General features: G+C 44.9%; 2 protein-coding genes across 2 annotated transcripts; both read right to left on the bottom strand.

Annotated features, from left to right (window-relative positions):
* Window positions 1-8254: 8254 nt before the first annotated feature.
* Window positions 8255-16411, bottom strand: cavin4a (caveolae associated protein 4a). Its single transcript, XM_041841493.2, has 2 exons — window positions 14957-16411; window positions 8255-9875 (listed from the first exon to the last, which is right to left on the bottom strand). The coding sequence occupies exons 1-2, from the start codon at window positions 15362-15364 to the stop codon at window positions 9204-9206; spliced, it is 1080 nt and encodes a 359-aa protein (XP_041697427.1). The 5' UTR covers window positions 15365-16411; the 3' UTR covers window positions 8255-9203.
* A 45227-nt stretch (window positions 16412-61638) lies between these two features.
* Window positions 61639-142340, bottom strand: tmeff1a (transmembrane protein with EGF-like and two follistatin-like domains 1a). Its single transcript, XM_041841494.2, has 10 exons — window positions 141617-142340; window positions 89816-89925; window positions 77134-77263; window positions 74797-74823; window positions 70579-70675; window positions 70095-70243; window positions 65122-65181; window positions 64303-64420; window positions 63878-64039; window positions 61639-63355 (listed from the first exon to the last, which is right to left on the bottom strand). The coding sequence occupies exons 1-10, from the start codon at window positions 141768-141770 to the stop codon at window positions 63271-63273; spliced, it is 1092 nt and encodes a 363-aa protein (XP_041697428.1). The 5' UTR covers window positions 141771-142340; the 3' UTR covers window positions 61639-63270.
* Between the last annotated feature and the right edge of the window lie 1839 nt (window positions 142341-144179).

Raw genomic sequence — 144179 nt, 5'->3', positions numbered from 1 at the left:
GAAGAATCTAAAATCTAAAATATATTTTGATTTGTTTAACACTTTTTTGGTTACTACATGATTCCATATGTGTTATTTCATTGTTTATATGTCTTCACTATTATTCTACAATGTAGAAAATAGTAAAAATAAAGAAAAACCCTTGAATGAGTAGGTGTGTCCAAACTGTTGACTGGTACTGTATATTTACTGTCCCATTTGATTGAAGAACAGAAACAGGGTATCCTTCCTCAGTAATTGATTGTATTATTTGGCACACAAAAGTAAAATGCATTCCATGTTGAACATAACCCTTACAGTTTTGAAACTGCAGTAAAAGTGCAGTAACTGCAGTCGACTGTGGTATTTTGGGCTCAGTAATTGTAGTTAAACTGCAGTGTACTGCAGTGTACTGCAGTTATACTGCACTCTGACTGCAATCTTTTTTCGTAAGGGGAAAGACCTAACTTAAGCATATATGCCACATCACTAGAGATTTTATTTTTTTCAATACTTGAATCATCCAATAGCTCATTTATTTTCTGCAGGTTGCTTGAGGGCTCTGAATGTGGTAGGTTAATGCATAATAAACAGTTGGAACTGAATGCAATCACTCTAAGAGTGGATGCTCTCTCCTCTCTCATAACTATGTGGTAAATCAAAATTATAGCTTTGGTTTTTCACAGTGCCGTTCCGAAATAGAACAATAACTGTCTGGCAGGCCATCGGATTACGACTGACTCAAAACAACGCATGCTTCAATAAATGCAAATTAACGTCGCTTCATTTCACAGCTCTGACCTTTATCATTAAATTGATGTTCTCAGTTGCCTTGACAACCGAGGAGCTGTGCAGCACAGGTGCGCAAAGGCTTCTATAATCAGTTATAAAAGTGCAGGCGGTGTCACCTTTCAGAGTTTGCAGGAGCTATAAAAAGAGCCTACTGAAATAAGACCGAGCAGCTGACTGACAGCGCAGCAATCTGATGATGAATTAAAATCCCTCAACCCTCTTCGCTGTGTGCACCTCAGCAAAGCAGACACTGAGGGAAGATATAGCCCACGATGGGGCTGTAAGAAACACTTTTTGAACAGTTTGAAAGCCATGCCTGGACAAAAACAGGAAGCCTGCACAGTCAGTATAAGATACCTTTGGTGACAGTTTATACTGGATTATGCAGATTTGAGTTATATCGCCAATAGTCATGGATCAGCCGTTAAGCCACATTCACTACAGAGTTTTCTCAGGATATAGGTTGTCCATCTAGTTAGGATTGCATTGAGAATTGTGCCATTCATGTACCCCATGCACACTGTAGCCAGGAGTTTCTGTTTAGGGCAATATGTTTACACTGACTGCCACTTTGACCTCTCACCACACAGAGGACTTGCCCGGTATGATTGGCATTTCATTTACAGCTCAATGCAAGGGCAGAAGTGAATCTTCAGGACATTGCTGACTCAGTTGACTGATTGAGCTTTGCTCGAGTCTACATCAAGTTAGTGATTTAATTTGAATTGTAGATGAGATCGGCATGCTGTTATGGTTCTAGCAAGTTCTAGCAAGTGCCAAAGTCACTGAGGTACCAAAGTTCACCCTGTTTAGACGTTTGTGAAGATTGAACATTATGAACATCAGCCTAGTGTCCTTTCACGAAGATAGTGAAGTGATATTTTTTTGATTAATACAGGGGGCATTAGACCTTTATTTATACAAAAAGAAAACAATCATGAATATATATGATGCTGCTTGCACATGTCACATACCACAATGCATATAAATGACAATTATTGTTTTCCATCAATAAAGCATAAGCATTCGACTTTCATAAATCCTATTTTTATCTACAGTTGAAGTCGGAAGTTTACATACACCTTAGCCAAATACATTTAAACTCAGTTTTTCACAATTCCTGACATTTAATCCTAGTAAAAATTCCCTGTTTTAGGTCAGTTAGGATCACCACTTTATTTAAGAATGTGAAATGTCAGAATAATAGTAGAGAGAAGGATTTATTTCAGCTTTTATTTCTTTCATCACATTCCCAGTGGGTCCGAAGTTTACATACACTCAATTAGTATTTGGTAGCATTGCCTTTAAATTGTTTAACTTGGGTCAAACGTTTCGGGTAGCCTTCCACAAGCTTCCCACAATAAGTTGGGTGAATTTTGGCCCATTCCTACTGACAGAGCTGGTGTAACTGAGTCAGGTTTGTAGGCTTCCTTGCTCGCACAAGCTTTTTCAGTTCAGCCCACAAATGTTCTATAGGATTGAGGTCAGGGCTTTGTGATGGCCACTCCAATACAGTGACTTTGTTGTCCTTAAGCCATTTTGCCACAACTTTGGAAGTATGCTTGGGGTCATTGTCCATTTGGAAGACCCATTTGCGACCAAGCTTTAACTTCCTGACTGATGTCTTGAGATGTTGCTTCAATATATCCACATAATTTTCCTTCCTCATGATGCCATCTATTTTGTGAAGTGCACCAGTCCCTCCTGCAGCAAAGCACCCCCACAGCATGATGCTGCCACTCCCGTGCTTCACGGTTGGGATGGTGTTCTTCGACTTGCAAGAAACCCCCTTTTTCCTCCAAACATAATGATGGTCATTATGGCCAAACAGTTCTATTTTTGTTTCATCAGACCAGAGGACATTTCTCCAAAAAGTACGATCTTTGTCCCCATGTACAGTTGCAAACCGTAGTCAGTCTTTTTTATGGCGTTTTGGAGCATTGGCTTCTTCCTTGCTGAGCGGCCTTTCAGGTTATGTTGATATAGGACTCGTTTTACTGTGGATATAGATACTTTTGTACCTGTTTCTTCCAGCATCTTCACAAGGTCCTTTGCTGTTGTTCTGGGATTGATTTGAACTTTTCGCACCAAAGTACGTTCATCTCTAGGAAACAGAACGCCTCTCCTTCCTGAGCGGTATGACGGCTGCTTGGTCCCATGGTGTTTATAGTTTCGTACTACTGTTTGTAAAGATGAACGTGGTACCTTCAGGCGTTCGGAAATTGCTCCCAAGGATGAACCAGACTTGTGGAGGTCTACATTTATTTTTCTGAGGTCTTGGCTGATTTCTTTTGATTTTCCCATGATGTCAAGCAAAGAGGCACTGAGTTTGAAGGTAGGCCTTGAAATACATCCACAGGTACACCTCCAATTGACTCAAATTATATCAATTAGCCTATCAGAAGCTTCTAAAGCCATGACATCATTTTCTGGAATTTTCAAAGCTGTTTAAAGGCACAGTCAACTTAGTGTATGTAAACTTCTGACCCACTGGAATTGTGATACAGTGAATTATAAGTTAAATAATCTGTCTGTAAACAATTGTTGGAAAAATTACTTGTGTCATGCACAATGTAGATGTCCTAACCGACTTGGCAAAACTATAGTTTGTTAACAAGAAATGTGTGGAGTGGTTGAAAAACGAATTTTAATGACTCCTAACTAAGTGCATGTAAACTTCCGACTTCAACTGTAACAATAGCAGGCCACAGGAGAGATCTTTGGAGATCCAGTTGCCAGTTTTGATTCAATTGGTCTAACATTGGGCTACATTATCTAAATTAAATAAGAGGTTGATTTAGAACACAAACTTACGTCTTGTTCTTCATTTGCACAGTTACACATATTAATGAGAATTTCAATACAAAATATGCTAATGTCCTTTCATCTACAGTATATGTATCATTACACAGAAAACACACAAATAAACAAAATGATTGTGCCAACAAATAAAAGGCTGTGCCTTATTGCAGGCTACAATCCCAGCATCAATGTAGCTGGTAATTTGCTAAGAACAGCGACAATGCCTGGATGGTGTTCTCAAGAAAACATTGGCAATTTTAAGAAATATTTGGCAGGGGGTTTGGCAAAAGATAACAAAAAAGTGACTATACATTTTTGTCAATTATGTAGCGCACATACTTCATTGACAATCATTTCCTGTGAACTAGTAAGAAACAATTCAACTACCCACCACTACCTATTTAACCTCTCATTACTCATTGACATCAATACTTTGGGCTCAAATCAGTCGAATCCAGATTACTTAGGCCTAATGCAGTAGTATATTAACATACATGTTTCTTTGTGGTTGAATATTAATTAATGCAGGTCTACAGGGTAGACTCAGCCCACAGGTATGCGAGCACAATAGAATAAGACACGTACATTGCCCTTTGGATAGTTGATGCCATTATTAATATTACAAATGAAAGCAATGCATCTCTAGCTTACCAAAGAAAGGGCATAAACATGCTGTAAACTGTATTCAGAAAGAAATTACTTTGAAACTACTTTGAAATATTAGGTTGCTATGTAATCTTTATACACGTGTTACCTTTTCTGTCAACATTCTCAGATTATTGCACAGAATTGCATCAGTGCTCAAAACCTTCAAGTGCCATAAATGTTACAGGTACACCTAAACCATTTACATTACTTAATGCTTTCCTCAAATATATTTTTTTATTTTCTTAACACTAGTACACTACACAATCATACACACTACGATCTAGTCATCCTCAGACCACTGAAATTATATTCACAGCACATAGTACACTTGAAATATGACAATTAACTCTCAAGCTTTGCATAACCTCTTGTAATAAAAAAGGGTTTTATTCTAGGCTAAATACTTAGTGTGTGCTTTTCACTATATGGATATATTTTGATTCAACATAATCTTCAACTGTTATTATGATGCGTCTCCTTGTTAACGGCAAAATTATTTGCTTAAAATGTAACCTACTGTATTGCGTCTGTAACCTTGCCAAAGAACACATTGTAACCAAATGGTCAATCCTTGTTGGATTTTGAAACACACAGATCTGTCATATCTACACTACCAGTCAAAAGTTTGGACACACATTTTAGTCATTTAGCAGACACTCTTATCCAGAGCGACTTACAGTTAGTGAGTGCATAATTTGTTTTCTTCCATACTGGCCCCCCATGGGAATCAAACCCACAACCCTGGCATTGCAAGAACCATGCTCTACCAACTGAGCTACATGGGAGATCAAGGGTTTTCCTTCATTTGTAATATTTTTTACATTGTAGAATAATAGTGAAGACATCAAAACTATGAAATAACACATTTAGAATCATGTAGTAAAGAAAAAAGTGTTAAACAAATCAAAATATATTTTATATTTGAGATTCTGCAAATAGCCACCCTTTGCCTTGATCGGAGAGGTTGAGGGTAGAGGAAGTTCAGGAGTAAAAACAAACAAAATATAATTATTGTAAAATTGACTGTGTCCATAAAATGTATGTAGTATGTATAAGCTGGAAGTAGAGGCCTAAGCATTGTTGTTCACTAGTTTGCTCCAATTAGGGAAGGGGTGGTGGGGTTGGAAAGTAATAAAGGAAATGTATGTGTATATATGTATGTATATATGTATGTATGTGTATATATATGTCCCCTGTAGCTCAGTTGGTAGAGCATGGCACTTGCAACGCCAGGGTTGTGGGTTTGTTTCCCACGGGGGGCCAGTATGAAAATGTATGCACTCACTAACTGTAAGTTGCTCTGGATAAGAGTGTCTGCTAAATGACAAAAAATATATACACTGCTCAAAAAAATAAAGGGAACACTAAAATAACACATCCTAGATCTGAATGAATGAAATAATCTTATTAAATACTTTTTTCTTTACATAGTTGAATGTGCTGACAACAAAATCACACAAAAATTATCAATGGAAATCAAATGTATCAACCCATGGAGGTCTGGATTTGGAGTCACCCTCAAAATTAAAGTGGAAAACCACACTACAGGCTGATCCAACTTTGATGTAATGTCCTTAAAACAAGTCAAAATGAGGCTCAGTAGTGTGTGTGGCCTCCACGTGCCTGTATGACCTCCCTACAACGCCTGGGCATGCTCCTGTTGAGGTGGTGGATGGTCTCCTGAGGGATCTCCTCCCAGACCTGGACTAAAGCATCTGCCAACTCCTGGACAGTCTGTGGTGCAACATGGCGTTGGTGGATGGAGCGAGACATGATGTCCCAGATGTGCTCAATTGGATTCAGGTCTGGGGAATGGGCGGGCCAGTCCATAGCATCAATGCCTTCCTCTTGCAGGAACTGCTGACACCCTCCAGCCACATAAGGTCTAGCATTGTCTTGCATTAGGAGGAACCCAGGGCCAACCGCACCAGCATATGGTCTCACAAGGGGTCTGAGGATCTCATCTCGGTACCTAATGGCAGTCAGGCTACCTCTGGCGAGCACATGGAGGGCTGTGCGGCCCCCCAAAAAAATGCCACCCCACACCATGACTGACCCACCGCCAAACCGGTCATGCTGGAGGATGTTGCAGGCAGCAGAACGTTCTCCACGGCGTCTCCAGACTCTGTCACGTCTGTCACATGTGCTCAGTGTGAACCTGCTTTCATCTGTGAAGAGCACAGGGCGCCAGTGGCGAATTTGCCAATCTTGGTGTTCTCTGGCAAATGCCAAACGTCCTGCACGGTGTTGGGCTGTAAGCACAACCCCCACCTGTGGACGTCGGGCCCTCATACCACCCTCATGGAGTCTGTTTCTGACCGTTTGAGCAGACACATGCACATTTGTGGCCTGCTGGAGGTCATTTTGCAGGGCTCTGGCAGTGCTCCTCCTGCTCCTCCTTGCACAAAGGCGGAGGTAGCAGTCCTGCTGCTGGGTTGTTGCCCTCCTACGGCCTCCTCCACATCTCCTGACGTACTGGCCTGTCTCCTGGTAGCGCCTCCATGCTCTGGACACTACGCTGACAGACACAGCAAACATTCTTGCCACAGCTCGCATTGATGTGCCATCCTGGATGAGCTGCACTACCTGAGCCACTTGTGTGGGTTGTAGACTCCGTCTCATGCCACCACTAGAGTGAAAGCACCGCCAGCATTCAAAAGTGACCAAAACATCAGCCAGGAAGCATAGGAACTGAGAAGTGGTCTGTGGTCACCACATGCAAAACCAGTCCTTTATTGGGGGTGTCTTGCTAATTGCCTATAATTTCCACCTGTTGTCTATTCCATTTGCACAACAGCATGTGAAATGTATTGTCAATCAGTGTTGCTTCCTAAATGGACAGTTTGATTTCACAGAAGTGTGATTGACTTGGAGTTACATTGTGTTGTTTAAGTGTTCCCTTTATTTTTTTGAGCAGTGTATATATTTGCAAGAAAAAAAAGAACATTGGAAGTGATGCAGACAATTACATTGATGGAAGTTACAATCTATCTGCAATATTAAAGCTGATCTACCCCCTAAAAAATAAATAAAAAATAATGATAAGCCCAAACCAGATGGGATTGTATATTGCTGCAGAATGCTTTGGTAGCCATGCTGGTTAAGTGTGCCTTGAATTCTAAATAAATCACAGACAGTGTCACCAGCAAAGCACCATCACACCTCCTCCTCTATGCTTTACGGTGGGAAATATACATGCAGAGATCATCTGTTCACCCACACCGGGTCTCACAAAGACACGGCGGTTGATCAAAAAATCTTCAATTTGGACTCCAGACCAAAGGACAAATGTCCATTGCTTGTGTTTCTTGGCCCAAGCAGGTCTCTTTTTCTTATTGGTGTCCTTTAGTAGTGGTTTCTTTGCAGTAATTCGACCATGAAGGCCTGATTCACGCAGTCCCCTCTGAAACAGTTGATGTTGAGATGTGTCTGTTACTTGAACTCTGTGAAGCATTTATTTGGGCTGCAATCTTAAGTGCAGTTAACTCTAATGAACTTATCCTCTGCAGCAGAGGTAACTCTGGGTCTTCCTTTCCTGTGGCGGTCCGCATGAGAGCCAGTTTCATCATAGCGCTTGATGGTTTTTGCGACTGCATTTGAAGAAACTTGAAAAGTTCTTGAAATGTTCCGTATTGACTGACCTTAATGTCTTAAAGTAATGATGGACTGTCGTTTCTCTTTGCTTATTTGAGCTGTTCTTGCCATAATATGGACTTGGTCTTTTACCAAATAGGGCTATCTTCTGTATAACCCCCCTACCTTGTCACAACACAACTGATTGGCTCAAACGCATTAAGAAGGAAAGATACTCCACAAATTAACTTTTAAGAAGGCACACCTGTTAATTGAAATGCATTCATGAAGCTGGTTGAGAGAATGCCAAGAGTGTGCAAAGCTGTCATCAAGGCAAAGAGTGGCTATTTGAAGAATCTCAAATCTCAAATATATGTTTTTGATTTGTTTACACTGTTTTGGTTACTACATGATTCCATATGTGTTGTTTCATAGTTTTGATGTCTTAACTATTATTCTACAATGTAGAAAATAGTCAAATTAAAGAAAAACCCTTGAATGAGTAGGTGTCCAAACTTTTGACTGGTACTATATAAACAGTAGCTTTATATCTGTATAGCTTTACTTTTTCAAACTCTTCAGAGACCAGCTGAGATCTGTGTTGACCAATTTCATGATTACGGTTATGCTATGTACAACATTTTACATTCAGATTTAAGATCAATATCATACACAAACTTCCTCAACATTCAGAATCATCTCAAAGGTACTTTGCAATCTCTCTTTTCTCCCTTCAGTTAAACTATTTTCCCCTCCAAACACTTTGTGCAAATTAATTTCTAACTTGCGAGCGCTTTTTCTTGACTAGTCTTTCATCTCAAAGAAATCAGTTAGCAACCAAACATCTGGGAGCAATTTGTTTTTGTGTGTACTTAACTTTAACGCCTAAACCAACTGCAAACTCAACATAGCAGTTCATGTACATTAGTTCCCAATGTGTCCAATACTGACGTACTGTTGCCCCAAACACCCACTGACCTGAATTCATCCCAATACATATTTCCATAAACAGGTTCAATCTTACACCTTTCTCTGTGTTCGTGTGTGAATGTGTCCATGTACATTATCTCAATAAAGATAATTCCAAAGTTAAAAATAAAAGCAGCTAATTTCAATGACGTGATAGTGGGTCACTAACCTACCAACATCTGACACCCCAGAAACACAATCTTTATAGATTACCAGGTCAGTCACAGAACTCTTTCCACTCCTCTGTAGACTGGTCAGTATCCATATCCAATACAAGTATCTCTTTGATTTTTATACGGATTGATAATGTAAATTGTCTGTCGTCGATGTTGATTCGTCACAGACCATCTCTCTTGCAAGACACTGCAAGCTTTCTTCCTACCCGGCTTCACTTCCTGTTTTGGTGACTTGTCGTTGTGTTGCGGCAACATGCTGGAGATCTACTTCCTGTCGTATTCGTCCTCCTTGCCCTCTTCCACTGCCTCCACAGCGAATTTCCCTACCTCCCCTATCCTGATGACGGCCGGCTCCTCCACGGGACCCTCCCTCTTGGTTTCCACCTCCGTTACCACCTCTGTGTAGGTTACTACCGGGGTTTTACTGACTTCCGGGCTTTTCCTTCCCTTGACTGGGGTCACCGCCTCATCGACCTCCCCATCAGCCTCAGCTCCCTCCTGGCCCTCGGCCACGGTCCTCTCCTTCTTCAGCTTGATGCGGAAGGACTCCTTGGTGGGGGCTTTCTTCGCAATGTTCTCCTTCAGCCTCTCGCCAGAGTGCTTGATACGCTCGCCGGCCTGGTGCATCTTCTCCCGTCTTTCGGGGGGCACCATTTTCTCGCCCATGTTGTGGAACTTGGTGCCCAAGTTGTCCTTGGTCTTAGTCATGGTCTCCTTGGAGAAGGCGTGCTTAATGCTTTCAATGCCCTTCATGCCTGACGCCTTCAGGCGGGCGGTTTTGGAGCCTCCTTCAGTCTCGTCCACCGTCATGTATTCCTCGTCTGAGGAGATGTCCTCGGGGACATTGTAGGTGTCTGGCTCGATCACCAACCCCTCCATACCAACCGCTCCTTTTGGGGTCTTTGTCACGGCCACCGAAGGGATCTCATGTTCCCCCTAGAGAAAGGCAAATGAAGTGTTTTAAAGTACAATAATATGGGTTGGCTTCTTAAGTTATATAGCCAATGGTTGAGTGCAGACCTGGGTTCAAATAGTATTTGTATTTTTTCTTACTTGATTAAGTTTGCCTGGTGCAATGGAATAGTCCCAAAATTGCCAACCATCTGGCGTTCCAGAAACGCTCAATCAAATGCTCAAAGTCTTTGAAAGGAAAAACATACATTTTGAAACCGGGTCTGCTTGACTGTGCACTTTTTGGGCAATTATGGAGAAATTACACAAGCTTTCTCTTCTCTCCCTATCAGTTGTAGAGGGGATGTTTGGCTTTGTAACGGTTGCTATGTCTTTGAGTTTGCCCTTTGAGGTTGCAACAGTATATGTCCCGCTGGGCTTTATATTACATGCCAGTAACCACTCAATACCATGGGCCAATTTTTCTACAGGGATCACAGAGGTTGGTGGAAAGATCCGTTTCTCAAAGATATGCTAAACTGTATCATTGCAGTTCGCAACATATGGACATCTATGAGTGGGTGTTCTCAGCAAATAACTCAGACAACATAGCCCACAACATGAGAAGCGTATGAGAAACATGATAAATTATAAACCCAAGAATAGCATTGAAAGATGTGCCATTAACAAGCACTTCTAGTGTTACAACTGAACACTTAGCTTGCATTTCTAGCACTATGTGATACTAGGCCTAATTGCTGAATCTCCCTCTCTATTATGAATTCCTAAAAAGCGGTAGTGCCCCCCCTTCTGATGACTGGGCAACCTGCTGGGTTCTGCAGGTGACTTTTGAATCTGAGACCCAATTAATTATAATAAAGATTCAGCCACCTGCAACAATCACTCTCATTAATCAAGAGGGTAAGTCGTCTGAACATGCCCAGACTCTGTGAATGACACAACAATTACACCACAAGGGAATGTGGGCCAGCATATTTATTTATTTTCATACCTGATGTTGCCAGGCAATTAATAATAGATTATTGGCCGACCGACATGACAACCACCCATAAGATGACCGTCATTGGTCACAACCACATTGTGCTTCCGTCAACTGATGGTGTGCGTTCGATGGTGCTTTATTCATGTTGAACTCTGACCTTATTGGTGCCTCTGTTGTCATGGTTACATAACAGTACATGGACGGCTCAGGCTCGTGGTACAGAGTAGGAGTCTGCACAATAAGTTCTAAATTCTCTCTGTCAACCCTACAGTAGCTGGCTAATCAGTGTCTGTATAAGATATATGATGTCCATGTGATTGGCATAAAGCCAGTCATGCGTTAGAAAGTCCTATAATGTATAACCCCCCCAAAAAGGGATAACGTCAGCTTGACTGCTACAACAAAGAACTTGCTGCTATACAGAATATACATTACTTTGACAAAAATTTTGTTACCTTGTGTTGGTTAATTCTAGCTTCGAATGAAAGTTTGGCTTTATATGCCCAAAATCTATCCTCAAAACAATGCCACCCCCACAGAAACTACAGCCATTTATCTGCGTCTTATTACTGGCCCATGCTGAGCTGTTGTGTCCCATTTTTCAGTCTTGCCATGCTTTGCCACTGGCAATGACTGTCTCTATAACAAACAGTGCTTGCTTCCTAACTAAAGTTAAATGGCCATCGTTGCGTCAGAGGCAAAAACACTATATTAGGATATCCATGCCCTGCTAGCCAGGCCCTCAGAATAACCGACAGCAAATCAGTCATCTGGAAATCCTACACTCAGACTGTCCTATTCAGGCAAGAGGGAGAATAAGCCCCTCCTAGGGATCATCATAGAGGAAATATGAGATTCACTATACACTTAATGTAAAGTGTAGTATAACAATCATATTCAGAAGCCATCTTTTAATGTTGACTACAGAGACTGACACAATAACCCTCAAATATTTATATGAAAAGCTAGCCCCTAGGCCTTAAAAGTTCAGTCATATATAATGATTTGCCATTACCCATAAGAGTCTAAGTTTGTTCTGAAGTGTCTGTCCTATATCTGGGAGATAGAAGAAAGATCAGGGGGAAAAAGGTGTTATTTGTTTAGTACATGTATTTAACACCTTATTTTTGGCACTAAACAGTCTCCATATATACAGTACCAGTCAAACGTTTGGACACACCTACTCATTCCAGGTTTGTTCTTTATTTTTACTATTTTCTACATTGTAGAATAATAGTGCAGACATCAGAACTATTAAATAACACATATGGAATCATGTAGTAACCAAAAAAATTTTAAACAAATCAAAATATATTTTATGTTTGAGATTCTTCAAAGTAGCCACCCTTTGCCTTGATGACAGCTTTGCACACTCTTGGCATTCTCTCAACCAGCTTCACGAGGTAGTCACCTGGAATATATTTCAATTAACAGGTGTGCCATGTTAAAAGTTAATTTCTGGAATTTCTTTCCTTCTTAATGCTTTTGAGCCAATCAGTTGTGTTGTGACAAGGTAGGGGGGGGGGGGGTATACAGAAGATAGACCTATTTGGTAAAAGAACAAGTCCATATTATGGAAAGAACAGCTCAAATAAGCAAAGAGAAACGACATGAAGGTCAGTCAATACGGAACATTTCAAGTTTCTTCAAGTGCAGTCGCAGAAACCATCACAAGCTATGATGAAACTGGCTCTCATGAGGACCGCCACAGGAAAGGAAGACCCAGAGTTACCTCTGCTGCAGAGGATAAGTTCATTAGAGTTACCAGCCTCAGAAATTGCAGCACAAACAAATGCTTCACAGAGTTCAAGTAACAGACACATCTCAACATCAACTGTTCAGAGGAGACTGCGTGAATCATGCCTTCATGGTCAATTTGCTGCAAAGAAACCACAACTAAAGGACACCAATAAGAAGAAGAGACTTGCTTGGGCCAAGAAACACGAGCAATGGACATTAGACCGGTGGAAATTTGTCCTTTGGTCTGGAGTCCAAATGTGAGATTTTTGGTTCCAACCGCCATGTCTTTGTGAGACGCAGAGTAGGTGAACGGTGATCTCCGCATGTGTGGTTCCCACCGTGAAGCATGGAGGAGGAGGTGTGATGGTGTGGGGGTGCTTTGCTGGTGACACTGTCTGTGATTTATTTATAATTCAAGGCACACTTAACCAGCATGGCTACCACAGCATTCTGCAGCAATACACCATCCCATCTGGTTTGCGTTTAGTGGGACTATCATTTGTTTTTCAACAGGACAATGACCCAAAACACACCTCCAGGCTGTGTAAGGGCTATTTCACCAAGAAGGAGAGTGATGGAGTGCTGCATCAGATGACCTGACCTCCACAATCACCCGACCTCAACCCAATTAAGATGGTTTGGGAGTGAAGGAAAAGCAGCCAACAAGTGCTCAGCATATGTGGGAACTCCTTCAACATTCCTCATGAAGCTGGTTGAGAGAAGGCCAAGAGTGTGCAAAGCTGTCATCAAGGCAAAGGGTGACTACTTTGAAGAATCTCAAATATAAAATATATTTTGATTTGTTTAACACTGTTTTGGTTACTACATAATTCCACGTGTTATTTCATAGTTCTGATGTCTTCACTATTATTCTACAATGTAGAAAATAGTAAAAATAAAGAAAAAACCTGGAATGAGTAGGTGTGTCCAAACTTTTGACTGGTACTGTACTTCCATTCATTTTTTCAACTGGAACCGGGGGACCCTCAGACAAGTCTTTTGAGGCCTGTGGGCATCCTAGAGCAAAACAACCGACATGTATATGTATGTGAGAGTCTCACCTTTTTAAACCATTCGGACGCTACAGACAAAGGTTGGCTGATCGGCTGTACTGACTTCAGATGAGTCCCAAGATGCTTGTGGGGGTCGTATAGCAAAACGTATAACACCATCGTGTTTGTGAGAGTCTTATCTTTCCACAGAGGGGTATAATAGTTTGTAGGCCAAACTGTTCGGCCGCTACAGACAATTTTGTGAGAAGACCGATTTTTGGGATGTCTCTTGGTCTGACAAACACTGCTCTAGCTCTGTCACCTTTCACCACAGATGCGGAAGTGCGACATAGGTGGATGCAGTGGATTGAGATGTAAAAAGATATCTCTAGCTTAAACTGACTGATTTTTCTGGGGATTTTTTTATTATGCAAATTCAATTTCAGCGGGGGAGCGGACATCGAGCGTAGTTTTTTTTTTAAGCTATGGTGTTTCAAATGCCATGACTTATCTGAGAGCTAATGGCCCCATTAAAAATGTCATTAAAAATCGTCTTTCCAACATTGATCGCTACACAAGAAATCACTACCGTCTTCATTATTTTACAATAAATACATGTGACACCCACTGACTGCTGATATCGCTTTCTCGTTAGCCTAGTAAGAGGTTGCCCCAAAGCGGGGTCACCGTGATTGGCAGACCTTCATTCTTCAGATTGGCCCTAGCAGTCTGCTGCCACATAAGAAGTCAGTTTATCGTGTCCCCATTGGCAGCGGGGAGTATGCCATGCTCCCAGAATAGGACTCTCTGTCACGGCCACACAGCAGCTGCTTCTTTCAGGGGAAAGCACACAGAGCTCTCATTGCACCCGGAAGTCCCTTTAACGGGAGCTGTTTCTCCTATTAAAACAGAAGGCTTGAAGTCTCTTTTAGGCTACCTAGTATCTATTTTCATCTAAGACATAAACTGTAACTGTTTTTTTCATGACTTCTGTGAAGTCTTTTTCACCTTAGACCAAAGATAATTGTTTCTGTAAAATAAATTTACATCATTTAGCAGAAGCTCTTATCCAGAGCGACTTACAGGAGCAATTAGGGTTTAGCGCCTTGCTCAAGGGCACATCGACAGGTTTTTCATTTAGTTGTCTCAGGATTCGAGCCAACGACCTTTCGGTTTATGGCCCTACGCTCTTAACTGCTAACTAATTTTTTGAAGTGGCCGTCATGGCCCTTTGGCCTTTGTATCATTGGCCTCTTTATTTGTAGCTCTGCCCTGCCTCCTTTTGGAGCTTTTCAGTTACAGTTTCCTTATGTAACCTATTGGTGCATTCTACATCTGATTGTGAATGTTATCAGTTACTATTATTGCAGCTTATTATATTACTTAATTACCTGATAAATGATGACGCGGAACTTGTTACGGGTCAGCAGCTCCTCCTGTGTGGTCTCCACCTTCTTGACGCGCACGTTCTGCTTCTCTACGCGCATGCGCACCTCCTTGACATTGGAGCTGACCTTACGCGTCTTCTGGAGCAGCTTCTCCACGGTGCCACTGGTGGTGGTGTGGTCTTTGGCAAGCTTCAGGACATCACCCTGGATGGTGTTGATGTTGGTCTCCAGCTCCAGCTGCCGCTCCTCCATGCGCTGCTGGCCAGCCTGAACGTTGTCGATGATGCCTGCCACACGCTCCAGCAGCGACAGGATGGTCAGGGCACTGATGGGATTGCCTGCATCGTCCTCCACCCCCAGCACCTCCAGCTTGTCCTGCACGCCCGCCATGCGGTACTTCGACTGATCCATTGAAGCGTTTCTCGAAAGACGGAAGGGAAACTTGGATGTTGGGTGAAGAAGCCGAGTGAACAACGCTGAAGTGCTGAAACTTTGACGCAAGTACAGAGAACTTGAGGATATCTGGTTAGACTTGGGTTGATTTGGATTGTTCCAAGACCATTGAGGTACCACCAGCTAAGAGACCAGCAAGAGGTGACTCCCTACCACAGTGACCCAACTCAGGTCTGGTGCAAAAAAGGAAGCAGACTTCTCCTACCCTTTTAGAATAGGCTGCAGGATCAAGAGGGGACCTGCAAAACAAGCGCTCAGAGGGCAGGAAATAGACTGAAAGGGGTGTGGCGTAGCCAGCATGCACCACATAGATATAAATACTTTTTTGGTAAGGTGACACTGACATTTTGGGAAGATGCAAAGCAGGGGGATGGATGGAAATCCCCCTCTAGCCCACTCTGTTACTCCCCGATTAATTTATAATTTTCCAATCAACAAGTGGTGGTCATTATCTAGGCATCGCTTGACGATGCAGCTGTATGTCATGTATGTCAACGTCAACTTCTGACTCATTTGTAGCGACAGATGGAAAGAGAACACTTTGGTCATGGGCCTTGATTACCCATCCCAGGAATGTTGAGAGGATTAAACATTGTAGCGCTGCCCTTTTTGAGTTCCCCAGGGAAACAAAGTCCACATATTGAGTGGCAGTGACATCAGGAGCCATTTACATTGTCTACCAGCAACATTGTATTGCAGTGAGTGTCAAAGTGGCGCCATATCGGAATTGTGAGCATTGAGCAGCTGTTGAAGTGAAGTACTTGTGTGTTGCTTACTGTTCCCCTATTGATTTGTTAATGTGCTTAAATCCATATTGCGTTTTGTTGCAAATCACTTATTTAATCTATATTTTTAGTTTTCAATATTACAATGAACACAAATCACAATATACAACCTTATCCTATACATGGCAAATGACATAGCAAATGGGACAACTTGTCACGCCCTGGCTCTGGGACTCTGTTATGTTGAGCCAGGGTGGGTTGTTTCTATGTGTTTTGTGTGCTAGGGTGTTTATCTAGTTCATTTGTTTCTATGTTGGCCGGTGTGGTTCTCAATCAGAGGCAACGTGAATCAGCTGTTGCTTGTTGTCTCTGATTGGGAACCATACTTAGGTAGCCTGTTTTGCCACAGTGTTTGTGGGATCTTGTTCCGTGTTTGGTTAGTGTCTTTTGCCAAGGACGTCACGTATCGTTTTGTTGTTTTGTTCGTGTGATCATTTAAAATAAAAGTATGTTCGCATTCCACGCTGCGCCTTGGTCCACTTCCTCCAGCGATCGTGACAGAAGATCCCACCATAACTGGACCAAGCAGCGTGTCCAGGAGCCAACGCCAGAGAGGGCTCTAAAGGATATCAACCTCGACTGGGTCAAGCCGCGGGAGGAGGAGAGAGGCTGGACTTGGGAGCAGAGGAGCGAGAGTCTGGTGAGAGCCATGGAGGCCTGGCCCACGGGGAGGAGAGACGCCCAGAACATTTTTAGGGGGGGGCTCACGCCGTGGACGACGGGGCAGCAGGAGGCCGGGATAGAGTGGTTCAGCGGGTTGGCAAAGGAGGCCGCCAGGTTACGGGAGTCACTGGTCACCAGGGGGAAGGAGAATGTAGAGGCACGGCGAGAGGTACTGGGGTGTGTTGCCAGTCTGGTCCGGCCCGTTCCTGATCCACGCGTAGGGCCAGTGGTGTGTGTCCCCAGTACGGTCCGGCTTGTTCCTGTCCCTCGCACCGAGCCTGTGGTGCGCGTCGCCAGCCCGGTCCGGCATGTTCCTGCCCCTCGCACCAAGCCTGTGGTGCGCGTCGCCAGCCCGGTCCGGCCTGTTCCTGCCCCTCGCACCAAGCCAGTGGTGCGCGTCGCCAGCCCGGTCCGGTCTGTTCCTGCTTCCCGCACCAAGCCAGTGGTGCGCGTCGTCAGCCCGTTTTGGTCCGTTCCTGCTCCCCGCACCAAGCCTGTGGTGCGCGTCGTCAGCCCGGTCCGGCCTGTTCCTGCTCCCCGCACCAAGCCAGTGGTGCGCTTCGTCAGCCCGGTTCGGCCCGTCCCTGCTCCCCGCACCAAGCCAATGGTGCGCGTCGTCAGCCCGGTCCGGCCTGTTCCTGCTCCCCGCACCAAGCCTGTGGTGCGCGTCGTCAGTCCGGCACAGCCCGTGCCTGGGTCACCGGTGCCTGGTCAGGTACCGGTTAGCTGCTCCACATCGGAGCCTGAGCGATCCGCTCCACCGATGTCCAGTCCAGATCCAGCCAGCAGGGCCAGACCAGACCAGGGGCGCTATGGGGGGTTTGTTGGAGGGTGGGGGTCAAGCCCGGAGCCGGAATCGCCTCCGAGGAGGAATGCCCACCCGGCCCTCCCCTGTTCGGTTTATGTTTGGCGCGGTCGCAGTCCGCGCCTTTGGGCGGGGGTACTGTCACGCCCTGGCTCTGGGACTATGTTATGTTGAGCCAGGGTGGGTTGTTTCTATGTGTTTTGTGTGCTAGGGTGTTTATCTAGTTCATTTGTTTCTATGTTGGCCGGTGTGGTTCTCAATTAGAGGCAACGTGAATCAGCTGTTGCTTGTTGTCTCTGATTGGGAACCATACTTAGGTAGCCTGTTTTGCCACAGTGTTTGTGGGATCTTGTTCCGTGTTTGGTTAGTGTCTTTTGCCAAGGACGTCACGTATCGTTTTGTTGTTTTGTTCGTGTGATCATTTAAAATAAAAGTATGTTCGCATTCCACGCTGCGCCTTGGTCCACTTCCTCCAGCGATCGTGACACAACTTTGTGAATGGGGAATCTTTTAAGCATACAATACCACCAAATTAGAGTTTCTGTATATGACAACATTTCCTCAACTGTCTGTTGCATTGTTCTATAATTTCATCTAAATTCCTGTGGCAGCAAAGCCCTGATAATAATAAACTGTGAGGACAGACGCTGGGAGACAGGAAGCAAGTACAGGGAGTGAACATTTAATGGAAAAAACTGACAGGAACAAAACACGGACAGCGTCTGGACAGGGGAAACTAAATAACATCAATGCTGACACCGGGATCAAACAGAGGAACTGACAGATATAGGGGAGGTAATTAACAAAGGGAAGGAGTCCAGGTGAGTCCAATGAGCGCTGATGTGCGTAACGATGGTGACAGGTGTGCGTAATGATGGGTCCCTCGAGCGCCAGGGAGGGGGAGCGGGTGCAGGCGTGACAATAAACAGTATCACTCTTGTCCTGCCTCTGTACCACCTGATCTCCTTACTATTCCATCTCTTCCTATGCTTCATTATGTGTAGTCCCCATTTCCATGGAGGTCCAGTTTCCATTGATTTCTTCTCAGAATAGTAAGAGGTCCGAGAGCCACGGCCTAGCCACCTCGCGAAACCAGTGAGCTGAGACTGCCTTGAGGATCAACCTCCCTCTCCACCTCCCTTTCCCAATCAGGGCCTGGTCCCATTTCTCTCATCCCTTGGGGGGGGGGTTGAATTGCCTCAACTGAAGCCAGCAGCTGCTTCTGCTCTCAAAACCCCCCACCCCCACCTCAGCTCCTACACTGTCTATAATTACACAGCAGCATAGTGACTGAGCCAGTGAGCCTACTGCCCCCTCAATCCCCCCTTCCATATTTGACTCCCCCTCCACCACCCTTCTGAAATGTATGCCCACGCATTGGTTTATTTTCAGGAGGAGAGGCTCTGACCTCTGCTCTCATTCTGGGCTTCTGCAGACAAGCAGTTTTTAATTAGATTTGAGTGCCAATTAATGATCCAATCCCCCTCCCACTGTGGTCGGAACTGTGAATGAATGGTGAGGGGGCTTCTGATGACATCGCTGGAGGCCATGTTCATCCTTGTACACTGAACCCGGGTCGTGTTCAGTACGCACGAAATGGAAGGAAACAGTCCCAAACGGAGTGAAACTGGGATGTACTATCTGAACTTTTGTTTACCGTTGCAAAACTGAAAAAAAGTTATTTGTGTCTCTGTGGGGGTGGCACACTATAATGTGTAGCCTGTATCTGTACTGACCAGAACAACAGGAGATCAACCTAAGTATATTGTGTGTTTGTGCGAACAGGGAAGAAGAGTCTCTGGTGGGCAGTCACATGGGTAGAGAGAAGGTCATCTCATTCATCTCTGTCACTGCTACCATTCTACCATACACATGCACAAACACACACACACACACACACACACACACACACACACACACACACACATACACAAACAAACACGCATGCACAAACAAACACGCATGCACAAACTCCAGTGACACAGTAAGCGATACAAAGTAAAAGATCTAAATGCATCATAGCCCCCTTTATATGGCATCAAATCACCCTCTAAAGTCCACTGCGCGCGAAGATGGCGCTGTCGAGCAAGATGTGTGACAATAGCGCAGAGGATGGGTCCCACAAGCAGAGGATGAGTGCCGCTAGCAGCAGAGGATGTGTCCTGCGAGCGCACAAGCAGCAGGGGCTGCGCAAATTAAACCTGAGTTACAAGTGTGACTTTGAGAAAGCAGAACATCACTGCAAAAAATTCAAAATATTAATTTGAGAGCAGAGATTTTTGTTTTGTTTTGCAGAGATACTTATTACATGTCAAGACTCAGAAGTTACTGCGCTCTCACAAATACACCGCATCCCCACATAGATTTCTCCTCACATCAAATAATCTTGCTCTCGCAACTGCAATCTATAACTATAACTTTATTACAGGTGACAATTCTAGCCAATGAAGATGGTTGTCACTAGTTAACACAGCCACAAAGTCATAATTATTATGGCTAAACCCTGCCTATTTCTACAAGTTATCTTCTTAAAATCTGATTTTAAACCTCACCCTAACCACACTGCTAACCTTATGCCTAACCCTAACCTTAAATCATGTTTTCATTAATTTTTACAAAACAACCAATTTTGACTTTGTGGGTGTGTTATCTAGTGGAAACCAGATTTTGACGGTGGTAGTGAAGTAGGGACGATGAAAAGGGTAAGCTCTATAAGAACCTAACCAACCAACTAATCAACTATGATTTCAATACTGAAATTGAAGCAAGTAGTTATTTGGTCTTCTGTTATTAAAGCTGGCTATTGATTAGGCAAGCTAGGTTAGTGTCAGCTAGTAGCTAGCTAGGAAGCTAACTATGTTTAACCACATATAAAAGTTACCAGTATCTTTGGTTTAACCAAGAGCATTATAGCTAGTTAACGACCTACTGGGCACACTGGTTGAATCAACGTTGTTTCCAAACAATTTCAATGAAATTACATTAAACCAACGTGGAATAGACGTTGGAATGACGCCTGTGTCCAATGGGGAAGGGTTAGTAGAGAAGGAGATCTTGGAAAACCAGCATGACTGGGAGGGAGTGAAGGAGGAGGGAGAGGCAGAGTGAGAACAGACAGGGAAGGCCCTCACTGGGGAAGAGGCCCTTGATTGAGATTGGATGAGAGGGAGCCAAGAGATCAAACTCCAAACTAAATAGCCAATATTGTAAACCTCTAACTGCACACTTTCAGATAGTCTATTTGAAATACATATTTGATTACTTTTACTCTGGCCATTTTTGTGCAGTTACAATACAAGAGAATGACCTCTAACCATATTCTCACTCTCCATTCCTCTCTTCATGCAGGCCCACTTTCACTATGTGGTAGGGAAGTTGTTCTCTGCTTAGCTGACAGAGATAGGAGATACAGGAGTCTACTCTGTTCCAAGTACCTTGGTCCTCCTCTATGCACAGCACTCTGGGAACTTCCTACAGGTAACCATGACTTTTATCAAACACCCCCGTAACTTAATCATTAGTGGTACTGAGAGCTCCTCTAATTACTTTGACACTGTACAGTCGTGGTCAAAAGTTTTGAGAATGAGTATTGGTCTTCACAAAGTTCGCTGCTTCAGTGTTTTTAGATATTTTTGTTAGATGTTACTATGGTATACTGAAATATAATTCTAAGCATTCCATAAGTGTCAAAGGCTTTTATTGACAATTACATTAAGTTTATGCAAAGAGTCAATATTTGCAGTGTTGACCCTTTTTCAAGACCTCTGCAATCCGCCCTGGCATGCTGTCAATTAAATTCTGGGCCACATCTTGACTGATGGCAGCCCATTCTTGCATAATCAATGCTTGGAGTTTGTCAGAAATTGTGAGTTTTTGTTTGTCTACCCGCCTCTTGAGGATTGACCACAAGTTCTCAATGGGATTAAGGTCTGGGGAGTTTCCTGGCCATGTCAATATTTCGATGTACTTAGTTATCACTTAGTTATCACTTTTGCCTTATGGCAAGGTGCTCCATCATGCTGGAAAAGGCATTGGCCGTCACCAAACTGTTCTTGGATGGTTGGTAGAAGTTGCTCTCGGAGGATGTGTTGGTACCATTCTTTATTCATGGCTGTGTTCTTAGGCAAAATTGTGAGTGACCCCACTCCCTTGGCTGAGAAGCAACCCCACACATGAATGGTCTCAGGATGCTTTACTGTTGGCATGACACAGGACTGATGGTAGCGCTCACCTTGTCTTCTCCGGACAAGCTTTTTTCCGGATGCCCCAAACAATCGGAAAGGGGATTCATCAGAGAAAATGACTTTACCCCAATCCCTGTACCTTTTGCAGAATATCAGTCTGTCCCTGATGTTTTTCCTGGAGAAAAGTGGCTTCCTCGCTGCCCTTCTTCACACCAGGCCATCCTCCAAAAGTCTTCGCCTCACTGTGCGTGCAGATGCACTCACACCTGCCTGCTGCCATTCCTGAGCAAGCTCTGCACTGGTGGTGCCCCGATCCCGCAGCTGAGTCAACTTTAGGAGACGGTCCTGGCGCTTGCTGGACTTTCTTGGGCGCCCTGAAGCCTTCTTCACAACAATTGAACCTCTCTTCTTGAAGTTCTTGATGATCCGATAAATGGTTGATTTAGGTGCAATCTTACTAGCAGCAATATCCTTGCCTGTGAAGCCCTTTTTGTGCAAAGCAATGATGACGGCACGTTTTTCCTTGCAGGTAACCATGGTTGACAGAGGAAGAACAATGATTTCAAGCACCACCCACCTTTTAAAGCTTCCAGTCTGTTATTCTAACTCAATCAGCATGACATAGTGATCTCCAGCCTTGTCCTCGTCAACACTCTCACCTGTGTTAACGAGAGAATCACTGACATGATGGCAGCTGGTCCTTTTGTGTCAGGGCTGAAATGCAGTGGAAATGTTTTTTGGGGATTAAGTTCATTTTCATGGCAAAGAGGGACTTTACAATTAATTGCAATTCATCTGATCACTCTTCATAACATTCTGGAGTATATGCAAATTGCCATCATCAAAACTGAGGAAGCAGACTTTCTGAAAATTAATATTTGTGTCATTCTCAAAACTTTTGACCACAACTGTATGTTATTGTTATTAGGACATTTGTCACGTCGAGAGGATGACATGTTATTGACTTTGACAAACTGCTATTTATTTGGTTAGAAAGATGCTTCTATACGGAGGATTGTTCTATACAGAATGTGTACAATTAGGTTAGGTAAAGGATGAATTGAAGTTTACATACACCTTAGCCAAATACATTTAAACTCAGTTTTTCACAATTCCTGACATTTAATCCTAGTAAAAATTCATTGTCTTAGGTCAATTAGGATCACCACTTTATTTTAAGAATGTGAAATGTCAGAATAATAGTAGAGAGAATGATTTATTAATTTCATCACATTCCCAGTGGGTCAGAAGTTTACATACACTCAATTAGTATTTGGTAGCATTGCCTTTAAATTGTTTAACTTGGGTCAAACGTTTCGGGTAGCCTTCCACAAGCTTCCCACAATAAGTTGGGTGAATTTTGGCCCATTCCTCCTGACAGAGCTGGTGTAACTGAGGTCAGGTTTGTAGGCCTCCTTGCTCGCACACGCTTTTTCAGTTCTGCCCACAAATGTTCTATAGGATTGAGGTCAGGGCTTTGTGATGGCCACTCCAATACCTTGACTTTGTTGTCCTTAAGCCATTTTGCCACAACTTTGGAAGTATGCTTGGGGTTATTGTCCATTTGGAAGACCCATTTGCGACCAAGCTTTAACTTCCTGACTGATGTCTTGAGATGTTGCTTCAATATATCCACATCATTTTCCTTCCTCATGATGCCATCTATTTTGTGAAGTGCACCAGTCCCTCCTGCAGCAAAGCACCCCACAGCATGACGCTGCCACCCCCGTGCTTCACTTTTGGAATGGTGTTCTTCGGCTTGCAGGTTCCCCCTTTTTCCTCTAAACATAACGATGGTCATTATGGCCAAACAGTTCTATTTTTTTGTTTCATCAGACCAGAAGACATTTCTCCAAAAATTACGATCTTTGTCCCTATTTGTAATTGCAAACCGTAGTCTGGCTTTTTTTATGGCGGTTTTGGAGCAGTGGCTTCTTCCTTGCTGAGCTGCCTTTCAGGTTATGTCGATATAGGACTCATTTTACTGTGGATATAGATACTTTTGTACCTGTTTCCTCCACCATCTTCACAAGGTCTTTTGCTGTTGTTCTGGGATTGATTTGCACTTTTCGCACAAAAGTACGTTCATCTCTAGGAGACAGAACGTGTCTCCTTCCTGAGCAGTATGACGGCTGCGTGGTCCCATGGTGTTTATACTTGCGTACTATTGTTTGTACAGATGAACGTGGTACCTTCAGGCGTTTGGAAATTGCTCCCAAGGATGAACTAGACTTGTGGAGGTCTACCATTTTTTTTCTGAGGTCTTGGCTGATTTCTTTGGATTTTCCCATGATGTCAAGCAAAGAGGCACTGAGTTTGAAGGTAGGCCTTGAAATATATCCACAGGTACACCTCCAATTGACTCAAATGATGTCAATTAGCCTATCAGAAGCTTCTAAAGCCATGACATCATTTTCTGGAATTTTCCAAGCTGTTTAAAGGTACAGTCAATTTAGTGTATGTAAACATCTGACCCACTGGAATTGTGATACAGTGAATTATAAGTGAAATAATCTGTCTGTAAACAATTGTTGGAAAAATTACTTGTGTCATGCACAAAGTAGATGTCCTAACCGACTTGCCAAAACTATAGTTTGTTAACAAGAAATTTGTGGAGTGGTTGAAAAACGAGTTTTAATGACTCCAACCTAAGTGAATGTAAACTTCCGACTTCAACTGTATAAAGGATAGCTCTGCATGACGAGGGTTGGGCATGAAATGACAGCAGGCTGGTCAATACTGAGCATAATGATTGACGAGTGGCGTGGATTGGTACAACTCAGCTCAGTCCCACATGGTATGTTATCACTTATTTGGCTAAATGATTATCCATAGTTGAATGTGTTTCTGTATACACTAAGATGTTAAAACTATTCAACTCCAATTTCCTGACATTATATTTTTACTCTAACCTCACTGCAGTTGTTCTCAGGAGATGGGTCAGTGTGTGTGTAGAGAACATATGTCTGACAAAGTGGAGTCAGGCTTTTACCTCATCGCCCTGGACCACTACACCTACGAGGCTGAGGACGCCAAGTTTGGACCTGTGAGTCAAATCAAATCAAATCAAAATGTATTTGCCACATGCGCCGAATACAACAGGTGTAGACATTACAGTGAAATGCTTACTTACAAGCCCTTAACCAACAATGCCGTTTTTTAAAGAAAAAGGTAAAATAAAAAAAAGTGTTAAGTAAAATAAATAAAAGCGAATAACTAAAGAGCAGAAGTAAAATAAAATAACAGTAGGGAGGCTATATATACAGGGGGGTACCGGTACAGAGTCAATGTGTGGGGGCACCGGCTAGTCGAGGTAATTTAGGTAATATGTACATGTGGGTAGAGTTAAAGTGACTATGCATAAATAATAAACAGAGTAGCAGCAGCGTAAAAGAGGAGGATGGAGTGGGGTGCTAGCCCATGTTGACTCCAATGCGTCCCACAGTTGTGTCGAGTTGGCTGGATGTCCTTTGCATGGTGGATCATTCTTGATACACACGGGAAACTGTTGAGCGTGAAAAACACAGCAGCATTGTAGTTCTTGACACAAACCAGTGCGCCTGGAACCTACTACCATACCTAGTTCAAAGGCACTTAAATATTTTGTCTTGCCTATTCACCCTCTGAATGGCACACATACACAATCCATGTCTCAAGCCTTAAAACTCCTTCTTTAACCTGTCTCCTCCCGTTCATCTACACAGATTGAAGTGGATTTAACAAGGGACAACAATAAGGGAGCATAGCTTTCACCTGGATTCACCTGGTCAGTCTATGTCATGGAAAGAGCAGGTGTTCTTAATGTTTTGTACACTCAGTGTACGTATCCCTCCACCTTCCTCAGTGGAGTCCTGGCTATGGTATCAAACGCCAATGTCTATGTACCTGTTACTGGACCAGTGGGAGGAGGTGTTGATGACAGTGATGCGTCCCAGTGTGTACTTGGATGTGTAGTGTCAGCATTTGTTGCTGGAATGTCATGCCTAAATTAGCTAATCTTGCCATTGAAAAAATCATTAAAGTAGTTGGCAATATCAGTTGGTTTCGTGATGAATGAGCCATCTGATTCAATTAATGATGGAGCTGAGTGCTTTATTTCCCAAAATGTCATTTAAGGTGCTCCAAAGCATTTTACTATCATTGTTTATGTAATTTATCTTTGTTTCATAGTGTAGTTTCTTCTTCTTTTTATTCAGTTTAGTCACATGATTTCTCAATTTGTGTTTGCCAATCGGTTGTGCAGCTAGACTTATTTGCCATTTGCCTCATCCCTCTCAACCATACCATTTTTCAGTTCCTTATCAATCCACTGGGATTTAACAGTTTTTACAGTCATTGTCTTAATGGCTGCATGCTTATTAGTAACTGGAATAAGCAATTTCATAATTGTGTCAAGTGCAGTGTCTATTTGCTCCTCATTACACACCACGGACCAACAAATATTCTTTACATCAACAACATAGGAATCCCTGCAAAACTTATTGTATGACCTCTTATACACTTATATTCCCACGGGGGCCAGTATGAAAAATGTATGCACTCACTAATTGTAAGTTGCTCTGGATAAGAGCGTCTGCTAAATGCCTAAAATGTCAATTGGATCACAAAAAAAATATTAGGCCCAACCTTTGGAACTTTGGTTTTCCTAGATATGGCTACTATATTGTAATCACTACATCCGATGGATCTGGATACTGCTTTCAAGCAAATTTCTGCAGCATTAGTAAAGATGTGATCAATACATGTTGATGATTTCCTTCCAGTGCTGTACATGTATCCAATCTGGACCTCCGCAATCTCCCTGCTACCGTGTGAGTCCAGGGAGATATCTTGGGTGAGCTCGTACATCTTTTTTGAATATTCTAACTCTGGAAAGAGTATGTGTCAACATGCTAACATAAATGTATCATATCTATAGTCATTACCTGGTCATTCATGTATCCGTATTTCAAACAATTATAATCTTCCTCGTACGTCAGATAAAACATTTGATAAAGTTGACTCATGAAATGTCCAGCGGCCAAATTATTTTACCTGTTCAGGCGCTGAAAACCTTGTGCTTCTTCACATGTAGGTGACATATCTGAGCATACATTTGCACCATATTCAGTAGCAGGCTATACAAGGCACGGAAAGGCAAACATCGTCATATTTAATCCAAGTTGCTATTTCTAAAGAACATCTCTGCTATTTCTGTTTCGAAAATGCAACATAGCAAATCCAGAGCTCCAATCACGACACATGTTTTTCTGGAAAGATGCAAACGTAGGCCAATCTTTGCGAAACATTTATTTTATTGATTTAACAGTAAATAAAAGTTGCACCCTCAATACCAATGCATGCCCTGTTTGTTATTATGGACGATGGGTGCAGATTGGGTCGTCATTGGCAGTCCCTTGCAGTCCAGACTCCAGATAGGCTGGACAATAGAACGAGTCAAAATTCACCCAAGGCTGAAAAATGGCCAAAGAACGTTGGCTGAGCTGGAACACTAGCGCGAGGCCATAGCAAATGAATTTAAACGAACCTTCGCAGAGCCTCTTCTGACTGGAATTCCATTTCCCCTAAATGGCACAACATGTTTTTCCCTTTTTATTTACTTTCTAAAGAAACGAGTGTAGAAAGTAATCATCCGCACCTCGATGGTCGCACCTTTGTCTGCGCTAATGAGGAAGTAGGGAAAAAATGAAAACTTTGGACTATTTCTGGTCTATTGATCGACGACAACCGAGCTCGCTGCCCAGACTTACATAATTACAAAGACGAGATTCTCCTGATTAAAATAGTGTCCGACTTGAAAAAATCTAAATATACACATTGTGAGATATTTCGCGAAATAGACCGGCATGCCTCTCCATAGGAAACAATGGGCGGAGCTCAGGGTTCCAAGGGCAAAAAGTATTTTGGGGCTAGCATTTGATGACAACCGAGCTCGCTGCCCAGACTTACATCATTACAAAGAGGAGATTCTCCTGATTTAAAATGGTGTCCGACTTGAAAATATCTAAATATGCACATTGTGAGATATTTGGCGAAATAGACAGACATGTCCGTGTAGAATTTCCCATAGGGAAACAATGGGGCAGCCTCAGAGTTCCAACAGTAATGTGTAATTTCGGACATTTGAAAGGCTAGCGTTTGATGACAGCAGAGCTCGCTGCCCAACCTTACATCACTACAAAGAGGACATTCCCCTGATTAAAATGGTGTCAGACTTGATTTTTTTTTAAATATACACATTGTGAAATATTTGGCGAAATAGACAGTCATACTGTCACGACCTCCGCCGAGGCTGCCTCCGCTCCTTGTTCGGGCAGGCTTCGGTGTTCGTCGTCACCGGCTTACTAGCCACTGCCGCTCCATATCTCATCATTCCATTTGTCTTGTCTTGTCAATTACACACACCTGGTTCCTATCCCCTCATTAGTCTGTGTATAAGTGTTCCCTCTGCCCCCTTGTCCTTGTGGGTGATTGTTTTATGTGAGTTGAGTGTAGCTCGTACCTTGTATTGCCGGGGTAGATTATTCCCCTGTGCCTGTATTTTGTTGGAGCTATCCAGCGCAACTGTGTACGACGGAATAAACTCTGTATTCTGTGATTTACCCTCCTGCGCCTGACTCCTAATCACACTCATCACAGAATCACCCACCCGCTATGGAGTCAGCGGGAGAGGAGCGCATGCCTGGAGTCATGGGACGGGTCCAGGAGCATTCCACGATGCTGGCCAGCTTGGGGGAAGCGATGGATCAGGTTCTTCAGGTCGTCCAACGCCTGGAGAGGAGAGGAACCGATCTGTCGAGACCAGCAGGCCAACCGGATCCAGCCACCCACACCCCAGCACCCGGAGGGATCCAGATATCCCGACCACGGGAGTTCAACGGGACGGCGGCGCTCTGCCAAGGTATCCTCCTCCAACTGGAGCTCTACTTCTCTAGCATCAGGCCGGCCCCATCGGAACGTGAGAAGGTGTCCGTCCTCGTTTCCTGCCTCTCTTGGAGAACTACGGGGAGTTCGATCGCATCTTTCGGGCTGTCTTCGATCACTCGCCCGAAAGCCGAGAGGCGGGCGAGCGGCTGGTCCACCTGAGGCAGGGGACGAGGACCGCGCAGGACTTCGCTTTGGAGTTTCGGACTCTTGCAGCGGGGTCCGGGTGGAACGAGTGGGCCCTGATCGACCATTTCCGGTGCCATCTGCGGGAGGACGTCCGACGGGAGCTAGCCTGCTGGGACATCATGTTGTCCTTCACGCAACTGGTGGACATGGCCATCCATTTGGACAACCGGCTGGCAGCCAGAGGACGTCCTGGAAGGGGTCTGCCCGTTCCCACCCCGGCCAACTCGGATCCCGAGCTGATGGAGCTGGGTGGAGCCGCCGTCCGAGAGAGAGGAGGACGACAGCGACAGTGCCACTCTGGTGGCATGAAGGGACAGTACACCACACGTTGTCGTCAACGCTCTTTTGGGTCTGGAGGCGACAGGCAGGGCACTCTCACATCACCCCAGGTATCGAACACCCACACTTGTTCAGAGCCCTCTGCTGCGCACTGTACCCTACCCATCTACTTTCCCGATCACATGGTAGTTCCCCAGTGTAAGGCACTAGTCGATTCAGGCGCAGCTGGGAACTTTATGGACAGGGCATTCTCATGCCGTCTAGGCATTTCATTGGTTCCCCTCTCAATTCCACTCCCCATCAGAGCACTTGATAGTCGACCATTAGGGTCCGGGTTTGTTCAGGAAGTTACTGCACCAGTCACCATGATTACCCAGGAGACTCATTGTGAGCAGATCTCTTTTTTTATTATTGAGTCCACTGCTTTCCCTGTGGTATTAGGTATCCCTTGGTTAGCACTCCACAACCCCACCTTCTCATGGCCGCAGAAGGTTCTCATGGGGTGGTCGCGAGAGTGTCAGGGTAGGTGTCTAGGTGTTTCCGTTGGTGCAACCACGGTGGAAAGTCCAGACAGTACCTCTACCGTGCACATTCCCCCCAAATTCCTCGATTTGGCGCACGCGTTTTCTAAAACGCAGGCTACCAATTTACCACCTCATCATACTTCACCGAGTCCCTGCGCCAGGGGTATATACGTCCCTCCACTTCACCCGCCTCCTCGAGTTTCTTCTTTGTGAAGAAGAAAAACGGCGGTCTGCGCCCATGCATTGATTATCGACCACTGAACAAGGAGACGATCAGATTTAGTTATCATCTCCCCCTCATTCCGTCAGTGATCGAGTCAATGCATGGGGCGCGCTTCTTCACCAAATTAGATCTCAGGAGTGCGTAGAACCTGGTGCGTATCCGAGAGGGGGATGAGTGGAAGACATCATTCAGCACAACCACGGGGCATTATGAATACTTGGTGATGCCCTACGGTTTGATGAATGCTCCATCCGTGCTTGCCCGACTGTTGGAAATTGACATTTATGCCAAGGCAGAGAAGTGTATTTTTTTCCAGCAGTCCGTCTCCTTCCTCGGATACCGCATTACCACCTCAGGTGTGGAGATGGAGGGAGATCGCATTTCAGCCGTGCGTAATTGGCCGACTCCAACCACGGTTAAGGAGGTGCAGCGCTTCCTTGGCTTCACCAACTACTATCAGAGGTTTATCCGGGGCTTTGGCAAGGTCGCAGCTCTCATTACATCCCTTTTGAAGTGTGGACCGTCCCGGCTCCGCTGGTCTGCAGAGGCTGACCTGGCCTTCAGCAAACTGTGGGGTCTGTTCACCTCAGCCCCGGTACTGGCCCATCCCGATCCATCACTACCGTTCGTAGTGGAGGTGGATGCGTCTGAGGTAGGGATAGGCACTGTCCTCTCTCAACGCTCAAGCACGCCACCCAAGCTCCGCCCATTTACATTACATTTACATTTACATCATTTAGCAGACGCTCTTATCCAGAGCGACTTACAAATTGGTGCATTCACCTTATAGCCAGTGGGATAACCACTTTACAATATGTTTTTATTTTTTATTTTTTGAGGGGTGGGGTAAGGGGGGGTAGAAGGATTACTTTATCCTATCCCAGATATTCCTTAAAGAGGTGGGGTTTCAAGTGTCTCCGGAAGGTGGTGAGTGACTCCACTGTCCTGGCGTCATGAGGGAGCTTGTTCCACCATTGGGGTGCCAGAGCAGCGAACTGTTTTGACTGGGCTGAGCGGGAACTGTGCTTCCGCAGAGGTAGGGGGGCCAGCAAGCCAGAGGTGGATGAACGCAATGCCCTCGTTTGGGTGTAGGGACTGATCAGAGCCTGAAGGTACGGAGGTGCCGTTCCCCTCACAGCTCCGTAGGCAAGCACCATGGTCTTGTAGCAGATGTGAGCTTCAACTGGAAGCCAGTGGAGTGTGCGGAGGAGCGGGGTGATGTGAGAGAACTTGGGAAGGTTGAACACCAGACGGGCTGCGGCATTCTGGATGAGTTGTAGGGGTTTAATGGCACAGGCAGAGAGCCCAGCCAACAGCGAGTTGCAGTAATCCAGACGGGAGATGACAAGTGCCTGGATTAGGACCTGTGCCGCTTCCTGTGTAAGGCAGGGTCATACTCTCCGAATGTTGTAGAGCATGAACCTACAGGATCGGGTCACCGCCTTGATGTTAGCGGAGAACGACAGGGTGTTGTCCAGGGTCACGCCAAGGCTCTTTGCACTCTGGGAGGAGGACACAACAGAGTTGTCAACCGTGATGGCGAGATCATGGAACGGGCAGTCCTTCCCCGGGAGGAAGAGCAGCTCCGTCTTGCAGAGGTTCAGCTTGAGGTGGTGATCCGTCATCCACACTGATATGTCTGCCAGACATGCAGAGATGCGATTCGCCACCTGGTTATCAGAAGGGGGAAAGGAGAAGATTAGTTGTGTGTCGTCTGCGTAGCAATGATAGGAGAGGCCATGTGAGGATATGACAGAGCCAAGTGACTTGGTGTATAGCGAGAATAGGAGAGGGCCTAGAACTGAGCCCTGGGGGACACCAGTGGTGAGAGCATGTGGTGCGGAGACAGATTCTTGCCACACCACTTGGTAGGAGCGTCCTGTCAGGTAGGACCCAATCCAGGAGTGTGCCGCGCCGGAGATGCCCAACTTGGAGAGGGTGGAGAGGAGGATCTGATGGTTCACAGTATCAAAGGCAGCAGACAGGTCTAGAAGGACAAGAGCAGAGGAGAGAGAGTTAGCTTTAGCAGTGCGGAGAGCCTCCGTGACACAGAGAAGAGCAGTCTCAGTTGAATGACCAGTCTTGAAACCTGACTGGTTTGGATCAAGAAGGTCATTCTGAGAGAGATAGCAAGAGAGTTGGCTAAAGACGGCACACTCAAGAGTTTTGGAGAGAAAAGAAAGAAGGGATACTGGTCTGTAGTTGTTGACATCGGAGGGATCGAGTGTAGGTTTTTTGAGAAGGGGTGCAACTCTCGCTCTCTTGAAGACGGAAGGGACATAGCCAGCGGTCAAGGATGAGTTGATGAGCGAGGTGAGGTAAGGGAGAAGGTCACCGGAAATGGTCTGGAGAAGAGAGGAGGGGATAGGGTCAAGCGGGCAGGTTGTTGGGCGGCCGGCCATCACAAGTCGCAAGATTTCATCTGGAGAGAGAGGGGAGAAATTAGTCAAAGCATAGGGTAGGGCAGTGTGAGCAGGACCAGCAGTGTCATTTGACTTAACAAACGAGGATCGGATGTCGTCAACCTTCTTTTCAAAATGGTTGACGAAGTCATCCGCAGAGAGGGAGGAGGGGGGGGGGGATTCAGCAGGGAGGAGAAGGTGGCAAAGAGCTTCCTAGGGTTAGAGGCAGATGCTTGGAATTTAGAGTGGTAGAAAGGGACTTTAGCAGCAGAAACAGAGGAAGAAAATGTAGAGAGGAGGGAGTGAAAAGATGCCAGGTCCGCAGTGAGTCTAGTTTTCCTCCATTTCCGCTCGGCTGCCCGGAGCCCTGTTCTGTGAGCTCGCAATGAGTCGTCAAGCCACGGAGCAGGAGGGGAGGACCGAGCCGGCCGGGAGGATAGGCGACATAGAGAGTCAAAGGATGCAGAAAGGGAGGAGAGGAGGGTTGAGGAGGCAGAATCAGGAGATTGGAGGGAGAAGGATTGAGCAGAGGGAAGAGATGATAGGATGGAAGAGGAGAGAGTAGCGGGAGAGAGAGAGAGAAGGTTGTGACGGCGCATTACCATCTGAGTAGAGGCAGAGTGAGTAGTGTTGGAGGAGAGCGAGAGAGAAAAGGATACAAAGTAGTGGTCAGAGACATGGAGGGGAGTTGCAGTGAGATTAGTAGAAGAACAGCATCTAGTAAAGATGAGGTCAAGCGTATTGCCTGCCTTGTGAGTAGGGGGGGACGGTGAGAGGGTGAGGTCAAAAGAGGAGAGGAGTGGAAAGAAGGAGGCAGAGAGAAATGAGTCAAAGGTAGACGTGGGGAGGTTAAAGTCACCCAGAACTGTGAGGGGTGAGCCATCCTCAGGAAAGGAACTTATCAAGGCGTCAAGCTCATTGATGAACTCTCCAAGGGAACCTGGAGGGCGATAAATGATAAGGATGTTAAGCTTGAATGGGCTAGTGACTGTGACAGCATGGAATTCAAATGAGGAGATAGACAGATGGGTCAGGGGAAAAAGAGAGAATGTCAACTTGGGAGAGATGAGGATTCCTGTGCCACCACCCCGCTGACCAGATGCTCTCGGGGTATGCGAGAACACATGGTCAGACGAGGAGAGAGCAGTAGGAGTAGCAGTGTTTTCAGTGGTAATCCATGTTTCCGTCAGCGCCAAGAAGTCGAGGGACTGGAGGGTAGCATAGGCTGAGATGAACTCTGCCTTGTTGGCCGCAGAACGGCAGTTCCAGAGGCTGCCGGAGACCTGGAACTCCACGTGGGTCATGCGTGCAGGGACCACCATGTTAGAGAGGCAGCAGCCACGCGGTGTGAGGCGTTTGTATAGCCTGTGCGGAGAGGAGAGAACAGGGATAGACAGACGCTACAATAATGCAAAGGAGATCGGAATGAAATGAACTAAACATCTGGGAAAGCGAGAGAGCGGGGCCTCCCTCACTTACGTTTCACTGAAACACCCAAATATAACTCTCCCAACTTCCACCTCTATAATTACCTCTAAACTATAATTGTTGTAAACTACAGCGGTTCAATGTTTTCTAGGAATAGACTAACTTAGTTTATTCAGCTAGCTAACTTGGTACAGTATTCTTCCGTGAAAACCGTCCAGGGCCTAGTCCTATGACGCCATAGCCAACTAGCATGCCAGGCTCCAATAACACGGTTTAGCACCAATACTCGGCCACAACAAACCACCAGTGTGTCAACACGCCAAGCAGATCATTTGTGTCCGTGGCTAACGTTGTGGGTTAGTCCCGACAGCTTGAGCGAGTCCGTCGTCAACTTATTCAGCCAGTTAGTTAGCTAGAATAGTTAGCATACTAGCTAGCCATTGCTTTCTGCCAACGAAGAAACCCCTCCACCCATGGCACGAACACACAGAGATAGCCAAGCTAACGTTAACTAGTCACCCATGTCCCGAATTCCCTTGAACGACTCTGGTTACCAGTATGTAAAAACAAAACACAAATGTAGGTTATAACTTACCCCTAGCAGCTACTGTTAGCTAGCCAAGTGCAAAGCTAGCCACTGAATCGACTCAGCCAGTTCACGTCTGTTCGCTAGGTCGTTCCAGCTATTGTTTAGTAGCTATCCAGGTAGCAACAAGCTAGCTACATTTTGAGCACAGTAGCTACTTACTACCTAACGTTAACGCTTCAGACAATGAGGTTAGAAAAACAGCTGAATGGTAGGCAGCTAGCTGGCGTAATTACAGGTACTCTTAAGTGTGAAACAACTATCCACAGTTGCTAATAGTTACCAGTAGCTACCCGTTAGCTAGTCCAGGTAGTGGGTTAGCTAGCCTCGTGCTTCACCGGGCTCAGCCGAATACAATACTTGTGCCTTCTTCTGTAAGAAGCTCAGCCCGGCGGAGCAGAACTACGACGTTGGTGATCAGGAGCTGTTGGCTGTTGTCCGAGCCTTGACCGTGTGGAGGCATTGGATCGAAGGGGTGAAACACCCTTTCCTCGTCTGGACGGACCACCGTAACCTGGAGTACATCCGGGCAGAGAGGAGGCTGAATCCTCGCCAGGCCAGGTGGGCCCTATTCTTCACCTGGTTCGATTTTACACTGTCATACATCCCGGGTATGAAGAACGTGAAGGCAGACGCATTGTCACGGCTGTATGACACAGAGGAGAGGCCCAGAGACAACACCCCCATACTCCCGGCTTCCTGCATTGTGGCGCTGGTAGTATGGGCGATGGACGTGGACATAGAGCAGGCATTACGCACAGATCCATCTCCACCTCAGTGTCTAGCTGGGTTGCGGTACGTGCCTGCTCTTATCCGTGATCGGCTGATCTACTGGGCACACACATCACCCAGGTATCGGTCGTACAGTGCGCTGCCTGACCGGAAAGTACTGGTGGCCTACCTTGGCTAAGGACGTGAGGGTGTATGTCTCCTCCTGCTCGGTGTGCGCCCAGAGTAAGGCACCTAGGCACCTCCCAGCGGGAAAGTTACAACCTTTACCAGTTCCACAACGACCATGGTCTCACCTAAGTGTTGATTTCCTGACTGATCTTCCCCTCTCCCAAGGTAACACCACCATCCTGGTCGTTGTGGACCGCTTTTCCAAGGCCTGCCGCCTCCTTCCTCTGCCCGGTCTCCTCACGGCTCTACAAACTGCGGAGGCCCTGTTTACACACGTCTTCCGGCACTACGGGGTACCAGAGGATATAATGTCTGACCGAGGTCCCCAGTTCACATTCAAGGTCTGGAAGGCGTTCATGGAACGTCTGGGGGTCTCAGTCAGCCTGACCTCTGGGTTCCACCCCGAGAGTAATGGGCAGGTGGAACGGGTAAATCAAGACGTGGGTAGGTTCCTGCGGTCCTACTGCCAGGACCGGCCGGGGGAGTGGTCGGTGTTCTTGCCATGGGCAGAATATGCCCAGAACTCTCTCCGCCACTCCTCTACTAACCTAACACCATTCCAATGTGTCCAATGTGCCATTCCAAGGTTACCAACCGGTTCTGGCACCATGGCACCAGAGCCAGACCGAGGCTCCTGCGGTGGATGACTGGTTTCGGCGCATGGAGGAGACGTGGGACGCTGCCCACGTTCACCTCCAACGTGCCGTGCGTCATCAGAAAGCCAACACTGACCGCCACCGCAGTGAGGCCTCGGTCTTCGTAACGGGGGATCGGGTCTGGCTCTCAACACGGAATCTGCCCCTCCGCCTGCCCTGCCGGAAGCTGAGCCCGCGGTTTGTGGGGCCATTCAAAGTCCTGAGGAGAATCAACGAGGTCACCTATAGGTTATTACTTCCCACTGATTACCGTATTAACCCCTCGTTTCATGTGTCTCTCCTCAGGCTGGTGGTGGCTGGTCCGCTCCAGGAGTCTGAGGTGCGGGAGGTCCCTCCACCTCCTCTGGACATCGAGAGGGCCCCGGTGTACTCTGTCCATTCCATCCTGGATTTGAGGCGTTGGGTGGGGGGCCTTCAGTACCTCGTGGAGTGGGAGGGGTACGGTCCGGAGGAACAGTGCTGGGTCCCGGTGAGGGATATCCTCGATCCCTCCCTGTTGTGGGATTTCCACCGTCGCCATCAGGCCCGCCCTGCTCCGCGTCCTCCTGGCCGGGGTCGGCACGCTGCTGGAGCTGCGCGTCAAGGGGGGTACTGTCACGACTTCCGCCGAGGCTGCCTCCCCTCCTTGTTCAGGTGATTGTTTTTTGTGAGTTGAGTGTAGCTCAGTGGAGCTACTCGTACCTTGTATTGCCGGGGTAGATTGTTCCCCTGTGCCTGTATTTTGTGGTCGCTATCCAGTGCAACTGTGTACGACGGAATAAACTCTGTATTCTGTGATTTACCCTCCTGCGCCTGACTCCTTCTAATCACACTCATCACACACACCCCTATAGGAAATAATGGGACAACCTCAGAGTTCCATGAGCAAAAAATTTTTTTTAACTACAAGCAATTGATCACAGCAAACTAAGCTACCTACATCATTAGAAAGAATAGATTATCCTGAATGAAATGGTGTAGAATTTTTAAATATCAAAATACATCAATTTTTTGTTATTTGGCGAAATACAGACATTGCCAATATGTTGGGGAAATATGGATGTCTAAAAAGCACTGTCTTTTATTTAACCAGCTTACTATTTATCTGCTACCATTTGCCTTTTTTGTGTTCTACATTTTGTGGTTTGAACTAGCAATAACTTCACTTTTCATTATTCACAGGTCTAATTATCTGATAGCATGGCATGGCAGGCAGGCAGCACACTTCTTAAAACGAACTGCTCAGTAAAGCAAAGGCTCTTAAAGATCTACCAGATTTTATTTATTTATATATATAATTTCCACTGTTTGTGTCTAGTGTCTGTGTTTATGTTAAAGTTGAATCAACAGTTACTATATCCATTTCTGAACTTATAAATGAATGATATCTAACCATTGATTCAGAAAATAATATAACTTATAAATGCCTCATGAGCTTAGTTGAACTGTCATTCTCAATCAGAACCCAAAATACAAGCTTGTTTTACTCCAATGTTGCTACCTACCTAGCGGGAGGCAGGTAGCCTCGCGGTTAAGAGTGTTGGACCGGTAACTGAAAGGTCGCTGGTTTGAATCCCCGAGCCAACTAGGTGAAAAACAATCTGTTGCTGTGCCCTTGAGCAACCCTAGTTGCTCTGGTTAAGAACGTCTGCTAAATGACCCCAAAAAATAACTGTCTATAGATTTTGGTGGTTACATTTCTCCAGCCCAAACCCAGCTTTTTACCAAAACAGTGTCAGGAGACCAAGTCCATGTTATGGCAAGAACAGCTCAAATAAGCAAATTGAAACGACAGTCCATCATTACTTTAAGAAATGAAGGTCAGTCAATACAGAAAATGTCAAGACCATCAAGTGCTATGATGAAACTGGCTCTCATGAGGACCGCCACAGGAATGGAAGACCCAGAGTTACCTCTGCTGCAGAGGATAAGTTCATTAGAGTTACCAGCCTCAAAAATTGCAGCCCAAATAAATGCTTCACAGAGTTCAAGTCAGGCCTTCATCTCAACATCTCAACATCAACTGTTCAGAGGGGACTGGGTGAATCAGGCCTTCATGGTCAAATTGCTGCAAAGAAACCACTACTAAAGGACACCAATAAGAAGAAGAGACCTGCTTGGGCCAAGAAACAAGAGAAATGGACATTAGACCGGTGGAAATTTGTCCTTTGGTCTATTTTCATCAACACGGTATTGTAAACACATCGTTCGTGGCCGGTGTGTGCTTGTTTGCAGACTTTGTTTTGTACAGCTTTGACAGTGCTACTGATAGTAGTGGTGGCGCTTGGCTTGCACATGCAAATTCAAAACACACAACACATCTATAATAGAATTGTGTTATTTGACGTGTATCTTTTTTGACACGCAAAGACCCAAACGCCGTTCAATGTGCCACACCCTAATAATTTGGTCTATTTTCACCTCTTAATTTCGCCTACTGTTCTAATTTGGTGGTGCACATGTAGCCTATAACCTGTTTTAAAGAAATGTAATCATCGAATATTGTAAGAGCTTTCATTGTCTGCTTATTTATCCCACAGTTCTGACTTGGTGTACAGGGAGTACATTGTAAGAATGGCCCATGTTCTGAATTCTGTCGCTGTACATTTCAAAAGTGCTGAACAAATAGTTATTTTGACTACGTCCGTCGTAGCGTGCTCATTTATGTCTTAATCGAAATTACGGATTGCCTCTTATCCGCTTGTCGTCCCCTTATGCCATAGTTTGTACATCTCAATTGTCAGTAGAAACCACATTTGTTTAAGCAAGTCAGCCATATCAGCTATGTTTTTTTTAAAGGCAGTAAATGAGGCTGAATTAACTGTTTCGCTGCAAGACAAGACTCCGCTGATAGCCAGGTATAGCAGTGGTAAGGTGTTGGGACTGCTGTTGGCACTCTGCTGTTGGGACAGCTTTATGTAGGCCCTAACAGTTTATGGGCACCGTTTGTCACCGTTATAATGCAATTAATGTATTGTTTAGCGTTGTGTAGTGGCTTTGCTTTTGTTTGTTTGCCCCACCAAGATTTACATGCTAAAATCGCCACTGATTAATTGTCGTTTGTCGTTATCCGACTGGTCAGTGTTACCCGGAGCTCCCCCATCTGATAGCGGAGTCGAAGGAGCACAGCATGAGGAGAAAGGCAATCAACGATGGTCGCATGTCACGAGCCGTGGAAGCCGAAGACAGCGACCTCCCGCAAAGCAAAGCAGCGGATACAAACAACGAATAGTTTCGCCGTCCTGGAGCCTGATCTTCCTGCACCTTCGTCGCTGGGGGTGCCTGCTCTGGATCGTGTGGGGCTTCTCCATCTGTCGGAGGCCTGCACCAGGCGCCGGGAGCAACAGGCTCAAGTTATCCTGCCTCTCGACAGTCCATAAAGGGTTCTACGAATCCTGTGAAGCATGGGAGTGGGCAGATTTCCTCGTCCTTCTTGCCAGCCGTGATTTTGGGCAGCTCCATGGTAAGAAATGTGACCATTCCTGGAAAAACAATATCCTATCCCGGAGCTCGAGTAAATGACATTACTAAGCTGCTCCCGAATGTACTACGTCAGGACATGGAAATCGATTCTATCGTAGTCCATGTGGGTTTTAGTGACATTATGAAGGGCAGCTCTGAACAGTTTAAACTGGATTTTAAAGAGCTGATTGACTATCTGCTAGACTAGAAAAAAAAACATAATATCTGGCCCTGTGCCCTCTGAATCGTGGCATTGAACGCTTTAGCAGGATTCTTGCTCTTCACAACAGGCTACGTGATTATTGCAGCTCAATGGGCATAACTTTTGTTGACAATTTCGATAACTTTTGGAAACAAAACACGTTTTATAATTTGGGTTCCTGGATCCTTTCACAGCATTATGAGGCTGCATTAAGACAATGACTTATCAATGACCCAAGCCCAGCTCAGCTAATCCCTACCATTGTGACGCAGAGTTGTCATAATGCTTCAGCAAATGTACATTACACCAGGGGCATCTGTAGACAGAATATAAGTAACCTAATTTATGTCCCTCTAACTGCCCTGAATGCCTCTGCAGCTATTGTATGCAACCAGATTTATACTAGCACTGAGCCGGTGTGCCCTAGGAGGAAGTCCACTGTGTGCAGCTCACCCTGCACTAACATAAAGAACATGAGCACATCTACTACTGCTTAGCTTCCCAGTAAAGCAATAAAAGCAAGTAAGCATCCCAGAAAAAAAGTACTCAAAATACCCCACGTTAACATACAGTGAGGGAAAAAAGTATTTGATCCCCTGCTGATTTTGTACGTTTGCCACTGACAAAGAAATGATCAGTCTAAAATTTTTATGGTAGGTTTATTTGAACAGTGAGAGACAGAATAACAACAAAATAATCCAGAAAAACGCATGTCAAATATGTTATAAATTGATTTGCATTTTAATGAGGGAAATAAGTATTTGACCCCCTCTCAATCAGAAAGATTTCTGGCTCCCAGGTGTCTTTTATACAGGTAACGAGCTGTGATTAGGAGCACACTCTTAAAGGGAGTGCTCCTAATCTCAGTTTGTTACCTGTATAAAAGACACCTGTCCACAGAAGCAATCAATCAATCAGATTCCAAACTCTCCACAATGGCCAAGACCAAAGAGCTCTCCAAGGATGTCAGGGACAAGATTGTAGACCTACACAAGGCTGGAATGGGCTACAAGACCATCGCAAGCAGCTTGGTGAGAAGGTGATAACAGTTGGTGCGATTATTCGCAAATGGAAGAAACACAAAAGAACTGTCAATCTCCCTCGGCCTGGGGCTCCATGCAAGATCTCACCTCGTGGAGTTGCAATGATCATGAGAATGGTGAGGAATCAGCCCAGAACTACACGGGAGGATCTTGTCAATGATCTCAAGGCAGCTGGGACCATAGTCACCAAGAAAACAATTGGTAACACACTACGCCGTGAAGGACTGAAATCCTGCAGCGCCCGCAAGTGCCCCCTGCTCAAGAAAGCACATATACATTCCCGTCTGAAGTTTGCCAATGAACATCTGAATGATTCAGAGGAGAACTGGATGAAAGTGTTGTGGTCAGATGAGACCAAAATTGAGCTCTTTGGCATCAACTCAACTCGCCATGTTTGGAGGAGGAGGAATGCTGCCTATGACCCCAAGAACACCATCCCCACCGTCAAACATGGAGGTGGAAACATTATGCTTTGGGGGTGTTTTTCTGCTAAGGGGACAGGACAACTTCACTGCATCAAAGGGACGATGGACGGGGCCATGTACTGTCAAATCTTGGGTGAGAACCTCCTTCCCTCAGCCAGGGCATTGAAAATGGGTCGTGATGGGTATTCCAGCATGACAATGACCCAAAACACATGGCCAAAGCAACAAAGGAGTGGCTCAAGAAGAAGCACATTAAGGTCCTGGAGTGGCCTAGCCAGTCTCCAGACCTTAATCCCATAGAAAATCTGTGGAAGGAGCTGAAGGTTCGAGTTGCCAAACGTCAGCCTCGAAACCTTAATGACTTGGAGAAGATCTGCAAAGAGGAGTGGGACAAAATCCCTCCTGAGATGTGTGCAAACCTGGTGGCCAACTACAAGAAACGTCTGACCTCTGTGATTGCCAACAAGAGTTTTGCCACCAAGTACTAAGTCATGTTTTGCAGAGGGGTCAAATACTTATTTCTCTCATTAAAATGCAAATCAATTGATAACATTTTTGACATGCGTTTTTCTGGATTTTTTTGTTGTTATTCTGTCTCTCACTGTTCAAATAAACCTACCATTAAAATTATAGACTGATCATTTCTTTGTCAGTGGGCAAACGTACAAAATCAGCAGGGGATCAAATACTTTTTTCCCTCACTATATGTAGCTTAAGAAATAAGGTTCATGAAATCAATAATTTGGTAGTAACAGATAACATTCATATTCTGACTATCTCTGAAACTCACTTAGATAATACCTTTGATGATACAGTGGTAGCAATACAAGGTTATAACATTTACAGAAAATATAGAAATGCCAATGGTGGAGGTGTTGCTGTTTATATTCAGAACCACATTCCTGTGAAGATTAGAGAGGATTGTCACGGTTTCGGCCGAGGCTGCCTCTCCTCCTTGTTCTGTAACGATCCCGGCAGTCTGAGTCGGGTCCTGTCTGTGGACTAGTTTTTTCTGCTCGTGATCTCCAGTTTCCCGAGGGTTCTGGAACGCTCCGGGGAGCTCTCTTGATTTCCGCACCTGCATCCCATCAGCAATCTGCACACCTGGTCCTGATCATCACCCTTCTTAGGCTCTGGCCTAACATCCATTCCCTGCCGGATCGTTAGCCATGAACAGTAGGTTTACCAGAGTATCAGTCTTAGAGCCTAGCGTTAGTTTTGTTGTTTTTGCACCTTGTTGGTTTGTTGCTTACTTACCTCCGTTTTGTTCCATCTGCAGTCACCCGTCCGAACCTTCATCCAACCTCTGCCTGGTGGTCGGCGGCTGCCGACCCAGGATGGGATCAACCACTGCACCCCCAACAACTAATCAACGCCGCCCGCTCTGTTCCCTGGATTATTCAGCATCACTCTTGAATTTGTAAATAAACACTCACCTTCGTTTCAACTTACCTTGTCCTGGTCTGCTTCTGGGTTCTGGCTTGTAACTCGTGACAGAACGATCCGGCCAGTAATGAACCCAGCGGACCTGGACTCTGTTCGCCATGCCATTACCCATCAGGAGAAGATGTTGGGCCATCATAGCACGGAGCTACAGGAGATCGCGTTGGCAGTTCGGAACCTTTCTACCGGTCTGACGGAGGTCCAGAACCAGCGCAAGTTTCCGGTGGAGGATCCACTACCGGTTTCACCCATCTCGGCCTGCCGCGTCTGGAGCGGTGTCCTTTCGTGAGCCCAAGGTTCCGACGCCGGATAAATATGAGGGGGAGCTGGGAAGATGCCGTTCTTTCCTTATGCAGTGTGGGTTAGTGTTCGATCTACAGCCCTACTCTTATGCCACAGACAAGGCTAGGATAGCCTTTGTGATTGAGTTGCTGCGTGGTCGAGCGCTGGAGTGGGCTTCAGCCGTTTGGGAACGACAAGACCCCTGCATGGCTTCATACCAGGGGTTCACGGCCGAGATGAGGAAGCTTTTCGACCATTCCGTCCGAGGGAGGGACGCAGCTAGGCGCCTGTTTTCGCTTCACCAAGGAACTCGCAAGCGTGGCCGACTTCGTGATCGAGTTCAAGACGTTGGCTGTGGAGAGTGGGTGGAATGAGGAGTCTCTGCAAGCGGCCTTTTACCAGGGTCTGTCGGAGCAGCTCAAGGATGAGTTGATCTCCTATCCGGAGCCTAGTGACCTGGACAGCTTGGTAGCCTTGTCTATTCGGGTGGATAATCGAGTCCGAGAGCGGAAGGAGGGAGAAGCAATGGGGTCCGTCAAATCGATCAGCTTCTCAGGTTCCAGTCGGGTCGGGGATTGGACCAGAATACGTCGATCATCGTCCACCACACAGGATTAGTGGAGAGGTCCTGTCTCCCGATTCGGAACCAATGCAAGTAGGGGCGGCACGGGTTAACCAAGGAGGAACGCCAACTCAGACGTAGGACTAACTGTTGCCTCTACTGTGGTGGTTCGGGACATTACCTCGCCACCTGTTCCCGGCGGTCGTCAAACTGCGCGGCTCGCTAAAGTTGGGAGGACTTTTAGCGAGCCAGTTTCGACCTCTCAATACCTCTGTCAGACCCCGTTTCCCGGCTACCCTTGTGAACAGGAATCAGAGCTTAGCGATTAACGCTTTTATCGATTCAGGTGCCGATGGAAGCTTTCTTGATGCCGAGTTGGTGGAACAGCTGGGGCTTTCCAAGGAGCAATTGCCGGAAGCCATTGAAGCGACCACTCTGAACGGCAGTAGTCTGGCACGTATCACGATGAGGACTGAACCGGTTAAGATGCTGTTGTCGGGGAATCATTCGGAGATGATTTCATTCTTCATTCTGCCGTCTTCCCATGTTCCTCTGGTCCTTGGATACCCCTGGCTGAAGGAACACAATCCCACGTTCGATTGGGTGACGGGCAAGGTAACGAGTTGGAGCCTGGATTGTCATGCTAACTGTCTCAAGACTGCCTGTCCCCATTCGGTTCCCAGTCAGGTGATTGAGGCTAAACCCCCAGATTTGTCCCTGGTTCCCGAGACATATCACGATTTGGGGGAAGTGTTCAGTAAGCAGAAGGCTCTGTCACTCCCTCCCCACCGACCATATGATTGTGCCATCAACCTGTTCCCTGGAGCTGTCTACCCCAAGGGAAGGTTATACAGTATCTCCCGCCCTGAACGTGAGGCTTTGGAGACCTACATCAAGGAGTCCCTAGCTGCTGGTCTCGTTCGTCCCTCGTCATCACCCCTGGGGGCAGGATTCTTCTTTGTGGGTAAGAAGGATGGCTCTCTTCGACCGTGTATTGATTATCGGGGTTGAATGACATCACGGTCAAGAACAAGTATCCCCTGCCCTTGATGAGTTCTGCCTTCGACTCCTTACAGGGTGCTACGGTGTTCACCAAGCTAGACCTACGCAATGCGTATCACATGGTCCGGATCAGAGAGGGAGACGAGTGGTTGACGGGTTTCAATACACCGATGGGTCACTCGGTATCAGGTGATGCCGTTTGGACTGACCAATGCTCCAGCGGTATTCCAGAGTATGGTGAACGACGTCCTGAGAGATATGATCGGTCTCTTTGTGTTTGTTTACCTGGATGACATTCTGATCTTCTCGAAGGAACCTTCCGACCACGTCCAGCATGTCCGGCAGGTTCTGCAGCGATTGTTGGAGAATCGCCTGTTCGTGAAGGCCGAGAAGTGCGAGTTTCACGCCCACACGACATCCTTTCTCGGGTACATCATCTCCAGGGGAGAGATTAGGATGGACCAGGAGAAGGTTAGAGCGGTTCTGGAATGGGCCCAGCCCGGTACGAGATTGCAGCTCCAGAGATTTTTGGGGTTTGCGAATTTCTACCGCAGAATTCATCCGGGATTACAGCCGTGTGGCCGCTCCGTTAACTGCCTTGACTTCCAGTATCAGGAGCTTCAAGTGGAATCCGGAGGGCGGATCGAGCGTTTCTGGATTTGAAGAGGCGATTCACCAACGCACCGATTCTCTCTCAACCGGACACGGCCCGTCAGTTCGTCGTTGAAGTGGACGCGTCTGATGTGGGAGTTGGCGCCATCCTGTCGCAGCGATGCTCCACGGACAGTAAACTCCATCCCTGCGCCTACTACTCTCGTCGCCTTTCGCCTGCGGAGAGGAATTACGATGTGGGTAACCGGGAGCTTCTCGCGGTGAAACTTGCCTTGGAGGAGTGGCGCCACTGGTTGGAGGGGCGGAGCAACCGTTTATTGTCTGGACTGACCACAAGAATCTTCGCTTACGTGCAATCGGCTAGACGTCTCAACTCCCGTCAGGCCAGGTGGTCGTTGTTTTTTCGGACGATTCAATTTTTCCCTGACGTTCCGACCTGGATCTAAGAACGGCAAGGCGGGCGCCTTGTCTCGGATGTTCTCCAAGACGGAGGAGAGTGGGTCCAAGACCGAGACAATTCTCCCCCGGAACTGCGTCGTGGGAGCTGTTAGGTGGAAGATTGAGGAGGAGGTGATGGCGGCCCTTCGGACGCAGCCCGGTCCCGGTAACGGTCCACCCGGTCGGTTGTTTGTGCCTGAGTCGGTTCGTCCTGCGGTCCTCAAATGGTCCCACGCCAGCAAGATGGCTTGTCACCCTGGCGTGGCTCGGACGATGGCGTTTCTTCGCAGAGCGTTTTTGGTGGCCTGCCATGGCCGAGGATACTCGGGGTTATGTTGCTGCCTGTCCAGTGTGTGCGCAGAATAAGAGTACCAATCGGCCCAGCTCTGGACTACTTCACCCCCTTCCTATTCCCCGGCACCATGGTCGCATCTGGCCCTGGACTTTGTCACTGGGTTGCCCGCTTCTGAGGGGAACACGGTCGTTCTGACTATCGTGGACAGATTCAGCAAGTTCGCCCACTTTGTGCCAATTGCCAAGCTTCCCTCTGCCTCGGAGACGTCCGAGATCCTGGTTAGGGGAGGTTTTCAGGGTCCACGGTTTGCCCAGTGATATCGTTTCCGACCGTGGCCCTCAGTTTACCTCTGCTGTCTGGAAGTCCTTCTGTTTGGCCATTGGAGCTACAGTCAGTCTCACATCTGGTTTTCACCCCCAATCTAATGGTCAGGCGGAGAGAGCCAACCAGAAGATGGAATCCACGCTACGCTGCCTGGCCTCTTCCAACCCCCACCTCCTGGGTCTCTCAGTTGCCTTGGGTTGAGTATGCCCACAATACTCTCCCTACATCTGCCACTGGGATGTCTCCCTTCCAGTGCCTGTATGGCTACCAACCTCCCTTGTTCCCTTCTCAGGAGAAGGAGCTCTCAGTGCCTTCTGTTCAGGCCCATATTCGTCGTTGCCACCGGACCTGGCATCGGGCCAGAAAGGCACTCCTTAGAGTTTCGGACCGGTATCAGCTCCAGGCGAATCGTCGCCGGATCCCCGCTCCCACCTATACCATCGGAGATAGGGTCTGGTTGGCCACACGGGATCTTCCTTTACGGACTGAGTCTAGGAAGTTGTTACCGAAGTTCATTGGTCCGTTTGTGGTGGAGAAGGTGATCAATCCGGTGGCAGTTCGACTCAAACTCCCGAGGACGCTCAGAGTCCATCCCACCTTTCATGTCTCCTGCCTCAAGCCTGTTTTCCTCAGTCCTCTGTTGCCTCCTCCGCCTCCTCCTCCTCCTCCTCGGATGATCGGAGGTGGTCCTGCCTACACGGTGCGACGCATCATGGATTCCAGACGGCGGGGCCGGGGTTTCCAGTATCTCGTGGACTGGGAGGGGTATGGTCCTGAAGAGAGGAGTTGGATTCCGTAGTTTAGCTGTTTGGGCTTAGTTGTCCTGTTGCCTGTGTTGGGCCAGAAATACAGCATTTGGAACTTACAGTCGGCGTCCTGCATTTGATTTCCTACACTACACCTACACACGCCCTGACAGAATCATACACCAGTCATGGAATCAGCAGGAGCCGAAGCAGCCCAGACAAGACTGGAAGCCCAGGTTCGGGACCAGCAAGAGCAACTCCTGCAGATGGGGAACGCCCTGCAGGAGGTGATTACCACACTCCGAGGCTGGGGTTCGCCTCCACCACCGCCCGCCCTGCCAGCACCATCGGCCAGCCCGCCCATTCCAGCGCGAACCTCGAGGAGTCCGACTATCTCTCCCGAGGGCTTACGACGGGACAGCGGCTGGGTGTCAAGGATTCCTGCTCCAGGTAGAGCTATACCTGGCCACCGTGCACCCGGCACCTTCAGGGCATGAGAGCGTGTCCGCCCTGATCTCCTGCCTGGCCGGAAAAGCGTTGGAGTGGGCCAACGCGGAGTGGAGGAAGATCGACGCCACGACCATCACGTACCCCGAGTTCTCCCGCCGCTTCAGGGCGGTGTTTGACCATCCCCGGAGGAAGCGGCGGGGAGCGTCTGGTCTTCCTCCGACAGGGGAGGAGAAGTGCCCAGGAATTCGCGCTCGAATTCCGTACTCTGGCGGCAGATGCAGGGTGGAATGATCGGGCCCTCATCGATCTATACCGATGCAGCCTACGTGAGGACGTCCGTCGGGAGCTGGCGTGCAGGGACACCAGTCTCACTTTCGACCAGCTGGTGGATATGTCCATCAGGCTGGATAACCTGCTGGCTACCCGCGGACGTCTTGCGGAGGGTCCGTCCATTCCACCCTCCAGCGCCTCCGAGCCTTGTCCCATGGAGCTCGGGGCGCTGGCGCTAGAGAGAGGAGGGGTCGGCAGGCTAGGGGGTCCATCCACTGCACCAACTGTGGTCGGGGAGGACACACCGCTGGCTAGGTGCTGGGGATGGCCTCCTAGGGAAGATGACGACAGGCCCCGCACTGGGGATTCCTTCCAGGTGAGTAGGCGCCCCACTCACCCAGAGCTCTCTGTTGCCCATTTCTGTATGCCTGTATGTTTTCCACAGGTAGCACCTCATGCCCAGCATAAGGCGCTGGTAGATTCAGGCGCAGCTGGGAATTTTATTGATAAAAAGTTTTGTTTAGCGTTAGGGATTCCCCTCATTCCTGTTGATGTTCCTTTTCCCGTTCACGCCCTAGATAGTCGTCCGTTGGGTACGGGCTTGATCAGGAGGTCACGGCGCCACTTAGGATGTGTGCGCAGGGGGATCATCAGGAGATGATTCAGCTGTTCCTGATTGACTCTCCTGCGTATCCGGTGGTGCTGGGCATGCCCTGGTTGAGTACCCATAACCCAGTGATTTCGTGGCAGGAGAGGGCTCTGATGGAGTGGTCTGCTCAGTGTGTGGGTAGATGTTTGGGCGTTTCCGTAGGGGCTACCTCGGTGGAGAGTCCAAACCAGGTGCCCGCATTGCACATTCCACCTGAGTATGTGGATTTGGCTATCGCGTTTAGTAAGGCGAGGGCGACGCGGTTGCCACCCCATAGGCAGGGGGATTGTGCGATAAACCTTCAGGCAGCAGCTGCGCTCCCACGGAGTCATGTGTATCCTCTGTCTCAGGAGGAGAAGAAAGCTATGGAGATTTACATAGACGAATCGCTGAGACAAGGATACATACGGCCGTCCACTTCCCCCGCGTCCTCGAGTTTTTTTTTCGTGAAGAAGAAGGATGGTGGTTTGCGTCCGTGCATCGATTACCGTGGTCTCAATCAGATTACGGTGAAGTATAGTTATCCACTCCCGCTGATTGCGACCATGACGGAGTCGTTGCATGGGGCGCGTTTCTTCACGAAATTAGATCTCAGGAGCGCGTACAACTTGGTGCGCATCAAGAAGGATGATGAATGGAAAACAGCCTTTAGTACCACCTCGGGCCATTACGAGTATCTAGTCATGCCATACGGGTTGATGAATGCTCCGTCGGTTTTCCAATCATTTGTGGATGAGATCTTCAGGGACATGCAGGGACAGGGAGTCGTTGTGTACATAGATGACATTCTCGTGTACTCACCTACCCGTGTCGAGCATGTGGCCCTGGTGCGCAGAGTGTTGCGGAGGCTGGTGGAGCATGACCTGTATGTGAAGGCAGAGAAGTGTCTGTTTTTCCAGGAGTCGATCTCCTTTTTTGGGGTATCAGTTGTCAGCGTCAGGGGTGAAGATGGAGGTAGACCGAAGGGCGTCGGCCGTGCGTAATTGGCAAACACCAACCACTGTGAAAGAGGTGCAGCAGTTTTTGGGGTTTGCGAATTACTACCGGAGGTTTATCCGGGGTTTTGGGCAAGTGGCAGCTCCCATCACGTCTCTCTTGAAGGGGGGTCCGGTGCGTCTGCAGTGGTCAGTCGAGGCGGACAGGGCGTTTGGGAGGCTGAAGGACCTGTTTACCTCGGCTCCGGTGCTGGCGCATCCGGATCCCTCTTTACCATTTCAGGTAGAGGTGGACGCGTCTGAGGCCGGTATTGGCGCCGTGCTTTCACAACGGTCAGGCGCGCCACCTAAACTCCGCCCCTGTGCCTTCTATTCCAAGAAGCTCAGCCCGGCGGGAGCGAAATTATGACATAGGGGACAGGGAGCTGTTAGCTGTGGTACAGGCCCTTAAGGTGTGGAGGCACTGGCTTGAGGGGGCTCAACACCCTTTCCTCATTTTGACGGACCACCGTAACCTGGAGTACATCCGGGCAGCGAGGAGGCTGAACCCTCGGCAGGCTAGATGGAGTATGTTTTTGACCCGTTTCTCTTTTAAGATCACCTACATCCCTGGGTCACAAAACGGGAAGGCAGATGCGCTGTCTCGGCTGTATGACGGGGAGGAGAGGTTCGTGGAGCCCACTCCCATACTGCCGGAGTCGTGTCTAGTGGCACCGGTGGTGTGGGAGCTCGATTCTGAGCTCGAGCGGGCATTACGCACCGACCCTAGTCCACCACAATGCCCGGAGGGTCGGAAGTATGTTCCGCTCGAGTGTCGGGATCGATTGATCTATTGGGCTCACACGTCACCCTCCTCTGGACACCCGGGTATCGGCCGGACAGTGCACTGTCTTAGTGCCAAATATTGGTGGCCCACGTTGGCCAGGGATGTGAGGGTTTATGTTTCCTCCTGCTCGGTGTGCGCCCAGTGTAAGGCGCCTAGACATCTGCCTAGGGGTAAGTTACTGCCCCTGCCCGTTCCACAACGACCATGGTCCCACCTCTCGGTGGATTTTATAACTGACCTTCCCCTTTCCCAAGGGAATACTACCATCCTGGTCGTTGTGGACCGGTTCTCTAAGGCCTGTCGTTTGCTCCCCATGCCGGGTCTTCCTACGGCCCTGCAAACTGCCGAGGCACTGTTTACCCATGTGTTCCGGCACTACGGGGTGCCCGAGGACATTGTGGCTGATCGGGGTCCCCAATTCACCTCCAGGGTCTGGAGAGCGTTTATGGAGGCGGTTGGGGGTCTCGGTGAGCCTCACCTCGGGCTACCACCCGGAGAGCAATGGGCAGGTGGAGCAGCGTAAACCAGGATGTGGGTAGGTTTCTCAGAACATACTGCCGGGACCGGCCGGAGGAGTGGTCAAGGTACGTTCCCCTGGGCCGAGATGGCCCAGAATTCCCTACGCCACTCCTCCACGAACCTAACCCCATTTCAATGTGTGTTAGGTTACCAGCCGGTTCTGGCACCCTGGCAGCAGAGCCAGATCGAGGCTCCTGCGGTGGATGAGTGGGCGCGGCGCTCGGAGGAGACTTGGAACGCTGCACACGTCCACCTGCAGCGGGCCCTCCGACGTCAGAAGGCGAGCGCTGATCGCCACCGCAGTGAGGCACCGGTGTACGCACCTGGTGATCGAGTCTGGCTCTCTACCAGAAACCTGCCCCTCCGCCTGCCCTGTCGGAAACTGGGTCGGCGGTTTGTAGGGCCATTTAAAGTCCTAAGGAGGTTGAACGAGGTTTGTTATAGATTACAGCTTCCTGTGGAGTATAAGTGTATTAACCCCTCGTTCCATGTGTCCCCTTCTCAGGCCGGTGGTAGGGGCCCACTCCAAGAAGATGAGATCTTGGAGACTCCTCCGCCCCGTTGGACATCGAGGGGGCACCGGCGTACTCCGTGAGATCCATCTTGGATTCGAGACGTCGGATGGGGGGTCTCCAGTATCTAGTGGAGTGGGAGGGGTCACGGTCCGGGAGGAGCGGTGCTGGGTGCCGAGGAGAGACGTGTTGACCCGTCGCTCTGACGGAGTTCCATCGGAGGCATCCGACGCGCCCTGCGCCCGCGTCCCCCTGGCCGTCCCGAGGCCGAGTCGGCGCGCGTCTGGAGCCGCGCGTCAGGGGGGGGGTACTGTCACGGTTTCGGCCGAGGCTGCCTCTCCTCCTTGTTCGGGCAGGCTTCGGGCGCTCGTCGTCTCCCGAATTCTAGCTGCCACCGATAGATGTTTCATGTTCGTTTGCTTTTGTCTGTTTGTGTCACACCTGTTTCTGTTTTACGTAATTAGTGTCCTATAAGTTTCTCGTTGTGTTTGTCATGTGTTGTGTATGATTGTTTTTCGTCAGTGTTGTGTTTGCTCGGTTGAGCATAGTTTCTCCACTGCGCTGGAGCACAGTTGCACTTGTTCGTGCACCACTTCGTTTGTCGCACCTGTTTGTGCGCATTTGCCTTTTCGCCTTGTGCGTAGTTTAGCTGTTTGGGCTTAGTTGTCCTGTTGCCTGTGTTGGGCCAGAAATACAGCATTTGGAACTTACAGTCGGCGTCCTGCATTTGATTTCCTACACTACACCTACACACGCCCTGACAAGGATCTCATGTTAAATACTGTTTAAGTAATATGGCTACAGGTTCATCTGTCTCACCTAAAGCCCATTCTGGTGGGAAGCTGCTATAGACCACCAAGTGCTAACAGTCAGCATCTGGATAACATGTGTGAAATGCTTGATAATGTATGTGATATCAATAGAGAGGTATACTTTCTGGGTGAATTAAATATTGACTGGCTTTCATCAGACTGCCCACTCAAGAGAAAGCTTCAAACTGTAACCAGTGCCTGCAACCTGGTTCAGGTTATCAGTCAACCTACCAGGGTAGTTAAAAACAGCACAGATATGAAATCATCAACATGTATTGATCATATCTTTACTAAAGCTGCAGAGATTTGTTAGAAAGTAGTATCCAAATCCATCACAACATAGTAGCCATATCTAGGAAAACCAAAGTTCCAAAGGCTGGGCCTAATATTGTGTATAAGAGGTCATCCAATAAGTTTTGTAGTGATTCCTATGTTGTTGATGTAAAGAATATATGTTGGTCCGTGGTGTGTAATGAGGAGCAAACAGACACTGCACTTGACACATTTAAGAAATCGCTTATTCCAGTTACTAATAAGCATGCACCCATTAAGAAAATGATTGTAAACACTGTTAAATCCCTGTTGATTGATGAGGAATTGAAAAATGGTATGTTTGAGAGGGATGCACAACCGATTGGCAAACGTATTGCAAATTGAGAAATCATGTGACTAAACTGAATAAAAAGAAGAAGAAACTACAATATTTAACAAAGATGAATGACATAAAGAATGATAGTAAAAAGCTTTGGAGCACCTTAAATTAAATTTTTGGGGAAAAGGCAAACTCAGCTCCATCATTCATTGAATCAGATGGCTCATTCATCACAAAACCAACTGATATTGACAACTACTTTCATGATTTTTTCATTGACAAGATTAGCAAACTTAGGCATGACATGCCAGCAACAATTGCTGACACTACACATCCAAGTATATCTGACCAAATTATGAAAGACAAGCATTGTAATTTTGAATTCCGTAAAGTGAGCGTGGAAGAGGTCAAAAAAGTATTGTTGTCTATCAACAATGACATGCCACCGGGGTCTGACAACCTGGATGGAAAATTACTGAGGATAATAGCGACGATATTGCCGCTCCTATTTGCCATATTTTCAATTTAAGCCTACTAGAATGTGTGTTGCCCCAGGCTTGGAGGGAAGCAAAAGTCATTCCGCTACCTAACAATAGTAAAGGCCCCTTTACTGGCTCAAATAGCCGACCAATTAGCCTGTTACCAACCTTTAGTAAACTATTGGAAAAAATGCTACTTTACAGTAAACAAATCGACAACAAACTTTCAGCATGCTTATAGAGAAGGACATTCAACAAGCACAGCACTTACACAAATGACTGATGATTGGCTGAGAGGAATTGATGATAAAAAGACTGTGGGGGCTGTTTTGTTAGACTTCAGTGCGGCTTTTGACATTATCGATCAAAGTCTGCTGCTGGAAAAATATATGTGTTATGGCTTTACTCCCCCTGCTATATTGTGGACACAGAGTTACCTGTCTAACATAACACAGAGGGTGTTCTTTAATGGAAGCCTCTCCAACATAATCCAGATAGAATCAGGAATTCCCCAGGACAGCTGTCTAGGCCCATTACTTTCTTAACTAATGACATGCCACTGGCTTTGAGTAAAGCCAGAGTGTCTATGTATGCAGATGACTCAACACTATACATGTCAGCTACTACAGCGACTGAAATGACTGCAACACTTAACAAAGAGTTGCAGTTAGTTTCAGAGTAGGTGGCAAGGAATAAGTTAGTCCGAAATATTTCTAAAACTAAAAGCATTGTATTTGGGACAAATCATTCACTAAACCCTAAACCTCAACTAAATCTTGTAATAAATAATGTGGAAATTGAGCAAGTTGAGGTGACTAAACTGCTTGGGGTAACCCTGGATTGTAAACTGTCATGGTCAAAACATATTGATACAACAGTAGCTAAGATGGGGAGAAGTATGTCCATAATAAAGCGCTACTCTACCTTCTTAACAGCACTATCAACAAGGCAGGTCATACAGGCCCTAGTTTTGTCACACCTGGACTACTGTTCAGTCGTGTGGTCAGGTGCCACGAAAAAGGACTTAGGAAAATTGCAATTGGCTCAGAACGGGGCAGCACGGCTGGCCCTTGGATGTACACAGAGAGCTAATATTAATAATATGCATGTCAATCTCTCCTGGCTCAAAGTGGAGGAGAGATTGACTTCATCACTACTTGTATTTATGAGCGGTATTGACATGTTGAATGCTCCGAGCTGTCTGTTTGAACTACTGGCGCACAGCTCAGACACCCATGCATACCCCTACAAGACATGCCACCAGAGGTCTCTTCACAGTCCCCAAGTCCAGAACAGACTATGGGAGGCGCACAGTACTACATAGAGCCATGACTACATGGAACTCTATTCCACATTAAGTAACTGATGCAAGTAGTAAAATTAGAATTTAAAAACAGATTAAAAAAAACACCTTATGGAACAGTGGGGTCTGTGAAGCAACACAAACATAGGCACAGACACATGCGTACACACACGATAACAAACGCACTATACACACACGTACACATGGATTTTGTACTGTAGATATGTGGTAGTGGTGGAGTAGGGGCCTGAGGGCATGGGCGGTGTGTTCAATAGGGCGATATGGGCGACGCACTGCCAAACGGGAAAAGGAAGGGATTTTTTTTCTAATCAATTATATCATGGCAACAGTAGTTCAGTGTTCACGTCTGATCTGCCAGCCACTAAATGTCCAATCAGGCTAAAGTCGTGCTTCAAATGTCCCCGCCCGTTTTGGGGCGATTTCAGTCAGGTTGAAAATCGCCCAGAAGTCTCTCATAGCCTCTAATGTAAAATATTTTTTTTTCAAATTTCTGAGCTTTCAATACATTCTCTATGGGTGTCTGAGGGCTTGCACTTACGCGCTTTCGTCATACGTAGCATAACGTAACCATGAACGGCAGACAGCAACGCTTGGACAGCGACTGGTGTAGCCGACATGCACCATCTTTCAGAAAAGATTAAGAAAAATGAGCTGTCAAAGACCCACATTGATAGCTGTTTGAGATTGTCTGCTTTGGTGAGAGTGAATATTGCCACTAAACTGGATGAGGGATACAGGCTAGCTGTCCGCCGCCACAACGATGAGGTTAGCAACAGCAGAGTCGTGAACACTGTCTACGAGAATCGAGACGACCTCATAGAATGTTTTGAAGCCATCCGGACGGGTTCATTGGGTTCATTTGACCAGCCCCACCGTACCAGAAGCTACAGAATAAGGACATCGATGCTGTCTTTATCAAACGTGCCCTCGACAGCTCAAGCAGTGTGCAGGCCATAAGGTAAGATAAAGATTAAACAATATCATTCGATCTTTCTCAAAGCAGAGCTTTATTTGAAAATGTATGCATGAAAGGAGACTGCATTTGTGTTTGAAATTACATTATTGTCATTATATATGGCCAGTGGTGTAATCTATCTTATTTTATATACTATGTGTACTGTACAGTGGTGCTCATAAGTGTATGAACACATTCTAAAAGCTGACTAAAAAGAGGAATAAAAAAATCATCTTTTGGGAAATTGATCTTAATGACTTAATTAAAAAAGTTGGAAAATCCAACCTTTAAGGACACCAATTTTCTTTTCTTTTTTATTCCTCTTTTAGTCAACTTTAGCATGGGATCATAAGCTTATGAGCACCACTGTATACTGTGCTGAACATCCAGGCTATGTGAGACACAAAGGCTAACTTAAACACTAAAGACTTTATGCATCCCTGCCCATTTTAAGTGGAACTGAAGTATTTGTACTATACATGGATACATTGCATATACCTGTGCATCACATAGACAACAATACTGTACAAAGCCAACAAACACATTGGTCTGTTTGCCTTCAGGGACTCCTCTCAACAGCAGCTGCAAGAAGCAACAGGAGCCAAAAGACCCAGAACAGCTTTGAGAGAAGAGGAGAAGCAGAGGCTGTCTGAAGAGGTCTGCAACACCATCCTGGATCACACCAAAGAAAGGTTCTCTTTCTCTGGCCACCTTGTGAGTGCTACCTTACTGCAAGCAGACATGTTTGAAAAGGTACTGCCATTCAAAAAAATAAATAATCTGTTCATGTTCATTTTTACAAATCTATACAATTGGCCAGAATATGGTTGTTCATATTTACAAATCTATACAATTGGCCAGAATATGGTTGTTCATTTTTACAAAGCCATACATATTGTTTATGCAGTGTTGAGGAATGTGAAAGAACACCCTTGATTATTTTTACTGTGATAACTTATTTTGCTTTTGTAAGCCAACACTTTTGAGATCAGTCAATAAATGCTTCTGGTATTGACTTATATGCTGCCCCTGTCTTCATGTTGTTGCTGGACATATCTTTTTAAAAATGTGTGTAGGTCACCTAAATCATCAGAAAAATTGCCCCTCCTGAGAATTTTTTCAGGAGCCGCCACTGCCTGAGGGCACACAGTGTGTTGTGAAATCTGTGAATGTATTGTAATGTTTTAAAAATTGTATGAACTGCCTTAATTTTGCTTGACTCCAGGAAGAATCCATGTGTACGTGTCAGTATAGTGCGTATGTTATCGTGTGTGTATGAATGTGTCTGTGCCTATGTTTGTGTTGCTTCACAGACCCCACTGTTCCATAAGGTGTTTTTGTACCTGTTTTTTAAATCTGATTCTACTACTTGCATCAGTTACAGTGGGGAGAACAAGTATTTGATACACTGACGATTTTGCAGGTTTTCCTACTTACAAAGCATGTAGAGGTCTGTAATTTTTATCATAGGTACACTTCAACTGTGAGAGACGGAATCTAAAACAAAAATCCAGAAAATCACATTGTATGATTTTAAAGTAATTAATTTGCATTTTATTGCATGACATACGTTTTTGATACATCAGAAAAGCAGAACTTAATATTTGGTACAGAAATCTTTGTTTCCAATTACAGAGATCATAAGTTTCCTGTAGGTCTTTACCAGGTTTGCACACACTGCAACAGGGATTTTGGCCCACTCCTCCATACAGACCTTCTCCAGATCCTTCAGGTTTCGGGGCAGTCGCTGGGCAATACGGACTTTCAGCTCCCTCCAAAGATTTTCTATTGGGTTCAGGTCTGGAGACTGGCTAGGCCACTCCAGGACCTTGAGATGCTTCTTACGGAGCCACTCCTTAGTTGCCCTGGCTGTGTGTTTCGGGTCGTTGTCATGCTGGAAGACCCAGCCACGACCCATCTTCAATGCTCTTACTGAGGGAAGGAGGTTGTTGGCCAAGATCTCGCGATACATGGCCCCATCCATCCTCCCCTCAATACGGTGCAGTCGTTCTGTCCCCTTTGCAGAAAAGCATCCCCAAAGAATGATGTTTCCACCTCCATGCTTCACGGTTGGGATGGTGTTCTTGGGGTTGTACTCATCCTTCTTCTTCCTCCAAACACGGCGAGTGGAGTTTAGACCAAAAAGCTCTATTTTTGTCTCATCAGACCACATGACCTTCTCCCATTCCTCCTCTGGATCATCCAGATGGTCATTGGCAAACTGCAGACGGTACTGGACATGCACTGGCTTGAGCAGGGAGACCTTGCGTGCGCTGCAGGATTTTAATCCATGACGGCGTAGTGTGTTACTAATGGTTTTCTTTGAGACTGTGGTCCCAGCTCTCTTCAGGTCATTGACCAGGTCCTGCCATGTAGTTCTGGGCTGATCCCTCACCTTCCTCATGATCATTGATGCCCCACGAGGTGAGATTTTGCATGGAGCCCCAGACCGAGGGTGATTGACCGTCATCTTGAACTTCTTCAATTTTCTAATAATTGCGCCAACAGTTGTTGCCTTCTCACCAAGCTGCTTGCCTATTGTCCTGTAGCCCATCCCAGCCTTGTGCAGGTCTACAATTTTATCCCTGATGTCCTTACACAGCTCTCTGGTCTTGGCCATTGTGGAGAGGTTGGAGTCTGTTTGATTGAGTTTGTGGACAGGTGTCTTTTATACAGGTAACGAGTTCAAACAGGTGCAGTTAATACAGGTAATGAGTGGAGAACAGGAGGGCTTCTTAAAGAAAAACTAACAGGTCTGTGAGAGCCGGAATTCTTACTGGTTGGTAGGTGATCAAATACTTACAGTGGGGTAAAAAAGTATTTAGTCAGCCACCAATTGTGCAAGTTCTCCCACTTAAAAAGATGAGAGAGGCCTGTAATTTTCATCATAGGTACATGTCAACTATGACAGACAAATTGCGAAAATGTTTTCCAGAAAATCACATTGTAGGATTTTTAATGAATTTATTTGCAAATTATGGTGGAAAATAAGTATTTGGTCACCTACAAACAAGCAAGATTTCTGGCTCTCACAGACCTGTAACTTCTTCTTTAAGAGGCTCCTCTGTCCTCCACTCGTTACCTGTATTAATGGCAAATGTTTGAACTTGTTATCAGTATAAAAGACACCTGTCCACAACCTCAAACAGTCACACTCCAAACTCCACTATGGCCAAGACCAAAGAGCTGTCAAAGGACACCAGAAACAAAATTGTAGACCTGCACCAGGCTGGGAAGACTGAATTTGCAATAGGTAAGCAGCTTGGTTTGAAGAAATCAACTGTGGGAGCAATTATTAGGAAATGGAAGACATACAAGACCACTGATAATCTCCCTCGATCTGGGGCTCCACGCAAGATCTCACCCCGTGGGGTCAAAATGATCACAAGAGCGGTGAGCAAAAATCCCAGAACCACATGGGGGGACCTAGTGAATGACCTGCAGAGAGCTGGGACCAAAGTAACAAAGTCTACCATCAGTAACACACTACGCCGCCAGGGACTCAAATCCTGCAGTGCCAGACGTGTCCCCCTGCTTAAGCCAGTACATGTCCAGGCCCGTCTGAAGTTTGCTAGAGTGCATTTGGATGATCCAGAAGAGGATTGGGAGAATGTCATATGGTCAGATGAAACCAAATTATAACTTTTTGGTAAAATCTCAACTCGTCGTGTTTGGAGGACAAAGAATGCTGAGTTGCATCCAAAGAACACCATACCTACTGTGAAGCATGAGGGTGGAAACATCATGCTTTGGGGCTGTTTTTCTGCAAAGGGACCAGGACGACTGATCCGTGTAAAGGAAAGAATGAATGGGGCCATGTATCATGAGATTTTGAGTGAAAACCTCCTTCCATCAGCAAGGGCATTGAAGATGAAACGTGGCAGGGTCTTTCAGCATGACAATGATCCCAAACACACCGCCCGGGCAACGAAGGAGTGGCTTCGTAAGAAGCATTTCAAGGTCCTGGAGTGGCCTAGCCAGTCTCCAGATCTCAACCCCATAGAAAATCTTTGGAGGGAGTTGAAAGTCTGTGTTGCCCAGCGACAGCCCCAAAACATCACTGCTCTAGAGGAGATCTGCATGGAGGAATGGGACAAAATACCAGCAACAGTGTGTGAAAACCTTGTGAAGACTTACAGAAAACGTTTGACCTGTGTCATTGCCAACAAAGGGTATGTAACAAAGTATTGAGAAACTTTAGTTATTGACCAAATACTTATTTTCCACCATCATTTGCAAATAAATTCATTAAAAATCCTACAATGTGATTTTCTGGATTTTTTTCTTCTCATTTTGTCTGTCATAGTTGACGTGTACCTATGATGAAAATTACAGGCCTCTCTCATCTTTTTAAGTGGGAGAACTTGCACAATTGGTGGCTGACTAAATACTTTTTTCCCCCACTGTATATACTGCTCAAAAAAATAAAGGGAACACTTAAACAACACAATGTAACTCCAAGTCAATCACACTTCTGTGAAATCAAACTGTCCACTTAGGAAGCAACACTGATTGACAATACATTTCACATGCTGTTGTGCAAATGAAATAGACAACAGGTGGAAATTATAGGCAATTACCAAGACACCCCCAATAAAGAAGTGGTTCTTCAGGTGGTGACCACAGACCACTTCTCAGTTCCTATGCTTCCTGGCTGATGTTTTGGTCACTTTTGAATGCTGGCGGTGCTTTCACTCTAGTGGTAGCATGAGACGGAGTCTACAACCCACACAAGTGGCTCAGGTAGTGCAGCTCATCCAGGATGGCACATCAATGCGAGCTTTGGCAAGAAGGTTTGCTGTGTCTGTCAGCGTAGTGTCCAGAGCATGGAGGTGCTACCAGGAGACAGGCCAGTACATCAGGAGACGTGGAGGAGGCCGTAGGAGGGCAACAACCCAGCAGCAGGACCGCTACCTCCGCCTTTGTGCAAGGAGGAGCAGGAGGAGCACTGCCAGAGCCCTGCAAAATGACCTCCAGCAGGCCACAAATGTGCATGTGTCTGCTCAAACGGTCAGAAACAGACTCCATGAGGGTGGTATGAGGGCACGACGTCCACAGGTGATGGTTGTGCTTACAGCCCAACACCGTGCAGGACGTTTGGCATTTGCCAGAGAACACCAAGATTGGCAAATTCGCCACTGGCGCCCTGTGCTCTTCACAGATGAAAGCAGGTTCACACTGAGCACATGTGACAGACGTGACAGAGTCTGGAGACGCCGTGGAGAACGTTCTGCTGCCTGCAACATCCTCCAGCATGACCGGTTTGGCGGTGGGTCAGTCATGGTGTGGGGTGGCATTTCTTTGGGGGGCCGCACAGCCCTCCATGTGCTCGCCAGAGGTAGCCTGACTGCCATTAGGTACCGAGATGAGATCCTCAGACCCCTTGTGAGACCATATGCTGGTGCGGTTGGCCCTGTGTTCCTCCTAATGCAAGACAATGCTAGACCTCATGTGGCTGGAGTGTGTCAGCAGTTCCTGCAAGAGGAAGGCATTGATGCTATGGACTGGCCCGCCCGTTCACCAGACCTGAATCCAATTGAGCACATCTGGGACATCATGTCTCGCTCCATCCACCAACGCCATGTTGCACCACAGACTGTCCAGGAGTTGGCGGATGCTTTAGTCCAGGTCTGGGAGGAGATCCCCTCAGGAGACCATCCGCCACCTCATCAGGAGCATGCCCAGGCGTTGTAGGGAGGTCATACAGGCACGTGGAGGCCACACACACTACTGAGCCTCATTTTGACTTGTTTTAAGGACATTACATCAAAGTTGGATCAGCCTGTAGTGTGGTTTTCCACTTTAATTTTGAGGGTGACTCCAAATCCAGACCTCCATGGGTTGATAAATTTGATTTCCATTGATAATTTTTGTGTGATTTTGTTGTCAGCACATTCAACTATGTAAAGAAAAAAGTATTTAATAAGATTATTTCATTCATTCAGATCTAGGATGTGTTGTTTAAGTGTTCCCTTTATTTTTTTGAGCAGTGTATATATATATATATAAATAATTTTACCCCTTTTTCTCCCCAATTGGTAGTTACAGTCTTGTCCCATCGCTGCAACTCCCGTACAGACTCGGGAGAGGCGAAGGTCAAGAGCCATGGGTCCTCCGAAACACGATCCTGCCAAGGCGCACTGCTCGCTTAACCCGGAAGCCAGCCGCACCAATGGGTCAGAGGAAATACCGTACAACTGGCGACCAAAGTGCCTAAGACCGCTGCGCCACTTGGGAGGCCAACAGTTCTGTATTTATTTATTCATACATTTTTCTTTTTGAACTGCAGCAATGATGTTCTGCTCGACCCGTGGCCTGTCTGCTCGCGGGACACATCCTCTGTTCTCTTGATCCATCCTCTGCGCTCTCTACTCAGTGCTTGCTTGCTCAATTATGTCTCATCTTGCTCGACAGCGCTGTCTCGCACGCAATGGACTTTAGAAGCTGATTTGACGCCATACTTTTACCCATCCCTCTCTGTTGAGGGATGACAGTGTAGTAAAACAGGAACATTTAATTCCAAATGACGCATTCCAAACCATGACATGATACATAAAAAAACATTTCCATTTTATTTTTTGGGGACAAAAATTGCCTATAAAGTCCTACATGCAGAAGATCAACGACATGTCAAACACATTCTAGTCACATTTATAGAGTCACGGCTGAGATGGTAAACAACAAATTGAAACACTTTGCTCAAAGACCTACAACCAGATGAAGGCAGACTAAAGACATTTACATGAAGGCCCCAGTGATGAAAAAAATTACTACTTAAACTGGCGGTTAAGTATTACACTTTGGACCTCGGAAGTGTTCTATTTCCACCTATTCATTCGTCCATTCAACATTTTCTCTGTATTTGGAATGTCTTGCTGAGGAGCAAATGTAAGTAAAGTTTTGTGGAGGAACAACAACAGCATTACATCCTCACATTCAAAGAAAACCCTTGTTTGCCAATTTGTAAGTCGCTCTGGATAAGAGCGTCTGCTAAATGACGAAAATGTAAATGTACATCCATTTCGGCAACCAATACGTTTCTAATTACATGAAAGTATCGTAAAGGGATGATAGTAGTATCTCAATGTGTAGTCCTTCATTTTGTATCATTACATTAAATACCACTGCTCCCCCAAAGTCAACAGCTCTTTCATTACAATCCTGTGATTGTAAGACAGTAAAAAAAAAAATCTGCCTCAACGCATTACAATCCACTTTCATGTCTCCACCATCAAAGTAAAACTCCAGTCATAGGTACTTTGATGTAACCCAGTATGACTGGTTTGAGAAGACTGACAGGAGACTTATTTGAAACATTACACATTCCTTTTTTTTCACTGACAAATCTATCAATCTACCACCCGAATTCTATTTTACATGGATGCCTATCATCATGTGCTGGAATAATCGGACTGGTAGAGCTTCTGAGATGAAAGCTTGGAGACGTGTCATATTTTCTTTAAGTTAAAACTACACCAAAGAACACAGTTTCACAAGTCATGCGATATACAGTACAGTAACTAGAATTAGAAAAAGAATCCTCGTAATAATAATGTTAACGTAAAAAACGTAAGCATTGATCAAATTCAAAAAATAAATGATTAGCTAGTTAAAACAGTGTATTCTTTAAAATTGTAATTACATATCAAAGAATAAGTGTAAACATATTATCCACCTTGCTGGCTGACCCCTCACCCAATAAATAAAAACTGCATTTTGGTGATCAGCTGCACATCATTTGTAAAAAGAGATAGAGAGAGAGAGGGGCTTAGAAATAATTGTTTCCAATGCGTAGCACATTCCATATAGACAGACGTTGTTTATGTTTCCTTTGGATTCATTTTCCAGATCGCCGAAGGTACCGTATTATCGAAAAAATCAAAAAGAAATAAACAGGAATAAATAAATAAAAACTAAACAAAAATGCAGATAAAAAGGTCAAGCTACGAGCGGCTTGGTCGACGGTTTCCTCATACCAGTCTGTGGATGTTTGAAAAATGTAAAAATAGCGCTGCGAGATACGCTACATATCCACCAGAGAAACAGAAAAGTCCCTGAAATAAATATCCTCATTCTTCTATTTTTGTTTTTCAGGAAGAATAAAATAATAAAATGACACATCTTACATAAAAAAAATCGTATTCCACGTTGTAAGAAAAACCTATTCAAAAACACGAGCTATACCATCCTGGAGTTAGTGTCTGATGAGAAGTGTCCGAGGTTTTGCTTTTGTCGACGGCCCCTGTTGTTTTTCGGGCATTTCCTGTAAGTACAAAAAAGGAAATTCGTTTTGAGCCTCAGATTCTAAGTCAGTGCTTAAAACTAAGCTATGAGAGATTTATGTGGTTTCGTTTAATGATGGATGATTTGTTTAACTGTCTGCTAGGAAAGATTAACTTTCCCCACACACATTAATATTCTATTATCTTCTAAGCACTGAATAACTTCATAAAACTAGACAGTAAATTAATTGATTGCCTTTGATCCAAATGTTATTTCTTAGCATCCATACACCTATTCCACGGAATTACTCTCATGTGATGAGTAACCTTGCCTGAGACTTGAACACCTAGGCTTTAGCTCAGTGGACTAACAGTCCTGTGCCACGCTGGAGACCCAGGTTTAAACCCTGGTCAGTCACACATACGGTCGGCTTCCTTGGCTTTAAGCCATTCACACCTCAAGCCTTGCGTTATTTTCAATCCTCTCCTTCGCTGAACTTGTTGACAACGTGAAAGACAGAAACATCACACCTCTGTGAGAGGTGTGACACCTAGCCGCTTACCTCATGATGCACATCACCACGGCAACGATGATGGCGATCTGCACGGCGCCAATGATGGCGGCGATGAGGACGTAGTGGAGCTTCTGGCCGCTGGGCACCACATACAGGATGTTGAAGTCCTGGGGCTCCTCGCACTGCGCCCCCTTGTAGCCCGAGTCGCACCTGTTGGTGACATCACAAGGAGACAGAGCCATGATGAAAAAATTTACATTAAGACCAGGAATGCTGTACAATGCCCTATTACTATTATAAACAAAATGATCTGACCCTTCCATTTATGACAGCCACATGACATACAGATTATCAGACCATTTCATACTGTATCTAAACAGCTAGACGCCCGTCAGCGATCTGCCTACAGCGTGTGAATGTGAAAGAGGGAAAGAAGAAAGGAAAGGAGGTGCCATGACAGATATGAGACGGACCTGCAGGTGGCCATGTTGTACTTGATCTCGCATTTCCCGTGTACACAGAAGCCAGCGTAGCTCTCCGCACAGGGGATGGGCATCCCAGCGTAGAAGCCATCCCCTGGGTCTGCTGTGTCTGAGAAATAGGATTTTAGAAGAAAAAACATAACCCAAGTAACTTTGTAAAACTATTCCTAGGAATAGCTTAATTATTTGTAGACTTCTTTTGAACACTGTATTTCGGTTTAGGCCATGTAAACTACTGTGTGTACAGCAATTTAGCTTTCAGCTGCGAATGTGTACATCAAAATCAAATAAACGACTAAACCTTCAAATGAAAACAAACATTCCCAAGAAATAAGGAGAGAATGGCATTTGCGGTAATGATATGTGATGACATCACATGCTCGTTTTTTGTCGATTCCCTCTCGTTAAGAACCATTTTTTGCACAGCATTATGAATTGCATCAGCACTGAAGCCATTGATTCAAAATGCTCAAAGCTTTATGGGAATTGTTCCCAAGAGAGATTGAGTTTATTAAAATAGCAATGCACAAAATGAATAAATGGAAAATAGTCATGGGTGCTTTTTGAATTATGTTTTATCTTTGTTCTTGTTTTGATCTGCTTCTGTGCTACAGTAAGTTGAAGTGAAGTGGTGTAATTTGGTGTTTTGGTATACTGTATTACAGTATGTTTGCCGAATCATACAAGCTTCCAAGCGCTTATCTACTGTAGCTTTATAGTGGGATTACGACTTCAATGCTCCTACATGAATCAACAATTGAAACACAATGACAGGTAGATAAAAATAAAGTCAATTGAAAATATGCTTACCTAAAAGATCAGGCTTGTACGAACTGCCGTCATCTTTCTTCCCCATTTTGTCTTTATCTGCTGTTAGAAATAAGACAAGATAAATTGAAGCACTCTCTCACACACACACATTCACACATGCATATAATACACACACATACATATACAGTGGGGAGAACAAGTATTTGATACACTGCCGATTTTGCAGGTTTTCCTACTTACAAAGCATGTAGAGGTCTGTAATTTTTATCATAAGTATACTTCAACTGTGAGAGACGGAATCTAAAACAAAAATCCAGAAAATCACATTGTATGATTTTAAAGTAATTAATTTGCATTTTATTGCATGACATAAGTATTTGATCACCTACCAACCAGTAAGAATTCCGGCTCTCACAGACCTGTTAGTTTTTCATTAAGAAGCCCTCCTGTTCTCCACTCATTACCTGTATTAACTGCACCTGTTTGAACTCGTTACCTGTATAAAAGACACCTGTCCACACACTCAATCAAACAGACTCCAACCTCTCCACAATGGCCAAGACCAGAGAGCTCTGTAAGGACCTCAGGGATAAAATTGTAGACCTGCACAAGGCTGGGATGGGCTACAGGACAATAGGCAAGCAGCTTGGTGAGAAGGCAACAACTGTTGGCGCAATTGTTAGAAAATGGAAGAAGTTCAAGATGATGGTCAATCACCCTCGGTCTGGGGCTCCATGCAAGATCTCACCTCGTGGGGCATCAATGATCATGAGGAAGGTGAGGGATCAGCCCAGAACTACACGGCAGGACCTGGTCAATGACCTGAAGAGAGCTGGGACCACAGTCTCAAAGAAAACCATTAGTAACACACTACGCCGTCATGGATTAAAATCCTGCAGCGCACGCAATGTCCCCCTGCTCAAGCCAACGCATGTCCAGGCCCGTCTGAAGTTTGCCAATGACCATCTGGATGATCCAGAGGAGGAATGGGAGAAGGTCATGTGGTCTGATGAGACAAAAATAGAGCTTTTTGGTCTAAACTCCACTCGCCGTGTTTGGAGGAAGAAGAAGGATGAGTACAACACCAAGAACACCATCCCAACCGTGAAGCATGGAGGTGGAAACATCATTCTTTGGGGATGCTTTTCTGCAAAGGGGACAGGACGACTGCACCGTATTGAGGGGAGGATGGATGGGGCCATGTATCGCGAGATCTTGGCCAACAACCTCCTTCCCTCAGTAAGAGCATTGAAGATGGGTCGTGGCTGGGTCTTCCAGCATGACAACGACCCGAAACACACAGCCAGGGCAACTAAGGAGTGGCTCCGTAAGAAGCATCTCAAGGTCCTGGAGTGGCCTAGCCAATCTCCAGACCTGATCCCAATAGAAAATCTTTGGAGGGAGCTGAAAGTCCATATTGCCCAGCGACAGCCCCGAAACCTGAAGGATCTGGAGAAGGTCTGTATGGAGGAGTGGGCCAAAATCCCTGCTGCAGTGTGTGCAAACCTGGTCAAGACCTACAGGAAACGTATGATCTCTGTAATTGCAAACAAAGGTTTCTGTACCAAATATTAAGTTCTGCTTTTCTGATGTATCAAATACTTATGTCATGCAATAAAATGCAAATTAATTACTTAAAAATCATACAATGTGATTTTCTGCATTTTTGTTTTAGATTCCGTCTCTCACAGTTGAAGTGTACCTATGATAACAATTACAGACCTCTACATGCTTTGTAAGTTGGAAAACCTGCAAAATCGGGCAGTGTATCAAATACTTGTTCTCCCCACTGTATGTCTGCCTATCTGCCTGCCTGCCTGTTTGTCTGTCTGCCTGTCTGTCTGTGTCTGCTTGTCAGTCTCTGTCTTTCTACCTGTTTATCTGTCAATATGAGAGACAGCTGGAGGCAGGTCCTGTCCATCTGTCTGGCTACAGATTTGTCTCAAACAAACAAACTGGCTGAGACTGTTTCTCTTCGTGGATGTTTGGAGGATAATTATTTCCCAGGGTTTCGAAGGAAGTGGGGGATATTTGCTCTCTGTCTGAAGGGGGGTATCTATCTGTCAGAACGGAGGCGTAGAGAGGTCTATCTATGTGTTACGGGCCTTTTCGAAAGCGAGGTGAGTCCGGTCTGGGACAGCGAGTGCAGGGAGTTGTGCCTGTTACATTTACATTTACATTTTAGTCATTTAGCAGACGCTCTTATCCAGAGCGACTTACAGTTAGTGAATACATATTTTTTTTATACTGGCCCCCCGTGGGAATCGAACCCACAACCCTGGCGTTGCAAACGCCATGCTCTATCAACTGAGCTACATCCCTGCCGGCCATTCCCTCCCCTACCCTGGACGATGCTGGGCCAATTGTGCGCCGCCCATGAGTCTCCCGGTCGTGGCCGGCGGCGACAGAGCCTGGATTCGAACCAGGATCTCTAGTGGCACAGTTAGCACTGCGATGCAGTGCCTTAGACCACTGCGCCACTGTTGACAGTGTGTGTGATTGTGGTGTGTCTGTGTATGTGTCTGTGTGTCAATATTTGTCTCTGTGTTTTCCTATCATACAAAACAGTCGACAGCTAACGCTGGCTTGACACAACGCCGCTCTCGTCTTGTTGCAATGGCCCGCAGACGAGATCAGTTGGTGGGGTGCATGCTAAACAGGAAGATGAGAGGAAAAGAGCAATAGAGAGGTGTGGGGCTGTGAATAAGTAAACACAGTGGCACATACACTCATCCATTTTTTATATTCTATCCTTCCTCGGGAAATATTGATAGTGCTTCTTTCTTTCGTGTTTGTTTTTGATGTTGCACTGTGTAGTGGCTCACAATCTAGCCACAGTGGGAAGTCAGTGGTTGTAGAACATTCTAGAGGGATAATCCCTGTTGTTTTAACCTAAAAAAGTGTGGGCCTGATTATGAAAGAATTGCTGCGAGATGTAGGATTACTGAGATAGCTACAGATTTACCTTGCTGTTGCTTTGATGTGTAAAATCTAACATGCAACAGTGGTTAAATATGTAGTGCCACCTGCAAGCAAATGCTTGTGCTTTATTTTGAAGCTGTCGAGTTTACTAACCCTTGAGTTAGTGCACAACCTAAAGGAATTTAAATATGATCAAATATGTATCGACTCTAATCAATGACACTGTGGTTGAACAAATGAATCTGCTAAAATAAAATCATGGGGAAAATATTCATTGATACTGCGATGACATTTGGCATATGGGGTTTCGAGCGTCACAAAATATCTTAATCCCTGTTTGTGTGAAGGAACCCGGCGTGATCCTAGCAAATTGGTCTGTTGCTCCTCCTCCCAGGCCCTGCAGGGCACACTGTCGCTTAGACTTCTCTCCCACAGAGGCAATCAGTAGCTTTGTCATAGCTGTGCCTGACATTTGCAAACCAGGTTCCAAATAATATTATCTTTTCATTCAAATAATTGACCTGGGATTGATTGAGCATGCCTGGCACAATGGAACCAATGGAATAGTCCGCAAAATGCAAACCCCTCCCTCCTGGCAATACAGACAGCCTCAATCAGATGCTCAACACAGGACTACAAATGAGCCCTTCCCCCCAAAACGTCATCCAGCAGTGGCTTGATCAAAACTTCTCATACCGTGACCTGGGATAACTAATTTGAGCTTTCCCCCCCCCTAAAGATGCCTCTGAAGAAGCGAGCTTCAATCATGGCTGAGTAAATTGAATTCTGGGAAGGTTCGACGTGACAGGGGTTTGGAATGGCGGTGGGGGAGTATAAATAAATGTTATTCCTTTTGAGGCGCCGGTCAGGGCTTGTGTGTTTGTTTACTGACTTCGGAGGCTTTGATATGCTTGCCTAGTGCTCATTGATTTGCATGACTGATCGGCCGGCTCAGCGCTGACGACAGGTGTCTGCTTGGTAAGGCTTATCTGGCTGCGAGCTTCAGTCAGGCGGGCATGAAGGACTCTACGAGGGGAAACGGGGCCTAGCATTACCACAGCTTTGTGTCAAGTGTGACTTGTAACTTTGTGTAACTTGTGTGATGAGAATACAATGGGACTATGGTTTTTGGGGTAAACTAGCATAGGGTTAGCTAGCATTTGTACTAGCATATGGTTGGTGTAAGAAAGTCTCCAGGTGAGATGAGTGAAGCTAACAGTATTGTTCCTGGAGCTAGTGTAATTATACTTCCCAGAGAGACTTAAGTGGTTGCCTAAAATGCGAACATACTGTTTAAAGTGAGGGATTGGCCGAGCCCTAATATGGCTAGCTTCCTATGGTGTCTACCATAATAATGGAGGCTAGCTGTATACTGTAGGTTTGGCCCAAATAGACTGGGGCAGTTTGTTCCCAGTGTAAATAAAGACTTTGGGTAAGAGATTGACACTAGAATAATGCTAACATAAACAGCCATTTCAGTGTGAAACAAGGCAACAGTAAATGGGACAGGAGCTATGCTTGTTCAGAGTTTGGAACTTCAGTTGATTATGCATCATTCACCCACGTTTCGGCCAGTGGTGTCTGAGAATCGCGTTTGACTAACGTACAGACGGAGACAGATCCATAGTCCCCCCTCCGATTTCATCGTGGGGGACAACTAGCATCCGGCTAGCATCCGGCTAGCTAGCATGAACACAGTCTCTGAGACCACATTCCAAAGTTGTGAGGAACCTTCCCCCCTCAGGGAACGGGATGTTTCTTCTCCCTCTAGAAATGGTTTGATCTCTGACCCCAATACGAGCCAACATGGTAAAGATACTGAAGGTTCGTTGGCCTGTGTACCACAGATAAAACTGCCGGTTGATGGTATTTATCACTTTTTTATTGAATCAAAATGGGAAAATCCCCTCATCTGGTCTTGCTGGGCTTTGAAAAGCTGCGCCATAACCTTGGTGAGTTATAAAAGTACGCCATTTCAACCCAGTTGTGTACAGTAGGTTGTGAATTTGCCCCCCCCCACCCCCAAAAAATAATGTTTTACAAGCAGTAAACCAGTTTTACTAGTTGCACAGCATAGTGCTCAGTCTCACCTGGGCATCTCCCAAGGTGCTTGACGTCGATCTGCTCCTGCTTCATGCATGAGGCCTCTCGGACCAGACAGGGGTTGTTGTAGGAGTTTCCGTCCGTGGCGCACACAGGGTTCTCATTGTGTCCGCTGCAGTCAATGTTACATATGCACCTGACAGAAAAATATAAAATTTGTAACCCTAAACTACTAGTCTTCATCCATCAGCGTCGACTACAGTATATTAGGAAGATCTCTTGGACGTGTATGTTTACAGGGTGATTATGTATGATGGCACTGCATGATACTAATACTGTATGTTAATGCAGTATGATACAGTATTGAAATGTAAAATGTATTTTAGATTATAATGACAATGTGTTTAATATTGTTGGTCCTACAATGAGGCCAGAGACAACTCATCAATGCCTAAGTTCAATATTCTATGACCTATTGTATGATATGAAAAATATATTAGATGAGATAGTTACTATTTTACAGAAACTCACCAAACATCCTCAGAGTCCTCGTCGCATTCTGCTCCATACTTGCACGTGCCGCACTTTGTGAACTTCTTCCCCACGTCTGTGCCTGAGCCTTCGTATTCTGGAAGAGCAGAGTGGACATGCAAAACAGTGTTACCTGCTATTTGGGTTTCATTCATAGTTTTCTGTTTCACAGCATCCTGAACCATGGCTTACTTATTCCCATTCTACTCTCCCTTGCTCAGGCAATGGCTCAGTCTAGAAGCAACCCCTAGCCCCTTGTCACTTCATGTAGAGCCAAAATAATTAGGCATGGTAGTAGCTTCACCTTGCCCTCTGATAGGCAAGTAGGATGTTTGCCATATTCCTAATCAAATCTTTTCAGTGCCTAAGGTTTTTCATTACTGTATCATTCATGTCTGTATCATTAACTAGGTTTCCATCCAATTGGCGACACACACCATATCATTGCGTGACTCCAAGCTTAATTCGATATGATGGTGATTATATCAATATTTGCGCATAAAGGCATTTCCACCGCCATTTCTCGCATAATACATTTTACCGACACAAAAAGATCCCAACGTGTCGAACGAACAAGAACAAACAAATGATCTGTCCTCATTTATACAATTGTACCGAAACTTCCTGTTTCCATCACAGCTGTCATGATTTCTTTTCTCTCTGTTTAATGAATTTGGTTCCAAGACTTTCTGTCCCTTTCGTCTTCTCATTCTTCTATTTTATATTTTCAGTAACAAAGTTCCCTTTCATTTGTACCAGAAATTCTCCTTCAGTTGCATTTCTCCCCATTTCATCGTGTATCTCCATGTCCCTCTATACCAGGTCTGTTTCATTATCATTGCTTCATTCTGTTCCCCACTTTCACTTTCAGTTCAGTGCATTCTTTCCCAGGGATACATTCTTGATTCATTGAGATCAATTTCTTTCCCACTGAACATAATCATACCATTGCAATGGATACAAAGCACTTCACATCAACCGCTCTGCCTAAATTCACTATCATTACAGGAGACGGATATGGAAAATAAGACACCAGTGACTCACACGTTCTATTGCGTCAGCTTGAACGAGAAAGGGGATTTATTCAATGACAGTGAAAACAAACCATGATAATCAAGACAAAACAGGGCATTTTGGAATTATAGTGATGCGTTACTATTATCTGGCAGTGGAGTAGTGGTTTTCCAGTGGAGAGCAGAGGATTCACTACGGACAAGGCAATAACAATCAAATTCAGATATCAATGAGTTGAGGTATCATTAGCATCTGTGTGCAGATGATTGGGTCTGTATTCATCGAGGGCCGTTTAGGGATTCATCCGGTGTAATTTCCTAATATAAAAAAACGCCCACCACTATCAAAGCGGATTACAATTAACCCATATTTGATCAAATGCAATAAACCTGGGCGGTGGGGGGAATGTGGGTTATCGCTCTGTACTGACAGATTGGCCTGCTGTTTATGCTTGTATTGGCTGTGGTGCTTAGTCGGGAGGACACAGGATCAATAGAGAAAGATCTGCTAAGGCTTTGTTGTTGCTACTAGGCTAGGTTAACCTGTGTCACCGGATTTTGTCAGCATTACCCAAGAAACTATATGTACCACAATAAAAGCTCATGAGGCATTTATACGTTATATTCTTCAAGAATATATTGCGTTATATACAGTAGGCTATATCATTACTTTAACAGCCCTAAAAAGGATGTAGAAATCCCAGATTTCCCCTTAAATGTTAGCCCATTATTACAGATTCGATTCATATACATTACTTGTGTGATAAAACAGAGACGTGAATATTATTTGTATCCTTGGGTTTAACGGATGTAAGGCCACATCCAGCAGTCTTCCCAAACAAACAGCCATTCCCTATTCTCTAGATAGAATGTATTAGCTTTATCACAGTCAGTAAGCCAGTCCTTGTTTTGATTAGATTTTTGTGCTTTGCCAAAGCAGGATATTATACACCTAAAATGAACACAACCCTACCACCCCACAATAACCCTTTCACATTGTTGACAACCTTCCATTCCATGGAAACAGCTGTACAGTACCTCACTGTGCATCCCCACTCAATCAATGCCAGTGTACGTGTTATCTTCTATCCACCTTTATACATTATTACAACACGCCTACACTTGTGCGCAAACACACAGCAGCCATGAACCATCCACAGAGGCACACACAAAGGCTGAGTGTACCAAACATTCTGTTCTCAGTTCTCTCACTCGCTCGCTCGCTCTCTCTCTCTCTCGCTCACACACACATACACCCAGAAACACACACACACACAGAAACACACACACCACATGAGGCTGGTCAGGGGGAGCACAGCTCACAACAATGGCTGGAATGGAGTAAATGGAATGGTATCTAACACATGGTACCATTCCATTTATTCTGTTCCAGCCATTACTATGAGCCCGTCCTACACAATTAAGGTGCCACCAACCACCTCTGATACACACACGCACACACGCACGCACGCAGACACACACACACACACACACACACACACACACACACACACACACACACACACACAGCCATGACATACATATAGGTACAGACACCAGACAATCCTCATTCACAGCAATCACACATCCATTGCTATCCACACCCACACCCAAACACCCACACAGCAATCACACATCTATTGCTATACACACCCACACCCAAACACACACACAGCAATCACACATCTATTGCTATACACACCCACACCCAAACACACACACAGCAATCACACATCCATTGCTATACACACCCACACCCAAACACACACACACACAGCATCCACACAACAACATTAAAAACACGAACACACCCACGAACAGAATCACTATCCCCATAGAGAACCACTGTGAATACCCAACCGTGTTCAAAGGGGACAGCAAAACACAGCCAAAGCACACAGACAGATACACAAGCATCAGAGCTCGATTGCACTTTAATAATTGATATCATCAACAGCTCAGCCAATCGCCTGTAGGGGATTATGCACGTCTATTGAGTCCTGTGCAGATGGTAGAGATATTGGGTCCCCAGTCACTGCTTTCCAATTATAACCCCAGCAGTCACATTAAACAACAAACGCTGCGGTCGCCACATGCAGATGGTCACAAAATGTCTCGATGGGCTTGGCATTTGTGCAAGTGAAGGGATACACTGTTGAAATATTACTGACAGGCAGGCTACAGATATGCTGTTGAAATGCTGCTGATAGTCTACAGATGGTTTGATGAGCATCTATAGATGGACTATATACTACCTGGTTGAAAATGATGATATATACTGTTGAGATGCTACTGAGAGGCTAAAGACATGCAATTGAAATGTCAATGATAGTCTGTAAATAGTCTGTAGATGGAATATCCAAATAGTGAAATATCAATGCCTCCATGAGGAGAAGTTAATGGGAGGAACGAACAGCCATTTTCTCTCAGACCATTATTAGGGACTTAATATTCCAGCTCGCTTATAGACTGTGTACAAAGCCGGGAGGTTCACTGGCTTGCGTAACCCTCATTCATAAATCATCCAAAAATCAGATTGAGTATTCATTAAAGGAATTTGTTGTGTATTGTCTGAAATGTATTCCGAGACAAACTCTGAGAGTTGGAAGCTTTCAGAAGTAGGGAATAAACAGGGGGATTTAAAGTTCAACTGCAATCTAAATAGTCATTTCCTTGACCAATTGTCAAGGGACTGCATTAGCATTCAGCATGAACAGAATAGGAAATAAGTGCCTGGTGTATCAAGTCTGTGTACTTCCTAGGACTTGGTACACCCTTCGATGTTGTGTGAGGAAAAATCTTCAAAAAGGGCTAAAGTTAAAGAGGCAGTACGGACGTTTATTTGCTAATTGTTTACCTCACATTTTGCCTAAATGGTTCATGTACACATATGACCTTCATTCTTAACTTGTGAAACCGCACAATCCTTGGTTTTAGGCGGGCCCGTTTCTTGTCCAATGTGGTCATTTTGGGGCAATATTTCAGACCATTTGGGGGGGACCCCTTTTGACTCAAGACCCCTGGAGGAAAAAGTTCTGTACTGCCTCTTTAATGGATCTTTGTAAGCCTTTAAGGATGTTTCACTCATATATAAGTCACAGAACAAATTACTGTATGTCCAGATTATTTCAATGCTTTATTACATATTATAATGTATCTTATTTATATGCTTAACACAGGATTAACCATAGAGTATAACACATACCTCCATCTCCAGAGCCGGAGCCAGTATCTGTGAAGATAGGAAAGACGTTGTCACAATTCTAGTCCACATACGGTGTATGCCCTTCAAAAACACTGCTTCTGAAGTTCAATTGTATTAAGGACAGCTTCCCTATACTTCTTGGCATAGTGTTGTTGCATTGAGAAATGGACCCTGGCAACACAAATCTTGGCATAGCATGCGTGAATTAAGAAATGGACACTTGCTTCCAAGATTTTGGCATGGTATTGTTGCATTAGGAGATGGATATTGGCTGCATCGTTCAATTAAAGTTCACCACAGGTTTCTTTTACGGCACCTCTTTGCAAAGTCATAGTTCAAGAAAACTTTTAACCGAGGGACCAGACCTAAATTCTCTAAAAGCTACCATAGATCAGCTGCAAGGCTTACTCAACCCAAAACCACAGCCCAATCTCGACTGCAAAAACATTGACTGTAGTTCAATCAAATCCATACTGCAGAAAAAAATACTGTTCCACTGTAGGTTGCTAACATTTACTGAGTGAAAAACTTGATCCTAAGTAACATTGACATTGATACACTTCTTGGTGTGGGTTTGATTAATGTTTTTAAAAAATTACCTCAGGACATTTTAACAACTCCAATACTGAATGTTAATTATATTATGTAACCCAAACACTACTTTTTGTCCTATCCTAATTCTGACACATCTGACACACCCTTTCTTGACTCTGACCGATTTTGGTACCGATTTTGACCCCCTCATCCCAGCAAATGTTTATTGCTTATCATAAACTATGTATGATGTCCCCTCTATTCATGCCCCTTTTAATGTGTTCTTGGACAGTGGAGGGCATCCTATTCATCCTACACGGACACTACTGTAACCACTTCTACCACTACTGCAAAACGCCCTATAAAAAAACAAGTGCTTAGCCCCATGTCTGCATCCTAAATGGCACCCTTTTCCCTTTATAGAGCATTACTTTTGACCAGGTCCCATAGGGCTCTGGTCAAAAGTAGTGCACTAAATAGTGAATAGGGCCCTTAGTATTCATGGTGTTGCCTCGGCAGTCGGCTCATAGCCGCCAAACGCTTCAATGACAGGAAGCATAAATCTAGGCAAGAGGAAATTGGACTGAGCAAGGAGAGGGGAAGGAAGCAGAGGGCATATTGCGGAGCAAGAACCCTCGGTAGGTCGTAAAAGAGTGCACTACTGCGGTGCGTCACCAGGGAAATCAGGCCACCGCCCCGAGAGACTGGGTCCACGACGCGAGCTGGAAACTGTTGCTCAAAGTTTCTCGCAATTTTGCTATGTGTGATGACAATGTGTCTGTCTTAGGGGATGTCTGTGATACTCGATGAGAAAACCTGTCTTAGTGCAGGCACAGATGAACCAGTGTGCGTGTCTGTGTGTGAGTGTGTGTTTTTGTGTGTAGGCAATCCGTGCAGGGCTTTTGTTTCTGCCTCAGAATGGCTTCTGGTTTAGACCTGGTGAACCAGTCAGATATTTCCTATTCAAAGCCGTACCCTGATGAATGACAAGCACATAACTAGCACTTGTAAACACACCTATTCTGAAATTGTTATTTCGACAACAGGTGTCCCCAACCGAACCAGCTGCTTTCCATCTTTGTCTTTAATTGCTAATTGATCTAGACCTAAGAAACCAGGTAATAATAATAATAATATGCCATTTAGCAGACACTTTTATCCAAAGCGACTTACAGTCATGCGTGCATACATTTTTGTGTATGGGTGGTCCCGGGGATCGAACCCACTACCCTGGCGTTACAAGCGCCGTGCTCTACCAGCTGAGCTACAGAGGACCACAGGTGAGCGGATTCTCAAACCAATCAATGAAATCAATAAAGTATTGAGGAGAGCAGAAACCCTGTAGACACTGCTGCCCTTGAAGACTAGGATTGAGAACACCTGGGTTGCATTCTAATTCCCTACACTTATCCCTGAAGTATGCACTTGCTCACTCCCCCACATGAACAAAGCGAATTGGATTGGCGTCCGCTAGAACTAGCGCTGAAAGAGTTCCTACCATATTCCTTCCACCAGTCTGTTCCTTTTAAATCCATGAGATGAGTGAAGGAGTGCACACATCGGGGTGAAAGGTAGACAATCAGACTGCAGCACTGAACAAGTCTATCTCCATTGAACGTTATTGTAATAATATAAATATAATTACTAGAACAGACATTTCTATTCAAGTGAATGTTCTGTTCTGGGCTGTGATGGGTTGACCAGTGGACATGTGAGTCAAATTGCTGTGGTCTCGGGGAATTCTTATTTTTCCTTCAACAAATTATATTTCTCTGATTGTAAAGTAGAAGTGGAAACACTCACCTGCAGAGCATGGCCCATCAGATACCCTTGATATGAGCCTCTGCTGTTTGCAGGAGGCCTGTCTCCGGTAGCACTCATTCTGGTAGGTATCGCCATTGGAGCCACACACAGGGATGTAGTTTTTGTGACACTGAAATGAAAAACAGAAAACCAAACAAAAAAGTGAGTGTGTCTATATAATGCAAAGAGAGGCAATATAAAAGTGCAGGTACTTTCACAACAAGAACATGTGAAATAGGTAGTTGTAAAATAGTAGTAAGCTAGTTGGCTAATGCACAAGCTGTCATCGTGTTGCCATAGCCATAATAGAAATATACAGTGCATTCGGAAAGTATTCAGACCCCTTCCCTTTTTCCACATGTTGTTACATTACAGCCTTATTCTAAAATGGATTTTTTTTTTAAGATCCTCATCAATCTACACATAATACCCCATAATGTCAAAGTGCAAACAAGTTTTTAGAAATTGTTGCAAATTTATTTAAAATAAAAAACTGAAATACCTTATTTACATACGTATTCAGACCCTTTGCTATGAGACTCGAAATTGAGCTCAGGTGCATCCTGTTTCCATTGTTCATCCTTGAGATGTTTGTACAACTTGATTGGATTCCACCTGTGGTCAATTCAATTGATTGGACATTATTTGGAAAGGCACACACCTGTCTATATAAAGGTCCCGCAGTTGACAGTGCATGTCAGACCAAAAACCAAGCCATGAGGTCGAAGGAATTGTCTGTAGAGCACCGAGACAGGATTGTGTTGAGGCACAGATCTATTTTGCAGACAGATCATTTCTGCAGCATGGATCTGGGGAAGTGTGCCAAAATAAATCTGCAGCATTGAAGGTCCCCAAGAACACAGTGGCCTCCATCATTCTTAAGGGAAGAAGTTTGAAACTACCAAGAATCTTCCTAGACCTGGCCGCCTGGCCAAACTGAGCAATCGGGGGAGAAGGACCTTGGTCAGGGAGGTGACCAATAACCTGATGGTCACTGACAGAGCTCCAGAGTTCCTCTGTGGAGATAAGAGAACCTTCCAGAAGGACAACCATCTCTGCAGCACCCCACCAATCAGGCCTTTATGGTAGAGTGGCCAGACGGAAGCCACTCCTCAGTAAAACGCACATGACAGCCCGCTTGGAGTTTGCAAAAAGGCACCTAAAGAACTCTCAGACCATGAGAAACAAGATTCTCTGGTCTGATGAAACCAAGATTGAAATCTTCGTCACGTCTGGAGGAAACCTGGAACCATCCCTATGGTGAAGCATGGTGGTGGCAGGATCATATTGTGGGGATGTTTTCCAGTGGCAGGGACTGGGAGACTAGTCAGGATCGAGGGAAAGATGAACGGAGCAAAGTACAGAGAGATCCTTGATGAAAACCTGCTCCAAAGCGCTCAGGACCTCAGACTGGGGCAAAGGTTCAACTTCCAACAGGACAACGACCCTAAGCACACAGCCAAGACAACGCAGGAGTGGCTTCGGGACAAGTCTCTGAATGTCCTTGAGTGGTCCTGCCAGAGCCCGGACTTGAACCCGATCGAACATCTCTGGAGAGACCTGAAAATAGCTGTGCAGCGACATTCCCATCCAACCTGACAGAGCTTGAGAGAATCTGCAGAGAAGAAATGGGAGAAACTTCCCAAATACAGGTGTACCAAGCTTGTAGAGTCATACCCAAGAAGACTCGAGGCTGTAATCATTGCCAAAGGTGCTTCAACAAAGTAAAGGGTCTGAATACTTATGTAAATGTAATATTTAATTTTTAATACATTTGCAAACATTTCTAAAAACCTGTTTTTGCTTTGTCATTATGGGCTATTGTGTGTAGATTGATTAGGATTATTATTATTATTATTTTTATTTTTTCAGAATAAGGCTGTAACGTAACAAAATGTGGAAAAAGTCAAGGGGTCTGAATACTTTCCAAATGCCCTGTACATTCTAGTCATCTCTCATTCATTATGAGGGAACGTCATGAATGTTTATAACCTATGTCATGTCACATCTAGGAAGCTTCATAAAGGCTTTGCAGGCTAGGACCAATTGAAGACATACTGTAGGCTATTGCTCAGTCTCCCCATTAGACTATCTCCGTCTCTCTCTCGCTCTAAGGTATTCTGGTCTCTTCACACACACACACACCTGTCCTCCTTCTGTTGCAATTACAGTCACATTAGAGAGAAATATGGCGGCCTTCTCATTCCACCTCAGACTACAGAAAGCAACCTAGACTAGAGGGAAAAAACAACAGCACTCCTCTTCGAAGCTATACCAAGCAACAGGGGTGGGTAGTAACGCACAACAAGTAACGCTTTACATGTACTTAAGTCCGTTTTTGGAAGAACTAGAACTTTTCTAGTTACTCTCTGTGGGCTGTACTTGTACTCTTACTTAAGTATTTTCTGAAGGAAGTAACTTACTTTTTACTCTGTTACATTTGACCAAATCACTTCTGTTACATAGATTTATATTATTCTATCATCGCTGTCAAATGAAAACCTAGTGACTGTTGTGATTATACATTTGTTTTACATGAATTGATACTATTGGTTCTCCTTTACGTCTGTAAGAACGTTTCACGGAATGTATTCAAAATAACTTGTCATCAAAACTCTTAAGTCCATTGGCTCTCAAAGTTGTCCGTCAAACCCCGTATCTCCACCACAGCTCTTGAAGTGAAGCACACGTCTTCACTCCTAAGGAGATTTTTGTTCGTGGGTTCTTAGCCAAATGCGATCAGAGTTCAGTTGCACTTTAATTATCTTCTGCCTTTGTAATATTATATATTTCTGGATTAAGATAAGTATTTTTCGGATATCATTCTGCTGTTGAAATTGGGTTTTGAGGGCGAGTGCAAATTAAATGGCTAGGTAGCTAACTAGCTAGCTGGTTTGCTTTGGCTAACCCAGAATCTGACAGAATGTTTAATCTCCTGTTTTTAGTTCCCCATATGATCTGTTTGTTTGCTAAATTAACTAGCCACCTTGTCATTGGCATGTAGCGTGAACAGATTAATCAGATGTGTGGGCCAATAGCTAACTAGCTAGCTATCACATTAGGTTCCCACTAGATAAGCTGGCTGTAACGATCCCGGCAGTCTGAGTCGGGTCCTGTCTGTGGACTAGTTTTTCTGTTCGTGATCTCCAGTTTCCCGAGGGTTCGGGAACGCTCCGGGGAGCTCTCTTGATTTCCGCACCTGCATCCCATCAGCAATCTGCACACCTGGTCCTGATCATCACCCTTCTTAGGCTCTGGCCTAACATCCATTCCCTGCCGGATCGTTAGCCATGAACAGTAGGTTTACCAGAGTATCAGTCTTAGAGCCTAGCGTTAGTTTTGTTGTTTTTGCACCTTGTTGGTTTGTTGCTTACTTACCCCCGTTTTGTTCCATCTGCAGTCACCCGTCCGGAACCTTCATCCAACCTCTGCCTGGTGGTCGGCGGCTGCCGACCCAGGATGGGATCAACCACTGCACCCCCAACAACTAATCAACGCCGCCCGCTCTGTTCCCTGGATTATTCAGCATCACTCTTGAATTTGTAATAAACACTCACCTTCGTTTCAACTTACCTTGTCCTGGTCTGCTTCTGGGTTCTGGCTTAGCAACTCGTGACAGAACGATCCGGCCAGTAATGAACCCAGCGGACCTGGACTCTGTTCGCCATGCCATTACCCAGCAGGAGAAGATGTTGGGCCATCATAGCACGGTACTACAGGAGATCGCGTTGTCAGTTCGGAACCTTTCTACCGGTCTGACGGAGGTCCAGAACCAACGCAAGTGTCCGGTGGAGGATCCACTACCGGTTTCACCCATCTCGCCTGCCGCTTCTGAAGCTGTGTCCTTCCGTGAGCCCAAGGTTCCGACGCCGGATAAATATGAGGGGGAGCTGGGAAGATGCCGTTCCTTCCTGATGCAGTGTGGATTAGTGTTCGATCTACAGCCCTACTCTTATGCCACAGACAAGGCTAGGATAGCCTTTGTGATTGAGTTGCTGCGTGGTCGAGCGCTGGAGTGGGCTTCAGCCGTTTGGGAACGACAGGATCCCTGCATGGCTTCATACCAGGGGTTCACGGCCGAGATGAGGAAGCTCTTCGACCATTCCGTCCGAGGGAGGGACGCAGCTAGGCGCCTGTTTTCGCTTCGCCAAGGGACTCGCAGCGTGGCCGACTTCGTGATCGAGTTCAAGACGTTGGCTGTGGAGAGTGGGTGGAATGAGGAGGCTCTGCAAGCGGCCTTTTACCAGGGTCTGTCGGAGCAGCTCAAGGATGAGTTGATCTCCTATCCGGAGCCTGGTGACCTGGACAGCTTGGTAGCCTTGTCTATTCGGGTGGATAATCGAGTCCGAGAGCGAAGGAGGGAGAAGCAATGGGTTCCGTCCAACCGATCAGCTTCTCAGGTTCCAGTCGGGTCGTCAAACTGCGCGGCTCGCTAAAGTTGGGAGGACTTTTAGCGAGCCAGTTTCGACCTCTCAATACCTCTGTCAGACCCCGTTTCCCGGCTACCCTTATGAACAGGAATAAGAGCTTAGCGATTAACGCTTTATCGATTCAGGGGCCGATGGAAGCTTTCTAGATGCCGAGTTGGTGGAACAGCTGGGGCTTTCCAAGGAGCAATTGCCGGAAGCCATTGAAGCTACCACTCTGGACGGCAGTAGTCTGGCACGTATCACGATGAGGACTGAACCGGTTAAGATGCGGTTGTCGGGGAATCATTCTGAGATGATTTCATTCTTCATTCTGCCGTCTTCCCATGTTCCTCTGGTCCTTGGATACCCCTGGCTGAAGGAACACAATCCCACGTTCGATTGGGTGACGGGCAAGGTAACGAGTTGGAGCCTTGATTGTCATGCTAACTGTCTCAAGACTGCCTGCCCTCATTCGGTTCCCAGTCAGGTGATTGAGGCTAAACCCCCAGATTTGTCCCTGGTTCCCGAGACATATCACGATTTGGGGAAGTTTTCAGTAAGCAGAAGGCTCTGTCACTCCCTCCCCAACCGACCATATGATTGTGCCATCAACCTGTTCCCTGGAGCTGTCTACCCCAAGGGAAGGTTATACAGTATCTCCCGACCTGAACGTGAGGCTTTGGAGACCTACATCAAGGAGTCCCTAGCTGCTGGTCTCGTTCGTCCCTCGTCATCACCCCTGGGGGCAGGATTCTTCTTTGTGGGTAAGAAGGATGGCTCTCTTCGACCGTGTATTGATTATCGGGGGTTGAATGACATCACGGTCAAGAACAAGTATCCCCTGCCCTTGATGAGTTCTGCCTTCGACTCCTTACAGGGTGCTACGGTGTTCACCAAGCTAGACCCTACGCAATGCGTATCACATGGTCCGGATCAGAGAGGGGGACGAGTGGTTGACGGGTTTCAATACACCGATGGGTCACTTCGAGTATCAGGTGATGCCGTTTGGACTGACCAATGCTCCAGCGGTATTCCAGAGTATGGTGAACGACGTCCTGAGAGATATGATCGGTCTCTTTGTGTTTGTTTACCTGGATGACATTCTGATCTTCTCGAAGGAACCTTCCGACCACGTCCAGCATGTCCGGCAGGTTCTGCAGCGATTGTTGGAGAATCGCCTGTTCGTGAAGGCCGAGAAGTGCGAGTTTCACGCCCACACGACATCCTTTCTCGGGTACATCATCTCCAGGGGAGAGATTAGGATGGACCAGGAGAAGGTTAGAGCGGTTCTGGAATGGGCCCAGCCCGGTACGAGATTGCAGCTCCAGAGATTTTTGGGGTTTGCGAATTTCTACCGCAGATTCATCCGGGATTACAGCCGTGTGGCCGCTCCGTTAACTGCCTTGACTTCCAGTATCAGGACCTTCAAGTGGAATCCGGAGGCGGATCGAGCGTTTCTGGATTTGAAGAGGCGATTCACCAACGCACCGATTCTCTCTCAACCGGACACGGCCCGTCAGTTCGTCGTTGAAGTGGACGCGTCTGATGTGGGAGTTAGCGCCATCCTGTCGCAGCGATGCTCCACGGACAGTAAACTCCATCCCTGCGCCTACTACTCTCGTCGCCTTTCGCCTGCGGAGAGGAATTACGATGTGGGTAACCGGGAGCTTCTCGCGGTGAAACTTGCCTTGGAGGAGTGGCGCCACTGGTTGGAGGGGGCGGAGCAACCGTTTATTGTCTGGACTGACCACAAGAATCTTGCTTACGTGCAATCGGCTAAACGTCTCAACTCCCGTCCAGGCCAGGTGGGCGTTGTTTTTCGGACGATTCAAGTTTTCCCTGACGTTCCGACCTGGATCTAAGAACGGCAAGGCGGACGCCTTGTCCCGGATGTTCTCCAAGACGGAGGAGAGTGGGTCCAAGACCGAGACAATTCTCCCCCGGAACTGCGTCGTGGGAGCAGTTATGTGGAAGATTGAGGAGGAGGTGCTGGCGGCCCTTCGGACTCAGCCCGGTCCCGGTAACGGTCCACCCGGTCGGTTGTTTGTGCCTGAGTCGGTTCGTCTGCTGTCCTCAAATGGTCCCACGCCAGCAAGATGGCTTGTCACCCTGGCGTGGCTCGGACAATGGCGTTTCTTCGCAGACGCGTTTTTGGTGGCCTGCCATGGCCGAGGATACTCGGGGTTTTGTTGCTGCCTGTCCAGTGTGTGCGCAGAATAAGAGTACCAATCGGTCCAGCTCTGGACTACTTCACCCCCCTTCCTATTCCCCGCCGACCATGGTCGCATCTGGCCCTGGACTTCGTCACTGGGTTGCCCGCTTCTGAGGGGAACACGGTCGTTCTGACTATCGTGGACAGATTCAGCAAGTTCGCCCACTTTGTGCCAATTGCCAAGCTTCCCTCTGCCTCGGAGACGTCCGAGATCCTGGTTAGGGAGGTTTTCAGGGTCCACGGTTTGCCCAGTGATATCGTTTTCCGACCGTGGCCCTCAGTTTACCTCTGCTGTCTGGAAGTCCTTCTGTTTGGCCATTGGAGCTACAGTCAGTCTCACATCTGGTTTTCACCCCCCAATCCAATGGTCAGGCGGAGAGAGCCAACCAGAAGATGGAATCCACGCTACGCTGCCTGGTCTCTTCCAACCCCACCTCCTGGGTCTCTCAGTTGCCTTGGGTTGAGTATGCCCACAATACTCTCCCTACATCTGCCACTGGGATGTCTCCCTTCCAGTGCCTGTATGGCTACCAACCTCCCCTGTTCCCTTCTCAGGAGAAGGAGCTCTCAGTGCCTTCTGTTCAGGCCCATATTCGTCGTTGCCACCGGACCTGGCATCGGGCCAGAAAGGCACTCCTTAGAGTTCGGACCGGTATCAGCTCCAGGCGAATCGTCGCCGGATCCCCGCTCCCACCTATACCATCGGAGATAGGGTTTGGTTGGCCACACGGGATCTTCCGTTACGGACTGAGTCTAGGAAGTTGTTACCGAGTTCATTGGTCCGTTTGTGGTGGAGAAGGTGATCAATCCAGTGGCAGTTCGACTCAAACTACCGAGGACGCTCAGAGTCCATCCCACCTTTCATGTCTCCTGCCTCAAGCCTGTTTTCCTCAGTCCTCTGTTGCCTCCTCCGCCTCCCCCTCCTCCTCCTCGGATGATCGGAGGTGGTCCTGCCTACACGGTGCGACGCATCATGGATTCCAGACGGCGGGGCCGGGGTTTCCAGTATCTCGTGGACTGGGAGGGGTATGGTCCTGAAGAGAGGAGTTGGATTCCGCGGCGACAGATCCTAGATGCTGACCTCATCCGTGACTTCTACCGCCTCCATCCTGGCGCTCCGGGGAGTCCGCCCGGTGGCGTTCGTCGGAGGGGGGGTACTGTAACGATCCCGGCAGTCTGAGTCGGGTCCTGTCTGTGGACTAGTTTTCTGTTCGTGATCTCCAGTTTCCCGAGGGTTCGGGAACGCTCCGGGGAGCTCTCTTGATTTCCGCACCTGCATCCCATCAGCAATCTGCACACCTGGTCCTGATCATCACCCTTCTTAGGCTCTGGCCTAACATCCATTCCCTGCCGGATCGTTAGCCATGAACAGTAGGTTTACCAGAGTATCAGTCTTAGAGCCTAGCGTTAGTTTTGTTGTTTTTGCACCTTGTTGGTTTGTTGCTTACTTACCCCGTTTTGTTCCATCTGCAGTCACCCGTCCGGAACCTTCATCCAACCTCTGCCTGGTGGTCGGCGGCTGCCGACCCCAGGATGGGATCAACCACTGCACCCCCAACAACTAATCAACGCCGCCCGCTCTGTTCCCTGGATTATTCAGCATCACTCTTGAATTTGTAATAAACACTCACCTTCGTTTCAACTTACCTTGTCCTGGTCTGCTTCTGGGTTCTGGCTTAGCAACTCGTGACACTGGCTAAGATAGCTGCAATGTCAATCATGTAGCTAGCTAGCAAGCTAGCTAACTAATGTTAGCTAGATCAATCGGTCAGCCCAGTGCAGAATCCTCCTACTCCATTGCTCTCTTTCACTGTGGGTGTGGGGGGGGGGTGTAAAATGTCATTCTGTTTTTATGACTAGGCCTATAAGCCACATCTGTCATATAGTGAAACACTGCAGTACGCTTTTTGTGCCTTATAGCTACTAGCAATAAAATGTTTTGTGTTTCTTTTTATTTACAGCTTGTAGTGGCACAACTGAGGGGTAGGAAAATGGGCCAGCCAAGAAAAGAAAAGACTCTTCAAAGTGGAAAGGAGAGGTTTGTACCTTGGTAGGAAAAAGATGGAGCTCACTATGGCAATTGATATCTGCACTGTTTGATTATTTATTGCTTACATGATTGTTACCTGAATACCTACAGTACCAGTCAAAAGTTTGGACACACCTACTCATTCAAGGGTTTTTCTTTATTTTAAATATTTTCTACATTGTAGAATAATAGTGAAGACATTAAAACTATGAAATAACACATGTGGAAACATGTAGTAACCAAAAAAGACAAATCAAAATATATTTTATATTTGAGATTCTTCAAATAGCCACCCTTTGCCTTGATGACAGCTTTGCACACTCTTGGCAGTCTCTCAACCAGCTTCATGAGGTAGTCACCTGGAATGCATTTCAATTAACAGGTGTGCCTTCTTAAAGTTAATGCGTTTGAGCCAATCAGTTGTGTTGTGACAAGGTAGGGGTGGTATACAGAAGATAGCCCTATTTGGTAAAAGACCAAGTCCATATTATGGCAAGAACAGCTCAAATAAGCAAAGAGAAGTGACAGTCCATCATTACTTTAAGACATGAAGGTCAGTCAATCCGGAACATTTCAAGAACTTTGAAAGTTTCTTGAAGTGCAGTCACGAAAACCATCAAGCGCTATGATGAAACTGGCTCTCATGAGGACCGCCACAGGACAGGAAGACCCAGAGTTACCTCTGCTGCAGAGGATAAGTTCATTAGAGTTAACTGCACATAAGATTGCAGCCCAAATAAATGCTTCACAGAGTTCAAGTAACAGACACATCTCAACATCAACTGTTCAGAGGAGACTGTGTGAATCAGGCCTTCATGGTCGAATTGCTGCAAAGAAACCACTACTAAAGGACACCAATAAGAAGAAGAGACTTGCTTGGGCCAAGAAACACAAGCAATGTACGTACAGTGAGGGAAAAAAGTATTTGATCCCCTGCTGATTTTGTACGTTTGCCCACTGACAAATAAATTATCAGTTATAATTTTAATGGTAGGTTTATTTGAACAGTGAGAGACAGAATAACAACAAAAAAATCCAGAAAAACACATGTCAAAAATGTTATAAATTGATTTGCATTTTAGTGAGGGAAATAAGTATTTGACCCCCTCTCAATCAGAAAGATTTCTGGCTCCCAGGTGTCTTTTATACAGGCAACGAGCTGAGATTAGGAGCACACTCTTAAAGGGAGTGCTCCTAATCTCAGTTTGTTACCTGTATAAAAGACACCTGTCCACAGAAGCAATCAATCAATCAGATACCAAACTCTCCACCATGGCCAAGACCAAAGAGCTCACCAAGGATGTCAGGGACAAGATTGTAGACCTACACAAGGCTGGAATGGGCTACAAGACCATCGCCAAGCAGCTTGGTGAGAAGGTGACAACAGTTGGTGCGATTATTCGCAAATGGAAGAAACACAAAAGACCTGTCAATCTCCCTCGGCCTGGGGCTCCATGCAAGATCTCACCTCGTGGAGTTGCAATGATCATGAGAACGGTGAGGAATCAGCCCAGAACTACACGGGAGGATCTTGTCAATGATCTCAAGGCAGCTGGGACCATAGTCACCAAGAAAACAATTGGTAACACACTACGCCGTGAAGGACTGAAATCCTGCAGCGCCCGCAGGGTCCCCCTGCTCAAGAAAGCACATATACAGGCCCGTCTGAAGTTTGCCAATGCACATCTGAATGATTCAGAGGAGAACTGGGTGAAAGTGTTGTGGTCAGATGAGACCAAAATTGAGCTCTTTGGCATCAACTCAACTCACCGTGTTTGGAGGAGGAGGAATGCTGCCTATGACCCCAAGAACACCATCCCCACCGTCAAACATGGAGGTGGAAACATTATGCTTTGGGGGTGTTTTTCTGCTAAGGGGACAGGACAACTTCACCGCATCAAAGGGACGATGGACGGGGCCATGTACCGTCAAATCTTGGGTGAGAACCTCCTTCCCTCAGCCAGGGCATTGAAAATGGGTCGTGGATGGGTATTCCAGCATGACAATGACCCAAAACACACGGCCAAGGCAACAGAGTGGCTCAAGAAGAGCACATTAAGGTCCTGGAGTGGCCTAGCCAGTCTGCAGACCTTAATCCCATAGAAAATCTGTGGAGGGAGCTGAATGTCCGAGTTGCTAAACGTCAGCCTCAAAACCTTAATTACTTGGAGAAGATCTGCAAAGAGGAGTGGGACAAAATCCCTCCTGAGATGTGTGCAAACCTGGTGGCCAACTACAAGAAACGTCTGACCTCTGTGATTGCCAACAAGGGTTTTGCCACCAAGTACTAAGTCATGATTTGCAGAGGGGTCAAATACTTATTTCCCTCATTAAAATGCAAATCAATTTATAACATTTTCGACATGCGTTTTTCTGGATTTTTGTTGTTGTTATTCTGTCTCTCACTGTTCAAATAAACCTACCATTAAAATTATAGACTGATCATGTCTTTGTCAGTGGGCAAACATACAAAATCAGCAGGGGATCAAATACTTTTTTCCCTCACTGTATATTAGAACGGTGGAAATCTGTCCTTTGGTCTGATGAGTCCAAATTTGAGATTTTTGGTTCCAACCGCCGTGTCTTTGTAAGATGCAGAGTAGGTGAACGGATGATCTCTGCATGTGTGGTTCCCACCGTGAAGCATGGAGGAAGAGGTGTGATGGTGTGGGGGTGCTTTGCTGGTGAAACTCTCTGTGATTTATTTAGAATTCGACCAAGAAGGAGAGTGATGGAGTGCTGCATCAGATGACCTGGCTTCCACAATCACCCGACCTCAACCCAATTGAGATGTTTGGGATGAGTTGGACAGCAGAGTGAAGGAAAAGCAGCCAACAATTACTCATCATATGTGGGAACTCCTTCAAGACTGTTGGAAAAGCATTCCTCATAAAGCTGGTTGAGAGAATGCCAAGATTGTGCAAAGCTGTCATCAAGGCAAAGGGTTGCTACTTTGAAGAATCTAAAATCTAAAATACATTTTATTTTTTTAACACTTCTTTTTGGTTACTACATGATTCCATGTGTTATTTCATAGTTTTGATGTCTTCACTATTATTCTACAATGTAGAAAATAGTAAAAAAAAATAAAGAAAAACCCTTGAATGAGTCGGTGTGTCCAAACCTTTGACTGGTACTGTACATCGATGTTAATTCCATGCTAAAATGTGTCTTGATGATTTGCATACTTGTAACATGATTGAGTTGACTATGGCAATTGATATATGCTCTGTTTGATTATTTATTACTTACATGATTCTTACCTGAATACCTACTTTGATCTTTCATTCCATGCTGAATTGTCTGATTTGCATACTAGTAACATTATTGATAGTGAAATGTTGATATTTGTTGTTGTTTTACTGATGTAATGCTTACATCCTCCTTGATCTTTCATTTTGAGTAAACAAAATTTAACATCACACTTGGAGTAAATATTTTCAGTACGCATTCACCATCACCTCTACACAAATTATTCCAAGGTCTCTTACTTGAGTAGTTTCTTAAGAGGGTTACTTTTACTTGAGTAAATTACAATCTAAGTAACAGTACCTTTACTTAAGTACAGATTTTCAGTACTCTACCCACCTCTGCCAAGCACATAATTCATACTTTTTTCAACACAGAAATACACACACTGCAGGTGCATGCACACATACACAGCTTTTTCTACATGGATTTTCAGGATTTTTTTGGGAGTCCATTTTCTCTCTCCATTCAAACTCCTATTTTCCCTAAGCCTTAACCTAACCCTAATCTTAACCCCAAAACCCTTAAGCCTAACTCCTAACCCTAACCCTAAACCCAAACCCTAAACCTAACCCTTAAGCCTAAAATAGCATTTTAACTAATTCTAAAAATGGAAAAAGTCCCACCTTTTTAAAAATATAGTTTTCATACCTTGTCAGGACATTCTGGTGACTTGTCAGGACATTCTGGTGACTTGTCAGGACATTCAGATCCTAATAATGTAGGGAAACATGTACACACACACACACACACACAAAATATGGCAGAAACTACACCACGTACCTGGAACTGGCACACACACTTTAGCGTGGCCCCGTCATCCCTGCAGACGCCTCCAAAACGGCAGCTGGAGTCGTCACACACTCGTAGGTCGCTCTTCTTCTCCGACAGATCTAGTAAGACAAAGGAAAAAAGAAAAGAGGTCATTCATTCATCTCTTCATTCATTTTGAATGTAGGCTACACACCTAGGCTGAGTCCCAAATTCCCTATTTAGTGACTACTTTTGACCAAGTCCCATCCACTCAAAAAATGCTGGGTTAAAAACAACCCAATTTAGGTTATTTGGTAGATACTGGACAGAACACATGCTAGGTTATTTTGACCCAGTCAGTTGGGCTGTGTAAATAACCCAACATGTTGTGTTCACTACTACCCAGCATGTAGTGAATCTTTGTTTTCATTTCAACAATTTACTATCTGTGATGTTCTAGATGCCTTGCTTAAGATTGATGTAAAAAGAAAATCCACTGGGTCTGATTTGCTTGATCCATTTTTACTGCAGCTCTCTGCCACCCTGATTGCTGAATCCTTAGGCGATGATACTGTTGTGTATGCTATTGCCCCCACAGTTGACCAGGCTCTATCTGAACTACAGTCTGCCTTCATGGTACTACAGAAAAACTTTATTGACCTGAAATGAGTATTGAATGCAGATCAAACTAAGTATGTTCTCTAGAGCGCATAAAAATAACTTTGATGATTTAAGCATATGTACTTTGGATGGTGTCCATATTGATCGTGTCCCTGCTTACAAATATCTGGGTATCTGGATAGATGAAAAGCTGTCTTTTAAAAAGCATACTGATGAGTTAGCTAAGAAGCTGAGAATAAAAATGGGTTTCTTCTATAGAAATAGGTCCTGCCTCTCACTAAATAGTAAAAAGCTGATTATTCAGTCGACGTTCCTATCAGTCCTAGTCTATGGTGACATCCTCTACATGAACGTAGCTGCCACTTCATTAAAGCCGTTAGATGCAGTTTATCATAGCGCACTGCGCTTTATTATGGGCGACAATTTTAGTACTCATCATTGTATTCTCTACCAGAAAGTTTGCCCTCTTTGATGTCACGTTGGTTGATGCACTGCTATGTTTCCATTTATAAAGCCCTTTTCCAAAAAGGCCCACTGTACCCAACATCTTTACTAAACTTTAGACATAAGAGTTACTTCACGCTGTCTCAGGGATTGCTAACTCTTGAAATTCCTTTGGTCTCTACTGAGTTAGGTAAATTAGATTTTAGTTTTCTTGCACCTTATTTGTGGAACAATCTTCAAAATGTTCTTAAATTTGATGTTTTGGTGCCTTTAGGGCAATTCAGAAAGCTGATTGAGGACCTTATTACTGATGAATGTGTTTGTTTTTTATGACCATGTTTTTCTTTCTTTCTGCTTGCATTTTGTATTTATATTTTGATGTGTGTATTTTCTGTAATTTCTGTAATTCAGTGCTCATCTGTAAAAGAGACCTCCCTGATAAAATAAAGATAAAATAAAATAGAAAATAAAATGTTGGGTTGTTGGGATTACATGGTGTAATTTAACCATAATTTGGGTATTTGTTACTTTAATGCTGGGCTGAGCTAGCAGCTGGGTCTTTTTGAATGTAATCCTTAGGTTATTTTCAGGAGGCATGGCTTATTAGGGGTGTGGCTTTCATTCCCGTTCATCAGGTTAGGTTTACATACTGCAAATTAACATTTTCTTAATTTTTGGGGTATTTTACTCAATCTTCTAGAATATTATGATTATTTATTACATATTATAATAAGGTATGCCAACTTATTGCATAATAAGGTATACAACAATGGGATTTACAAAGGCTTTTAGGGAACTCATCCACTTCTGTAACATGCTGACTAGACCGGGCACGGGCGTGCGTCCACCATCGCGCGCATGTTGATTTTGTCGATCCACACCAGACGCGATCAGGACGCGCAGGTTGAAATATCAAAACAAATTCTGAACCACCAATATTAATTTGGGGACAGGTCAAAACGCATGAAACATTCATGGCCATTTAGCTAGCTAGCTTGCTGTTGCTAGCTAATTTGTCCTGGGATATAAACATCGGGTTGTTATTTTACCTGAAATGCACAAGGTCCTCTACTCTGACAATTAATCCACAGATAAACGGGTAAACCTAGTTAGTTTCTAGTAATCTCTCCTCCTTCAGTCTTCTTCTTCTTCTTTGTACTTTATATGGCAGTTGGAAACCAACTTTAAGGCACATTACCACCACCAACTGGTCTGTAGTGTGGACCTCAGTTCAGCTTTCAATCACCCACTTGGGTATATGCTCCTAAAAACCAATGAAGAGATGGGAGAGGCGGGACTTGCAGCGGGTCAATCATAAAAAATATAACCAATTTCTATTTTATCGCCTGGCTACGCAGACGCTTGTTGAAGCAAGCATTTTGGAGGAAATTATTGAATAACATGTATGTGTACATTTATTTTGCAACGCTCGCGTACATAACACGAGCGGTGTGGTCAGCATGTAAGCCTCATTGAAGCTACAAAAATGTAAATGTTCAACCTTAACGTGATAACCATACAACAGACCAGATGAACGGGAATTACATTTACTCTCACGGGTGGCTAAAAATAATTATCTGAAAGCCACGGCCCTACTAAACTTTGCCTCCAGTCTTCTGACCTGACCCGCTGGGTCATATCTCAATAGGCCAGCACCAATAACCCAGCATCAAAAACCAACCTTGCTAATAAAAAAATAAAAACTAAGTGACCCAACGTCTGCAACCCAGCAGTTTGGCCAACCAAACATCCCAGCATTTTTAGTGTAGTGTAGGGCTCTGATCAAAAGTAGTGCACTATATAGGAAATATGGTGCAATTTGGGACACAGACATATAACCTGACAGCCGGACATGTCAAGAGAAGTACTAACACCAACGTTGATCAAAATACTACATTTGGTGTCATTGTGTTGGATCTAGCTAGCACACCAATTAAATTCACTTAGGATGTCCATACTAGCATACTACTTAGTATGGTTTCTTCTAGTTGAGCTGGATAGTTGCTATACTCTGCTGAGGTAAGCAAAAATTATGTTTAATAATGTTTACATACTGTTTTACCCACTTTAAATGTATATACTGTATTCTAGTCATGGCTCATCCTATATAACTACTGCTGTCCACAACATTCACATACATATATATTTATATTCCGGAATCTGGTGCGGAAGATAATTTCTTGCAATTCTATCCATTTTGCCATGGGGTTTTGTACTGTGTATTTAAATAATTTATTCTTGACATAGCTCATTATAATATTTCTACTACTGTACATTGCATTTTAGTTACACTGTTTATACGATGTAAATAAACACCCTTGCACGGAAGTACTTTTGCGGCTCCGCCATCATTTTACTTGATAGAGGTTAGGTTTTTCAGTTTAGCCTTCTGGCCTACTCTACGCGACACTATTATATTCGACTGTATGCCGGTATTATAAAACCGTGCTGCCTATGATATTGTAAAACTTGAGATACATATAGCTTATCTATTTACTAGGTTACTAGGTTCAATTTAATGAGAGATGCACATGGTAATTTGACGAACTGACTTGTTGGAAAGGTGACATCCTATGACAGTGCCACGTTGAAAGTCACTAAGCTCTTCAGTAAGGCCATTCTACTGCCAATTTGTAGATTGAGATTGCATGGCTGTGTGCTCGATTTCACCTGTCAACAACGGGTGTGGCTGAAATAGCCGAATCCACTAATTCGAAGGGGTGTCCACATACTTTTGTATATATAGTGTAAAAACCCAATAATCTATTGATAAACTAAATATTGAACAACAATTCGTCTTTTGCATGCCGTGGCATAATGCCAATAGTTCCAAATTATACAACAAATAAAGGGCGTTATTGTCACCATAAAAGACGAATGGAGGCTTTTTCCAGGCGGTTTTAATGCTTGTTCAAGGTCTGATTTATAACGGGAATCATGCGTATGTATGGCATGTGCCAAGTTTATACATCTAAATATTTTTGTACGTGCGTAGACTTTTCAGAAATAGCGCACGCAGAAATTTTGTGTGAAATTTACGGAACTGTTATAAATGAGGCCCCAGCACACTTGAATTAACACTAAAAAATCTAACTTTGGTCTCCTGATGTGGTTTAAGCATTGTTGTGTCCTTAGAACATCCAATTTTGTTGTTTTTCTATTTTAGGAAAACCTAAAAAAAATAGACAATTCAGAAACTATTAGCCTACTTGTACAGTACAGCTTGGGTTGGCCTGACTGTGAAAGACCCAATATGGGATTTAGCATTTTAGGTCATTCAGAGTGTATGTCACAAGCTAGGTTTCCATCCAATTGTGCAAAAATTCAACGCAAATTCAACGCAAAAACGTTTGCGTTGAATAGCAAATGTGCCTCCTCTGGTCTTGGCATGTGCGCTCTAGCCAACAGCTGGCAGATACAGTGTGGGTAGGTTGTGCTGGTAGGCTAGTCTACATAATGAGATTATTATGGATAAGAGTCAGAATATTTTAATTTGTCAAACGGCAGTTAAGCATCGATCACCAGAATAAGACCCTCAATATTTATTGGAAAGGAGCATCAATCACCGTGCACTTTCACCACCCAGCGAAGTGCATCATAATTTATTTCATCTGTAGCCTATTAAACTGCATGGTTTCCCGAGTCATAGTGGGAGGACCACACACCATATCATCGTGTGAATCCAAGTTTACTTCGATATGATGGTTATTATATCAATATTTGCGCATTAAGGCGTTTCCACCACCATTTCTCACCTAATTCATTTTACCGACACAAAAAGATCCCACCATGTCGAATGAACAAATTATCTGTCAGCATTTATAAAATTGTACCGAAACTACCGGTTTCAATCACAGCTTTCGTGCTTAAAAAAATATATGGTATGACTTTACTTGCATAAAAACTGTGGATGTAAAAGCGGTTAGTGTTTCTCATATAATTTTTCACACAGGGCGCCTTTCCTTTGTCAGGCGGGCCGTTTGGGAAATGTTTGGCAAAATTAGAGTATACCCACTTCTCCAGGCACCACTACACCACTGGTTCTATAGTAATTATAGGGCTGGTGACTACAAAAATTTGCAGAGTACCTAAATTAGCGACGTTTAGCAACATACTCCGCAGAGATAAAAGGGAGGGAATCCTGCCCGCTCATGGGCGGGATTAATAATGTAGCGGTACTAGCGTATTACTCAGTCATGCCTCTGTCTGTGTCGCACACCATGCCTGAGTGGGCTTTGAAGAGCTGTGCAATGGTCTGTAATTACCACTTTTGGACCAGCCTAGACTAGCTAACGACTATCTGCGCTAACCAGACTTTCAATGTTGCTCCCAGAACGAGACACAAAAACACAGTGCTACTGTGTTAGTGAGTAAGACCCCTAGGCCTAGACCCTATGCTATCTCTAGGCACTCATGTAGATCTGAAATGATTGGATAAATTTAAGCGATATTTGCATCACCTTGCCCTTAATCTCTCGTGGACAGACGCACGTAACATAAATGGTATCGTAGCATCTGTCAACAGATTGTGGGATGTGGCGACTAACAAGGAACTTTGTTCCTGTGCCCTGATTTCTTGTCACTGATCATTTGGATAAATCGCGATTTCACAGGTGCTCGCATCTTTCAAATTTAGCCCGAAACCTGGAGAGAGAGGGGGGTGGAGCTACCGCCCTGCTTCCGTAGTATATTTTCTAACACATCTCCCCCGAGAACTTAATTACACAAGATTTTACTTCTGGGTTTCCAAGATTACCTTGCCCTAGACTGGGTGGAATTGTTTCCCTTATTGCTTACACCTATCCAATTGTTTCAAATCTACAGGAGGGCCTAGGTACACTCTTGGAAGAAAAGGCGCTATCTAGAACCTAAAAGGGTTATTTGGCTGTGCGCATAGGGGAACCCTTTGAAGAACCATTTTTGGAACCAGGTAGAACCCTTTTGGTTCTAGGTGGAACCCTTTTGGGTTCCATGTAGAACCCTTTCCACCGAGGATTCTACCTAGAACCAAAAAGGGTTCTCCTATGGAGACAGCCAAATAAACATTTTGGAACCCTTTTTTTCTAAGAGTGTAGTTGGGGCTTGGGGTTGATTTGGAAATCAGAATGACGACAGCCTTAGATGTGCAAAGTATACTCAGCTTTCCAGGAACGACAAGCTGGTGGCTCTGTGGATTATTGTGTGATGTAGAACAAGTGTGTAATGTATAAGTAATGCACACATAATGTAAAACCTGTTCCCATTTTATATGTTCATCTCACAGAGTCTAACTTCATCTCAAATAGCAACCCTATTCCCTACATAGTGCAGTACTTTTGACCAGAAACGTATTCGCCCTGGTCAAAAGTATTGCACTTTATAGGGAATAGGGTGCCATAAGTTAGAGAAGCTGCTCTCTAGGCTTACCGACCACTTAGAGAACCATGTAAACTATTCCAATGTAAACCCATTGCAATGGATTATGCCTTGCATATATTGTACAAAATGTCTTGTTCCAGAACTCTCCAGATGTTTGCATACCTAAATCGATTATCTTCGTCTCAGCGTTGCAGTTCTTGAACAAACCAGTGCGTCTGGCACCTACTACCGTACCCCGTTCAAAGGCACTTAAATATTTTCTCTTTCCCATTCACCCTCTGAATGGCACATATACAATCCATGTCTCAAGGCTTAAAAATCATTTTTTAACCTGTCTGCTCCCCTTCATCTACACTGATTGAAGTGGATTTAACAAGTGACATCAATAAGAGATCATAGCTTTCACCTGGATTCACCTGGCCGGTCTATGTCATGGAAAGAGCCTTGTCTCCTGTCCTATAAATACTGTTACTTAGTCATGCTTCTCATTCCAGACTGAGCCAAATGAGACAATTTCATGGAGCATCAAAGAGGTACATGTTGCTTAAGCGAACTCTCTCTCCCGACCAGCACAAATTGGCTGATTTGTATCCTTTCTCGTTTGACTACCATACTCTCTGACTATGCAATGTCACTTCTGACCGGCAGTCGACGTCAAAGCAGAGCGGAGAGGAGCAGGGAGAGGAGCGTGTTGAGGTGGCCAGGACCCTGAACCGTCTGTGTAGTTGAATTTGTTCCGGGGAGGGGCTGTCAACAACAGCCGTTTACGGCAGCTGTCCACTGCTGGCTGGCCTCAATCTCTCATTGTTTCCTTCCTTCCGCCGGCTAGTGTGCCTTTCATGGCTAATTAAGCCAAGCCATTGCCCCATCCATCAGGGTAGATTGTGCCTGGCAGGATGCGGTTGAGGAGGAAGCATGTGTGTCTGTGTTTATGAGTGTATTTTGGAGTAAGCATTTCAGTTGCAGGCATTTGTGTGCTTAACTTAATATACATAGACACCAAATGTATATATTAACAGAAATGTCTGCATATTGTGTGGGTGCTTGTTTTCAACAGAGCACTGTCCATCTATTTGATATTTTCCCTGGAATATAGCCTATATATTCCAAGAAACTCACTAGAAATGAGTGATGAAAAAAATCTAATTGATACAGTTATATCACAATATTACTTTTGGACAATATTATATCAATATTTGACAAAGAGTATCGATTTGTACGTGCGCCAAAACTCCTGTATTTTTCATCGTATAGCTTGTTCTCCATCATCTTTTTAAATAGTGAGCCAACATGTTTACAGCAAATGTATTACCCTGACTGATCAAAACTCGTTTTCTCATGCTCTCTCTTATCTTCCTGCAGCAGAAATATAGTGATCAATATGTTTGGAGTATCAAATCGCAATACAATTGCAGAATCGAATCACAATACATATAGAATCGTGAGATTCATAAAAATTGTGATAATCGCAATACATCTTTTTTAATTTAACCTTTATTTAACTAGGCAAGCCTGTTAAGAACAAATTCGTATTTACAATGACCCGGACGACGCTGGGCCAATTGTGCGCCGTCCTATGGGACTCCCAATCACGGCCGGATTGTGATACAGCCCGGAATCAAACCAGGGTCTGTAGTGACGCCTCTAGCACTGAGATGCAGTGCCTTTGACCGCTGTCCACTCGGGAGCCATATCGTATGCATATCGTATTGGCACCTAAGTATCATGATAATATCGTATAGTGAGGTCCCTGGCAATTCCCAGCCCTACTAGAAATGCAACATAATTCCTTATTCCTGAACTGGAGAGAACTCAGTGGTCCGTGGCTGTCTGGGCCGTGGGCAGATCGACCTCTCAGTCTCAAATCCCCCTGCTTGCCTGAGTCGTCATGCCCATCTAGCTGTCTGTCTCCTGGGTCGTTATCTACGCCGGGCCCCCCTGACTCCAGGCTAGTAGACGTCAATACTTCATCTCCTATCTGGTAGACTGGGGCCTACACTTCACTGGTTTCCCTCGGCTCAGACAGAAAGGGTCTTTTAGCCTTTAACCCTTTCAGCTTGAAACTGTTTTTCGGCTTGAAACACCAGGATTAAAGGTTCGATTCCAGCTGTGGCCACCCATATGAAAATGTATGCACAGATGACTGTAAGTTGGATATTTTTTCGGTTTTGTTATATTTCAGTCTTCTGAAAAAAGGCTTTCCACATCACATAATCAGTAAAACCACTTCTTAATAAACTACTTTAAACTGCTATTTCTCTCTCTTCATAATCCTACAACAGTCGTTCACTTTTTAAATGTGAGTGCAGCAGGACTCCTGATGGGTTCGTCTAATTACTTCATTTGAATAACAGGCTCTGGCTCGGAAGCACAGCCTCCACCTGCCACCCGGGTAGCTGAGTGATAGCCGTCTCTTTTCAGACCCTTAACCCGAGATTTATAGAGGGACACATCTAATCTCCCATCCCCCACTAACACACACACACTCACAAGAGCATGTAAAACAGACAGACACACACTCACATGCAGTGTGTAGATGCACACACAGTGCACACACACCATGCAGAGTGCAGACAGACCCACACACAATCCTGCATTGCTATTCACTGCTGGGTTGATTAGTTGACTTCCTGGATGACTTCCTTGCGCGCTTAACCCCCCTTCATCCCTTCCACACACACACAGTCTTGTATAACTAACCTTGTGGGGACACACAATTCAGTCCCATTCAAAATCCTATTTTCCCTAATCCCTAAACCTAACCCTAACCCTAACCCTAACCCCAAAACCTTATCCCTAACCCTAAACCTAGCTCCTAGCCCTAAAACTAACCCTAGCACCTAACCCTAAACCTAATTCTAACCTTAACTCTACATCCCCTAGAAATAGAATTTGACCTTGTTGGTCAAACTTTTGTTAGTTTACACATTTTTGTGGGGACCACAGGTATAGTTAAACACGTCCATGTCCACGTCCACGTCCACGTCCACGTCCACGTACACACACACACACACACACACACACACACACACACACACACACACACACACACACACACACACACACACACAGTCTTGTACAGCTAACCTTGTGAGGACACACAATTCAGTCCCATTCAAAATCCTAGTTTCCCTAACCCCTAACCTGTAATCATATCCTTACCCTAAAATGAACCTTAACCCTAACCCACACACACAGCACACCTAAACTCCACTGTTGACAAATATCTAAAAGAAAAAATTGCAGTGTTGCAATAACCTTTCCAAATGCTTTGGTCTGCTTAGGTCTTGTGCAAGGAAGTCCACATAGAGTAGTTTGTTTAAGGTTTAAACACTATCGTAGAACACAGGTAGTAATTAAGCCTCAATAACTGAGATTATGTTATACTGGAAGTGTAGAACCACCAAACCTTTAGTTCTACTTCTATTGTCAACCACAGACATTGTTCAGCCCCTGGCTCACTTTCAGGGGTGTGATAATTTACAAGGACTTTAAGATCTTCCTCTGCAAAACATGCCCAAAACAAATGTTGATGATTTGAGGAAACCGTTGTTTTCCACATTAGAGAAGCTGCTTTGCAAATTGATGAACAATGAGGAGTGAAATGTGATTGTCTATTGTTGTTTCCGAGACAGACAAAAAAAGCTTGACCTCAAAAGAAAGATTAGTTAGCACTTTTTTTTACCATCCTCTAAAAAGCCTTTCACTGTTCCCTTCACACTAGCCTCTGTGTGACAAAGCATAATCTAGGAGACTTTAAGGTAAATGGGTACAAACAACATAACAGTGTTATAATGCTTCCAATAGCTTTACATGGTACTTTGGCTTGATAAGAGTTCCTGAACAATTACGGCATCAGTGTATTACAACGTGCTGTAGTCATGCACTCTGAAATGTGTACAATCACCCTCTGACAATCAGTGTAATATGAATTTACCTATTCAGAAACGTTTATTCATACAGTGTTGGTATATAGTAAATCAACATATTATGACAAATTATGCTATGTAATTTCAAGGAATAGAGCAACGCAATAGATTCATCCACCTTGCAATTCATTAGGCTAGATTAATAAATATTGAACAAATCCAAGATGGCTCCCTCAGGAAGAACCCCCTCTCCTGCAGACAGAAGGCGATGCTTATTACAGTGCGGGCCTGTTTGCCAAGGCATCCCAGTGATCTGCGACTCCTGTGGAGGTGTCTAAATGAGTGTGTCTCTTTCTCTACTAAGTGTGCAGACAGCACAGGTGCAGGAGAACGTGTCTGGCTTTCTACGAGGTGAGCACAAACGTGGGATGCTAGAGGATTGGCTTGTGTGGCTCAGACCTCAGACTGCTTTTGACCTCGGTCGAATCAACGTCAAATACCAAGTAAACAATTCTCTTTCAGTCAAAACAGCTTTGAAATTTCAAATGCCCAATTTAAAGCTGTAGCCTACATGCCATCAAAGTGTGGACCACCAATAAAAATGTAACAAACAACCATGCAAATCCATTCCAAAAAAAATGCACATACATATAGCACTTGATTTCTGAGATATATCTGGAGTGCTCAAGGAATGACGTTCCATGAGCAATATTACTTGATTTAAAGCAATACATATTTTGTTTACAGTCTCATAACATGACAATTGCCTCAATAACATAACATGAAACCACAGGCAACAGAAACCTAAGCTTCAGTCAAAGACAATGCAATGGGACTTTAGTTTGGGCTCAGTCAAATAAGTTCAGCTTCAGCTTCAAACACCAAAGCCAGGGTGGTGGCTCTGTCAAAACAACTCCAAATTCCAAACCCACCGCCCGGCTTACAACTACAAAGCACAACCAAATGACTTTTCCTATGTCAACTGAAGGCTTATGCAACCTGAGAGGATACAGTGCAGATACAGTAAATGTTACAATTGCCTGCTTACCAAAGGTGGGTCTATTTTCTATTATGAAATAAAGAGAATCTTACATTTAAATGTAATGCCAGCGAGTAACTAGAGAAGAACACACAAAGGTAAGAGAAACTGTATATGCTTTTGTAATGACTAAGAAGTCATTGTTAATTTGGTAAGTGCAGGTTCATAGTTTGGGTCAAAATAGATTCTACATGTAGAATCGGTTTGCACTCGGTTTAGAGGTGCTAAGTACTCTCGGCCTGCAATCCTACTGGTCTGTCCGTGCCTTAAATAAATGTATTGCACTCCAGCTAGGTGGCCACTAAACTAGCCATAAGAATTCAACATTCCAAAAACATTCCAAACAGAAAACTGACATTACAATCTGCGTTTCATACTAAACTACAGTATACTTTCTTTGGTGGACAGCAAACTACACACTCCTGAAGAAAAAAACGATATTGTGGTTGTGTCCTCTTGCTTCAAAGGGGCATGAATGTCTATCGCAGCACATGGTTACAAAGGAGGGGGACAGAAATCTTACAGGGGGAGGGATGAAATAATGACAGTTTCTAACTAAAACCACAGAGAAAGAGCAGGGGCTTCTCAGCAGGCGGCAAAGGAACAGGGGGATGAAGAGCTTGACATGATGAAAGATTTAAGTGCTGGGGGAATTCAAAGGCTGAGTGACCCCAGGCCTTTCAGCCTGTAAGCTGCACGCAGGCGCTTTTGGTGTGTGTGAGAGAGCAGAGAAGAGAGAGAAACAGGGGGGTAGAGGGAGAGCGAGAGAGATGGAAAGAGATGGAGAGAGAGAGAGAGGGAAACATGACTTTTTACGGCAATTGACTGCAAAAAGAATATCAAATCATTTCAGGGCTAAAATGCTTTCCTTTCCAGTCCTCAATTAGACAAACATTTTAAATAGCCACCATCCCCCACAAACCCTTAGAGGAGGAGAGGAAGACAGAGACAGAGCGAAAGAGAGAGAGAGGCATGCAGTGCCCTCAATAGATCTTCTTTCCAGAGGTTTCCATCTGTCTGTGTAAACAAGACAAAAGACCCAGTAGCCTTTTCAGAAGCACAACAAGACATCCAGAGGAGGACCATCTGCCACCTCAGGGTTTGGGAGTGCCTGGATGGACGAGGCCCTCAATCAGGGAGAGCCAACCAAAGATCCACTCCCTACTGCGACACCCCTCCATTCAGTTTGTCTCCTCACACAATCGACACAAGTAATACACTGTGTTCAGTCTTTGCTTCACTTTACAGTCCACCGACAACCCTGCTATGTTCCGGGATAAGGCAAACCTCTGGCCCCAGCCAGTGCAGATAACCTCAGATAAGCCGTGGTGATGGTAGGCTAGGTCTACGTAGAAAATTAAAGGCTATAGCAAAAAAAATGGTGTCCCCCAACAGGGTTGGTCCTAGGCCCCTTAGTTTTCCTGAGTGGCTAATGTACTGCATATGTCAGATCCTAAAAGGCAACACAAGTATTGTTGAGACCACTTGTATCTTCAAATGGTCCAGTTCTTTGACTTTGTTCAGACTGTCCATTTTTTTTATATTTGAGATGCTTTCAGATCTTTGAGGCATTCATATTATGCAGCTTAGATTGATTATCTTTGAGTTACTTCCCACTGGCCACAAACTGGTTGAATCAACGTTGTTTCAACATAATTTGTCAACGTATTGTGATGTGGAATATATGTGTAAAATACATTGGATTTGCAAAAGTCATCAACGTAAACTGTCTTTTTGAGTGGATGTATAGGTTGTAATCTCATTGATCAACATCTCAAACAAATATTACCCAATTGTCCATGCTGAAATGACATCGTGTGCCCAGTGGGTTGAGATCACACTGAAATAGGTCCATACATTCATGGCTATTTTTAGTTTTCCAGATTCAGTGACGTTTGCTGCCTCGTGTTAGATTCTCTATTTCAGTTGCACCACATCGAACAAGAGAGTTCATTTAATGATTACTGAAACTACCTCGTATTCACACCCTCTCAGCCTATCCCTGGATCCACCTGTCAGAAACTGCAGACCTAAGTTTAGGGAATAGCCAAGCAAAACCACTCTGATATCCCATGTCCTTATTTATCCATTAATCTGATGGATTTCACCCCCTACCTCCCTGGATGTGTCTGCTGGTTCTGCTCCTGATTAAATGAGACCTACTGGCAGACTCCCAAACCTCTCTCTATGGACCAGCCAACATCCTCTAATGTAGCCTGCCCTGCCTCCCTCTCTCCTCCCTCTCTCTCTCCTCCCTCTCTCCGCCTCCCTCTCTCTCCCTGCCAGACATGCATACACTCAAACGCAGACACACAGACTTGGACAGTTATACATGGGCAAACGTAGAGATGGACAAACGTATGACACAAACGCATGCACACTAACACATTACATTTCCATCAATCTCCAGCCCCATGTCAACAACCCCTTGTCAACATCCATAATCCTTTCCCCCTGCCATTGGTGTAACTATTTGCATCATTACTGCACTACAATTCAATACCGTTTGTTTGGTCTCCCAATGATATCTGCCATTCAGCCCCTGAGAGAACACTGCAAGCTATATGTTGCACTGCCTTTCTCTTTGCCGTTGGACATGACAGATCTCCACAAAACTGTCCTTCCTTACAGTGGTTCGTTCTGGAAGTTGCTTTTGTCTTCAAGTGGGGCATGGAGCTCAAAGAGGCTTCATAAATGTCTGTTTTGAAAGTCAATGGAAAGGGCTTTTTGTCTTTTCTCAGGCAGCTCTCACAGTCCCTCATAAATAGTCTTTATATCCTCTCTGCATGTTCTTATTGTTTATGGGGGTCTTACGGGAGAGACTGGAAGGGAGCACAGCAACCACCACTAACACGCAGAATGCCAGCGATGAAATGACAAGCCATGCAGATTTTGCCACACATCCTCTAACCCTAGTAAATAGTCTATGACCCTAGTAGATTGTCTTCATATTCCCATTTGTAGACTGATGGGTTCATTTCATTTGCCTGTGTCTGTCTTTTATCCTCAAATGTAACTAGTTGTCACAGTCTGTACGTCCCTCTGCCTTCATCTTACTGCAGTCTTGAGTGCGTCTTCTCCCGATCCATGCAATCGCATAAATCTCAAAGTGAGCGCGTTACGGAGGAGGGAAATTCTCACCCAGTATTGATTTAAAGCAGAGACACAACCGATTCAAGCGCTGTTCGATTTGATTTTACTGCTTTTCGTGACAAGCGACATCACTCTCTTCTGTAACACTAAACAGATTTAGCTGTGAGTATTGCCACTCCACAGATCCACAAGACTGCACAATTTGCTGCTGCAGTCGGGGCCGGAAAAGCAGAACAAGGAAGGCAGCGTCTGAGTGAGTTACAGTGATAAACAACAATAATGTAGGTGATGTAAAACAACATTCTAAAAGGACCATCAATTTCTGCAATGCAGTGATGTAGGCCTACCACGGAATCGCAAATACATCCATAAAACAAATCATGATTTATTGTAAGGCCTGTATGATCAAAGTACACATTTAGCAGATACTCTTATCCAGAGCAACTTACAGGAGTAATTAGGGTTAAGTGCTCAAGAGCAAATCAACAGATTTTTCACCTAGTCGGCTCAGGGATTCAAACTAGCAACCTTTCAGTTACTGGCCCAAAGCTCTTAGCCGCTAGGTTACACCACAAGATTATCACAATCAGAAAAAAATACAATAATTATATCATGATAATATTGCCAGAATGTTTGCGCAAGGTCTGATATTATCTACCTGTCTATAGCGTAAGACACTTTTTGAGGCAAAACCCTTTCTGCTCTGCTGGTGTATGAAATGCTGTTGAATGAATTTGGCCAAGGACTCAGTGATGCGAGAATTATCAGGCCCCCATTACAATTCTGGGCACACACAAGAGGACGCCCAACCTGGGTTGCGAAGCTCAAGTCACAAACCAGCAGGTGACCTGAACTTGATGCATTCTACTTAACATAGACCCCATTCTATCTAGCCTATTTTAAGTTCTGCTTCCTTTAGCTGTGTAAGAGGAGATAGCAGATCCTACTGCTGCTGTTCAAGGCACAGACGGGGGCCATCCTTTTGATGCTTCTTTTGTCTGTCCACAATCAATGGGAAGGAAAGCTAACCCCAACCCGATGCCTCTAATGACTGCATAACAGACCCTACAGCCAATATGAGCTGCTTTGGACGGTTCAATATTACAGAGAGGACAGAAACAAAAGCCTTCCCTAGATCAGGGGTTCCCAAACTTTTTGGGTCCAGGGACCCCTTTTGTGATAGCAAATTCATCAGGGACCCCCTCAAAATCAGAACACAATTTGACTTTCGAATGTGAGAGAAATAGCACACAAGGAGTTTTACTATGACTGCTGCAGAACCTGGCTGGACTAACTAGGGGCTCTATTCAATCTGTAAGCATTACAGATTGCGCGACAGAAATGAAAAGGTCATTTCCGATTGAGCCGACATATGCAGCGTTTACCGTGAATGCAGTGTCCATTCCCTTAAAATGTCAGTAACGCTGGACTTCCGCAATACGGATTGAATAGAGCCTCAAGTCTCAGGCCCTGGGAAATAACATTTTAAAAGGCCCCCCTCTTCGCATCGGGGAGACAATGTTACAGTTTTCAAGGTCATTTCCTGTAATTCTACACATTTTGAGTTGGGACAGAGGGAACATGTTGAAGTTTTAAAGCTAATTCCCTGCAATTCTATACATTTTCCCATGTGGCAGAGAGACAATTTTGCTCCACAGATCCCTTGGCCAAACCAAGCATATAAATGCATACCAATAAGTTTGCTATCAATAAGAAATATGTGAATATATGGAATCAAAATACGAAACACGTCTCATTGAAAATATCACCTTGTCATGTATAAATGAATGTATAATATAGCCCAAATAAGTTATTTTGCTATCAAAAAGCACATCAATATATGCAATAGCTAGACCATACCCTTGGGTTAACAAACCGGCTGCATGGACAAAAAGAGAGGATGCCATCTTCCACAAATGTAGCCATTCTTTTGACATATGTACATTTTGTGCACTGGCCTCAATGCAGTCTTGTCGTCTTGTAGACACTGGAAGTGCTTTCGTCACAAAACATGGTTTTGGGAAAGCCTCCACAAAAATGGAATGGCTCAATTGCAAGCAAGCTAGCATGCATGCTTAATATGAGAATTAGAGTAGCTAAACAAGCGTTCATCATTTTTGTGTCTACAAGAGAAGAAAAACAAAGGAGGAGAGCGCATCAAATTCACTGCAGACACAACATTCAGCAAATGGGGGCCGGCCTGGCACGGAAAGTCTTTAGTTGCCATGGCTTTGGCACAAAGCAGTGCTTCGCATGAAGAATGTGTACATTAAAGTAATGGACTTGGTTATGAAAAGCCAACTGACATTTACTCCTGAGGTGCTGACCTGTTGCACCCTCTATAACCACTGTGATTTATGAACGTTTTAACATCTTGAAGAACAATCTGGCCTTAATGGCCATGATCTGTAAACGTTTGAACATCTTGAAGAATGATCTGGCCTTAATGGCCATGTACTCTTATAATCTCCACTCTAGGTTTCTTCCTAGGTTCCTGCCTTTCTAGGGAGTTTTTCCTAGCCACTGTACTTCTACATCTGCATTGTTTGCTCTTTCGGGTTTTAGGCTGGGTATCTGTATAAGCACTTTGTGACAACTGCTGATGTAAAAAGGGATATATAAAAGAAATCTCATTGAATTTGATTGACTTGGTCTTACTAAATAAATCCTGATAGACCATAACTTCCTTGTTATGCATCTGTGTCTTGAAGCCGAGGAACAAAGACAAGATGCAGCTGGTACGAATGGGAAGGCAAAGGGAAAGGGGGATACCTAGTCAGTTGCACAACTGAATGCATTCAACTGAAATGTGTCTTCCGCATTTAACCCAACCCCTCTGAATCAGAGAGGTGCGGGGGCTGCCTTAATCCACGTCATCGGCGCCCGGGGAGCAGTTGTTGTTGGGGTTAACTGCCTTGCTCAATGGGTCACTATTCCAAATTAACTTCATTGAGTCCCATGAACTTCAATGTCCAAGTGCAGTGGGGGAGACTTGTTGAGACAGTCTTTCTACAATTAAGGAAATGCTGTTGAAACAGGGCAGCAAGGTGTCATGCACCCACTCACACTAGCCTCTTAGATGTAAAGTCCCCTGTTTAGGGGACCTGCGTGGTTCTGGTACAGGTTCAAACCAACATTTTCGCTTATAAATCAATCTGTGGACACGAAATGGCTTGCATTGAGCGATAGCCCTGGTTCCCACGGACACAGTAGTATATTTTTTCCGCCTGGGAGACGTAGAATGTGAAACCTGAAACCACTTGAAGCTGGAATGTCCCTCCTACCATTTAATTTGCTCTTCCGACTGTCCATCTCCTGGCTGAACCCTACATCACAGCCACTGACAAAGCACATGCCTGCAATCCTTACATTGTAGCGCAGCAGGAGAGAGTGGTTTAATCACTATAGCACATTCAGAGATGGATTTATAGCCATTCATCAAAAATAATTAATAGATTTTAAACAAAAAAACACTTTCTGTTTGTCATAGATGGACAATGTTAATATGAGATGAAAGGCGAGTTCCTAACGAGTTCAGGAAGCCAAGCTAGAGCTCTGTGTGACGTTCACAGCGGTGGGGAATATGTTTTGATCAAGAGAGACCTTTCGAAAATATGAAAATGTTCTCTAAAACTAAACATACAAATATGTATTTTACAGTTATAAGGAAGGTGAAATCTTATAGTTAGTGGTTTAATAATTTTATTATACTATATTTGAAAGCATACAAGTCATTTCAAGCCTTATTCATACAGTTTTGTTGAGTAGGAAATACGTCATAAAATGTAATATCTTCATATTTCTTTCATATTTGTACTGTGTACTTGAGCTTGTGTCCGCAAAAGTGACCACATCTCTGCAGTTTATAACAATTTTTACCAAAAAGGTGAGGTTTTAACCGTTCTTGGAGTATGCAGCATTACTAGTTATCGTTTATGGTCCTCTTATGATAAATAATTACTTTTGGAGATTACATCTAGTTACATTTAAGAGGCTAGTAAAGTCTCCATAGTTTCACCTAATAAAGGAAACAATCAGAGGTGTTGTCTTCGAGGCTACATATTAAGTTGAGGTTCTGTCTCACACTGCTGTGGTTGCTGCCCAAAGTGTCGATGAAACTAACAAAGGCCAACTATGAGATGAAGTCTGTAGCAGAAACTGTGGTTTTCTGTGCTTTCTATATATTTTATGTTGCTGCTCAAGGCTAAGGTTTCAGTGTTACAACATCAAGGGAAGGCAACTCCTCTGTGTGCAAGTGGAGAAGAACTGTGTAAACTACAGTGCCATCAGAAAGTATTCACACCCCTTGACTTTTTCCACATTTTGTTGTGTCACAGCCTGAATTTAACATTTATTACATTGAGATTGTGTCACTGATCTACACACAATACCCCATAATGTCAAAGTGGAATTATGGTTTTAGAATTTTTTACAAATTAATAAAAAATGAAAAGCTGAAATGTCTTGACTCAATAAGTATTCAACAAAATAACTTCAGGGGTAAAAATGTGCTTAATAGGTCAGAGATTAAGTTCCATGGACTAACTCTGTGTGCAATAATGGTCTTGAATGACTACCCCATCTCTGTAGCCAACACATACAATTATCTGTAAGGTCCCTCAGTCGAGCAGTGAATTTCAAGCACAGATTCAACAACAAAGACCAGGGAGGTTTTCCAATGCCTCGCAAAGAAGGGCACCTACTGTATTGGTAGAGTTATTATTAAAGTTATGAATTATACTTTGGATGGTGTATCAATACCAGGGGGTTGGAACCATAATTATTTTCATTTCATTCTGAACTGAGACACATTTTTTTTGGTTTCGTTCCACTGTTCCGATCAGCAAAATAAAGTTTTGAACCGTTTCAAACAAAAAAAAAGTAACAGTTTATATAATAATTTTCTGTTCTTTTTTAACCTGTGAAATCAACAGTTTTTTACATTTAGCTCATTAAATTACTTCACCAATCAGTGCGGATAGAGCAGTCAAGGTAGTTGTTTATATGTTTGATGGACAGACAGGTGTAGGGGCGGCAGGTTGAGAGCATTGGGCCAGTAACCAAAAGGTTGGTGAAAATGTGCCCTTAAGCAAGACACTTAACCCTAATTGCACCTGTATGTCACTGTGGATAAGAGCGTCTACTAAAATGAAAATGTAGCCTATGGCGCAAGATACGACTGAAATTTTGCAGGTGGGGAGAGGGTTGAAGAGGAGGCTTGAAGCGCTGGGCATCTTGTTTTGACATGCATTATCTGAATTAGGTCCACAGAATTATACCTAGGAGGAGTGGTTTCTATGGAGGAACTTTTAATGTCCTTTGAGCTTGCTAGTTAGCAAGCTTGAGTGTGCAGAGTGGCACCAGAATTAAAAACACGTCTTTCCTTTTTGTAGCCAATAAATACAACGTGAAACGTGATACCTAGGCCTATAGTATCCTTAACTAGCATTGAAAAAGGTTATCCATTATTCTTTAGCTAATAAAAAAATATCTTTCCCTATCTTCTGAATCAAGCTTGTAACATCAGTACAGTAGCCTATCCTTTGGAGGAGGGAGGGGCAGGTAGCCTAAACACGCACAGGCAAAGATTTTCAGCTTGCAGGTTTCTGAGTGACAGAGTAAGGGTTTTGGAAAGGCGCTTTGTTGTGTTTTGTTGTGGGACTAGAAAAAAATGCCTGGAACGTAAAATAATGTTATTAACCGGTTCCCATGCTTTTAAAATAACGGTTCTGTTCCGGAACAGTACCAGTAACACTTTCGTTCCAGGTTCCATTTCTGTTCCTTGAAAATGTTTGTTATTTTCCGGTTTTTGGTTCTGTTCCCTGAACTGGTTCCGACCCCTCATCAATACAGCCAGTCACTACAAAGATACAGGCGTCCTTCCTAACTCAGTCGACAGAGAAGAAGGAAACTGCTCAGGGATTTCACCATGAGGCCAATGGTGATTTTATACCAGTTACAGAGTTAAATGGCTGTGATAGGAGAAAACTGAGGATGGATCAACAACATTGTAGTTACTCCACAATACTAACCTAAATGAAGGAGTGGAAAAAATATGCATCTTGTTTGCAATTAGGCAAACAGGATGCAAGCAGGATGCAATAAGGCAAACAACTGCTAGAAATATGGCAAAGATATTAACTTTTTGTCCTGAATACAAAGGAATGTGTTTGGGGCAAATCCAACACAACACGTCACTGAGTACCACTCTTCATATTTTCAAGCATGGTGATGGCTGCATCTGTCACACCCTGATCTGTTTCACCTGTCTTTGTGATTGTCTCCACCCCCCTCCAGGTGTCGCCCATCTTCCCCATTATCCCCAGTGTATTTATACCTGTGTTCTCTGTTTGTCTGTTACCAGTTCATTTTGTTTCATCAAGCATACCAGCGGTTTTCCCCTTGCGCCTGTCTTTCTCAAGTTCATGTTTTCTAGTTTTGACTGTTCTGCCTGCCCTGACCCTGAGCCTGCCTGCCGTTCTGTACCTAGTCACACCACCCTGGATTATTGACCTCTGCCTGCCCTGACCCTGAGGCTGCCTGCTGTTCTGTACCTTTTGGACTCTGATCTGGATTACTGACCTCTGCCTGCCCTTGACCTGTCGTTTGCCTGCCCCCAGTTTTTGTAATAAACTTTTGTTACTTCGACACTGTCTGCATCTGGGTCTTCTCCTGAAACATGATAGCATCATGTTATTGGTATGCTTGTCATCGGCAAGGTCTGGGGAGTTTTTTAGGATAAAAAGAAAAGGAATAGAGCTAAGCACAGGCAAAGTCCTATAGGAAAACCTGGTTCAGTCTGCTTTCCAACAGACACTGGGAGACAAATCCACCTTTCAGCAGGAGAATCACCTAAAACGCAAGGCCAAATATACACTGGAGGTACTTACCAAGACGACATTGAATGTTCTTGAGTGGCCTAGTTACAGTTTTGACTTAAAATCGGCTTGAAAATCTACAGAAATACTTGAAAATGGCTATCTAGCAATGAGCAACAACCAACTTCACAGAGCTTGAATAATTTTTAAAAAGAGTAATGGGCAAATATTTTACAATCCAGGTTTGCAAAGCTCTTAGAGACTTAACCAGAAAGACTCACAGCTGTAATCAGTGCCAAAGGTGATTCTAACATGTATTGACTCAGGGGGTTGAATACTTATCTAATCAAAATATATCAGTGTTTTATTTTCCATTAACAATAAAGAAACATCTAATTTTTCATCCACTTTGACATTACAGAGTATTTTTTGTAGATCGTTGACAAAAAAAATGACAATTATATCCATTATAATCCCACTTTGTAACACAACAAAATGTGAAAAAAGTCAAGGGGTGTGAATACTTTCTGAAGGTGCTGTAAAACAAAGCATGAACTTTGTAATGCCTCAAACGGTTTTGAGCTTGTCTATTTCATAATTAAATGTCAATGTTCTTAGTGCTGGAGCAATGGCACTCTTTAAAGCATCTGTTTCATTTCTTATTCAGAATCTCAGTGCAAGGCATTTTTCACAAACGACATTCATTGCATTCCCTAAGTGGAGGACCTGTTTTGGTTGAAACCCTTTCCTCTCAGTGTGTTTACTGGACCACAGTTTATAGTGTAGATCCTTTGGCTGTGCTGAGAGAATATCAACACTGTATCCTGTTGGGCTTCAAGGACATCTGTAACAGAGTCCTACCAGAACCATTAGTCATCTCCATTTCCTCCAGCTAAGGGTTATTGTCCAAACGCACCCCCTTGCTACAAGGCTCATTCATAGACACCAGTACAACACACACTACTATTGCACAACCGACCAGAAGAAAGTACAGAATATCCACAACCACATTCCAAGTCAAAGGAAAAGCAACAATGATCTCTCTAATAAAAGTCTGCATTGTTGAAGGCTAAAGGGGAGGAAACAGAACGTGTATTTGTATTTATTAAGGATCCCCATTAGCTGCTGCCAAGGCTAAATCTTGCAGAAGGATGAAATAGTATGAATAATTCATCCAAATAAACTATGTAAAATTCGTAAATTCAGAGCGTTTCGCTCTCGGACCGTTCAGAGTGCACACTGGACGCTCTGGCCAAGAAGTAGGGTTGAGCCAAGCGTTGGTCCTCTGTAGCTCAGCTGGTAGAGCACGGCGCTTGTAACGCCAAGGTAGTGGGTTCGATCCCCGGGACCACCCATACACAAAAAAAATGTATGCACGCATGACTGTAAGTCGCTTTGGATAAAAGCGTCTGCTAAATGGCATATTATATATATTATATAAGCACCCAAGCTAACATTGGCTCGCTTGCTAGCTACTTCCAGACACAAATGAGAGAAAATCTCACTGACCATTTTACTCGCCCTAGCAGAGCTGGTTATGGTGTTTTCATGTTATCCAGAGCGTTGGTGGCTGTAACTGTGCTTCTGGCAACAATGCTTTTTACGTTTACTGACACCGGCCATATATTCAACGGGTGTTGAGCGTTCATAAATTAATCAGTTATTCTGCGCTCTGGCACACTCAGATGAGAGTGATCTGAAATCGGAGTAGATAGACATAGTGTATTTACGAACGCACCCCTTGTTTGGCCAGCAATGTGTCATGTCACTCCGGTTCACGCTGACCGTGGCGTGTGCAGAAAGTAGCCCATCACTTTTTCTAACTGATCTGTCAATAGCGGCTGCTAAATTCAGGTCATCAATGTTGTTGAGAAAAGTAGCAAAACTTTTGTAGTTCTCGATGGCTAACGTTATATCTTTCAAAAATGGCGCGGTAGAAAGGACTGCCAACACATACTGAACAGCTCACGTTATAGACAGAAGCATTCTACATGGCAGACCAATCCAAACTCATCTCCCGGCATGTCCAGCCCATCCATTATCTCAGCCAATCATGGCTAGCGGCAAGGTTCTGGTCTTTTTCCATGGCTAAACCAACTATGTTAGTAATTTAACCATCTTATTCGTATTTATTTACATGTTCCAGAAGGCATTCACAATTCAGCTGCGTTGCTGCCAACAACGGTTTGGGTCTCACGGTGCGTCCCTTTCAGATGGTTAAGCATTCACCTGTACTACCATTACTGTTCCTCAATTCCACCTCGCAAAGTTTGTACTGTACCGCTTGCCTTTCTCTACCATTTTTCTTACGTTAACGACGACGATGTAGTGGTGTAGTCGACTCCAAAATAATTGATTCCTCGACTTCTTGCACATCGACTCCTGGTATCGACTCCCATTTCTGAGTGTCAAGAGTCGATTCCGCCAATATTCAGTATTTTTGGAACGGAGGAGACTGATCAGTTGCCATACTTCTGAGAACATAAACACTTGCATCTTTCATAGCGAGCTAGCAAGGGATGGAGAGAGAGGGGAGGTGCACAGTATAGGCAGGTTGGCCACCAGGCAGACAGTCAGAACCGTGCACTAGGCCAGAAATACATTTGAGGTGATGGGAAACTCCATTGGAATCGTATTAACACCCATTGTCTACGTTGCCCATGCAGTGTCAATCGGCCATGTAGTCCATTCGGGGCGATTCTGGGACAAGGAGATCACTCCTTCAAGGAGTGAATGGGAGTCAATTGGGCGCTAGTTCAAAAACCCAACTTTTGCATTAATTTTGTGAACAAGAAGTACAATATTACAAATATTTTCCAAGCTGTGAGATAATTAACCCACAAAGTCATAAACCACTCCTATTTCAACAATGTATCTTCTTAAACCTAACCCTAACCTTAACCACCCTGATAACCTTATGCCTAACCCTAACCTTAATTTAAGACCAAAAAGCTCATTTTTGTTTTCATGAAGTTTTACGATATAGCCAATTTTGATCTTGTGGCTGTAGTAAATAGTGGAAACCATATCTATCGACAATCAAAATCTGCATCTCGCAATGGAATGCTTCAAGACGGGTCACTCAGTTAGGCTTCAAGACAGGTCACTCAACCGAGACTGCTCTTCTCTGTGTCACGGAGGCTCTCCGCACTGCCAAAGCTGACTCTCTCTCCTCTGTTCTCATCCTCCTAGATCTATCCGCTGCCTTCGACACTGTGAACCATCAGCTCCTCCTCTCCACCCTTTCAGGGCTGAGCGTCTCAGGCTCTGCACACTCTTGGATTGCATCCTACTTGGCAGGCTACTCCTACCAGGCAAAGTGGAGAGGATCTGTGTATATACCACATACTGTTACTATTGGTGTCCCCCAGGGCTCGGTTCTAGGCCCTCTCCTCTTCTCTCTATACATCAAATCACTCGGCTTCATCATATCCTCACATGGTCTCTCCTATCATTGCTATGCAGATGACACTCAACTACTTTTCACCTTCCCCCCTTCTGCCTGGCAGATATGTCAGCTTGGATGTCGGCCCACCACCTCAAGCTCAACCTCGACAAGACGGAGCTGCTCTTTGGGAAGGCCTGCCAGCTCAAAGAGCTCTCTAGTCCCGTCTGGACTACTACAACTCGCTGTTGGCTGGGCTCCCCGCTTGTGCCATCAAACCCCTGCAACTTATACACTGCAATTTATCCAGAATGCTGCAGCCGGCTTGGTTTTCAACCTTCCCAAGTTCTCCCATGTTACCCAGCTCCTCCGCACACTCCAATGGCTTCCAGTCGAATCTAGCATCCACTACAAGACCATGGTGCTTGCCTACGGAGCAGCAAGAGGAACTGCCCCTCCCTACCTTCAGGCTATGCTCAAACCCTACACCCCAACCCAAGCATTCCGTTCTGCCACCTCTGGTCTCTTGGCCTTTCCACCCCTATGGGAGGGCAGCTCCCACTCAGCCCAGTCCAAGCTCTTCTCTGTCCTGGCACCCCAATGGTGGAGCCAGCTTCCTCCTGAAGCTAGGACAACAGAGTCACTGTCCATCTTCCGAAAGCACCTGAAACTCTACCTTAAATAATCGCCCCCCTCACCTCAACTTTCCTGAACCAACACTTGCAATGTGTCGCAGCCTGCCGCGACCGGGAGACCCTTGAGGTAGTGCACAATTGGCCCAGCATCGTCCGGGTTAGGGGAGGGTTTGGCCGGCCCGGGATGTCCTTGTCCCATCGCGCACTAGCGACTCATGTGGTATGCACGGTCGCCAGTTGTACGGTCTTTCCTCCGACACATTGGTGCGGCTGGCTTCCGGGTTAAGCAAGCAGTGTGTCAAGAAGCAGTGCGGCTTGGCAGGGTCGTGTTTTGGAGGACGCATGGCTCTCGACCTTCGCCTCTCCCGAGTCCGTACGGGAGTTGCAGTGATGGGACAAGACTGTAACTACCAATTGGATATCACAAAATTGGGGAGAAAAAAGGGGTAAAAATAAGAAAAATATATACACTACCGTTCAAAAGTTTGGGGTCACTTAGAAATGTCCTTGTTTTCCATGAAAACATACATTAAATGAGTTTGAATAGGAAATATAGCAACATGCATAAGAAATGTAGTCATTGACAAGGTTAGAAATAATTATTTTTAATATAAATAATAATTGTGTCCTTCAAACTTTGCTTTCGTCAAAGAATCCTCCATTTGCAGCCTTGCAGACCTTTGGCATTATAGTTGTCAATTTGTTGAGGTAATCTGAAGAGATTTCACCCCATGCTTCCTGAAGCACCTCCCACAAGTTGGATTGGCTTGATGGGCACTTCTTAAGTACCATACGGTCAAGCTGCTCCCACAACAGCTCAATAGGGTTGAGATCCGGTGACTGTGCTGGCCACTCCATTATAGACAGAATACCAGCTGACTGCTTCTTCCCTAAATAGTTATTGCATAGTTTGGAGCTGTGCTTTGGGTCATTGTCCTGTTGTAGGAGGAAATTGGCTCCAATCAAGCGCCGTCCACAGCGTATGGCATGGCGTTGCAAAATGGAGCGATAGCCTTCCTTCTTCAAGATCCCTTTTACCCTGTACAAATCTCCCACTTTAACACCACCAAAGCACCCCCAGACCATCACATTGCCTCCACCATGCTTGACAGATGGCATCAAGCACTCCTCCAGCATCTTTTCATTTGGTCTGCGTCTCACAAATGTTCTTCTTTGTGATCCAAACACCTCAAACTTCGATTTGTCTGTCCATAACACTTTTTCCCAATCTTCCTCTGTCCAGTGTCTGTGTTCTTTTGCCCATCTTAATCTTTTCTTTTTATTGGCCAGTCTGATATATGGCTTTTTCTTTGCAACTCTGCCTAGAAGGTCAGCATCCCGGAGTTGCCTCTTCACTGTTGACGTTGAGACTGGTGTTTTGTGGGTACTATTTAATGAAGCTGCCAGTTGAGGACCTGTGAGGGGTCTGTTTCTCAAACTCGAATGTATCTGTCCTCTTGCTCAGTTGTGCACCGGGGCCTCCCAGTCCTCTTTCTATTCTGGTTAGAGCCAGTTTGCACTGTTCTGTACGAGATCTTCAGTTTCTTGGCAATTTCTCGCATGGAATAGCCTTCATTTCTCAGAACAAGAATAGACTGACGAGTTTCAGAAGAAAGTTATTTGTTTCTGGCCATTTTTATCCCGTATTTGAACCCACAATTGCTGATGCTCCAGATACTCAACTAGTCTCAAGAAGGCCAGTTTTATTGCTTCTTTAATCAGCACAACAGTTTTCAGCTGTGCTAACATAATTGCAAAAGGGTTTTATAATGATCAATTAGCCTTTTAAAATGATAAACTTGGATTAGCAAACACAATGTGCCACTGGAACACAGGACTGATGGTTGCTGATAATGGGCCTCTGTACGCCTATGTAGATACTCCATAAAAAATCAGCCGTTTCCAGCTACAATAGCCATTTACAACATTAACAATGTCTACACTGTTTCTGATCAATTTGATGTTATTTTAATGGACAAAAAAATGGCTTTTCTTTCGAAAACAAGGAAATTCCTAAGTGACCCCAAACTTTTGAACGGTAGTGTATATATATATATATATATATATAAGTTCTGAAACAATGTTACTCTGTATGACAAATACAACGACATGATTCAAGACTATAGAGCAGGTGCTTAATGATCATTCGGATAACCCTGTATACTACTTACCACATCACACAGTGATCAAGGAGGAGAGGACAACTATCAAGCTCAGAGTAGTGTTTGATGCATCCTATCATTAGAGAGATAGTTGTTCATTAAATGACTGATTACTAACAGGACCGAATCTAAACCCTGACCTGTTGAGTATTCTGATTAAGTTCAGGCAGCACAGAGTAGCGCTAATGGCAGACATCACAAAAGCATTTCTGCAAATCTCACTAAACGAAATGGACAGAGTCGTATTGAGATTCTTATGAACAAGTGACATCCCTATGCAAAATGAAAAAATGAAGATGTACAGTGCCTTCGGAAAGTATTCAGACTCCTTGACCTTTTCCACATTTTGTTACGTTACAGCCTTATTCTAAAATTGATTAAAGAAATAAAAATCCTCAGCAATCTACACACAATACCCCATAATGACGAAGCGAAAACAGGTTTTTATAAATGTTTGCAAATTTATAAAAAATTTCAAACTGAAATACCTTATTTACATATGTATTCAGACCCTTTGCTATGAGACTCGAAATTGAGCTCAGGTGCATCCGGTTTCTATTGATCATCCTTGATTGGAGTCCACCTCTGGTAATATTCAATTGATTGGACATGATTTGGAAAGGCACACACCTGGCTATACAAGGTCCCACAGTTGACAGTGCATGTCAGAGCAAAAACCAAGGAATTGTCCGTAGAGCTCCGAGACAGGATTGTGTCGAGGCACAGATCTGGGGAAGTGTGCCAAAAAAAATCTGCAGCATTGAAGGTCCCCAAGAACACAGTGGCCTCCATCATTCTTAAATGGAAGAAGTTTGGAAACACCAAGACTCTTCCTAGAGCTGGCCGCCCGCCCAAACTCAGCAATCGGGAGAGAAGGGCCTTGGTCAGGGAGGTGACCAAGAACCCAATGGTCACTCTGACAGAGGTCTCGAGTTCCTCTGTGGAGATGATAGAACCTTCCAGAAGGACAACCATCTCTGCAGCACCCCACCAATCAGGCCTTTATGGTAGAGTGGCCAGACGGAAGGCACTCCTCAGTAAAAAGCACATGACAGCCCGCTTGGAGTTTGCCAAAAGGCACCTAAAGACTCTCAGACCATGAGAAACAAGATTATCTGGTCTGATGAAACCAAGATTGAACTCTTTGGCCTGAATGCCAACCTGGCACCATCCCTACGGTGAAGTATGGTGGTGGCAGCATCATGCTGTGGGGGTGTTTTTCAGCGGCAGGGACTGGGAGACTAGTCAGGATCGAGGGAAAGATGGACGGGGCAAGTACAGAGAGATCCTTGATGAAAACCTGCTCCAGAGTGCTCAGGACCTCAGACTGGGGTGAATGTTCACCTTCCAACAGGACAACAACCCTAAGCACACAGCCAAGACAACGCAGGAGTGGCTTCAGGACAAGTCTCTGACTGTCCTTGAGTGGCCCAGCCAGAGCCCGGACTTGAACCCGATCTAACATCTCTGGAGAGACCTGAAAATAGCTGTGCATCAACGCTCCCCATCCAACCTGACAGAGCTTGAGAGGATCTGCAGAGAAGAATGGGAGAAACTCCCCAAATACAGGTGTGCCAAGCTTGTAGTGTCATACCCAAGAAGACTCGAGGCTGTAATCGCTGCCAAAGATGCTTCAACAAAGTACTAATAAAAGGTCTGAATACTTAAGTAAATGTGATATTTTCGTTTTTTATTTTTAATACATTTGCAAAATAAAATTAAAACCTGTTTTTGCTTTGTCATTATGGAGTATTGTGTGTAGATTGATGAGGGGGGGAAACTATTTAATCAATTTTAGAATAAGGCTGTAAAGTAACAAAATGTGGAAAAAGGGGTCTAAATACTTTCCGAATGCACTGTAGCACTACTCACATGCGCTGTGACAACAGCAGTTCATTTGGAATTAGTTTCAGATTTAACCACAGACGCATTTCTATTGGCATTCAGGCGATTCATAGCCAGAAGAGGAATCTGCAAAAACCTTTAAATGGGCAGAACAAGATATAAAGACAATGTGGACAATGATGAATGGAAAAGAGATCCAAGAGTTGTTTTCGGTCAAGAAGATACTGTAACATTTAAGTACATTGTGAGCTAGTAGTTTAAACAGATAGGTCGGTGCATTCAGCATGTCAACACTTCTTACAAATACAAGTAGTGATGAAGTCAATCTCACCTCCACTTTGAGCAATGAGAGATTGACATGCATATTATTAATGTTAGATCTCCATGTATTTTAAGGGCCAGCCGTGCTGCCCTGTTCTGAGCCAATTGTAATTCCCTCCTTGTGGCACCTGACCACATGACTGAACAGTAGTCCAGGTGCCACAAAACTAGGGCCTGTAGGACCTGCCGTGTTGTTAAGAAAAATAGTGTTTCACAAAAAAAAATATTTTGCATCTTCAAAGTGGTAGGCATGTTTTGTAAATCGAATGATACAAACCCCCCAAAAATCCATTTTAATTCCAGGTTGTAAGGCAACAAAATAGGAAAAATGCCAAGGGGGGTGAATACTTTCGCAAGCCACTGTATATTAGGCCCAGCCCTTGGCACTTTGGTTTTCCTAGATATGGTTACTATATTATGATCACTACATCCGATGGATTTAGATACTGCTTTAAGGCACTTAAACACTTTTCTGGGATGCTTGATTGTTTTTATTGCTTTACTGGGAAGCTTATCAGAAGTTATTGTTATGTTATTTATATTTGAGCAAATAGTGCAGGGTGAGCTGCACACAGTAGACTTCCTACTAGGGCACACTGCCTCAGTGCTAACAGTATAAATCTGGTTCATAGGCACATGATTACTGCATACAATAGCTGTTGGATCAACATAGGCATTCAGGGCAGTTAGAGCGACATAAATTAGGTTAATTACATTGTGTCTGCCAACGCCCCTGGGATAATGTACATTTGCTGCAGCATTATGAAAACTCAGCGACACAATGGTAGGAATTAACTGAGCTGGGCTTGGGTCATTGATAAGTCATTGTCTCAATGCAGCCTTGAAATGCGTGGACTGAGTCCAGGACCCAAGATGATTTGGATGGACTCCGTCATTCCTGTAGAACATCTTCTGTTTCCAGAAGGTGTCAAAGTTTTCTATAAAAGTGATTCCAACAGAGCTACAGTAATCTTGTAGCCAGGTGTGTAATGCCAGTAGCCTGCTGAATCTTTTACACCCGCGGCCCAACTATGGTATCGGACCTGAAATAATTGGCCGCTTTTTGGAATCTTTCAGTGCTAGAATCAGTTCTTTAAAATCAATTTTCCAAGCTAGCCCTCCTAATTTCATTTGACCCCACATGGACTACGTCAGCGTCAACTCCTGGCAGCTGTCGTAGAATGGTCGGAAGCAGCCTTGTAATGTCCTGTACTCGTGCTCCAGAATATCACAAGGTTTTTTCCCCGGGAACCAGATGCTTCTTACCATAGAACTGCCGATGATGACAGCTGGTCCGGCCGTTCTTTCGCCTTGAGTGGTTTCGCAAACCCATCGAGGACCGAAGGGCGGTGGGGCCCGATGGACCCTAGCGAGCTGTAGTATCCACCGTGGATGATGAATGGGCCGGAGTCTCAGACAGCCTCATGGTCTGATGAGGGTGGGAGCGCTGAGGATCTGAACCCGAGGTAGAAGCCACCAGAGAGGGAGACAGGACTGAGGACGAAGGCGCAGGTACCTCCGGATCCGATCTCGAATCGGAAGTCCCCAGCGAAGAAGGCTCTGGAACCTCTGGAACCTCTGGATCCAGGGCGGCGAAGCTGTTTCTAGTCTGTGCCCGGTCCGGGCTTAACATCTCCAAGGAGGCCCTCGTTGCCAGAGGACGCTGTTTTCGACTGTCACAGCGAGTGACATATCTCCATGGCTGGATGGTAGGATCAAGAACAGGTACATTCACCAAGTCATCCAGAAGCATCCTACTAACTCCGTTCTCCCTTAGGGGAGGGATCCCTGCAGAGTACAGGCCAGTCGGCTGTGGAGAGCCGACACGGCGGCGACACTTCCACCGGGCCAGAGCGGCGTACGGCTACTGGGGTAGAAGAGAAAGAAAAAGTAGGCAGTTGTGGATTCCCCAGTAGCTTGTGTAGGTTCGCTACTTGTTTGCTAAGAGTAGCCACTTCGCCCCTGTAGTCCTCTGCAAGCAAACAGTTGCTAAATTGAAAGTCCCGGCGGTCCACATTGTCCTGGAATAAAGCAAAATAAACACAGCCCCTGCAGCGTTGAAAACGTTTGTTAGTGTCCATTTGAGGCTCCGAGCTAGCTAGGCTAGCTAAGCCAGCCGGGCCTCCGTGTCTCTCCTCTTGTCCTAGAGAGAACCACACGGCTATCAAAAACGTCAGGCCAATGGCGGTGTAGTGTATTATAACTCAGGCTAGTAAAACACGCTTTACGCACACCTGGGAATGAGGACTGTGGGGCTACAGGCGAGTGAATGCCATTATGATTTGATTTTGTTCCCATTTCCCTTTCACCAGTTTTAGAATTGTAAAAAATAAATAATAGGAAATAAAACCTGGATTTAATTTACAGTGCCTTCGGAAAATATTCACACCCCTTGACTTTTTCCACATTTTGTTGTGTTACAGCCTGCATTTAAAAATGATTAAATTGAGATTTTTTGTCACTGGCCTACAGACATTTCGGAAATGTTTACAAATTAATTAAAAATGAAAAGCTGAAATGTCTTGAGTCAATAAATATTCAACCCCTTTGTTATGGCAAGCATAAGTAAATTCAGGAGTAAATACAGTGGGGGAAAAAAGTATTTAGTCAGCCACCAATTGTGCAAGTTCTCCCACTTAAAAAGATGAGAGAGGCCTGTAATTTTCATCATAGGTACACGTCAACTATGACAGACAAATTGAGGAAAAAAAATCCAGAAAATCACATTGTAGGATTTTTTATGAATTTATTTGCAAATGATGGTGGAAAATAAGTATTTGGTCACCTACAAACAAGCAAGATTTCTGGCTCTCACAGACCTGTAACTTCTTCTTTAAGAGGCTCCTCTGTCCTCCACTCATTACCTGTATTAATGGCACCTGTTTGAACTTGTTATCAGTATAAAAGACACCTGTCCACAACCTCAAACAGTCACACTCCAAACTCCACTATGGCCAAGACCAAAGAGCTGTCAAAGGACACCAGAAACAAAATTGTAGACCTGCACCAGGCTGGGAAGACTGAATCTGCAAGCAGCTTGGTTTGAAGAAATCAACTGTGGGAGCAATTATTAGGAAATGGAAGACATACAAGACCACTGATAATCTCCCTCGATCTGGGGCTCCACATAAGATCTCACCCCGTGGGGTCAAAATGATCACAAGAACGGTGAGCAAAAATCCCAGAACCACACGGGGGGACCTAGTGAATGACCTGCAGAGAGCTGGGACCAAAGTAACAAAGCCTACCATCAGTAACACACTACGCCGCCAGGGACTCAAATCCTGCAGTGCCAGACGTGTCCCCCTGCTTAAGCCAGTACATGTCCAGGCCTGTCTGAAGTTTGCTAGAGTGCATTTGGATGATCCAGAAGAGGATTGGGAGAATGTCATATGGTCAGATGAAACCAAAATAGAACTTTTTGGTAAAAACTCAACTCGTCGTGTTTGGAGGACAAAGAATGCTGAGTTGCATCCAAAGAACACCGTATCTACTGTGAAGCATGGGGGTGGAAACATCATGCTTTGGGGCTGTTTTTCTGCAAAGGGACCAGGACGACTGATCCGTGTAAAGGAAAGAATGAATGGGGCCATGTATCGTGAGATTTTGAGTGAAAACCTCCTTCCATCAGCAAGGGCATTGAAGATGAAACGTGGCTGGGTCTTTCAGCATGACAATGATCCCAAACACACCGCCTGGGCAACGAAGGAGTGGCTTCGTAAGAAGTATTTCAAGGTCCTGGAGTGGCCTAGCCAGTCTCCAGATCTCAACCCCATAGAAAATCTTTGGAGGGAGTTGAAAGTCTGTGTTGCCCAGCGACAGCCCCAAAACATCACTGCTCTAGAGGAGATCTGCATGGAGGAATGGGCCAAAATACCAGCAACAGTGTGTGAAAACCTTGTGAAGACTTACAGAAAACGTTTGACCTGTGTCATTGCCAACAAAGGGTATATAACAAAGTATTGAGAAACTTTTGTTGTTGACCAAATACTTATTTTCCACCATAATTTGCAAATAAATTCATAAAAAATCCTACAATGTGATTTTCTCATTTTGTCTGTCATAGTTGACGTGTACCTATGATGAAAATTACAGGCCTCTCTCATCTTTTTAAGTGGGAGAACTTGCACAATTGGTGGCTGACTAAATACTTTTTTTCCCCACTGTATGTGCTTAACAAGTCACATAATAAATTGCATGGACATGAGTACCGGACAGTCGGCTGAGGAGAGCCGACACGGCGGCAGCCTCCAGTATCTATGCTGCAATAGTCTATGTGCCGGGGGGCTAGGGTCAGTCTGTTACATATGGTGTTATTCTTAATGTCTTATCCGCTGTCCTGTGTGAATTTAAGTATGCTCCCTCTAATTCTCTCTCTCTCCCTCTCTCCCTCCCCTCCCGGAGGAGCTGAGCCCTAGGACCATGCCTCAGGACTACCTGGCCTGATGACTCCTTGCTGTCCCCAGTCCACCTGGTCGTGCTGCTGCTCCAGTTTCAACTCTCTCTACCGTACCTGCAATTTCAACCTCTAAATGCCCGGCTATGAAAAGCCAAGTGACATTTACTCCTGATTTACTGACCTGTTGCAACCTCTACAACCACTGTGATTATTATTTGACCCTGCTGGTCATCTGGCCTTAATGGCCATGTATGGTTATAATCTCCAGCCGGCACAGCCAGAAGGGGACTAGCCACCCCTCAGAGCCTGGTTCCTCTCTAGGTTTCTTCTTAGGTTTCTGCCTTTCTAGGGAGTTTTTCCTAGCCACCGTGCTTCTACATCTGCATTGCTTGCTGTTTGGGGTTTTAGGCTGGGTTTCTGTATAGCACTTTGTGACATCTGCTGATGTAAAAAGGGCTTTATAAATACATTTGATTGATTGATTGATTGATTTAATGACTACCTCATCTCTGTACCCCACACATACAACTATCTGTAAGGTCCGTCAGTTGAGCAGTGAATTTCAAACACAGATTCAACCACAAAGACCAGGGAGGTTTTCCAATGCCTCGCAAAGAAGGGCACCTATTGGTCGATGGGAGAAAAAACTAACAGACATTGAATATATTTGTGACTCGTTTCAGGAAACTAGGCGTATGTCGCGCATCACTACTTCACAGGAGAGCCATTTAAACAAAAACTTTTTTTTTTTAAATACATTTTCGTTTTTGGGCAGAATTGCCTTCTGGAACATGTGAACTTTCATGTGCCTTAATAACAAACTTGTATGCCATCTGTAAATACGAATAAATAAATACAATTACGAGCCCAGTTTGTTTAGCCACAGAAAAAGACAGCAACCTTACCGCTAGCCATGATTGGCTGAGATAATGAGTGGGCTGGACATGCCGAGAGATCGAGTTTTGAAATCAATGGAATTAGAGTATGATAGCTAAGGAGATGGAGAAAACACCTGTCTCCGGATTACATCTTCAAACTAAGGGCAACCATGGCATCCGTGACAGAGAGGGAGAAGCGTCCATCCATGTATACGGGTAAGATAGTCTAGCTAGCTACATTTTCAGATATTACATGTTTCTAATTTAGTCAGAAAGTCGTTTTCATTTAAAGTTAAAGTGTACTGTTAACTAGCTAGCTAACGTTAGCTGGCTGGCTCGCTAGCTAACGTTACGTGTATGATCTGTGTAGTAATATTTTTCGTATCTCAGAGCCATTTGCTTTCCTAGTTATAGCCTAATGTTAGCTAGCTAACACTGAACCTGGTTGGTTAGCTACCTGCAGATTCATGCAGGGTAGTAACGTCATGAGTTGGGATTATGGTTCATTGTTTAGCTAGCTAGCTAGCTACATGTCTTAACAAAAGACTCCACTATGCAAGTAACCATATCAATAGAATGTTCATGATGTCAAGGTGACAACTGTTGATAGACGTAGCTGGTAAATTCGCTCTGGCTATCTACTCCGATCTCAGAGCACTCTCGTCTGAGTGTGCCAGAGCGCAGAATAACTGACAAATTTACGAAAGCTCAACACCTGTTGAATATGGCCTGTGTCAGTAAATGTTGGCAAAAAAGCATAATTAAATTGTTGCCAGCAGCACAGTTGCAGTCACCAACGCTCTGGATAACATAAAAACAGCCTAACCAGCTCTGCTAGGGTGAGTAAAATGGTCAGAGTGAGCTGTTCTATCATTTGTGTCTGGAAGTAGCTAGCAAGCTAGCAAGCTGCTTGACTGCTGCTGTTAGGACAGAACGCTCGGCTCAACCCTACTCCTCGGCCAGAGCGTCCAGTGTGCGCTCTGAACGCTCCGAGAACGAAACGCTCTGAATTTACGAATGGACAGGCAGGGCTATAGCTTAAGTGGGTGTGAACGATGCTGAATAGGTGTAGACAAAGAAGAGCTCTCCAGTGGGTGTACCAAAACATTCAAATGCCATTTTTTCAAAAGTGAGGTTACAAGTTTATCAACTTTCAAAGCAGAATTACTTTCCCATTGTTCCTCAACTGTAGTGTATGATATACAATTTTCTAGCTCTGAGACTCTAATTTTAAAAACACAATTTCAAATTTTGCTACATAAGACCGAATCGAGCCGGTTGGTCACATTTGAGTGAAGTTATTAATTACACTTTGGATGGTGTATCAATACACCCAGTCACTACAAAGATACAGGTGTCCTTCCTAACTCAGTTGCCAGAGAGGAAGGAAACTGCTCAGGGATTTCAACATGAGGCCAATGGTGACTTTAAAATAGTTACAGAGTTTAATGGCTGTGATAGGAGAAAACTGAGGATGGATCAATAACATTGTAGTTACTCCGCAATACTAACCTAATTGACAGGGTAAAAAGAAGGAAGCCTGTGCAGAATAAAAATATTCCAAAACATGCATCCTGTTTGCAACAAGGCACTAAAGTAATACTGCAAAAAATGTGGCAAAGCAATTAACTTTTTGTCCTGAATACAAAGTGTTATGTTTGGGGCAAATCCAATACAAAACATTATTGAGTACCACTCTCCATATTTTCAAGCATGGCTGCATCATGTTATGGGTATGCTTTTAATCGTTAAGGACTGGGGAGTTTTTCAGGATAAAAAATAAATGGAATGGAGCTAAGCACAGGCAAAATCCTAGAGGAAAACCTGGTTCAGTCTGCTTTCCAACAGACACCGGGAGATTAATTCACCTTTCAGCAGGACAATAACCTAAAACAAAAGGCCACATCTACACTGGAGTTGTTTACCAAGAAGTCAATGAAAGTTCCTGAGTGGCCGAGTTACAGTTTTTACTTAAATCTGCTTGAAAATCTATGGTAAGACTTGAAAATGCTTGTCTAGCAATGATCAACAACCAATTTGCCAGAGATTGAATAATTTTTAAAAGAATAATGGGCAAATATTGTACAATCCAGGTGTGCAAAGCTCTGAAATTTACCCATAAAGACTCACAGCTGTAATCACTGCCAAAGGTGACTCTAACATGTATTGACTCAGGGATGTGAATACTTACAGTATGTAAATTAGATATTTCTGTATTTCATTTTAAATACATTCACAAACATTTCTAAAAACATGTTTTCACTTTGTCATTATGGAGTATTGTGTGTAGATGGGTGAAAATAAATCGATTTAATCCATTTTGAATTCAGGCTGTAACACAAAATGTGGAATAAGTCAAGGGGTATGAATACTTTCTGAAGGCACTGTAACTGCAAGCACTGAATCAAGACCTTATTATACACCACAACATTATTTGTTTTGTATGAGATTACAGGGTACTGACTACAAGGCTACTACAGATTATGATATCTTTTTTCCATCCTTGGAGATTTAAACATCCTTTAATACTTTGTTTTTTTAGAAAGGATAGTTAGAAAGTAAGGGGACAGACAATGACAGGTAGGAAAGGCAACTAGGCCAAGGCTCGAACCCTGTCGCTGAGGGGCATATGTGGTCCTAAGGCGAGAGTTGTTACCGCTCGACCAGACTTCGGCAGAATACTATGGTCTCTAAGCTCTCTAACAACTCTCTCCATAGATTTCTGAGCTTCAAGCACTGAGGTGAATTCAGCTGTCACCCTTTAAAATAAGCCCTGGTGCTTTAAAGGCTTAAACTAGCTTTAAATTCATTTTCCCGATAAGTGGCCAATGTGGTGTTGTTATGGGGGGAAAAAAATCGATACAGTTACATATTGGGATTTTATTCTTGATGATATATTGTATCGTATCGTTTTGACAATATCACAATATTATTTTTGCACTAGTTGGCTGTAACTGCACCAAAGCTCCAGTATTTCTCCTTCATAGCTTGTACTCCATCTTATTTTTAAATAGGGAGCCAATTTGTTTTCAGCTATTTTATTTCCATGACTGATCAAAACTCATTTTCTCATGGCTCTCTTTTGTCCTTCTGCAGCAGACATATGGTGTGTTTGGAACGTTGAATTGCAATAAAATCACAGTATTGAATCGTATCGAGAGAATCGCAATACATATCGTATCAACACCTAAGTATCGTGATATTATCATATCGTGAGGTCCCTGGCAATTCCCAGCCCTAATATGGCTGTACCATAACAGACATCATTTTGCAAATAAAAGCTGAGGTGTTTTTGCCTCCCAGTCCAGATAAGATTGTATTCTAGAGGTTTTTTACAGATGATTCTAAAGGCTCATAAAAGATAAAAGATGCATACTTCAAGGACTGAAATCAGTGCTCACTATCTAGTACTTGAAACGTGATAGTACTATGAAAGCTTTCAGGTTGTGCTTTATGGGTAAACCTGAGCATGGGCTTTAGGACTGGTTAGGCTACACCTTTTGATGTACAGTCATAACTTTTCCATTGACATTGCCTAGTGCGGCCTGAGGGCTATGTGGTTGGAGAACGTCTATGGAGTGTTGTCTTTTTCCGCCACACACACACCTGAGGGACTGGAGGGTGAAAGTCAAGATACGTGCTGACAGTGATGCATCAGTTCCTTGGTGAGTCATGCTACCATGCCATGTGAGACTTGTAATGCAATATCATATGGTCATTTAGCAGACGCTATTATCCAAGTTACAGTCAACGCATATATTCAGAAGGCTATATGTGGCCCATGCTGGAATCAAAGCCACAACTCTGGTGTTGCTAGCACCATGCTCAATCCCACAGAGCCATCGGAATCGCTTCAGGCAATATAGTATGTGTGTATCTAAGGATAATGTAAGAGGCAGCCCTGCTACACAATAACGCTTCAAATAATATTGGATGTTAATTAGTTTACCATTGTTGTTTCATATGATTCTACTACAAAAACCAATACTACTAACATTTGACCTTTTTGGGCCAGGATTCATTCAAAGGCGCCTTGCAATGCTTACTTATTCCATGTGATGATCCTTTCTCTAGCCAGGCATTATTGCAGGTATAGGCTATGTGGTGGCTACGAACAAGGGAACCACAAAGGTAACATTCAGTCCAAACAAGCTCTAGCCTCAGGACTAGCTCGTCGGGAGCTTTATGAAATGGGTTTCCATGGCCGAGCAGCCGCACACTAGCCTAAGATCAACATGCGCAATGTCAAGCGTCGGCTGAAGTGGTGTAAAGCTCGCCGCCATTGGACTCTGGAGCATTGGAAACGTGTTCTCTAGAGTGATTAATCATTATTCACCGTCTGGCAGTCCCGACGGACGAATCTGGGTTTGGCAGATGCCAGGAGAATGCTACCTGCCCCAATGCATAGTGCCAACTATAAAGTTTGGGGGAGGAGGAATAATGGTCTGGGGCTATTTTTCATGGTTCGGGCTAGGCCCCTTATTTCCAGTGAAGGGAAATCTTAACGCTACAGCATACAGTGACATTCTAGACGTTTATGTGCTTCCAACTTTGTGGCAACAGTTTGGGGAAGGCCCTTTCCTGTTTCAGCATGACAATGCCCCGGTGCTCAAAGCGAGGTCCATACAGAAATGGTTTGTTGAGATCGGTGTGGAAGAACTTGACTGGCCTGCACATAGGTGTGGATGACCCTCCAGCTACCTCTCCCTGTCCTAGTCAATCAACTGCCTGGGCACAGCCTGGACCACCGCGGCCCCCCTCCGCTGGGCTGTTCTCTCTGGATCAGAGCTCTGTCCCTTTGGCTGTTGTGGCCTGCACGCAGCCGGCGTCTAAGCAGCTCTCTTCTCGGGTGAGTTCTGTGGCTCTGGCCTCGCAATCAGCTTCGAGACACGGCAGAGGCCGGATCATTCCGGCTATTGTGATAGGGAGTTCGATGGTGAGGCATATATCTATACCTGGGGCAAAGACTTTGGGAAAAAGTTCAGGATATCACCAGGTTGCTTCCAGAGGCTGTGAGTCAGTCACCAGGGGCTGATACTGTCATGTTTCATGTGGGGTCGAATTACATTATGAAGGGCAGCTCAGAACAGCTGAAGATGGATTTTAAAGAACTGATTGGGTCACTACTTGACACCAACAAACGCCCCATAATATCTGGCCCTCTGCCCTCCCTAAATCGTGGTATTGAACAGTTCAGCATATTTTTAGCCCTCCATAACCATAACTGGATACGACACTATTGTAGCTCTGTGTGTGTAACATTTATTGACAATTTTGATACCTTCTGGAAACAAAGCTCGTATTATAAGGAGGATGGGATCCACCCAAATAATTTGGGTTCATGGATCCTTTCAAAGCATTATAAGGCTGCGTTGAGACAATGACTTATCAATGAACCAAGCCCAGATTATCTAATCCCTACCATTGTGTCGCTGAGTTGTCATAATGCTTCAGCAAATGTACATTATCCCAGGTGCGTAGGAAGACACAATGTAAGTAACCTAATTTATGTCCCTCTTACGGCCCTGAATGCCTCTGCTGACCCTACAGCTATTGTATGCAGTAATAATTTGCCTATGAACCAGAGTTATACTGATAGCACTGAGGGGGTGTGCCCTAGTAGGAAGTCCACTGTGTGCAGTTCACCCTGCACTAACATAAATAACTTGAGCATGTCTACCTCTGCTAAGCTTCCCAGTAAAGCAAGAAAAACTATCAAGCATCCCAGAAAAGTGTTAAAAATAGCCCAAGTTAACATATGTAGCTTAAGAAATAAGGCTCATGAAATGAATAATTTGCTAGTAACAGAAGACATTCATATTCTGACAATCTCTGAAACTCACTTAGATAATACCTTTGATGATACAGTGGGAGCAATACATGGTTATATGATCTACAGAAAATACAGAAATGACAAAAGGTGGAGGTGTGGCTGTTTATATTCAGAATCACATTCCTGTAAAGCTTAGAGAGGATCTCATGTTAAATACTGTTGAAGTAATATGGCTACAAGTTCATCTTCCTCACCTGAAGCCCATTCTGGTGGGTAGCTGCTATAGACCACCGAGTGCTAACAGTCAGTATCTGACTGAAATGCTTGATAATAAAATGCTTGATAATGTACACCACCGGTCAGAGGTTTTAGAACACCTACTCATTCAAGGGTTTTCTTTATTTTTACTATTTTCTACATTGTAAAATAATAGTGAAGACATCAAAACTATGAAATAACACATATGGAATCATGTAGTAACCAAAAGAAGTGTTCAACAAATCAAAATATATTTTATATTTGAGATTCTTCAAATAGTCACCCTTTCTTGGCATTCTCTCAACCAGCTTCACCTGGAATGCTTTTCCACTTGTTGGCTGCTTTTCCTTCACTCTGCGGTCCGACTCATCCCAAAATATCTCAATTTGGTTGAGGTCGGGGGATTGTGGAGGCCAGGTCATCTGATGCAGCACTCCATCACTCTCCTTCTTGGTAAAATAGCCCTTACACAACCTGGAGGTTGTGTAAGGTCATTGTCCTATTGAAAACCAAATGATAGTCCCACTAAGCCCAAACCAGATGGGATGGCGTATCACTGCAGAATGCTGTGATAGCCATGCTGGTTAAGTGTGCCTTGAATTCTAAAATACACATGCGGAGATCATCCGTTCACCCATACCGCTTCTCACAAAGACACGGCGGTTGGAACCAAAAATCTCCAATTTGGACTCCAGACCAAAGGACAAATTTCCACCGGTCTAATGTCCATTGCTCGTGTTTCTTGACCCAAGCAAGTCTCTTCTTCTTATTGGTGTCCTTTAGTAGTGGTTTCTTTGCAGCAATTCGACCATGAAGGCCTGATTCACACAGTCTACTCTGAACAGTTGATGTTGAGATGTGTCTGTTACTTTAACTCTGGGAAGCATTTATTTGGGCTGCAATTTCTGAGGCTGGTAACTCTAATGAATGTATCCTCTGCAGCAGAGATAACTCTGGGTCTTTCATTCCTGTGGCGGTCCTCATGAGAGCCAGTTTCATCATAGCGCTTGATGGTTTTTGCGACTGCACTTGAAGAAACTTTCAAAGTTTTTGAAATGTTCCGTATTGACTGACATTCATGTCTTAAAGTAATGATAGACTGTCGTTTCTCTTTGTTTTTTTAGGTGTTCTTGCCATAATATGGACTTGGTCTTTTACCAAATAGGGCTATCTTCTGTATACCCCCCCCTACCTTGTCACAACACAACTGACTGGCTCAACCGCATTAAGAAGGAAAGGAATTCCACAAATAAACTTTCAAGAAGGCACAGCTGTTAATTGAAATGCATTCAAGGTGACTACCTCATGAAGCTGGTTGAGAGAATGACAAGAGTGTGCAAAGCTGTCATCAAGGCGAAGGGTGGTTATTTGAAGAATCTCAAATATAAAATATATTTTGATTTGTTTAACACTTTTTTGGTTACTACATGATTCCATATGTGTTATTTCATAGTTTTGATGTCTTCACTATTATTCTACAATGTAGAAAATAGTTTAAAAAATTAAGAAAAACCCTTGAATGAGTATGTGTTCTAAAACTTTTGACCGGTAGTGTATGTGATATCAATTTTCTGGGTGATTTAAATATTGACTGTAACTAGTGTCTGCAACCTGGTTCAGGTTATCAATCAACCTACCAGGGTAGTTACAAACAGCACAGGAATGAAATCATCAACATGTATTGATCACATATTTACTAATGCATGCTGCAGAAATTAGTTTGAAAGCAGTCTCCAAATCCATCGGATGTAGTGATCACAATATAATAGCCAAATCTAGGAAAACCAAAGTTCCAAAGGCTGGGCCTAATATAGTGTATAAGAGGTCATACAATACGTTTTGTAGCGATTCCTATGTTGTTGATGTAAAGAATATTTGTTGGTCTAATGAGGAGCAACCAGACGCTGGACTTGACACATTTATAGAATTGCTTATCCCAGTGACTAATAAGCATGCACCCATTAAGAAAACGACTGTAAAAACTGTTAAATCCCTGTGGATTGATGTGGAATTGAAAAATTGTATGGATAATGCTAAATAAATGGCAAATAGGTCTGGCTGTACATCCAATTGGCAAACGTACTGCAATTGAGACATCATGTGACTAAACAGAATAAAAAGAAGGAGAAACTACACTATGAAATAAAGATAAATGACATAAAGAATGATAGTAAAAAGCTTTAGAGCACCTTAAATGAAATGTTGGGCAAAAAGGCAAACTCTGCTCCATCATTCATTGGATCAGTTGGCTCATTCAACACAAAACCCACTAATTTATAGATGTTTTCATTGGCAAGATTAGCAAACTTAGACATGACATGCCAGCAACAAACGCTGACACTACACATCCAAGTATATCTGACCAAATTATGAAAGACGAGCATTGTAATTTTGAATTCTGTAAAGTGAATGTGGAAGAGGTGAAAAAGTTATTGTTGTCTATCAACAATGACAAGCCACCGGGGTCTGAGAACTTGGATGGAAAATTACTGAGGATAATAGCGGAAAATATTGCCACTCCTATTTGCCATATCTTCAATTTAAGCCTACTAGTAAGTGTGTGCCCTCAGGCCTGGAAGGAAGCAAAAGTTATTCCCCTACCTAAGGATAGTAAAGCCCCCATTACTGGCTCAAATAGCCGACCAATCAGCCTGTTACCAACCCTTCGTAAACTTTTGGAAAAAATGGTGTTTGACCAGATACAATGCTATTTTACAGTAAACAAATTGACAACAGACTTTCAGCATGCTTATAGGGAAAGACATTCAACAAGCACAGCACTAACAAAAATGACTGAAGATTGGCTGAGAGAAATTGATGATCAAAAGATTGTGGGAGCTGTTTTGTTAGATTGAAGTGTGGCTTTTGACATTGTCGATCATAGTCTGCTGCTGGAAAAACATGTGTTATGGCTTTACACCCCCTGCTATATTGTGGATAAAGAGTTACCTGTCTAACAGAACACAGAGGGTGTTCTTTAATGGAAGCCTCTCCAACAAAATCCAGGTAATATCAGGAATTCCAAAGGGCAGCTGTCTAGGCCCTTACTTTTTTCAATCTTTACTAACGACACGCCACTGGCTTTGAGTAAAGCCAGTGTGTCTATGTATGCGGATGACTCAACACTATACACGTCAGCTACCACAGCGACTGAAATGACTGCAACACTTAACAAAGAGCTGCAGTTAGTTTCAGAATGGGTGGCAAGGAATAAGTTAGTCCTAAATATTTCAAAAACTAAAAGCATTGAATTTGGGACAAATCATTCACTAAACCCTAAACCTCAACTAAATCGTATAATGAATAACGTGGTAATTGAGCAAGTTGAGGAGACTAAACTGCTTGGAGTAACCCTGGATTGTAAACTGTCATGATCAAAACATATTGATACAACAGTAGCTAGGATGGGGAGAAGTCTGTCCATAATAAAGCGCTGTTCTGCATTCATAATAGCACTACCAACAAGGCAGGTCCTACAGGCCCTAATTTTGTCGCACCTGGACTACTGTTCAGTCGTGTGGTCAGGCGCCACAAAGAGGGACTTAGGAAAATTGCAATTGGCTCAGAACAGGGCAGCACTGCTGGCCCTTGGATGTACTGTGACACTCTGGCTCCGGGACTTTTATATTTGAGCCAGGGTGTATTTGTTTTGTTGGGGTTTGGTTTGGTTATGTTGGGTTTTGGGTGTATTTCTTGTTTGCAGTTCTGTGGGGTTCTTTTCTAGGTTTGGTCAATGACTCCCAATCGGAGGTAACGAGTGTCAGCTGTCGGCTCGTTATCTCTGATTGGGAGCCATATTTATTCTGATTGTTTTCCTGTGGGAATTGTGGGTTTTTGTTCCGTTTCGGTGAGTGTACCGTGGACTTCATTGAGTCGTCTTTTGTTTTGTATAATAGTTACGTTTATTTGAATAAAGTCATGTTTCTTGGACACGCTGCGCCTTGGTCATACTTGGACGACATAGACGACCGTGACAGAAAAACCCACCATAAAAGGACCAAGCAGCGTGTCAAGCGGCAACAGGATTTATGGACGCCTATCAAGGATTCATGGACATGGGAGGAGATACTGGATGGAAAGGGTCCTTGGGCACAACCGGGAGAATATCGCCGCCCTCGTGAAGAGCTGGAGGCAGCTAAAGCCGAGAGGAGGTGGTATGAGGAGGCAGCACGGAGTCGAGGCTGGAAGCCCGTGGGTACTACCCAAAAATTTCTTGGGGGGCTAAAAGGGAGTGTGGCGAAGTCAGGTAGGAGACCTGCGCCTACTCCCTGGACTGACCGTGGAGAGCGAGAGTACGGGCAGACACCGTGTTACGCAGTAGAGCGCATGGTGTCTCCTGTACGCAGGCATAGCCCGGTTCGGTACATTCCAGCTCCACGTATCGGCCGGGCTAGATTGAGCATTGAGCCGGATGTCATGAAGCCGGCCCAACGCATCAGGCCACCAGTGCGTCTCCTCGGGCCGGCTTACATGGCACCAGCCTTACGCATGGTGTCCCCGGGTTCGCCTACATAGCCCGGTGCGGGTTATTCCTCCTTCCCGTACTGGTCGGGCGACGGGGAGTATACAACCAGGTAAGGTTGGGCAGGCTCAGTGCTCAAGGGAGCCAGTACGCCTGCACGGTCCGGTATTTCCGGCGCCACCTCCCCGCTCCAGTCCAGTACCACCAGTGCCTACACCACGCACCAAGCCTCCTGTGTGTCCCCAGAGTCCTGTGCGTCCTGTTGCTGCTCCCCGCACTAGCCCTGAGATGCGTGTCCTCAGCCCGGGACCACCAGTTCCGGCACCACGCACTAGGCCTTATGTGCGTTCCCAGGGTCCAGCATGCCCTGTTGCTTCTCCCCGCACTAGCCCTGAGATGCGTGTCCTCAGCCCGGTACCTCCAGTTCCGGCACCACGCACCAGGCCTACGGTGCGCCTCCGACGGCCAGAGTCTGCCGTCTGCCCAACGGGGCCTGAACTGCCCGTCTGCCCAACGGCGCCTGAACTGCCCGTCTGCCCAACGGCGCCTGAACTGCCCGTCTGCCCAACGGCGCTTGAACTGCCCGTCTGCCCAACGGCGCCTGAACTGCCTGTCTGCCCAACGCCGTCTGAACTGTCCGTCTGCCAAGCGCTGCATAAGCCGCCCGTCTGCCATGAGCCTTCAGAGCCGTCCGCCAGACCGGAGCCGCTAGAGCCTTCCGCCAGACAGGATCAGCCAGAGCCTTCCGCCAGACAGGATCAGCCAGAGCCTTCCGCCAGACAGGAGCCGCTAGAGCCTTCCGCCAGACAGGATCAGCCAGAGCCTTCCACCAGACAGGATCAGCCAGAGCCTTCCGCCAGACAGGATCAGCCAGAGCCTTCCGCCAGACAGGATCAGCCAGAGCCTTTCGCCAGACAGGATCAGCCAGAGCCTTCCGCCAGACAGGATCAGCCAGAGCCTTCTGCCAGACAGGATCAGCCAGAGCCTTCAGCCAGCCATGAGCAGCCAGATCCTTCAGCCAGCCATGAGCAGCCAGATCCGTCGGCCAGCCATGAGCAGCCAGATCCGTCGGCCAGCCGCGAGCAGCCAGATCCGTCGGCCAGCCACGAGCAGCCAGATCCGTCCAGCCAGCCATGAGCAGCCAGATCCGTCAGCCAGCCATGAGCAGCCAGATCCGTCGGCCAGCCATGAGCAGCCAGATCCGTCGGCCAGCCATGAGCCGTCCAGCCAGGATCCGCCAGAGCCGTCCAGCCAGGATCCGCCAGAGCCAGCCAGCCAGGATCCGCCATTGAGTCCGGTGCTGTCCCTTAGCCCGGTGCTGCCCCTTATCCTGGTGCTGCCCCTTAGTCCGGTACTGCCCCTTAGTCCGGTGCTGCCCCTTAGTCCGGTGCTGCCCGTTAATCCGGTGCCGCCCCTTAATCCAGTGGGGTTTAGTTGGGGGGTGGTCATATGGAGGAGGCTACGGAAGCGGATAGTGACTAAGGTGGGGTGGGGAGTGGGGACCACGACCAGGGCCAGAGCCGCCACCGTGGACAGACGCCCACCCAGACCCTCCCATAGAGTGTATGCTGGTGCGCCCGGAGTTCGCACCTTTAGGGGGGGGTACTGTGACACTCTGGCTCCGGGACTTTTATATTTGAGCCAGGGTGTATTTGTTTTGTTGGGGTTTGGTTTGGTTATGTTGGGTTTTGGGTGTATTTCTTGTTTGCAGTTCTGTGGGGTTCTTTTCTAGGTTTGGTCAATGACTCCCAATCGGAGGTAACGAGTGTCAGCTGTCGGCTCGTTATCTCTGATTGGGAGCCATATTTATTCTGATTGTTTTCCTGTGGGAATTGTGGGTTTTTGTTCCGTTTCGGTGAGTGTACCGTGGACTTCATTGAGTCGTCTTTTGTTTTGTATAATAGTTACGTTTATTTGAATAAAGTCATGTTTCTTGGACACGCTGCGCCTTGGTCATACTTGGACGACATAGACGACCGTGACATGTACACAGAGATCTAACATTAATAATATGCATGTCAATCTCTCCTGGCTCAAAGCGGAGGAGAGATTGACTTCATCACTACTTGTATTCATGAGAGGTATACATGTTGAATGAACCGAGCTGTCTGTTTAAACTACTGGCACACAGCTCGGACACCCATGCATACCCAACAAGACATGCCACCAGAGGTCATTTCACAGTCCCCAAGCCCAGAACAGACTATGGGAGGCGCACAGTACTACATAGAGGCATGACTACATGGAACTCTATTCCACATGATGTAACTCATGCAGGCAGTAAAATTAGATTTAATAAACAGATAAAAATACACCTTATGGAACAGTGGGGACTGTCAAGCAACACAAACATAGGCACAGACACATGCATACTAACACACGATAACATACGCACTATACACACACGTACACATGGATTTTGTGTTGTAGATATGTGGTAGTAGAGTAGCGGCCTGAGGGCAAACACTTAAAATGTTGTGAAATCTGTTGTGAATATATTGTAATGTTAAAAAAAAATTAGAACTGCCTTAATTTGGTGGACCCCAGGAAGAGTAGCTGATGGGGATCCATAATAAATACAAATACAGAGGCAGTCTGAGACTGCCATCATTGAAGTCGTTTGTGGTGACGATGGGCACGAGGGCCGTTGTACAAAACATCAGTAATTGGATCGTCTGTAACCAATCAGAGTATCAATGCGATGAAAACATTTCAAACCACCGCTTTACCCACGTGTTCTGCCTCTGGCCCAACCCTTCGGTTTCTGGACCAATCAGACAACCCCGAAAGTGTTCGCATTCGGTGAAGGGTCAGGGACGTACTCAGATCCAGAAAAGAAATGAACGTCCGTGGGCGTGGCTTAGCGGTTTGCCGGAGCAAGGAGTCTGGAAAGCCAGGCTACTACTTCCATCCACCACAACCTCAAACTGTTAGTGGTGGAGACTTGGGTTGCGTCCCAACTGACACCCTATTCCCTATGTAGTGCACTACCTCTGCCCAGAACCCTATGGACCCTGGTCAAAAGAAGTGCACTACATAGGGAATAAAGTGCCATTTGAGATGCAACCTCTGAGAGGCAAGGGTTTCAGTGAACATATGTCACTAAAAAGAAGCCCTGTAAACCATACAATTACACAGCCCAGCTCTGAACTGGTTTACAAGATCAGCCCCCTGAAAATGTACTGGGCAGAAGGAGTTGATGAACACACACACACAATACGCACACACACACACACGTGCACACACAAAAAAACGTCTGCAGCATTGAAGGTCCCCAAGAACACAGTGGCCTCCATCATTCTTAAATGGAAGAAGTTTGGAACCACCAAGACTATTCCTAGAGCTGGCCGCCCAGCCAAACTGAGCAATCGGGGGAGAAGGGTCTTGGTCAGGGAGGTGACCAAGAACCCGATGGTCACTCTGACAGAGCTCCAGAGTTCCTCTGTGGAGATGGGAGAACCTTCCAGAAGGACAGTCATCTCTGCAGCACTCTACCAATCAGGCCTTTATGGTAGAGTGGCCAGACGGAAGCCACTCCTCAGTAAAAGGCACATGACAGCCCTCTTGGAGTTTGCCAAAAGGCACCTAAAGACTCTGATGAAACCAAGATTGAACTCTTTGGCTTGAATGCCAAGCGTCACGTCTGGAGGAAACCTGGCACCATCCCTATGGTAAAGCATGGTGGTGGTAGCAGCATCATGCTGTGGGGATGTTTTTCAGCGGCAGGGACTGGGAGACTAGTCAGGATCGAGGGAAAGCTGAACAGAGCAAAGTACAAAGAGATCCTTGATTAAATCCTGCTCCAAAGCGCTCAGGACCTCAGACTGGGGCGAAGGTTCACCTTCCAACAGGACAACAACCCTAAGCACACAGCCAAGACAACGCAGGAGTGGCTTCGGGACAAGTCTCTGAATGTCCTTGAGTGTCCCAGCCAGAGCCCAGACTTGAACCAGATGGAACATCTCTGGAGAGACCTGAAAATAGCTGTGCAGCGACGCTCCCCATCCAACCTGACAGAGCTTGAGAGGATCTGCAGAGAACAATGGGAGAAACTCCCCAAATACAGGTGTGCCAAGTTTGTAACGTCATACCCAAGAAGACGCAAGGCTGTAATCGCTGCCAAAGGTGCTTCAACAAAGTACTGAGTAAAGGTCTGAATACTTATATAAATGTAATATTTCAGCTTTTTATTATTTATAATATTGCAAAACAATCTAAAAACCTGTTTTTGCTTTGTCATTATGGGGTATTGTGTGTAGATTGATGAGGGATTTTTTATTTATTATTAATTTTAGAATAAGGCTGTAACGTAACAAAATATGGAAAGAGTCAAGGGGTCTGAATACTTTCTCAATGCACTGTATTTTAGCATTTTCCACATCATGTCAAAATCATCTAAAATAAACTTCATTGAGTTACACAATCCATTTTTAGATACTTTAGGATGATTTGGATAGGAAGCGCGAGGATATTAATAGTGTGATGTGCAGTTTCATTTTGTTTCTATATTTGATTTATTCAATTCAAATAAGGTACCTAGACTTTAGCTTTTAAAATCGCATAAAATTGATTTTGACACACTAATCTTGAGGGGGCATTTTGCCCCATGGGGGGGGGGGGGGTTTCACCCTTTCTAAAGTTTCTGTTTTTATTGAATAACAAAAAAAAGAATATTCTGCACAATTATTTCCTTTCAAAATGTGTTTGCCTAAGGATAGCCAGTATGCATATATCTAAATCTTACCAAAACTTAGCTTTTTTCTGTTCGAAAATAGCCAATTCCCTGAAGGGGGCATCTTCCCCCAAGTTACCCTATAGGCATATCTCTCTCCAGAATGGCAAAGCTGTCTCCTGCCAACTCTTGGAATTCATTGTTTCTTAATTATTTTATTTATTTTTTACCCCCTTTTTCTTCGATCTTGTCTCATTGCTGCAACTCCGCAACGGGCTCGGGAGAGGCGAAGGTGGAGTCATACGTCCTCCGAAACATGACCCACCTAACCGCGCTCCTTAACACCCGCCAGCTTAACCCGGAAGCCAGCCGCACCAACGTGTTGGAGGAAACACCGTTCAACTGGGTCAGCCTGCAGGCACCCGGCCTGCCACAAGGAGTCGCTAGAGTGCGATGAGCCAAGTAAAGCCCCACCGGCCAAACCCTCCCCTAACCCGGAACAGGTCTGTATCGATCCCTGTGGGACACCCTTTGTTATGTCCAGAAATCCTGATTTTACACCAGCAGTAAATAACACTTGTAACACTCTCAGCCAGCTTCACCTGGAATGCTTTTCCAACAGTCTTGAAGGAGATCCCACATATGCTGAGCACTTGTTGGCTGCTTTTCCTTCACTCTGCGGTCCGACTCATCCCAAACCATCTCAATTGGATTGAGGTCGGGGGATTGTGGAGGCCACGTCATCAAGCTGGTTGAGAGATTGCCAAGAGTGTGCAGAGCTGTCATCAAGGCAAAGGGTGGCTATTTGAAGAATCTCAAATCTCAAATATATTTTGAATTGTTTAACACTTTTTTGGTTACTACATGTTTCCATATGTGTTATTTCATAGTTTTGATGTCTTCACTATTATTCTACAATGTAGAAAATAGTAAAAATAAAGAAAAACCCTTGAATGAGTAGGTGTGTCCAAACTTTTGACTGGTACTGTAGTTTTGAAACGAATTGAATCGATTTGGATACAAGGCCTAGGGCCATAGCTGGGAGGGTATTACTATGCATAGGCTAACTGCAACTGCATTATGTGCAGCAATTAAGTTATTTCGTTTGGGCAGTGAAATAGAAAATCTAATTTGCCTTTACTGATATGGCATTATGTTCCATTTATGTGTGGTTGCTTCGAAAGAGTGAAAAATTAGGTTCACAGTGCATCGTCTATGATGAAAATGCTTAATGTTTAATGCCAACACAGTGAAGGGAAAAGGCAATTCTGAGGTTCATTAATAAAACATGTATACCAGGTTATTCCAACACCCTCCAGTGAGTTGGCTACAGTAGAGTCCTCTTTAAATCTCCATGCACAAGAAGAAAAAGACAATCTTCCTTTTAAATTGTTAATATATAACAGGACAGATATTCCAGCATAGGCTAACGGCAAGAGCTGCTGTGCGTTTTTTTTTGCGACATGAAACAGTTGATGATAGAGTTGAGATAGAGAGGGACACAAGCTGACCAGGGCGGGGTTGAAATCTTCAATTATTTCCATTATGCTACACCTGAGTGACAGGCATTAGGATACATATCTGACAGTTGAAATATGACATAATCTGCGCGTCTTTAGAGTAGCTATTCAATGGCCCATTCCTAGGTATACACAGGAGAGTGCATTGAGTGGCAAACTCAAGTTATTTGTAAGCCGAGACATGTTTGAATAGGATATTAAATCATTGTGACACCGTTCACAGCCCGTGCGTAAACATAAGCAAAATAGACGGCAGCATCATATTTTGAGCACCCTTACCTGTGCAGTCTTTTCCTTTCCCTTTGCATTCGCCACTTTGTAGGTAGGATGCTAGTGATCCAGGCAATGAAGCGATAGCCACGAAGCAGAGGAACGCCAAGGAATAGCCAGCCAAAGGTCCGGGCAACCTACCAGGGCGCAAGCCTCCAACCATGATGAAACGGATGGAGACGATACCCAAATAAGGCTACTGTCACAGAATGTATCCTAAATTAATTCAGTTCGACAACTTTACGAAAATATTGAAGGGTCAATTGTGTTGAATGAAAGAATGCACGAAGGTACACGCACTATGACAACGGGACGCGATGCAAAGCTGTATTCTTAGATGCAGAGGCACAATTCTGAAGGCTCTTTACTCCCAATAAACGTGGTCATCTATGAAGCCTCGGTGGCTGACGAAATTCCCCAAGATGACAACAGAAGCAGCAACAGCATCCTCGCCGTCCGTCCTTCCAACACGCTCCGGGTCTTTTTATGACTTATCTGACGCCCCGGATTTAACACCCCGGTCAATCCCTCCTTTCAAAACAACACCTCAAATGAACCTTCTTTTGAATCAATGGAAGTAGTCCTACACTCCCGGTACGCTTTCCGTTCATAAAACCAAATCTGGTTTCAATAACTGGGAATTAAAGAGAAAAGGCGCCGGATGCAAAACAGCAGCAGCAGCTCCAGTAGCTACAACAAAGAGATTTGGAGAGAATGGTCACGTGAGAGGATGCCCCCCTTCCTAGCCCTTTTGGGTGATCTATCCCTTTAATAGCTCTCCTGGAGTGACTGTCCTCACTCATTGGCAATGAACAACTAAAACAGATGTGAAATCTCTACTCTGGGAAGGGATTTTTCACTGTTTCGTATTGGGCACCTGCAGTGAGCAACTCCAGTGTTTGTTCACTTTGTTCCCACTCAACATCAGCAGCTAAGTGTGATTTTCACAGTGTGTTGCAGACAGTCTTGGGTAAGAGTACACTCTTATAAAAAAAGGTGCTATCTAGAACTTAAAAGGGTTATTCGGCTGGCCCCATAGGAGAACCCTTTGAAGAACCCTTGTTGGTTCCAGGTAAAACCGTTTTGGTTCCATGTAGAACCCTTTCCACAGAGGGTTCTACATTGAACCCAAAATGGTTCTACCTGGGACCAAATATTGTTTACCTAGAACCAGAAAGGGTTCTCCTATGCGGACAGCCGAAGAACCCTTTCGGAATCCTTTTTTCTAAGAGTATAATTTCACTGTCTTTCATCACAATTTTTGTTCCTCCATTTTTCACTACAGCAGTCACTTCCTGTGTGATTTTTCCACAGTACTTCACTGTTTTCCCCAATTCCTATCTCCAAATTCAAAAGTGAATACCAATTTATACTATTTTCACAGTTCCTTGCCTATATTCCGGTGTAATAGCTTTAAAGTAATGCTGTTCTCTATATTTCATCATCCCACAACAGTGAGAGGCATTGCCTGCAATCCTTGGGTAGCATTTTACATTTTCAAAGCCTACAGTATAACCCACTAATAAGCTACTAGGTACTGCTGGCGTTTTCCCCCCACCGATTCTCTCTGCCTCAATCCAACAATGCTGAACAGCAGAATCGTACAGTTGGCTATGCGGAACTCTCAGAGGTATACAGTGTATCCTTGGCGACGACTATTTATTGTGCTGAGTGTATAAGGCCATGAATGGAGCGTGGAAACCGCAGATTCTCTGGGTCCCTCTCTGCCCAGGATAACGGTTTTAATGTAGGGTAAGGGGATACTGTGCGGATTGCAGGGGCTAAATGGATAGAGCGATCAGCGAATCAGCAATGCTAATTCCATTAACATCCATCTAATTGGCTTACTACATTTATGCAGGATTGGCAAGGATGTTGTCTGTCCACAATGTCATTCTGAAGTTCTAGGGAAAATCCTATTACGTGAGGTTTGTTGGGCTATACAACATGAATGGCAACACGAATGACATGACAAACACCCAACACAATACTGACGACTCCTAATTATCATATCACAATTCTCAAGCAACATAATTGGTAAATCACATAATCTGTTAAATCTTCACCATTAAAGTAAAAGTGCCAGCAAAATGAATGACAGAGTATACCAGACGTACTATACACAATACAGGAATTTTGCTAGAATCCTTGCGACAGCACATTATGGCAGCAGACTGTGTAAGACTAGAGGACCTACTACAGGGTATAGGGCACCTGCAGTGGGCAGTGGGCCTTATCCATCCTAGCATGCAATGTCTAATTCACTCCCACCATCTGCACCACCAGGCCTTCCTCTTCCAATCCCAGCAGACCACCATTGAGTGGGGATAATCCCGAGCCATCATGGAGGACCGGGGGTAGGAGTTTAACCCTCAAGTTAATCAGCCCAAGCCCTTGGAAGGTGTCCCGCTGGTGGACCCCCTAATGCTTACAGTACTGTAACATAGCAATTGGCCCCCTAAGGCTTGAACTTTACCCATAATGTTAAGACTACTTCAGCGATGCTTATACAGATAATGTATGGGAAGAGAGCACTAATGCGTACTCTATTGCAGTAATTCTGGGGCTATAC

This window comes from Coregonus clupeaformis, chromosome 21 (assembly GCF_020615455.1).
Source record: "Coregonus clupeaformis isolate EN_2021a chromosome 21, ASM2061545v1, whole genome shotgun sequence".
NCBI lineage: Eukaryota > Metazoa > Chordata > Actinopteri > Salmoniformes > Salmonidae > Coregonus > Coregonus clupeaformis.
Note: the sequence above shows the minus strand (reverse complement) of the source record. Positions and strands in the feature narration are given on the sequence as shown.

Bases quoted from the DNA above. Each gene is read 5' to 3' on its own strand.
- cavin4a (XM_041841493.2), bottom strand. From the start codon at position 15,364: ATGGATCAGTCGAAGTACCGCATGGCGGGCGTGCAGGACAAGCTGGAG. The intron at 9,876-14,956 runs GTAATTAAGTAA...GCCTTTCTCTAG, and splicing joins TCCGCGTCATCATTTATCAG to GGGGAACATGAGATCCCTTC.
- tmeff1a (XM_041841494.2), bottom strand. From the start codon at position 141,770: ATGGTTGGAGGCTTGCGCCCTGGTAGGTTGCCCGGACCTTTGGCTGGC. The intron at 64,421-65,121 runs GTAAGCATATTT...CCTATTTCTCAG, and splicing joins GTACAAGCCTGATCTTTTAG to ACACAGCAGACCCAGGGGAT. The intron at 64,040-64,302 runs GTCCGTCTCATA...TGTCACCAACAG, and splicing joins TACAACATGGCCACCTGCAG to GTGCGACTCGGGCTACAAGG.